Raw genomic sequence first — 140,478 nt, forward strand, 5'->3', positions numbered from 1 at the left:
AATGTTTCAGGCTACCTTAACTTATTCGCAAAGAAATCATCTTCGCAGAAACTTAACACCTCAACCTTTGTCAGCAATTCTCAGTAATAGGATCAAAGGCTGTAGCTTTTGCAGTTCCTCGGTCATGCGTACGAGCGCGGTTTGTCCAGTTGTCGCCATTACATGTGTATTCCAGATAAGCGCTCGAAGAAATGTGGAGAGATTTCTATAACGCTATAACAATCTTAGGTTAGTACGGATATCCTGAAAACTTTTACAGCTTTGGTAAAACGCCCGAAGCTAGTGATGGAGGCACAATCGAGAAAGCGACGATTGCTTAAAGAGCACTGCATCTTGGTAGCAGAAATCAGGGGTCCGAAATCAGGGATCAAGTTCTAGTCTCCAAGGACATAGTTTACCTTAGATGGTGTACGTTATGCTAGAAGATTGAGTTGGGTCTGACAACAAATTTGTTGCAATCTAGCTCTCAGGTTGGCCTCCGTGGTTGGGTGAGCAATCATCATTAGCTTTTTGTGATGAGGTGCTGGCATCTGGGTCAGTAGAAGCATCGAACTGAGTTTCACAGGCACAAGCCAGTGCTAAAGGCCAAAAGTGTCATACCTCCATCCCTATTTCGTAATGCTTTTCCATACCCGTTAGCGCTTCCGCATACACGCTAATCGTGCAGAGGCTGGTGCTGTACGTGTTAATGAAACGTGTACCCATACTAGTCATCCTCATGGACCACTGCCATATCTAAGATTTCGGCCCTTCCACGCCCTTTGGTCTGGCCACCAATGAACTCCGTCAGCGCTTTGAAGGCTCCTGGTTCAACAAACCCTACAACTTCCCACTCGTCGCCCACCACATCCTGTTTTTCGACTTCCTCGACATAGCTGATAATACGGTCCTTTACTGTCCCATGAGCTTTCTCTTCGCCGTCCGCAGCTTCCCCAGCGCTCTTTGGAGCGGATTTGACAGCTTGCTTAAGGATCGATGTAGGGCAAGTTATGCGTAACTTCATCCGCGCTCTTGCGACTGGTATCGGTTGGTGTGCAATCAGCGCTTTCATCGCATCCAATGCTTGTGACTTTGCCGATCTCGTGGTGACCACACCAGTCCATTTAGGCAGCTCTTTCCCTTTGCCTTTCGGCTCTACAGCCTCGTCGCTATTGGCTGCAGGCGCGGCGTCGCTTGAACCCTGTGTCATCTTGATATCGCCTTGCTGATTGGCTCCCTGCGAGCTAAGCTGATCCAGCGCTTTGTCTATCATGCCTGTTGTATAAACTCGTTTCGTGTTTGGGTCCACCAACTTGCTTGCAACAATATCGATGACCTCGTTGTGAACTCTCTCCAGCTGTGCATGCCTTTCTTTTTCTCCGACTTGCAACTCACCCTTGTTCAATATCTCGAGAATGATGTCGTTCAAGGAAGTCTTCGCACCGAATGATTTTGTGAGGTCTTGGGTTGGTGCTGCCTGGCCTTTGCTGACGGACAGGAAAACATTCGGGATTTGGAGGACGTTGTCGAGATCTTTCTCTACACCACTACGCCATTCAAGCACTTTATTCTTGTAGCATGCTATTTCGTAGCGCTTTTTGCCTGGCTCCTACATTAGATTCTATTGATTTTAAAAAATAACAGGACCACAAGTACCTTTCTTCATGCGCACCAAGGAAACGTTCGTAAGTTTGATCTGGCCGGACGGCTACGAACATGTTAGGTGGGCTCGGGCTGAGTATCGTAGTGGCTTCGTGTACGTACCTGGTTGATCCCAACAGGCATTTTAGAGGTTGCTGGGGATTTACAGGGCAAGTTTATGTTTTGTAGAACAATTGTCTCTGGTGCCACTTCAAGTGCGGAGAATATTTGGGGTATCTAGCTTTCCTGGGCAGAAGGCCGTGTCACATGGGCGCTAGCAATAAGCGTGTGGCTGGGGGTTTGACACTAAGGCTGGTGGGTACCTGGTAAGCCGCTACTCGGCGAGCGTCATCCGCTTCGTTGCCTTTGACAACCCTCCCTATCTCCATCCCCAACTCCTCGCGTGCTCATTCTCATCTCTGCCATCACCTCCATCACTGAATTGATATTTCTTGCGTCGTCTCTTTGATATTCATCCTCTCTCAAGCCTTCCGAGGGAGACACCTGCTGTCGTCTCCTAGCTACAATAGCGGCTAGAGCTCTAGAAGCTCCATTGGCGCCATCACCATGAAGGTTGTAGCATCAACACTGCTCTTCGGAGCAGCTTCTGCGGCCATTATGCCGCAGCAGCAAGTCCTGAAGCTTCCCAAGGGAGCTTCTGATATGTGGATGAAACCACTTCACAATCTGGAAGAGTCTTTGAAGTCTCTCTCCGCGGAAGCTCGCCAAGTGTGGGACGAAGTCGCAATGATGTTCCCAGAGTCATTTGACAAGGCGAATTTCTTCTCTACTCCGAAGCCACATACCCGTAAAGCCGATCACGAATGGGATCACATCATCAAAGGTGCTGATGTCCAAGGTGTTTGGGTCGAGAATGCAAAGGGCGAGAAGGAGAGAGAGCTTGACGGGAAGCTCGAGAACTATCGCCTGCGAGCAAAGAAGGTTGACCCGAGCTCACTCGGAGTTGACAAGGTAAAACAATACAGTGGTTATCTTGATGACGAAGAGAATGACAAGCACTTGTTTTACTGTAAGTTTCCTATCAGGGTCCCCCCTCCCTTGATTCTGACAGTACTTCTTAGGGTTCTTTGAATCCCGAAACGATCCCGAGAACGATCCTGTCGTCCTCTGGCTTAATGGCGGTCCCGGCTGCTCCTCCTTGACTGGCCTCTTTATGGAGCTTGGACCATCTTCTGTCAACAAGAAGCTTGAGTTAGAGTACAATCCGTATTCTTGGAACAGTAACGCATCGGTCATTTTCCTTGACCAGCCGGTCAACGTGGGTTTCTCCTACAGTGGCAGCTCCGTTAGCAACACAGTAGCTGCCAGCAAGGATGTTTACGCACTCCTTACCCTATTCTTCAAGCAGTTCCCAGAGTATGCGAAGCAGGACTTCCATATCTCAGGAGAATCATACGCTGGCCACTATATTCCCGTCTTTGCCTCGGAAATCCTGTCCCACAAGAAGACAAACATCAACCTCAAGTCTGTTCTCATCGGCAATGGCCTCACTGATGGCCTGACTCAATATCAATACTATAAACCCATGGCATGTGGTGAGGGAGGCTGGCCCGCCGTGCTTGATTCTGGTGAATGCCAGGCTATGGAGAACGCCTACCCTCGCTGTGCTAGCCTCATCGAGAACTGTTACAACACCGAAAGCGTCTGGTCCTGTGTACCTGCTTCAATCTACTGCAATAACGCCATGATTGGCCCCTATCAACGCACAGGCCAGAACGTGTATGACGTCCGTGGAAAATGCGAGGATTCAAGTAACTTGTGCTACTCTGAACTTGGTTGGATCAGTGATTACCTCAACCAAGACAGCGTGCAGGAGGCCCTGGGAGTTGAAGTTTCGTCATATGACAGCTGCAACTTCGACATTAACCGCAACTTCCTCTTCCAAGGAGACTGGATGCAGCCTTTCCACCGATTAGTTCCGGGCATCCTCGAGAAGATTCCCGTTCTCATCTATGCTGTAAGTTCTCCATATTACCTTAATCTTCCCTTCCTCTCTGACCGCGTTTTAGGGTGATGCCGACTATATTTGCAACTGGCTCGGAAACCAGGCTTGGGCCGAGGCCCTCGAATGGCCTGGCCAGAAGGCTTACAACAAGGTCAAGATGAGCGACCTCCTACTCAGTGATGACCACTCTAAGATCGGAGAGGTCAAGTCGAGCGGCAATTTCACCTTTTTGAGGCTTCACGCCGCTGGCCACATGGTTCCCCATGACCAACCTGTTGCTAGCTTGGATATGCTTAACAGGTGGTTATCCGGCGAGTGGTTCGAGTAGGGAATAGAACTTCGGAGTGTGTTGGAGTAAATTGATCATAGAAGGATTGAAGGTGGCGAACATGAATATATATATATATATATATGCAGGGTTGGATAAGTAAATTGACAGCAGTCTTCCAGTATTCTCGTATCTGTATTATATCTAGACGAGGCTTAGCTTACAATGAAACATAACTGCCTTTAAACTTTAGAAATCCATCCTGACCAGTTTTTGCTGCTGAATCGAATCATACAGCTTATTATTTTGGAATTTTGTATTAAATTCTTTTAGCTTTTATATCCTAAGATGCTTACGTTGAGTATATAAATACTACCCCTATAGAACGTATATAACTATATATCGTAAGGGCCAACAGTTTTATCATGCAATCATCTTCTGGGCATCAAGCATCAAAGCGGATTGCAGAGTCGTTCAGACCATGATTAACAACGTCAACACATTACCAATCCTCCCAGCAGGCAGCAACCCAGCTAAGAGATACATTTGAGGGATCGAACGCGAACCAAGGGATAGCAAATCCCCATATCCTATGCGGCTTTACTAAATATGTATCCGCAAGAGACTGTCTGGTTAGCCCCTATCACACCATGTGGACTATGGGTGGGTGTCCAAAGGGCTTTTCAATGGAATTTACAAAAGGCTTTTATAAGCTTCTTAGGTACCTAAAGCTGTTCTCAAAGGCGTAATAGGGAGAATAAATTCTAAATTTTATATGCTTTAACGGCATATGGGATAGATAATACATAATCAAGGAGCGGCCAAAGCCGTCCTGACGTTTGGTAGAAACGAATGAGTTTAAAATGATTAGGCAATAGGGCTTCTGCGATACAAATTTTGAGGTGGCCTTTAAAAAGACCATCTTATATAACATAGCTGGGTATCTTTTTGTTGGATCTAGTATAATCAAATAACTGACCGAAGCCGTTTTGGCGCCCGAAAAGAAATCTATAAAACAGGCGCAGCTACATGAGGACATATGGAAATCTAGCGTAGAAACGCTACCTCTATTTAGAAGAATCCAGTTCTAAAAGAAAAACAAAAGTAGCAGGGCTTTTTAAAAGGGTATAACTTACCCCACGTAGCCGCACTGGCATTGTCTGTAACAGCAGAAGAAAAAGAAAAGACAGTAACCGGAATGATGATCTGGACGCCACACTATCTACCGGTTCCGCAATAAATCCAGCCACAAAAATTTGCAAAGGCGCATCGTTGTCATGCACAGGGTATCCATTTTCCATCCTCACCAATTCCTCTTGGTGGTCGTATCCATACATCAAGAAATGACCGTGTATCATACAGCAAGAAGAGATAATATATGGGGTCCTAGGACAGCAAAATAGAAATAAGAGATGGATACGTGGGGTATGTGAACCTAGCGACTACACTCAATATATAATGACAGATATGGCAACCGCTCCGAGGTATCAAACAAGTCAAATAAATCAAATAAATCGACAACATACCCCAAAGTGAAACAGCACAACGTTCAAAGGACAGGAGGTAATAAGACGTTAAGTCCAGTACATCTATAGGCAGGGAAAGATAATGACGAGGGTTTTGTGCATAATCAGGATAATAGAATCGTGAAGCCGTGGAGAGGAAACGACGAACAAGCTCGATAAAAGGTGAGACAGCCGTTTTAGAAGAAAGAATGACGACTAGTTCTAGTGGAGGTTTGACTATTTCTGTTTTTGCCAACGAAAGGTTATCATAAAAAGGCGTTTTCGCAGTAAATCTCATCACGACGGATGAATCAAACAAGGTCTCTTGCGGAACCACGAGGAAAACTGCAGTTGAATCAGATGGTCGTTAAGTATGGTTACGTTGGTCGGTAGGCGTGCGCTCCCCATTCATATCAGGTTCGTCATCCATCGATGCACGGCCTTGTGCTGAAGTTGTTTCACCATCGCTTGAAATTGAGCCGTCAGTACCGTTGAGCATTTGGTGAGTTGATGACCTTTCTCCGTCGACAACGCCATGACTGGGGTTTTCGGACCCGTTGGTCAACAAATTATCTTGCGTTGGCGTGCGCTCGCCATCTATCCCTTGCTGCACAGGTTCTTCCTCATCTGTCAACCCCGTCTCCATCGAACCCCGAGATGTATCATGTCCCTCCTGATCAAGGTCCGTCTGTAGGCGTAGGTTCGAGGGGCGAGGCGGCGACGCCATGCGCGTACGAAGATCTCCAGGAAGAGACCGGGCTCTGGTGTTCTGGTCATGCCCCGAGGTAACCGTCATGCTACGTGAACTATCTCCACTCACGGCGGTAATACCGGAAAGGGTCGTACCGTTGCTATAACGGTGAGGTTGTGCGGGTGGCATCTCGAAGCGTGAGCCAATGAAGAGTAAATCGTTGAACCACGGTCCGGATTCTTCACTCGGGTGGGACGGGTATACAGAGGCCGTATCAGCAAGGGGGTTGTCAGGTACAACGGAGCTCGAGGGCAGCAGGCGCTGTCTGCAACTGCAACTGCATGTGTTGTTGTTGCATGTGCAAGTTTGTTGCTCAGTCAGCGTCCTGCGAAGGCGGGCGATCCTCTCTCTATGAGTAAGTCTGGGGAGTTCATCACGAAATTCGAGCACAGTACGTCTATGGGTTTCTGGAGGTTCGGTTACAGTACGATCAGGGATGGCAGCAGGGGGAGTTCCTTCTGGCAGATTGTCTTCAGGTTGTTGGGCCTCGACAGGACTTGTTTGCCGAGGACTCATAGGTCTAGTCTCTTGCATAGGCGTGGGGTCAGCAGGTTTCACGGCGGCTGGCGGATTTTGGGCACTTCGACGTTTGCCTCGTTGTAGACGATCTCTCCACTTATCGAGCTTATTTTTGATATTGCGTATTATAATTTTGGTAAAGAAGTTTCTTTTGTTCTTCCTTGGGCCCTGGGAAGAATTATTACTGGGCTTGGTTTGAATCTGAGTGGCACCATGGGTCTCATGGACTGAAGGCGTTGAGTGGGAACGCGAATCTAGTACAGTAATGTTCCCTTCCTGCGGCACCCGGAGAATGGTAGTTGGTGAGTTGGCCATTTGGATGTCAGTAGGGGCGGGTGGGGCAGGGGATGGACCGGGATGGTGCCTTGATGATGAATGCCTTGACAATGGAGAAGTGGCGCCAGAGGGATCCTCTTGGACAATAGCCAGGGTAGGGCTGCCGACAGCGCTCATATCACGCATGGTCTGGAGCAACAAGCCGCGTACGACCGAGCTATTTTCATCGAAATTATCCGTCGTTTCTTGAGAGGCTAAGGAAGTATGCGTAGAATTTCCTCCGATGCCAAACCACTTATGGGCGCATTTTTCGCAGCGAATACCGTTGAAAACACCTGGATTCCTAGATACTCTTAGTGTCACTCTGTTGTGCCAGTGATGGCATCGCGGGCAGCTTCCATGAATATAAGTGTCCCAGGAACCGGTGGGTACTTGAGAAAATGGTATGCTGCTAGAAGTAGATCCCGTTCCCTGGCGACCCAGGTGTGGAGCAATAAAGTGAGGCCCGGGGGGAATCTGAGAAGTGGGTGCAGGCAAAGGCGCAGGCATAGGCACAGATGTGCTAGCTGTTGTCTCGATGCCAGTGTCGATACTTTGCTCATCCATTACGCAAAGGAAAAGATAGTCGGTACGGAAAGGGTCAAATTTGTATAGTGAGAAGAGGCTACAGGTGTAACCAGCATGCGACGAAAATAATGTAATAGCCGTGGCTCCTTGCTGTGAAGGGTAGTAAAAAAGGTCGAGGTAGAAATTTAGGGAAGGAGCGAAGTCGATCGCATTATGGTCTGAGACGGTAGATAAAGTTGACGGTGAGTAGGCAAAGGTGGTTCGCACGGGACAAGGCTGAGAAATGAAATATGGTTCACGCGCCGGTGCGCTGTAGGCGATGCTGGAGGCCTCTTAAATGAGGCTGGAGAGTCTTCTCTCTTCTCAAAAGAGAAGCCTTCTAGGCATCGAAAGTCGATCTGAATGTGTTGGTCGTGTAGTGTGGGTACCAAGCCCAAAAGACCGTGGCGCAGGTGAGCTTCGCCACCACGCATTGGGGGCCACATAGAGCAGATCAACGCCATAATCGCAAGAAAGCAGATTGTAATGGGCCGGAAGCGCGTGGAGGGAGAGGAGGAAACCGACTGAAAATGAGCGTTGCGGAGGTGGGCGCGAAGGGCAATTGAAGCTTTCCCCGCAAGGACAAGCGCCACATTATTGGCTCTCCCAAAAGACGGTTAGGGTGGAGGGTATTAGGAATAGTAGATAGGATCAATAGGGGATTAATAGGGGATGAATAGAATGGATAGGATTGTCTCCGCTCTAACGATCCGTCCCGTTAAACGCTGCCAGTCAGACAAGAACGGTTCCCGGGTGCCGCCCGGATGGTCATGTCACCCGCATTCTCCAGACCAAAACATGCGGAAAATGAAAGTTTTACGCGCCCCTTGCGCCCCGCCTGCTGGTGGGACAGATGACCTCAAGGCGGCTCAAGCGTCCTGCGTCTTCATGGATGCTCAGCCTTTCACTCCGGTTCCTCAGGCAGCACATCCTCGCCATTTTCGCCCTCTTCAATCATCATCATTAACTAACCCCCTTCCTAGCCCCAAAACTCGTACCGATCTTGATTTTTTATGGTGAAAACTCCGCTTCTGCATGAATGTGGAGCAGAATGATATGTTGGGAGACTGGCGAGTTCGATCCAAGTCATTTGTGGCCCCTTTCCATATTTATCCATTTAACCATACCATTTTGCATTGGTCTCGATGCGCCACAGCCACGAATGGGCGATTGGAAAATCCAGCGCCTGCAGGTGAACGGAAATGGCCAGCTCATACCGCTTACGGCTGATTTGCGGATGAAGGAGCAGCAACCAATTCATCAAGTGTGCTGTGATGCAAAACCAGGCGTCGGCGTCACGGTGGCTCATGGAGTGTCGTGCGAGGCAAAGCCCGAGTTTTCAGTTTAAGGCAAAGGCATCTTTTCAATAGGCAGCAGGCGGGCATCTTTTTTTTCACTTATGCACCTCTAAACCCAGGCACCGAGATTATCAACCTGACGGTGACGGCGAAAGTGAGGCGATGAGATGAAGGGCTCGCGGTTTGCAGAGCATGTGAGGTTCATGAAGAGAATGTTGGGGCAGACGAACTCCCCCGTCATGGTAGAGAAGGTGAGTAGGGTAAGAGGGTCTGGAATGAGAGTATTCGGAGCGCTCTAGGACTCGTGCAGCTTCCACAGCACGGCCTGCTCCCTCCCCCAAGGTGCCTCTTCACTGCCCACAAACCCACAAACCCAACGGCGATGCCTCTGCCATCGGCCGACCTCGGCGGAGTATCGCTGGTGTCCACTCCGGCACCGGACCATCCCACTTGTGAAAGAACAGGGACGGGAATAATTATCAGCTACTCTTCCCATTCTCTGCCTACAGAAAAACATTTCTACAATCATGCCTTCTTTCAAAATTGTCGTATTTGGAGGTAAGAATTCATTATTCAGTCCTCGACCTATGGCCTATCCATTGCTCACTTCAATTCCCATCAGGTGACGGATGCGGACCAGAGGTAGAGTTTAAAATGAACTTCGCCCTCGCCACAAGCTCACAAGCTCACAACATCACAACAGGTCATCGCAGAAGCCGTAAAAGTATTGAATAGTTCTTGCGTGGAGCCTTGATGAGCCCATTAGATTAATACTACTGAACACCATAGGTTCTCAAAGTCATTGAGAAGGAGACGCCGGACGTCCAATTCGATTTCCAAGACCATCTTTTTGGAGGGGCATGTACCCACTGTGGACCATTGAGCGCGTACGTGAAACTAACGCACTTTTTGTAAAGGCCTCCATCGACGCTCATGGAACACCTCTGACGGAAGAAACGCTCGCAGCAGCAAAAGCAGCAGATGCAGTAATTCTCGGGGCAGTGGGTGGGCCGGTAATACATCCTCACTCCTGCTCCCGCTCTCACCTCCAACCTCTCATCCGGCGGTATCCCTAACACGAACCGTAGAAATGGGGTACAGGAAAAGTCCGCCCTGAGCAAGGCATCCTGCGACTGCGCAAAGAACTGGGCACATTCGGCAACCTGAGACCATGCTTCTTCGCATCGGAATCTCTCGTCGACGCCTCCCCCCTCAAAGCCTCCGTCTGCAGAGGCACAAACTTCAACGTCGTGCGCGAGCTGACGGGCGGCATCTACTTCGGCGACCGGAAAGAAGACGACGGCGACGGCACCGCATACGACATCGAGCCGTACTCGCGGCCCGAGATCGAGCGTGTCACCCGGTTAGCAGCACAGCTTGCGTTAGCCGAGGACCCGCCGGCGCCCGTGTGGAGTCTAGACAAGGCGAATGTGCTAGCGACGAGCCGGCTGTGGCGGAACGTGTTCACGCAGGTCATGGAGAAGGAGTATCCACAGCTGAAGTTCGGCCACCACCTCATCGACTCGGCGGCCATGCTGATGGTGAAGAATCCGCGCGCGCTGAATGGCATCATTGTGACCAGTAACCTGTTTGGCGATATTATCAGCGACGAGGCGAGCGTGATCCCGGGTAGTCTGGGATTGCTGCCCAGTGCTAGCTTGAGCGGGATTCCGGATGGCAAGTCGAGAGTTAGCGGGATATACGAGCCTATCCACGGTATGTACTCTCTCAAATTATTCAGGAAGCCTTCAGTGCTGACAGTAATCTCTTTCAGGCTCGGCACCAGACATCGCCGGTCAAGGTATCGTCAACCCAGTCGCCACCGTCCTCTCTATGAGCATGATGTTGAAATACTCCTTCTGCTTGCCCGAACTTGCAAAGAAGATCGACGAGGCCGTCAAGATCACCATTGACAAAGGCATCAGGACCAAGGACATTGGCGGCTCCGCCAAAACGTCGGAGGTCGGGGATGCGATTGCCGCTGAACTCGCACAGCTGCTGAAAAAGTAAATAGCTACGGGCAGAAGATGATTGCATTCATGTATATGAATAATTCTGGACGACTAATGCGAATGACGACCACGAGCAAAATCCAAAAGTAGAGTCAATCTAATAAGGGGCGGCAAGGTTGCCAATCCATCGGATTTCCTCTTGACACTATGTCTCCTCTCTCGTCAATCGTCGACTTTGCCTTTCCGAGGCTTGCTTTTCGTGTGGTTCCCCAGTCTCACAGCGTGCTGTCGTACGCCCACGCCAAACGCCCGTTACGCGTCACAAATCATCCACAACAGCTGTTGCCCTGCATGNAAACAATCACGCCTCCAATATTTTGCTTGATACAGATATCCTCCAACTCCAAATGTAAGGAATAAACTTCGTAGACTGCTGAGATAACTTTAGTGGTCCAACAGCGCGCTAGCGATAAAATTTTTGATATTACGTCTAACGTCCTAGGACCCATGGATCATGTTTAGCGAGGTGAACTGCTAGAGCACTCCGGCTAACGTTGAGGTTTTAGGAGCATTAAGGTTTTACGCAGGCATGGCTTGTCTGCTGAGCCCACCTATGTTTTAGATTTTGGCGTTCGGTACATGTTTCGGGTCGTGTAGACCTAGATGCTTAGTTCGTTGCTAAGCAGAAAAGGAACTGTGAAGTGTTTTGGATCATGTTGAGATTCTAGATGGGCATGATTTGCTTAGAGCTCTGAAGTTATGATCCAATTTATGCATATCCATAACTTATCGTTTGCGTTTGATGTGAGAGAGTATGTTAGAGGACTCCAAGGTATTGACTCGAAAGTAAATTGAGATTGTTACTGTGTACGAGAAGCCTTGGGGGGTTCTTTGATCTTCAATTTTCCGAGATAAGTAAGGAATGGAGTGCGCAGCGTCACAGTCGGTGGCTGCGGAGCTCGACGTAAGAAAAAGAGCGAACTGAAGGAAGTCTATTCTCAGCCTTCCCATTAAATTATAAATATATTACATGCCCTCTACCCATCATCCCAAAATGGCCAACTAATAACCCGAAATCTGTCTAGCTACAGAGAAAGCATAATGGTATCTAGCGCAAACATTAAGTAGTGTTTTAAGTTTGGTTCCAGCAAATGCAGTCCATCTATTATTCCGAGAAATTTTGGTTCGACCTCCGAAAAAAACAAAACATATCGTGTCCTGACGGCCGTAGACGAATCGCCTGAGAAAACGAAGGCCAGTCACTTACATGTGGGACAACGCCATGTGTAATATAACGAAAAGGGAAGTGACGCAAAAGCGGGTATCAGAAAGAGCCAGCCCTACTTGGATCAGTACAAAGATCCGAAAAATCCTAAAACATGGCCGCAAAAGCAAATTGGTATCCTTCCCCGATGAGACGCCGCGTTTAGATGCCGTGTAGAATGCCGTTCATCGTCATGTATTAATAAGTCAAGCCTTGAAACGAGAGCCACCACCACTCGTAAAAAACAAGCAACGTATGGATACAGAGACGGAATTAGACCTCGCCCCGCTCCCGCGGCGGCTCTGATGCTGGCTCTGGAGTTGCAGGAGGTAGAACGAATGAGAGCCTTGTTTCCTTTGCCTCTTCCTCTTCCTCTCCAAAAGTATGTGAATTTCGTCGATCAATTTCTAGGCCGTCATCGCTTTCGGTGTTAGTCACGAGCACATCACGGTCGTCGCGGTGGAAAAGCCAGTGACCATCAGAATCATCATTCCGCGTGATCATATAATCTGTAGTTCCGCCCCTCTTCGTAGTAGTGGCGGATTTGGTGTTCCCGTCCTTGGCAGTATACGTTGATGTAGTTCGTGTGCAGTCACTATCACTCTTGCTAACTAGCTGAAGGCCTCCCTCTTCCTTTTGGTTCACACTCTGTTGCGCCGCGGAATTTGGATTAGAACGGAATGAGCGAGGTATGCGCCTTGCGGATCGAGAGGCGCTTGAAGTTATCGTACGAGTGGTCTCAAAGACAAGCTTGAAAAGAGGCCGCATTGTTGCGAGACAGCCAGCAATTATTCCCGCTCCCAGCTCGATGGTAGCCAAGATAGTGAAATTTATTGAATTCCCTACGCTTAATTAGTTAGTAGAGCAGAACTTAAGAAAAGCAGCTAGCAGTTCCATACAGAAGAAGTCGTCGATAAGTGTCAGCCCGTTGATATATTTAAAGCGGATGATTGAACAGATGCTGCCACTACGCTAATCTTAATTCAGTTCCCTCGCACACAGTGGGGCCCACCAGGACTTACATCGCGCCTAATGCAAGAATGAAGCCAACGGATAGCTTCGAACGGATGTCCATTTTTGAGTTCCAGAGGATACACACTGGCAGCATTGCGAATATCCAATCCGTAATTGTAGTGACGGCGGCATGCATATACAAAAAAAGGAGGTTCAGCCAACGAGGTGCACACTGCCCTTCTAATTGCATAATGAGGTAATGCCCAGGGCTTGACCCGCAGCGGAAGATTATGAAGAAAAAATTGGCCAAGCTCTGCAACGTGCTGAGTGCTACAATTCCGTAAATTATATAACGCTGCCAGGGTGTGACTATAATGCGGTTGAAGAAGATTCCAAGGGAGATTTTTAAGATGCACAAGGTAACAATGTAAGTATCCTGTGTTGCCATAGTCCACTGCAGTAACATGTTAGTGTTCTAGATATCCCGAGAATACATTAGCTCACATTGATAAGTTTGGCGATCTCTGTGAGATCAGTCAAGTGAGTTCCACCTCCGTGTGCTTGAACGTATAGAACAGTGATACAGAAGAACGTGAAGACAACCTATGTCAGTAGGAATTAGTTGAAGGCTCGACCGCATTTGAGAATAGAATAATCTCACGTTCGCAAGAACCATTGTGGCATCGTCCCACCCAAAGCTGCGTATCATATATGTCCGAACCCATACACGCAACGAAACAAAGACCCAAGTGACCACGAGAAAGGCGATTGCGACCGCTTTTTCCCGCTGTCCGCGGTCTGATAAAGACGTGTCGTTGTGCGTCGCCATTCTGAAGTCTCTCCGCTGTTGCTTTCGACGATAGTTAGTGATTTGGGAAGTGAGTGATGGGGACAGATGCCCGCCGGCCACGATGAAGTTTCACTCAGGACGCGGTAGCTAGCCAAGTTCGGACATAAGAGGTTGGGCGCAAGGAAAATGACGAAAGCGGGAAGCTGAAATGAAATTGAAAGTAACAGGGCTGGGCGGCGTATCAGTGAATCTAAAGGAGCGAGGGCTCCAGTGGTAACATGTTGTACCACTCAACGCCGCACCCCACTTTCTGCCGCTTTCTATTAACTTGAAAATTAACTCTTTAAAAGGCCTACTCCACAAGAAGCATTTTAGCCTCTTTCTAGAGTAATCAAGCGTTTGGTGTTGATGTTATAATTACTTCTATACGAAGACTTAGTGGGGTGCGGCGTTGAATGGTAAAACACGTTATAGCGAATGACGATGGACTTCATGCAACAGGCATGGCCCTGGTGACAGTTGGACATTGACACTCCTATATCACGGCCATGGGTCGGGGTAATCGGGTGATGATCCTCTCTCCAGGCATGGGTTCCTCGCTATACAAGGGGGTTACATCAATGCCTCAGACGCCCCCCCTGCTAGTATGGAGAGGAAATAAGCGAGCCCCAAATAATATAGCAGGGCTAGGTTATTTTGTGTACCATACTAGCAGGGAGGGCGTCTGAGCAATTCGTGTTACCCCCTTGTAGTGCGATGGTATGGGCATTGTGGGACACAATGAGCCGAGGAAAGCCCTTGTCATTCAAGCGCCACCACTGAAGATGCCGGCTATTGTGCTTGCAGTGGATTAGCTCCTTCGGCATATAGAGGGGTGCCGACAGAGAGTCATGCATGGATTTCGCAATCCTTGTAAACTTCGTCAGGTCGCTCAATCTAGAAGTTGAAACCGTCGGCCCCCCTGAACTCGGCCACATAACCCAATCGAGCACCACCACTTCTGAAGCTATCCATGCTTGATCAAATCAAATCAAACCTTTCCCTCTATATGCTATTTCTACCTAACTTTGGCTCATTTGCCCTTATTTGGCCTCCTCCTCGTCCGCTTTCTCTATAGCCTTTTTTAACTTTACATTTAGATCTATCCCTTAGCACGTTGATTCGGGTCCGTAGGTTATCGATAAGAGCTAATCAATAAGATCAAGGCTCCGTGACCATATGCGTACTTGTTCTGGTGTTCGCGCACGGGCCACTTCGTCTACGGACCCTAACGTGCTAAGGGATAGCTCCTTGCCTATAAATCTTTAGGCCTTTAGGGTTATTAAGATTGGACTGCAATTATAAGCTATGTATTTAAGCATCCTTATATACAGCTTTATAATAAACATATATTACAACGGTTCCGACCCGATATTGGGTGAGTTGCCAAGTAGGTATGGACTTAGTGGGTTTATCTTATAAATCAGACTGTTAGTACGTGCACTATGCGTGCGTGCGGGTATATGTATGTATGTATATATATATATTCTATTATAGCCATACATTATCTAGGGTATAGGCCGTTATAGAGCGCTAACTAAATACTTCCTGCTATTAATATATATGCTCTAGTTTAGAAGCTAACTATAAGAACTATATATCTATTACCTAACACTATACTTAACTAAGGAAAAAATAAAGGAAAGTAATATATTACTATTAGAAGAAAGTTAGAGTTTAGAGGCAAGCCTAGGTAAGTAGTTTTTAACGCCTTATATTTATAGGGCTATTCTAGCGTTATACGCTTCTTAATTGGCGATATATTAGTAAAGGTATGTATAAAGGAGGCTCGCGGTATATTTAGTTAGATAATTAAAGGAGGAATTCTTAAGAGTCTTTACTTATTAACGTCGGCTTTTATACTCTTTATATCTTATATACTTAAGTATAAACATCCGGTCTCTTTTGCAAATTTAATTATAGCTTTAACTACGCTAATATCTAGCTTTTAGCGCTTAATTAGGCTGTTAATATTCCTACCTCCTTTTTATCTGCGTAAGTAGCCTTCTAATATATATAATAGATCCCTAAATTAATCTCTATACTACTCTCTTAGTTTAAACCTTTGCTATATCTACCTCCTATAAGAGAAAAGGAAGTACTATATTAATTCTATAAGCCTATAGTTATATAACGCCGTCTCTAATGTATTAATTTTATAGAGATATTCTTTTAGAAATAACTTACCGGTCTATAGCTGCGTAAAGATAGTAGCTTCTAAGCTAATTAGCTGCTAGTATAATCCTACAGCCTTTCTAAGGTAGAGTACTATGTTAATCTTTCTTATAAACTTACCTATATTAGATCTTCCTAATAAAAGCGGTTCTATTATTATCTTGGCTTTTTTTAAGGCTTATGTTATAAGGTACTATAGGAGGCCGTCTCTCTATAGTGGCTCCTCGCTCTCTAGTCTTATTACTGCTTTAGTAAGCTTATTAACCTTCTTATTTTTTATAAACCCTAAGTGGCCTAAAATCTAGTATAGCGTAATATTGTTTAGCTAAAGCTTTTTTAAGATCTCTGTAACTACTTCCTAGTAGGCTCTAGCCCTCTAGCTTTATACTAACAGCAACGCTAATTATAAGTTAGAGAATATTCTTATACTAGAAGCAGGTATTAGAAAACCTACTTAGTCGACAGCTATATACATAGGGTCCTATAGCTAGTTAGCTGCTTTACTAATTACTAGAAGCTTTATAAGGTAAGCGTTAGCCTAATTAGAGCTTGCTACCGTTTTTAAGAGCATTGCTTTAAATGGCGTAGTATATATACTAACTCCTGCCCTACTATTGCGCACTAATATATTAACGTATATATTAACCTACCCTAGCTTATAGTCTTTAATAATAGCTTAAGTATACTCTTCGTCCTTATATATTACTACGTTAGGCTTAGCTACCTATAGCGGGTATATATACGGTTTAACCTCTAGTATCCCATTTACTTAGATATTCTTATATATTTCTGCTATCCTCTAAAGTAGCAATTAGTGCTATCTATAGAGCCTTTATCTTTAAATTATTTAATAAGGGTGTAATTTGCCTAGTTTATAGATTAATACCTAGAACGTAATAGCCTGGTTACGTAGCCTTTACTTAAAAGGGAGTAAGCCGGCTTTTACCTTCGCTATTAGTAGAGTAATAGTGCGGAACCCCCTAATAATAGCTTGTACTATAATCCTCTGCGCCTACTAAAGGAGCTATATTAATTCTTATATTATAAGTGGGTACTATATTAGTAATACGTAGTCTACTACTAGTAGGACTAAGCTCTTAGCTAGCTGCTTAACGCTCTTAGACTATAGTCCCTTTAATCTACGCAACGCTAGCGCTACCTTAGTGGCCTTACCTACTTTATCCGCTAGGTATGCCTTAAACCATAGCTCCTTATTAAGAATTACCCTAAGGATTTTAACTTCCTATATTGGGGGGATTCCTTTTCCTTTAAATTAGAGCGGTATAGTAGCATTCTTACCCGCTTCTTTATATCTGATAAGGTAGATAAATAACGTTTTCTTCGCTTTAAATTAAGCTCCACTAGTCCTCTCCCATTTCTTAAGTATTGGTATAATCTCGCCCTAGATAATCTGCGTGTTTTCCTCCGCCGTAGGGCCTATAACCTATGCTAAGTAGTCGTCGTAGGTAGTTATATATTAGCTAGTAGTGCTAGTAATACAGTAGAGTTTAACATGCCCGCTTATCTAGGCCTCTACCCCAGTTTTCCAGTGGCTTTGTTATATCTCTTGGACACCTTATATACCTTCTACGGTTAAGGCCTAGCCAAAACCTCTCCCGCCTAGGTAACTTCTGTTTACTCCTTAAGTATATCTCACCAGCGTGCCGTTCTAGCGAACGGTTCCGTCTATTGATGTACTGATACGCGCATCCGTTCTTTTAAGCTACGTAGTAGTCTCTCTAGCTAGGACGTAATCCTACCTGCCTACTAGGTGCACTAGGGGTCAGAGCCTAGCTAAGGGGTAAGGTCCCTAGAGCTAGCAGTGGCTACTACGCACTACGCCCCGCGGGAGGCTAGTAGTAGTATAGGGGCGCAATACCCTATAATACTGCCAGTTTCCGTTTCGCGTTGCCTATAAGAGTCTCCTTATAATAGGCCGACCGTATCTTGTAGGAGGGGGCTATAGACCAGGTCCCGTGCCAGGTAACCTGCTTCCCCTTCTCCTACTAACCAAGCTTGTGTCCCCCCTTTTTATAAGCTGGCCTATATCTCTAACTGTCAAGTCCTTATCCGACTGGCCTATGTTTCCTTAGAGCCTCCCCCATATATATATGCGTTAGGTTACGTGCACCACGCCTATTAAGACCCTCCTGTGAGTCACCTAGTTAAACGCTATAGGGCCGTCGAAGCTGGCCTGTGTTTCCGCTGCCTAGAGCTTTGCCCGTATTTCCACCTCGTTGAGCCGTCTGGTCGCCGTCGCGTTGCTATTGCGTCGCTGTCGTCTAGGTCGCGCGCACCACGCCTATTAAGACCCTCTTCTAAGTTACCTGGGTGTACTGGATACCAGATAGGCCCTTATAGAGGGGCCTTAATGAGTTCTTTAGGTAGGGCCTTAATAAGTTCTTCGCGGTGGCCTTGGGGCCTTAATAAGTTTCGTACAAGGTACCTACAACGCGTTAACCTTAACAAGTTCTTATAAAAAGAGGTTCCCTATGCCCTTGCCGCTTTCCCTTTGCGATCTTAGAGCTAGTGCAAGCCTAAGGGTGTCCTGTTGTACGCCTAGGGCGCGTCTACGTCGACTGGCTGGATAAGGCCAGTTTCGGGCCTGGCTGCAAGCCAGGTAGTTGTACATCGGGTGGTTTTCGTATCCCAGTTTCCCTTAATAGGCCTCCCTAGGTGGTAGAACAGGAGCCTTAAGCGGAGGCAGTGAGGCTCCTGGTGTTGTTGAGGGCGATGCTTTGTACGATGCTTCGTACGCGTCGCGGGCTCAACACCACAGCGCGACGACAGCGCGCTGCATGCGCTGCGACGGCTCCCTACCATCGCCTCTGCACTTAGCCATCATAAGGAACAATTTCCTAATGATGTTTCCACCCGCGGCGACGTGGACGCGTGCAGTAGGGCTTCGCGGGCGTGCGGGCATACAAGGGGGTAACATCAATGCCTCAGACGCCCCCCCTGCTAGTATGGAGAGGAAAATAAGCGAGCCTCAAGTAATATAGCAGGGCTAGGTTATTTTGTGTACTATACTAGCAGGGTGGGCGTCTGAGCAATTCGTGTTACCCCCTTGTACTCTTCCTTAAGGAGGATATTTATCTCGGACATTCTTTTAATTAAATCCTAGTCTTTCGTTTAGCTAGTTCCCGCTATAAGGCGGCCCCTACGGCCCACCGAACGAAGCCCCGGAGCCCCGATAGCTGCTTTAACCCCTAAACGCGTATTAGCAATACCACCTCTGGACCTGCTAGTAGCTCTACTAAGACGTATAAAGAAACCAAGCGCGAAGGTGTAAGAGGCTTAGCAGTTGCTGAGGACACGAGCCTAAATATTAGCATAGTTTAAATAGTAGACAACTGCACTATAAACCGGACTATAAGCTACATAGCATATACTGCCTCTATTCTCTATAGTAAGAGTTTTTACCTTACCCAAACGTAAAGGAGGAGGTATTAATTATAACGAATTTTATTGATTTATTAAAAGCCTTAAAGAAACTATAGTATAGTAGAGCAACATTATTATAAACCAGAATAGCATTATTAAGAGCATTAGAAATAACCTTATAGATATTAAATTGGAATAGTAAAGCCTTAAAAAGCAAAACGCTAAACTTTAAAAGGCTATCTAGTCCTTATAAGCATAACTAAATACTCCCTTAGCTTTAATATAATTATAGGCATTAGTAGCGGCTAGTGGAGGTATAGTAGGGTTAGAGATAACCTTACTATAAACAATAAGCGCTAGGAACCCTAAGGAACCCAATTAGTAGCTAGTAATAGACGTTAGCTAAGTAGGTTTAGAGGTAATAGAGAGGGTAGCTATTACTAAAGTAGTAAAGTAAACTATTACGTAAAGTATAAAGGATGTTAAGGAGCTTACGGGAGCTATATTTAAGGACTTCCGCGTATAGCGAATAAGTAACAGCGCGAGCATTATTAGATTCTTAGTGGAAAAAGATAAAGAAGCTGCGTTTAGGTAGATAACTGCTTAATAGCTTAAACCGCATATCCCTAGGGCGAGGCTTATTAGACCTAAGTAGTATATAGTTAAGGCGGACTGGGTTAAAGTACCTTTAGCGATAGATATTAATAGCGGAAAAGTAAGTAAGTTAGCTATAGAGCGCTTTGGGGTAGAGAATGGGGTAGAGGTATGTATAATGAGATGGCTGGGACAACTAAGGCCGCGCGGCTAGCACGTGTTAGTGATTATTAAAGTGGCAGCAAAGGAGGATATAGAGAAGCTGCTTATATTAGACAACATATTATTTAGGGGAGGCGCGATTATTATATTACTATTTAAGGAGCGACGTACCCCTATAGTATACTATAAATATAAAAGGTTTGGATATAGGGCTAGAGACTATACGCGACCTAATATATACAAAATATGTAGGCGGGAAGGCTATCTCTGGTATAAGACGGTAAATCTATACTATGTAAACTGCTAGGGTCCTTACTAAGCCTTATACCGTAAATGCCTAGTATATAGGAAAGAGATGGACAGGATTCTTATACAATAGCGCTATAAATAGAGAACTTCGGATCCTTTAGGCGAATATAAAGAAGTATAGGGAGGCGTAGTATGCGCTATATAATAACAAAGCGCTAGCGGACTTCCACTTTATTCTAGGCCAGGAGCCTTACTGCTTTCTCTTAGATGGGGAAGTGGTGCTAGCTGGCTTAAATCCCTAGTAGATAAGGTTTGTCCCAATAGGTAGGTAGCAGTAGTATCCCCTAGTTAGGTTATATATCTAGGCATTTAAAGAGCTGGCAGCTACACAGCTGTAGGTAGATTTAGTAGATATTACGGCAGTAGTAGCGCACGTTGGCTAAAGGAGACTTATAATTGTATTGGTATATATTCCAGATAGATATTTAAGGAGAACTAAGGAAGAGAACCTAGAGGAGCTCTCTAGTAGACTAGAGATGATTAATAGGCTAATCTAGGGTAAACTATTACGCGACCTATATACTAAGGTAGTAATTATAGATAACTTTAATCGGTATAATCCGCTATAGGGAGGAAGTTATATTAGTACTATATTAACGTAGGAAGAAAGCGCGCTAATTATTGACTTTATGGCGGACCGGTTACTTTAGAGCCTGCTTTTAATAAGAATACCTATGTTTAAAAGCGACGTGGGGCGAATATTAATAATTGACCTTATGCTTGTAACCCCGGGCCTAGTAAGTAAACTAGTAAAGTGCGCTATTTAGGAGTATAAGTATGGATTAGACTATAGAGCTATTTATACTAGCTTTTGGGTTAATATAAACACGCAGAAGAGCTAGGAGAGGCTGTTTATTAAGAATATAAACTGGGATAAGATATAAGAAGATGTGGAGCAATAGAAAGAGATAGAATTCCCTATAGAAGATATAGACGAAATAGTTAACTGCCTTAATAGGTGGATTAATAAAGCCCTTAAAGTACACTGCTAATAGGCCAGACCATCACCATATATAAAAAGATGGTAGAATGAAAACCTTATAACGCTAAGGAAGTTATATATATACTAGAGAAATAGGAATAGCGCAATACGGAGGTAAGAAAGGGACGACCCTAAGCTATATAATATCGTAGTAAGAGCGAAGAAGCTCTTCTATAGGACTATTCGGCGACATAGGAAGCTCTATTAGAATAAATTTCTTAGTAACAGTGATAATATATAGAAAGCGTCGAAATACCTTGATCTGCAGGCTATATCCACGTTCGCTAGAATACCGCTAATTAAGAAGGATAGAGGATAGGGAGAGGTTATTATAGAGAATTATAATATTATAAGAGAACTACTCCAGGTATTCTTTCTGGTCCCGCCGCCATATGAATAAGAGGAGGAAGCTATAACTAGCTATAACTAATTGCTATAGAAGCCTATTGCTAAACATAAGGTTAAGGCAGCTATGTTTAGGGCTAGCCCAGATAAGGCTCCTAAAAGGGACGGCCTACTAGCTAGGGTATAGTAAGAGCTGTGGCCTATACTAAGTGGTAAAATTACCACTTTCTTTACCAAATTACTTAAGATAGGAAAGGTACTCTAGGAATAGAAAGTAGTAAAGATTATACCGCTGTAGAAGCTAAAGTAGGGGGACTATACGGTAGTAAATAACTATAGGCCGATCTTCCTCCTCCTAATACTAGGAAAAGCACTTAAATTACTGGTGGTGGAGAGGATAGTATACCTAGTAAAGGAACACAGCCTATTACCTAAGACGCACTTTAGAGCTAGGAAGCAAAGGTTAATAATATATACGCTATCGTATCTCTATAAGGACGTATTTAGAGTATAGAGAGAAAAGAAGATACTGTCTCTAGTATTATTTAATATTAAGGGTGCGTATAATAATATGGCTATAAAGCCGGAAATTAGAAGATTACGGCAGTATTAAATACTTTAGACGATTATATAATAGGTGTAGGACTTTTATATAAACTATTAAGCCTATATCCTAGTTAACGGATATATATTAGAGGTATAGGCGCTCCTGTAGGTAGATCTCCTATAAGGATTAGCACTAGCCCTAATACTCTTTTTGTTCTTTAACGCGGATCTTATATAAAGCGCACCCAGAAATGGCAGCTCTATAGCCTTTATTAATAACTACTTAGCATAGGTTATAGGCCCTATAGTAAAGGAAAACACGTAGATTATCTAGGGCGAGATTATACCAATACTTAAGAAATAGGAGAGGACTAGTGGAGCCCAATTTAAAGCGAAGAAAACGTTATTTATCTACCTTACTAGATATAAAGAAGTAGGTAGGAATGCTACCACGCTGCTCCAATTTAAAGGAAAAGGGATCCCCCCGACTTAAGAAGTTAAAATCCTTAGGGTAATCCTTAATAAGGAGCTATAGTTTAAGGCGCACCTAGTAAATAAGGTAGGTAAAGCTACTAAGGTAGCGCTAGCGTTACGCAGATTAAAGGGACTATAGTCTAAGAGCGTTAAGCAGCTAGCTAAGAGCTTAGTCCTACTAGTAGTAGACTACGCGTTGCTAATATAGTACCCGCTTACAATATAAGAGTTAATATAGCTCTTCTAGTAGGTGTAGAGGATTATAGTATAAGCTATTATTAGGGGGTTCCGCTCTATTGCCCTACTAATAGCGGAAGTAGAAGCTGGCTTACTCCCTCTTAAGTAAAGGCTGCGTAACTAGGCTATCGCGTTTTAGGTATTAATTTATAAACTAGGCAAATTATATCCTTATTAGATAATTTAAAGACAAAGGCTCTATAGACGGCACTAATTGCCGCTCTAAAGGATAGTAGAGATGTGTGAGGATATTTAGGTAAATAGGGTGCTGGAGGTTAAACCATATATATGCCTACTGTAGGTAGCTAAGCCTAATATAGTAATATATAAGGACGAAGATTATACTTAAGCTATTATTAAAAACTATAAGCTAGGGTAGATTAATATATACGTTAATATATTAGTACGCAATAGTAGGGCAGGAGTTAGTATGTATACTACGCTATTTAAAGTAACGCTTTTAAAAACGGTAGCAAGCTCCAATTAGGCTAATGCCTACCTTATAGAGTTTCTAGCAATTAGCAAGGCAGCTAACTAGCTATAGGACCCTATATATATAGCTGTTAACTAAGTAGGTTTTCTAATACCTATATCTAGTATAAGAATATTCTCTGACTTGTAATTAGCGTTGCTGTTAGTATAGAGCTAAAGGGCTAGAGCCTGCCAGGAAATAGTTATAGAGATCTTAAAGAAGCTTTAGCTAAATAATGTTACGCTATACTAGATTCTAGGCTATTTAGGATTTATAGAAAATAAGAAGGCCGATAAGCTTGCTAAAGTAGTAATAAGACTAAAAAATAAGGAGCCACTATAGAGAGACGGCCTTTTATAGTACCTTGTGACGTAAGCGTTAAAAAGAGCTAAGATAATAATAGGACCGCTTTTATTAGGAAGATCTAATACAGGCAAGTTTATAAGGAAGATTAACGCAGCACTTTACCTCGGAAAGGCTGTAGGATTATACCAGTAGCTAATTAGCTTAGAAGCTGCTATCCTTACGTAGCTATGGACCGGTAAGTTATTTCTAAAGGAATATCTCCATAAAATTAATATATTAAAGACGGCGTTATACGACTATGGGCTTATAGAGTTAATATAGCACTTCCTCTTCTCTTATAGGAGGTGGGCGTAGTAGAGGATTAAACTAAGAGAGTAACATAGAGATTAATTTGGGGATCTATTATATATATTAGGAGGCTACTTACGCAGATAAAAAGGAGGCAGAAATATTAACGGCCTAATTAAGCGCTGGAAGCCAAATATTAGCGTAGTTAAAGCTATAATTAAATTTATAAAGGAGACTAGACGTTTATACCTAAGTATATAAGATATAAAGAGTATAGAAGCCGACATTAATAAGTAAAGACTCTTAAGAATTTCTCCTTTAATTATTTAACCGAATATACCGCGAGCCTCCTCTATACATGCCTCTACTAGTGCGTCGCTAATTAAAAAGCGTATAACGCTAGAATAGCCCTACAGACACAAGGTATTAAAAACTATTTACTTAGGCTCGCCTCTAAACTCTAACTTTCTTTAATAGTAACATATTACTTTTCTTTATTTTTTCCTTAGTTAAGTATAGTGTTAGGTAATAGATATATAGTTCTTATAGTTGGCTTCTAAACTAGAGCAAGCATATTAATGGCAGGAAGTATTTAGTTAGCGCTCTATAATGGCCTATACCCTAGATAGTGTATGGCTATAATAGAATATACATACATATATATATACGTACTCTTCCTTATTACTAATGAATTCTTTACTAAGAGTCTAAGAGCTTATATGTAACGTATCTCGCTCCACGTCGTTATACAGCTAAAGAGAGTACTTGCGAACTTGCGCAACTCTTGCGGGATCTAATATATAATAATAATAATAATAATTCATTGCTTAACGTCCGATTCGGATCCCTATTGGGCCCACGCGGACTACTCCTTATATACATATAGGGAGAAAACTCTATTTAAGAAAACCCCGTAATCCGTCTCCCTACCTTTTAGAACTCGCCTGCGAGGCGCCTGCAAGGCGCCTACGAGTCACCTATAGTGCTCCTACTACCTTACTTTTTAACCTCCTTAGGAACTACTGCTGCCGTAACAAGCCTACAGACGCGCTAGTATCGTAAACTTTACTTTACTACTATAGAGTTATTAGGGGGCGCCCGTTGCTCGCCCCCCTACCCTTTATTACTATTTCCCTTATAACCTAGAACTAGTTTAGTATATTTTAGCTAATAAGCTACTAAGTAACCGCCTTAAGGCCTTTTTATATTAAGAGCAGTGTATTATAGTTCTTTATGCTAGCTACTAAAAGTATTACTTCTTAGTTGGTGTATAAGGGGCATAATAGTATTATATATTTTGGTGTCTGTTTTAGCCAGCTATATTTATATCTTAGGTTACCTACTAGAACACCTACTTAGTAAAGCTAGTCTTTTAGTCCTATTATTCCTATTCTTAAGAGTGTCGCTATTATATTTTCTGCCTTTATTAGGCCTTCTTAGAGCCCTAGAGTATTTACCCCCTATAGCGTTAACTATGCTATAGCTTAGGTTCCTCTTGCCTTAGTTAGCCTTTATACCTTTAACTCCTATATACCTCTTTAGTATTAGTTTAACCAGTATTATATTGTGGTAGATAGTTTCCTAGCATTCTTTTATACTCTACTTTAGCTCCTTTCTCTCTCTTGCTATTATCTTTACTAGCCTCTTACGTATTTCCCTTCCTCCTCTATATAGGCCTGGGCCCTAAAGCAGCACTATTCTTCTTTTACTTTCTTTACCTATTTCTCTAATATATCTTCCCTACTTTAGGGTTATTAGTTTATTCTCCTATAGGGCGCCCTAAAGTCCCTCTATAGTTTATTTAGGCGTGTCTTAATATACTTTATAATATTAGAGTTACGTTTATTTTAGGCCCTTTATATTATAGCGGCTTTAATATATAGTTATAAGGGGGGAATATTGGCTTCCTTCTTAAGCAGTGCTATAGCCGTTCGCTTATATCCGCCTATTATACTTTAAAGGTAGGCTATTTAGACCTTTTAGAGTGGTTTAAGGAGCGACTTAAGGGGGCCTTTTTTAGATTCTCTAATGGCTTAAATACTAGACCTATACGTTATAGTTAGCCGGACGGCTGCTATATATAATAGGCGTAACCTTTAAAAGTATAGGCCCTATATAGAGTTAACAATCCTAGATAATGCGATATACTATACTTAGCCCTTATAGGCCGCTTATGCTATATATACGCTCCACCGGAGCTTACTATCTACCTATACTCCTAATACCCTTAGGCCCTAAACTAGATAACCCCTAAAGCCTTAAATGCGGATTATATACTAAAGATCTATAGATTAATTGCGTTTTCTTATAAAATAAATTAGCTGGTATTTCTCTAGTAAGAATTGGACTCTATATTATCTTACCTATTTTATATAGGTATTATAGGCTTTCTCTAGCATTCTACAATTCTTTATAGCTAATAGCCCGTATATAATTAGGTTTATATTATTAACAAAGCCTATCCCCTAGGTCGCCCCTTCCTTAAAAAAGTTAAGTAGGTTGCTTATAAAGAAAAGAAAGAGTATAGGCGAAAGGGGTAATCCTTATAGTATTCCTGTTATAACTGCAATAGGGGGGCTCTAGTATCCGCTAAAGACTAGTAATATTTTTTTCTAACCTGTAAACCCTTAGATAAATTATATAATCTATTTTAGGAAGCCTTTTACCCTAAGGATATATAAGAGACGCTCGTAGGGTATATTATTATAGGTGCCGCTAATATCTAGGCTAAGTATTAATACTATAAAGTCCCTTTACATCGCCTATGTAGATTTAATAGTAGTAGTAAGTAGCGTAAGTGCTAATAGTGTTAAGCGGTTCTTTCTTGCCCCTATTTAGCTCTATAGTAGTAGGGCGTATTCCTTAGCCGTATCTACTATATAGTCTGCTATTACCTTTTCTAAGATCTTACTAAGGGTGTTTTTTAAGGTAATAGGGCAGTAGCTTCCTAGGATTAAGTAATCTACTTTACCTTCTTTTTATAGGATAATCGTTATTATAGATCTTCTAAGTTATAGGTAGTAGCCTATAATAAAGCATACTCTAGCTATATCTATAAGCTAAAGTGCTATAAGTAGTCCATAGGTCTTTAAGGCCTTATTTAGAATCCCATCTAGACCTAGTGCTATATTATTTAAAAGGCGGCTAATAATTCTGGCCATTTCCTCTATTATTATATCGCTGTTAACCCGCAGGCGAGTTACTAGTGCTTTACCTATAATGTTACTAAGGTCTACTAGAGCCGGTTAGAGGAAGAACCTTTCTATAAGGATCTTTGCCTTCTTATCGTTATTATTAGTGGCCTATAACTCCCCTGCTCTTTATAGAGGTAGTAGGTATAAATCTTCTACTAGTCGCCCTACCTTTTTTTTATACCTATTTTACTATAGCCTATAGGCCCTTATTATAGGGGAGGCTTAGGTTAAAAGTATACTTATTTATAAATCGTCTCCAGTTATTCCTTACTTCTTTTTTTAAGGTATTCTTTAACTGGTTTCTTATATCTTTATATCGTCTCTTATCTTTAGGGTTATAGCTACTTAAGTATTTCCTTCTTACTCGTTATTAGTTAGCTATAAAAACCGCGTATTATGCGGACTATATATATTACGTATAGGGGCCCAGTCTTAAGACCGGGCAGTACTCTTTTAGCCTATTTTTAATTACTGCCTAAATCCTTTCTAATCTTTAGTTAATTTCCTTAGGGGTAGCTAATAAGCCTTACTCGTTTGGTATTGGGTAGATTTCTTTTAGGTCTTAGAGTTATTATTTAACTATATTAAGGAAACTGTCTGCCTTAAGCATCCTTATTATATATCTTTTACCTACACTCTTATATACCTCTATTGATAAGGTATACCCCAGGAGCTCTTACTACACCCGGCCTAAAAAGACTAAAACTAACTAAAAGAACCCTAAAAAATACCTAGAGAATCCCCCTAAGATATATACATCGCAGGGGAGGCACACATCAAACAACGGTGGCTCGCACTCGCGCGCGACCGCTAGAACTACGCCTAGCAATAGCCCTCCACAATAAAGATAGGCGAATACCACACCATAAAGCGGAAATACCTCTATTAAGAAGGCATCTAACAAAATATAAAGCCTATTAGACGCGTTTAGTATCCAGAATTATAGGGGAGTAACTGTTAGCTATAACGAACTAATACAGCTAGCAGAATAGCTCCGCTAGTCTAGCGAACCTTAGGCGCCCCTCTAGTAAACCCTTAATTAAATCCTCTAACGGCTAAGCAAAATTAAAAATAAGCATAATCCCCCCTTACCGGCGAACCGCACCTAGGCCGCCGTAGCTGCGCTTTTACAGCATAGGGAACCCACCCCCCTTAAGTTAATAACCGGGTATATAATTATAATACGACCAAATATAGAATAAGTAAAGGGGCTTAGGGGATAATTAGAAATAGAAGTCCTTATAAAGATACGCAAAGAGGTCCATAACGCTGTTATAGTCTAATACCTTAAGAGTAGAGATATTAGAGTTACCCTAAAGGACTAATAGGTAAAGGAACAAGCCGTAAGGGTAGGGGATAGGCTAGGAGAACGTATTAGCATAAAAGTACTCCGCGAGGATTACCTAGTTAAAGTCCTAGCGGTTTCTATAAGCCTTAGGGTAGAAAAGGGACGCTAGGCGGACAATATAGCAATTATATAGGAGATAGTAAGATAAACGGAACGCCTTATACCAGGACTTAAAATCACCCAAATCTAATAGCTTTAATAGGAAAATGTAAATTAAGCATATAATAAAAATAATAAGAGGACATAAGGGTTGCCGGAGACTTGCTAGAGAGACGCCGGACGAACGCATAGCTCCCTTATTATTAGCACACATACACTAGGAATATAAAAACTCCTTATCTAAAAAGGAATAATTATAAATGGCCTTATATACAACACAAGGCTCTATAACCATAGACTACACCTAGAATAATGCTATTGCTATATATAATAGGGACACACCTAATCTATATACGCAGTATAGGTGTGCTGCGGCCACTATACAGGCCCCTATAATATAAGACATTGCTTAAATTAAGACTAAATAAAATGCGTAAACTGCTACCGAAGCATATATAAGGCGTAGAAGAGAGAAGACTACATTAAATATAAAAGACGGAAGGTAAGGGCTTAACAGCTGTGGGAATAACTGCACGCTAGGTTATATAAATGGAAATAATAAGCGATAAGCTAGGGGGACGTAGGCACCTTCCTAGCGTTTCCTACCTTTAATACTAGAGGGCTAGGCTAGCTATCCTAAGCCTTAATAGGCCAGAAGCGACGCCGCGCGATATTACTAGACTAATTAGGGATATAAGGGCTATAGGGGATATAAGGGAGAGGACGCCCCGTAGGAAGACCCCTATAGACAGCGATAGTAGGCTTAAAACCAGGACAATTAAGAATTAGACTTAATACAGTAAATATAATATTCGCAGCCAACCCATAAAGGGTATATAGCCGACCAGTAAGAACAGGGGAAGAACCGGTAATAATAATAGATTTAGATATAGAAGCGCTAATAGGAACATAAAATACGGGAATGGAAAGCTTTATATAAAATAAGTAGTAACTAGGGTATAGATATAAGAGACAGAAGCTCTAAATATCCTAGAGAAAGTAGAAATAGAAGAAGCGAGGAACGAAGGAGAGTTAAAGGACCCTCGCTGGGGGTCCGCTACCTATCTATTATATAGTATAACTGCGGTAATATAAACCACCGCCTTATAAGGCCCCTACTAGATAGTTTAGACCTAGAGAAATACTATATCCTTACTATACAAGAACCGTATTATAATACCTTTATATAATCAATATACTGCCCCTAAGGATTTTAGCTCCTATATAAACTAAAAGCAGCTATATATGTGTACTTTATAATTAGTAAGGCTATTAGCCTGTCCTTATAGTTATAGTAGGCAGTTAACCTAGATATTGCAGTTATAATAATCTAAATATATAGGGGACCGGTATAAATTATTAATGTGTATAACCCTAGGGTTAAAGGGGTCCTATAAATAGAGAATATTATATTGGTAATAAGCTTACTAAAAACTAAAGGTATAGAGTCTATCCTACTAGGAGATATAAACCTCCACCACCCGCGGTAGGGGGGTATCTATATTGCTGCAGATTAACAGTTAGAGTGCCTACTAAGAGCTATAGATATCTGGGGCCTTAAGCTAGCCACCCCCCTAGGAGTAATTATATGGCAATGAGGCACCGCTAGAAGTACAATTAACCTTATATTTATAAACAAAGGCCTATACCAGAGACTTAAAAGGTATAACCCTAAAGAAGAATAGGCACTTACCTTAGACTATATCCCTATCTAGATATAGCTAGACCTAGATACTAAAGTATAACTAAATAGAAAAAGATACGCAATAAGGAAGCTTAAGATAAATAGTTTCCTTAATGTAGTTAAATAATAACTTTAAGACCTAAAAGAAATCCACCCAATACTAAACGAGCGAGGCTTATTGGCCACCCCTAAGAAAATTAACCGAAGACTAGAAAGGATCTAGGCAGCAATTAAAAATAGGCTAAAAGAGCACTGCCCAATCTTAAAACCGGGCCCCTACGCGTGACACGTATAGTCTATATAATACGTAGTTCTGGTTGCCAGCTAACGACGAATAAGAAGGAAATATATAAGTAGCCATAACCCTAAAGATAAGAGACGATATAAAGACATAAGAAACTAGCTAAAGAATACCCTAAAAAAAGAAGTAAGGAATAACTGGAGACGGTTTATAAACGAGTATACTTCTAACCCGAGCCTCCCCCATAATAAGGGCCTTTAGGCTATAGCAAAATAGGCAAAGAAAAAGGCAGGGCGCCTAGTAGAAGACTTATACCTACTACCCCTATAAAGAGCAGGAGAATTACAGGCTATAAATGACAATAATAAGAAGGCAAAGATCCTTATAGAAAGGTTCTTCCCCTAACTAGCTCTAGCAGACCTTAATAATATTACGGGTAAAACACCGGTAACTCGCCTACGGGTCGACAGTGACATAACAATAGAGGAAATGGCTAAAACTATTAGCCGCCTTTTAAATAATATAGCACTAGGACTAGATGGGATTCTAAATAAGGCCCTAAAAACCTGTGGGCCACTTATAGCACCTTGGCTTATAGATGTAGCCAAAGCATACTTTGCTATAGGCTACTACCCGTGACTCGGAAGATCTATAACGACGGTTATCCTATAAAAAGAAGGTAAAGCAGATTACTTAATCCCAGGAAGCTACCGCCCTATTGCCTTAGAAAACACCCTTAGCAAGATCTTAAAAAGGGTAATAGCGGAACGTATAGTAGATATAATAGAGGAATATACCCTACTACTATAAAGCTAAATAGGGGTAAGAAAGAACCGCTTAACACTATTAGCACTTACGCTACTCGCTACTACTATTAAATCTGTATAGGCGATGCGAAAGGACTTCGTAGTATTAATGCTTAGCCTAGATATTAGTGGTGCCTATAATAATATACCCCATAAGCGTCTCCTGTATATCCTTAGGGTAAAGGGCTTTCTAGAATAGATTATATAATTTGTCCAAGGGTTTATAGGCTAGAAAGAAACATTACTGGTCTTTAGCAGATACTAGAGCCCCCCTATCGCAGTTATAACAGGAATACCACAAGGATTACCCCTCTCGCCTATACTCTTCCTTTTCTTTATAAGTAACCTACTTAACTCCTTTAAGGAAGGGGCGACCTAGGGGATAGGCTTCGTTAATAATACAAACCTAATTATATATGGGCTAATAGCCGTAAAGAATTGTAGAATACTAGAGAAAGCCTATAATACTTATATAAAATAGGCAAAACGTTATAGAGTCTAATTCTTACTAGAGAAATACCAGCTAATTTATTTTATAAGAAAACGTAACTAATCTATAGATCTTTAGCATATAATTCGCATTTAAGGCTTTAGGGGTTAACCAGTTTAGGGCTTAAGGGTATTAGGAGTATAGGTAGATAGTAAGCTCCGATAGAGCGCATATACGGCGCAAGCGGCCCATAAAGGCTAAGTATAGTTTATCGCTTTATCTAGGATTGTTAATTCTATATAGGGTCCATACTTCCAGAGGTCACGCCTACTATATATAGCAGTTGTCTGGCCAACTATAATATATAGATTTAGTATTTGGGCCATTAGAGAAACTAAGAAGGGCCCCCCTAAATTACTCCTTAAACCACTTTAAAAGGTCTAAATAGCCTGCCTTTGGAGTATTATAGGCGGGTACAAGCAAACGGCCACAGCACTACTTAAGAAGGAATCTAATATTCCCCCCCTATAGTTATATATTAAAGCCGCTGTAATATAAAGGACGTAAAATAAATGTAACTCTAATGTTATAAAGTATATTAAGACACGCCTAAGTAAACTATGGAGGGATCTTAGGGTGCCCCATAGGAGAATAAACTAATAACCCTAAAGTAGGGAAGAGATATTAGAGAAATAGGTAAAGAAAGTAGAAGAAAAATAGTGCCGCTTTAGGGCCTAGGCCTATATAGAGGAGGAAGGGAGATATATAAGAGGTTAGTAAAGATAATAGTAAGATAGAGAAAGGAGCTAAAGTAGAATATATAAGAACGCTAGGAAACCATCTACCGTAATATAATACTAGTTGGACCAACGCTAGAGAGGTAAATGGGAGTTAAAGGTATAGAGGCTAACTTAGGTAAAACAAACCTAAGCCATAGTATGGTTAATGCCATAGGGGGTAAATACTTAAGGGCTCTGAGAAGGCCTAATAAAGGTAGAAAATATAATAGCAATACTCTTAAGAACAGGAATAATAGGACTAAAAGATTAGCTTTACTGGGTGGGTNTNCTAGTAGGTAGCCNNAGATNNNAATATNGCTGGCTAANACAGACACNAAAACACGTAATACTGCTATGCCCCCTACGCACTAATTAAGAAATAATGCTCTTAGTAGCTAGTATAGAGAACTATAATACACTACTCTTAATATAAAAAGGCCTTAAGGCGGTTACCTAGTGGCTTATTAGTTAAAATATGCTAAATTAGTTCTAGGTTATAAGGGAAATGGTAATAAAAGGCAAGGGGGCGAGCAGTAGGTGCCCCTTAGTAACTCTACAGTAGTAGAGTAATAGTTTATAATACTAGCGCGTCCATAGGCTTATTACGGCAGTAGTAGTTCCCAAAGAGGTTAAATAGTAAGGTAGTAGAGCACTATAGGCAACTCGTAGGCGCTAAGTAGGCGAGTCCTAAAAGGCGGGGAGATAGATTATGGGGTTTTCTCATTTTTCTTAAATAGAGTTTTCTCCCCATATATAAATAAGGAGTAGTCCGCGTGGGCCCAATAGGGATCCGAATCGGACGTTAAGCAATAAATTATTATTATTATATATCTTTTGCCATTTAGTTACGCCTTAATATCCAAATCTAGCTATATTTAGATGGGGATATAGTCTAAGGTAAGTGCCTATTTTTCTTTAGGGTTATACCTTTTAAGTCTCTAGTATAGGCCTTTGTCTATAAATATAAGGTTAATTATACTTCTAGCGGATCCTTATTACTATATAATTGCTCTAGGGGGGGTAGCTAGCTTAAGGCCCTAGGTGTCTATAGCTTTTAGTAGGCACTCTATTTATTATTTAGCAGCGATGTGGATACCCCCCTACCGCGGGTGGTAGAGGTTTATATCTCCTAATAGGATAGACTCTATGCCTTTAGTTTTAAGTAAGCTTATTACTAATATAATATTCTCTATTTATAGAACCCCTTTAACCCTAGGGTTATACACATTAATAATTTATACCGGTCCTCTATATGTCTAAATTATTATAACTATAATATCTAGATTAACTGCCTGCTATAACTATAAGGATAGGCTAATAGCCTTACTAATTATAAAGCATATATATATGGCCGCTTTTGGTTTATATAGGAGCTAGAATTCTTAAGGGCAGTATATTAATTATATATAGGTATTATAGTACGGCTCTTATATAGTAAGGATATAGTATTTCTCTAGGTCTAGACTATCTAGTAAGGGCCTTACAAGATAGTAGTTTGTGTTGCTATAATTATACTATATAATAGATAGGTGGCGGACCCCTAGTAAGGGTCCTTCGCCTCTCTATTATTCCTCGCTTTTTCTATTTCTACTTTCTCTAGAATATTTAAAACTTCTGTCTCTTATATCTATACCCTAGTTACTACTTATTTTATATAGAGCTTTCTATTCCCATATCTTGTGTTCCTACTAGCGCTTCTATATCTAAATCTATTATTATCTCCGGTTCTTCCCCTATTCTTACTAGTTAACTATATACCCTTTAAAAGTTAGCTGCGAATGTTATATTTGCCGCGTTAAGTCTAATTCTTAATTATCCTAGTCTTAAGCTTACTATAGCTGTCTATAAGGGTCTTCCTATAAGGCGTCCTCTCCCTTATGTCCCCTATAACCCTTATATCCCTATACAGTCTAGTAATATCACGCGGCGTCGCTTCTAGCCCGTTAAGGCTTAGGATAGCTAGCCTGGCCCCCTAGTATTAAAGGTAGAAAACGCTAGAAAGGTACCTGCGCCCTCCTAGCTTATCGCCTATTATTTCTATTTATATAACCTAGCGTGTAGTTATTCCCGCAGCTGTTAAGCCCTTACCTTCCGTCTCCTATATTTAATATAGTCTTCTCTCTCCTACGCCTTATATATGCTTTGGTGGCAGTTTATACATTTTATTTAGTCTTAGTTTAAGTAGTATCTTATATTATAGGGGCCTATATAGTGGCCGCAGCATACCTATACTGCGTATATAGATTAGGTGTGCCCCTATTATACGCAGCGATAGCATTATTCTAGGCGAAGTCTATAGTTATAGAGCCTTACGTTATATATAAGGCCATTTATAATAATACCTTTTTAAATAAGAAGTTTTTACATTTTTAGTGTATATATACTAATAATAAGGGAGCTATATGTTTAACTGGCGTTTCCCTAGCAAGTCTCTAGCGACCCTTATATTCTTTTATTATTTTTATTATATACTTAGTTTGCATTTTCCTATTAAAGCTATTAAATTTAGGTAATCTTAAGTCTTAGTATAAGGCGTTCCATTTATTTTACTATCTTATATATAGTTGCTATATTATCCGCCTAGCGTCCCTTTTCTACCTTAAGGCTTAGGGGAACCACTAGGACTTTGACTAGGTAATCTTTACGGAGCACTTTTATACTAATACGTTCTTCTAGCCTATCCCCTACCCTAACGGCTCGTTCCTTTACCTGTTAGTCCCTTAGGGTAACTCTAATATTTCCGCTCCTAAGGTATTGGACTATAACAGCGTTATAAACCTCTTTACGAATCTCTATAAGGACTTTTATTTCTAATTATCCCCTAAGCCCCTCTGCTTTTTTTATATTTAGTTATATTATAATTATATACCTAAATATTATCTTTAAGGGGGTAGGTTCCCTATACTGTAAATATACAGCTACGGTAGCCTAGGTACGGTTCGCCGGTAAGAAGGGGTTTTATTTATTTTTAATTTTACTTAGCTATTAGAGGATTTAATTAAGGGTTTACTAGAGGGGCGCCTAAGGTTTACTAGACTAGCGGAGCCATTTTACTAGCTGTATTAGTTTGTTATGGCTAACGGTTACTCCCCTATAACTATGGATACTAGACACGTCTAATAGGCTTTATATTTTATTAGATACCTTTTTAATAGAGGTCTTTCCGCTTTATAGTGTGGTATTCGCCCGTTCTTATTATAGAGGGCTATTACTAGGTATGGTTCTAGTGGACGTACGCGAGTGCGAACCACCGTTATTTGATATGTGCCTCCCCTGCAATGCATGCATCTTAGGGGGATTCTCTAGGTGTTTTTAGGGTTCTTTTGGTTAGTTTTAGTCTTTTTGGGCCAGGTGCAGCAAGAGCTCCAGAGATTTTTCTTTAAGTTAATAATATAATAATCGGATCTAATATATATTATATTATAGAAGTCGTTTTAGTATAAACTAAATATTTTAAAAATCAAATCTTATATATTCCTATAAGCTACGTCCTAACTATAAGATTTATTATATATATATTACTAATATATTATATTATTTAGGTAATTATATCTTTATAAATATATACTGTGGCCCTATATCTAGAATATTAAAGAGCGAGATATATCGTCGTAGGATATAAAGACTCAGTTAAAAGAATAAGAATCTATTGGTAGCTAGTGAACGAGAATTCCAAGATAAGGTCTGGAAGAAGGTTGAGGAAAGGATACGTTTATATACATGGCGCCAAGGCTCAGCCCGGCCGAGCCCCTAACTAGGGTTTATAACAGTGCCGTAACATAGGACGTAAGTTTGATTTTACAACATATCTTAAATTAAACTAATCGACTATATCCAACTTCTCGTAGAATAGAGCTATAATACCTCTATAATATAGGGGCGATAGAGAAGATAAAGAGCTTTTATCTCGTAGTGTTTTAGAGATAATTAGACGTAGAGAAGTATATAAGGTATAGTAGTGGGGCAATATTATAACAAAACTATATTAAAATTAACTAATAAGTTCCAGATAAAATGCAACCAACTACTTATATCTAATATTTTATATAATATAGCTACGATGTCATTATTTAATGCAATAGATAGGAGAAGCTAAAGAGCTCTTATCTCGTAGTATTTTTTATCACAATTAGACATTATAAAAGGGTCGAGATATGGTAGTAAAAAAGGTATATTTTAGTGTATTTTAACGCTCTATTACTACCAAAGCTACTCCTATAAGCTCTTAGACTCTCGGTGGAGAATTTGTTGGTAATAAGGAGCAGTATACCTGTACGTGCACGTAGTGTACGTATATCCGCCCTATATATAAAATATAACCCTAATATTATGATATATCCTCTTTAATGTAAGCAATCTACTAATAACGCTATAAAAGGGTAGAACGATTAATATTAAATTCTTTAGCTATATAAATAATTAGGAAGATCTTATAGCTTTAATGTAGCAAGAGCGGCGTTAATTGGGTCTATTTTGATTGTATACAATAGAGCAGAATTTTTGGTGTTTTAGGATTTTGGCGTGCATTGAGTGGGACCGTGCACGGAGGGGGCAAACTCCTCGACTCTCGGTTAAATACAACACTCACCAAAACTGAGTCAGCAACCGAGTCAGAGGCTCTAACTTATTAGCCACCCACCCAAGACATTCTAAAATACCCCTTTACTACAGCTTGTAGTTACGGGCTCCTGTACCCCCCTGTGTGTGCGCAACACACACAGCAATTGAGGTAGCCACTAGTCAAGTGCACCATCCAGCGTAGATACTGTGCACTTGTCAAAAGAGCTGTGCACCTGCAAGGCAAAGCCTTTAATTTTTAAGGGTATGTTCGGTTGCAACTCCAGAATCAATCTGATCTGGAGGTCAAATCTGAATCTGACGCGATCGTTCGGTGATTCTGACGACTTTTTAATCTAGAGCTCCTCCATATCGGCAGTCGCGTCAAATTTACACGCTTTACTGTATGAGGTAGCTCCTCCGGAGCTCTTGGCACCCTTGATCTCTACCTCTAGATTCAGAATCAATCTGGAGCTCTACGCGACGACGCCTTTGTCAAATATGGCGACTCTACCTGCGTATACGATCCTCACACAGCACCTGTACGTTATATGATGTCCTTCTTACTCTCGTAATTGGAGTCTTCCTGCGCACGCGCGGCGAGCCGGGCGTGATACGGGTGACGGGGTAGAGGTTATCTCATAAATCAGACCCCCGGGGAGAAATTGCGCTACGACGTGGAAGGACTAGCGCTACGCTTGTGGACCTTACCCTAGTCCTGTGGACTCCTGGACCAATCAGATCGCACCGAGAGGAATTTCTCCCCGAGGGTCTGAGAGCTTATGGGCGCCCTTTGTATGAGAACCCAATGTTTTTTGTTAGGCGATTACTCTTCCACCACAACACGTATCTTAACCCCTTTATAACGTCTAGTTATTATAAAAATACTATAAGGTAGGAGCTCTTTAATTTCTCTATCTATTGCATTAAATAATAACGTCGTAGCTATATTATAGTTGGTTGCGTTGGTTGCATTTTGTTGGTCGCATTTTCTTGTCGGTCGCATTTTCTCGTCGCATTTTCTTGTCGGTCGCATTTTCTTGTCGCAATTTTGCCTTACTGCTATACCTTACATACTTCTCTATGTCTAATTATCTCTAAAATAATACGAGCTAAAAGCTCCTTTTCTTCTCTATCGCCTCTATATTATGGCAATATTATAGCTCTATTCTACAAGAAGTTAGATATAGGTAGTTGGTCAGTTTTAGTCTAGTTTTGTTATAATTTTGCCTCACTGCCAAAACTTATATACTTCTCTAGGTCTAATTATCTCTAAAATACTACGAGGTAAAAGCTCTTTATCTTCTCTATCGTCTCTATATTATAGCAATATCGTAGCTCTATTTTACAAGAAGTTAGACATAGGTAGTTGGTTGGTTTTAGTTAAAATCTACAAAACATTCAAATTCAAAGTCTAACTTATATTCTGCGACGATGTATCTCGCCCCCTAGTATTCTTAGTAGGGGGTTATAATTTATAAATATATAGATATGATTACCTAAAGAATCTATTGCATCAATAAAATATATAATAACTCTTATGGTAAGGACGTCGCTCATAGAAATACGCAAGATTTGATTTTTAAAACATTCAAATCTCACTAAAGCGACGCCCATAAGCTCTCAGACGCTCTGCAGAGGATTTTGTTAGGTGACAGGGGTGCGCAGGGGGCTGGAATTAGTGCGCTGTTCTAATTGGTCCAGAAGTTAGCAGGAGGGTCTATGCGCTATCCCTTGTCACGGAACAAATCTTTTGCGGAGCGTCTGATTCATGAGATAAGGTAGAGGCCTCAATCGGCTTGATTGACGATCGGCAGGAGCAGGAGACTCCATCGTACTACGACACAAAGGGAGGAAGTTGCGACAGAGGCCTGAGGGTAGAGGTGGGCGCAAGGCGGGCTCGAAAATCGATTATTTTGGCGAGCGAAGCTAACAGTAATTTGGGGGTCTGGAGCCTCATCTGGAGCCTTACCGAACAATCGACTCAATTACAGATCAAATGAAGCTATCAAATTAGACGCCACTACTATCTTACTAATTGACGCCAAAGGATGCACGGATCAAAACAATTCTGATCTGGAGGTAATTGAAATTCTCTAGTGCGTACAAAGCAAAATTGCTGTGTTCACAAGGGGGAGGCTCATACAAGCTGTGGATTTGACCAATACAAACCATCAACCATGCCTTCCAATTGTAAGATACTTCTAATGATATAGACCTTGTTCAGCCGACTCAATAACGTTTAACCAAATCATGTCTCAAAAAAGGCTTCCCCGGAGCCTTGGCCGTTGCCCGATTTCGAGCGTCTCCACGTCAGCTGTATATTCCTGAGCACGGCGATTTTAATGCATTGATTTGATTGGTAAATCCTTATCGATAACGTGTGGACGAATTTTGACGGGTTAGGGGATATCACGACTTTTGGAGGTAGTATATAGTGATTAGGCCTCAGGTAACATCGAAAGCATGATCCTGGGGCAGCGGTTCTCGCGAAGGTTCGGAAGGAGGTAATCACAATGAGGGTAGTCGTCACCAGGGTGGTCGGCGGGAAGGGAGGCTAGATGATAAATAATGAGGATAAGAAGCTGAGCAGGCTTCAAATACAAGTTCAGCCATAAGGAAGCTTTGATTTGATCGATAGGAGGCTTAACTAAGGGTATGTTCGGTTGCAAATTGCCCCCAGATCAGAATTGTCTTGATCCGTGCATCCTTTGGCGTCAATTAGTAAGGTACTAGTGGCGTCTAATTTCATGGCTTCGTTTGATCTGTAATTAAGTCAATTGTTCGGTAAGGCTCCAGAAGAGGCTCCAGAAGAGGCTGCAAATCATTAATCATTTTTGAGCCACCTTTGCGCCCACCTCTGCCCTCGGGCCTCTATCGCGACTTCCTCCCTTAGTGTCGTAATAAAATGGAGTCTCCTACTCCTGCCAATCGTCAATCAAGTCGATTGAGGCCCTCTCCCGTCACCCGTATCACGCCCGGCTCACCGCACGTACGCAGGAAGACTCTAATTACGAGAGTAAGAAGGACATCATCATATATAACGTACAGGTGCTGTGTAAGAATCGTGTGCGCGGGTGGAGTCGTCATATTTGACAAAGGTGTCGTCGCGTAGAGCTCTAGATTGATTCTGAATCTGGAAATATAGGTCAAGGCCTCCAGAATATTCTGGTGCCAAGAGCTCCAGAACAACTACCTCATACGGCAAAGCGTGCAAATTTGACGCGACTGCCGATATGGAGGAGCTCCAGATTGAAAAGTCGTCAGAATCACCGAACGATCGCGTCAGATTCAGATTTGATCTCCAGATCAGATTGATTCTGGAGTTGCAACCGCACATACCCTAAGATCACCACGATCGTCGTTTTGTTACCGGCTTATTATACGATTTTAAAACCTCAAAAAATACAAGGCTCGGCGCTAGCTCGTGAGGAAGCTAAGCATGGCTCCCTTGCAGAGTCTCTCGCCCAGATCAGTATCCTCTAAGTCGAACTCCCTGCAGGCCTCCTAAATTAGCTCCAACTAGTGTAAGGAAATTTGCTAAATCCATCTGATTACGAAGGCCGACGGTTTTGAAAATCATCCATCTGCTAAAACGCATGGAACGCCAAAATCTCTACCTTGTGGAATTCGTATGCAATTTCCACCTAACACCTAAAACTCTTAATTAAAGTATATGCGATAGAGAAGAAGCAGATTAGTTATTATTTTAGAATTTTACAATAGTTACATTCAAGGCGCAATTGCTATTTATTTATTATCGCGGGCCTAAAATGCGCAAAATACTCGCTTAAAAAATTAGACCGTTTTTAAAACCGGCGGCCTTCGTATGGCCCCTTTTCGGATCCGTCAATCACCAATCGGAAAGCTGCCATTGTCGTGTGGTTGATGGATCGAGAGAGCTGAGGGTTGCGAAAACAAGTTCCATTCGGAGGATATCGTTTTTGACAAAACTTCAGAAAGGCTTGTACACGCCTTGCTGGTTTTTAAGTGTAGGTAATGGTTCACAGGGGGGTTTTTGCTGCCTGCCGAAGCCGACATGACACGCCGGATTCCGGCAGTCTAAGGCAGTCGCAGGGCTGGCTGCAACTGGCTGTAACTGGCTGTATTGTATGTACTTACGAGGCCAATTATCATTACCTACACTTTTGGCTGCGGTAGTCTCTTCTGGTGGCTCCAGGGTCCAAATTTCCACGATTTGCTACTTTTTGTCACTTTGCCCTGAGCCCTGAGCCCTAATGACGCCAAGCCGTTGATTCTGGCCTCGGACCCCTTCACGGCTCAAGTCACGGCCCGACGGCCCAAGCCACAGCCCATGTCGCGGTCCATCACGTTCGGATCTTGTCAATACGTGAAGCGCCACTCCACTAACCGCCGCCTCCTCTTTAACCCGCACATCAAAAGATCAACGCCAGCATGCCTCCAGCAACTCGTCGTCGCGCTCAGCCTCAGCCTTCTCCACCCCACCATTTCATAGACCCTGCATTAGATAGTGACGAAAGTGATGACGAAGGCGTTGACGATGAAGAGCTTATTGAGGACGTAGAAGGCGAGGATGAGGAAGAAGAAGACGAAGAAGAAGAGCCATTAGGTAGGTGGGCACCGCTCGTACCTCTTGTCGCCGAGACTCCAACACGCCATTTCCCTCATCCTCATACGACAAGATTGCTCCACTCTCGCTTTATTCCGTTTTCTGTGTCTGTGTTATGCCAATTTATGTTTCCTATTACTATGTCATTCTCTCAGTATCCACTTTCGGAGTTACTGCCGGGAATAGCGTGGATCATCGAAGGTTGGGTTTGCTCTGGCTTCTGCCCAAACACCATATGTATATTGCAATATCCTACTCCGGTCATATGTATCCTACTCCATGATTCGAGTATGTCTGGGAAAAGGAAACATCCAGCCTCCCTCTCGCTACCATTCCAACGAGTTGGGACCTAGCTATGTTAATATCACCGCACCAGTATTCTTTGTGACTGTTTCATCACGTTTTCTTGCACAGTCAGGCTATTCCTACTCGCCCTCATCTTCCACACCACCTCGTTCAGTTGTCACCTTTCCTCCATAGGCCAGCCTCTCAAACCTCTAACCCTTACTAACGCCCGTCCCACAGACCCACCCACAACGCCCCCCTCCCCGCCTCTCCCGCCCGGCCTCAAAGAGATCTCCTCCCTCGCCTCCTGGACCGTCAGCTCCAGTAAGCCCGGCTGCAGCATCCCGCAGCTGCGCAACCCATCCACGGCGCTGTTCTGGCAGTCGGATGGGCCGCAGCCGCACCTGCTGAACATCCACTTCTTCAAGCTCGTGCGCATCGTCGGCCTGCGCCTCTACCTCGACTTCGAGGCCGACGAGAGCTACACCCCGACCCGCATCCAGTTCCTCGCCGGCTCCGGCCCCAACGACCTGCAGGAGTGGGCCGAGCTGCGCCTCGAGCAACCGCGCGGCTGGGTCTGGGTCGGTTTCGAGGGCGTCGGCGAGGCGGAGGGGGCGAGCGGCCCGGCTTTCGCGCAGGAGGACGAGGACGAGGAGGACGATGCCGATGATGACGATGACGACTACGACGACAACGACGACAACGACGATGAAGATGACGATAGCGGCGCGTCGGACTCGTCGGACTCGGCGATGGTGCTGGACGGGGCCGGTGGGAAGAGCCTCCGACGACAACGACGGCGGCAGCGGCGGCGGAGGCGCGCGCGGATGCCGGTTTTGCGCGCGTTTCTGGTCCAGATCAAGATTCTCGAGAACCATCAGAACGGGAAGGACACGCATTTGCGCGGCTTGCAGATTTTCGCGCGCGACAAGGGCCGCAGGGAGGAGCGGCCACACGCGAGGATGGCGCCTGAGGTCAGGAAGGACGGGGGGGTTGAGCCGGAGAAGCAGAAGGGTGGGGCGAGGAGGCTCACGGCGCCGGAGTGGGATAGGATTCCTGATATTCGGTGAGCCCGAGAGGGAGGGTGTTTCGCGGGTTGCGGATGGTGCTGGGTGCTATAATCACTCAAGGCGTTCATGGGAGGGTAGGCCCCTTGGGTCGAATTGGCTCTATTATGTATTCTAAGGCATGAGTTTTGAGAGTCCATCCCGTGCGCTGTTGAAAAAGCGTACTCTGAACCAAGCAAGGCACTGTACGGTTAGTTGTTACCATGTGTAGGCTTTGGACGAGCTTTAGAAAAACTTCAGAGGACATTATCTAGTAGTTCATCTGATAAGTAAAGGCTTCCTCAGGACCCTACTGTAACTGTCTTTGGGCTATGCTAAAGCAGCTGAAGCGATCTATCGAGGCGTAACCTAGAGTCAACAAATACACTGCACACCGTACGCCTCGAAGGAGCATAGAACACATACATATGGTTATGGGTGAGTTTTGATTTCTGTTTTCTATCTAAAGCTAGCTACCTGACAATCATGCCCATAAATGATCTTGGAATCATGCGCGCAGGGTAGGTGGCATCGAGCTCGCAGGGGAAAATAATACATATCGACGTCAAAAAAAGCTCAAACAGCCGCCAGCTCCAAAGAACTCCTGAGCTCAAGTGCGGATTATTCATGTATGAGACCCAAGCATCCTCTATGTCCTTTGACGCCAGTGGATTCATAACTTCGGTGTAGAATCTTCTGCAATAATTCTTGAGTCTATGCGTCTGGCCGCTTCAGAATATCTGCGTAAGACTCGTCCAACTCGCTTGGATTCGAGGTGCTCAGACCAACGGGCTGCTCGTTTTCCTTGTCCTCATCGTCTTCCTTTTTGACCGCGTTGTCGTTGGGCTGATCCTCCTTTTCGCTCTTCGTCTGCGTCGGCTTTCCGTTCTCCTTGATTTCCTCTTTGGCTTCGTTGCCTGTGTCCTCCGCTTCCTGTTTCACCTGCTCCCCTTTCTCCTCTGTATAGTGCATATCGTTCTGTGCTTCCACCAACGCCTCCTCCAGCTTCTTCTGCAAGTGCTCTGGGATGTCTTGGTCCTTGTTGGCTAGATCTGCCGCGACTTCTCTAGCCTTTTCGACAGACGCGCTGCCGTTTAGCTTGGTTTCTTCAAGGCTCTTCGCAACTTTCTCATTGAATGACTCTACGGCATCCTTGCTTTCCTTATAAGTGGACCTGCTCTGCCGAATAGTTGAGCTCGACGTCTCTTTTGGCTCCCGCCGAATCCTTTCAAGTTTTTCTTGAACCCGTCGAAGCCTCTCAGCTACCTCTCGCATACGCTTCATATCCGTGCTCTCAGCTTTCTCGGCAAAGTTGGAGACTCCATCCTCTGCAGACTTTCCCAACGATTCAATCTCGCCATGAACTGCGTCCTTTCCGGCTTTTGAGAAAGCGTGGTGGTGCGTTGGGTGCTTCGTAGAAGTAGAAGTGCGATGTGTGTATGAGCGGATGAAGAAGCGCACGAAAAGCGCCGTGAGGGGTAGTAAATAGATAATGTTAAGCCAGATAGCGAAAGACTGCCCAGTGGTATCTATGCAAGGGACCTCTTGGTACTCGTTCCTATATTTGGTTTCCCGCTGGATAGCTTCAACCACGCGCTCTGCCTCAGGACCAAAGACCTGCCCCTGGTTGTTGCGCACATTTTCTGCTAGGCCTTCCTCGCCTGCTGCGCGGTACGCAAGTTTCTTTAGGAATGCGCCGACGTTGGCGGTAGCCGTTGCGATCACAGCTTGGCTAATAGCCGAAGATGCAACGGATGAGGTAGCTGATGCGGTGGAGCTAATTGTCTTGAACAGTGTGTAAGGGGTAGACACAGGGACAGTATATGATATGAAAAGATGAGCAGCCGCAAATGAAACTCCAACCACGAACTGGGCGATTTGCATGGTTGTCAGAGTGCGTTTGATTGTTTGTGGAACACGGAAACGGAGCGCGGATATGGTGTAATAAGTGTACTGACGGTAAATTTAGTATGCAGAATCTTGGTAAGGGTCATAGGGAGTTAACTCACCATTAAAGTGTGGATGCCTGAGTTAACCAAGACGAACATCCATATTGGTGGAGACATGAACCGGATACCAGCCCACATGCACAGCATAGCTCCCGCATGATGATACGTTTGCAAAGTTGAGCTTCTCTTGCCCTTCGCGAGGATAATAAAAGTATCTAGGACTTCATAAAACTTGGAAAGGTAAAAGAACCAACCCCAAAAGGCGAGTCCCTCGTTCCAGAGCCTTCCCACGTCAGTAGGATCAGGCGAACCATTCGCTCCAAGATGGATGAGCCCATTCTTGATCTCCCAAAGATTGGTGCTTGGGTTATATGCTGCTGCATCACCCAAACCTCGTGGTCCATGCATCTTGCAAAGCGCATCCACGGCCCCGACAAAACCATTTTGGGAACTCGCTCCTGACCACGTATGCCTGAGTGCCTGTACCATCGCCGCACAAGTTATTGCCGAGTACACCGCGAGAAAGACATTGTGTGCTATGACGAAGGCGCGGAACAACCTCGTCTTGCTGATGGCCCATGGTTTGTTGCCTGCTTTGCGGTTGCTGGCGTTTACGGAGAAGACGGTGATGGCGTACACGGTAGCAATAGTGATTGGCCATGCCGGTGAAAGGAGGTCATTGTAGAGGTCGGCGGGGATGGCAAACGGACTGGCGAAGCTGTGGTGGTCTGGGAGAGGCGGAAGAGCTGGTGGAGCGGAATCTGGAGGGAACTTGAACAGAGACCAGGACGGCAGGGAAATGTGAAGCGAAGGACCCGACATGTTTACTGACGTAAGTATACGCGGGCGATAGAGGAGTATCCTTGGGGTGACAGCTTCTAAGACGCTAGGGTTTAGGACTTGTTGAGCACGCGAGTGAGAGGTGGACACTGTCGCGCCCAAAGAAGACGTCAGTAGTACATCAATAGTAGTTGTCGGAATGTACAGCAGAATGACGGCAGGGGAGTAGCAGTGGACGTGGCAGTGAAGGAGCGAGAAGAGCTGCTGTCCCTGAGCGACGTGGTGACGAGACTTTTTATTTTGTTGGGCCACGCGAAACTTTTTCCGCTCAATCCCACGACAGGGACATGACGCACCCCATGGACTGCCGAGGTGTGGAGCTCCCCCCCCTAGCACAATCCCTGTGTCGATTGAAATTTTTTTGGGTTACTTCTCTATTGGATATACCATACGGCCGAACTGTTCTAGAAGAGAATTATCTACATAATAACTACTCAATAACCTTTGCCTGGCTCTCTTTCTCTGTCGTTATAAATGATGAACAATAAACGATGAATAACATCCCGATCCCACTGTAACTAACTCGTCCTACTGCACGAAATCATCTCGGAACGCTCAGGAAACTCCGCTATTGCTCTCCCGCGCCCCAGTTCCTATTAACTAACCATCCCAGTCCTTTCTCACCTCCGTTAGTCATCTCTAAATAATGCATTTATTTGAATACCACCAAAGTATTCGCACCAAAGCAAGCAATGTCAAACATTTTTACATCAAAGACATAAGTACGGATTAAGGTTTCGGCTTGCTGCTCAAAGGAATTGGCGGCGGTTCCGACAGACTGTTTACAAGGTCCTTTTTTTTAGGCGGTAGGGGAGGTGGAGGTTTCTTGCCTATAGCACCTTGAACCGGAGAGCTCGCACCGGGCGATGAAGGGGTACTTCCGGAAGCAAAGCTGCTAACCCTGTCCGAAGCGCCATATTTTTGGTCCAGCCCGCTTGCAGTTCGCCAGCCTGAGGCTACTTGGTCACCATGTCTCTCGCGGAAGTTGTTGGCTGTCAATGCGGCATTTCTCATACCAGAAACAGAAACAGATGAAGGGTCCGATCGGAGAGCGCTCGCTGTTTTCAATGCTGCCTGCTTTTGTGCAAACGATGTGCCTGCATTGGGTTCCTGTGATGCTGTAGGCGAGGCTGTTGACAGTTTAGCAAATCTTGCTTGCAGCTCGCCAAGCTGCGGCCCTTGGTTACCTGCCGGAGATACAGGAGCGACGGGTAGTGATGACGTCTGCCGTGATGGGACAGGAGGTGAAGCGTTACGGCCAATATTGAAACCAGGCACAGAGATTCCCGCCTGGCCTAGCCTATCCATAGCTCCCTGGTTAATATAGCTTTGGCTCGGCGCATTTTGAGTGCCCTCACTGTATGGAGGAGGAGCTGCAGAGTATGCATCTGGGTGAGAATTCTGCCGTGGGGGTAGCCGCGGAGGTAGCCTAGGTTTTACTTTCTGCTGGCCTGTTGTTGTTGGTGATTGCGAATCCTGACCCAAATGTCTTACGGGTGGTTTTGGTAAATTAGCATTACTGAGGCCGCTTGTGTCCATTTTGTATGGTCCTGGAGGTGGCTTGTTCGCCTCCGCTTCCGCTGCCTCCGCCTCCGCAGCTTGTTTTGCTCTTTGTTTCGCAGCGATCTCCTGCTGTGAGAGCGGTGCGTCAAGCCCGCTACGATCCGGAGTTGTAGCGTCAGGAACTGCCGCAGCACCGCGGTAGGTTGTATGCTTTGGAGGTGGGCCAAATGACGCGGGGTCCTTCAAGGTAGAAAGAGGGGTTGACTGATGTTCTCTGGCTTCTTGCGCTGGGTCCTTCCCTTTTCCAACCCATCCTGCCTGGAGCAGTGTTAGAACCGTGATCTATAGGGTCAGGTATGTCTATAACTTACTACTGTGTTGATACCCTTGAAGTCACCACGCCAGCTCTCTTTTCCTCCATCCTTGCCACCAGGATGCCATCCACCTTTTGCTATCCCCTTGAATCCGCTCATATTGAATACGTTATTTAGTGGGGCATGGCGAACTGCTTTGTCTCGAGATATGGTGGCTAGACACGATGACGGAAGACTGCCAAGCAATTTCGGGCGTTTCCTTTTGCACGCGAATCAGGGTCCAACAGAAATTGGTCAACTACTCAAAACCACTCAAAATACAATTAGACAAAATCCATAGTAAATTTCGTATAGACTTCTTCCGAATTTCCTCAGACTCGGCTTACTTCGAAATATCAAGATCGTGCGTCAGCCTTGACTTCTCATATTACCACAAAAGGTAACGAAATGGATATCTACCCGCATCCAAATCCGCAGCTTCCTCTTTTTCTTAGCGAATGAACCAGTAAGGCACCTTCACCGGGCCAATACGTACACTAACATCAGAACCTGGAATTCTACAAAGTGTCCTCCTGGCTGAGGAGGCAATTTATCCATAAATCATCTGGCGACGAACTACAATCATCAAGCTGTCACTCCATATCATCAACAACAACATGTTATACTAGACGGTCTGGATGGAATGATATCTCATCAAAGACCACTTGAGACATTTTTTTTATTTGCTACCTATCTTGTGAGAGCTAGTGGCGTTATGTTATGTTTTCTTTTGAAGAATTATCACGTAAGGGATTCTAGTCATCCCTCGGTGCGGAAGAATACTTCCTAAATCAGCCCATTCGTATTTACCTTAAAGCACGAGTCATTTAGCTTTCGCCACTTAGAACAATGTCGGCCAACTCTTCTATTCATTTGCGCAATGGTACCTCCAAGTCCTTTGCGACAGTGTACAAAGAATTGAGGTAGATTATTTCGCCTGCCTTTGCTTAAGAAAGTGTTTTTGACTTCTATCTTGAAAGTATCTAACATCCGTCTAAAGTGCTTGTGGTGTGACTACGATTAAGCAGATTGCACCTCACATTCTCCTCCTCCATAGTGGGAGTGTAAGATTGTCCCGTCTGACCCATTGATGTAGCTTCGGCTGTGTGGTTACTCAGTGCACACCTCGATATCAAGGTTAGATGGATCCGAATTGCATACAGTTTAAACCATCCAGGTAACAGTTCTGCTCACAACAGCCCAAGGATAACTCGGATAAGCCTCCATATGAATAATGGGCTCTATAACTTAATCAAAAGGACGAGATCCCCATGTTCCGCGATATTTAAACGGGACCGTTCTTCTCTGAAACGGATGTACAGTACATTTTCATAACAAACCACAGGTATATCACGAGGTAAACCATAGGTCTACCGTACTAGTCATTTAATGGGCTGGATGCAAGGGCTCCGCTCATGCCTCAGACGGTTGATGGGGTAGGGCTTTGGAGAAAACTGGATGTTTTCTGCTACAGGATCGGATTCCGAAACTATGAAAATTCAATTGATTGGCTGGAAAATCTGCCAAATGCTCTTATTCGGAGGCCCGGTTAGTGATTATGGTACAAGGGGGTACCACGAACGGGGCAGACGCCCTCCCTGCTAGTATGTTTTCAAAATAAGTAAGCCCTTGCAAAATGGCTGGGCTGTATTATTCTGCTAGCATACTAGCAGGGAGGGCGTCTGCCCCGTACGTGTTACCCCCTTGTAGGACTTTTTTTTGACGGACGAGAGAGTAACTTTTGAAAGAGGAGGATATTCATCTCGGACATTCTTTTAATCGAATCCTGGTCTTTTGTTTAGCTAGTTCCCGCTGCAAGGCGGCCCCTGCGGCCCACCGAACGAAGCCCCGGAGCCCTAATGGCTGCATCGACCCCTAAACGCGTATTAGCAACACTACCTCTAGAACCGCCAGCAGCTCCACCAAGACGTGCAAAGAAACCAAGCGCGAAGGTGCAAGAGGCCTAGCAGTCGCTGAGGACACGATCCCAAAGATTAGCATAGTTTAAATAGTAGATAACCGCACTATAAACCAGACTATAAGCTACACAGCATATACTGCCCCCATTCCCTATAGTAAGAGCCTCTACCTTACTTAAACGTAAAGGAGGAGGTATTAATTATAACAAATTTTATCAACTTATTAAAAGCCTTAAAGAAACTATAGTATAGTAGAGCAATATTATCACAAACCAGAATAGTATTATTAAGAGTATTAGAAACGACCTAGTAGATATTAAATTGAAATAGTAAAGCCTTAAAAAGTAAAACGCTAAACTTTAAAAGGCTATCTAGTCCTTATAAGCGCAACTAAACACTCCCTTAGCTCCAACATAATTATAGGCGTTAGTAGCGGCTAGTAGAGGTATAGCAGGGGTAGAGGTAACTTAGCTATAAATAATAAACGCTAGGAACTCTAAAGAACCTAATTGGCAGCTAGTAATAGATATTAGCTAAGCGGGTAAGGAGATAATAGAGAAGGTAGCTACTACTAAAGTAGTAAAGTAAACTATTGTATAAGGTATAAAGGATGTTAATAGGCTTACGGGAGCTATACTTAAGGACTTCCGTATATAGCGAACAAGAGACAGCGTAAGTATTATTAGATTCTTGGTAGAAAAAGATAAAGAAGCTGCGTTTAGGTAGATAATTGCCTAATAGCTTAAACCGTATATCTTTAGGGCGAGGCTTATCGGACCTAAGTGGTATACGGTTAAGGCGGACTAGGTTAAAGTACCTTTAGTAATAAATATTAATAGCGGAAAAGTAAGTAAGTTAGCTATAGAGCACTTTGGGGTAGAGAATGGGGTAGAGGTATATATAATAAGATAGCTTAGATAACTAAGGCCGCGCGGCTAGTATGCGTTGGTAATTGTTAAAGTGGCAATAAAAGAGGATGTAAAGAAGCTGCTTACGTCGGATAACGTATTATTTAGGGGAAGTGTAATTATTATATCGCTATTTAAGGAATAACGTACCCCTATAGCATGCTATAAATGTAGAAGGTTTAGATATAGGGCTAGAGACTATACGCGACCTAATACGTGCGAAATATATAGGCGGAAAGGCCATCTCTAGTGTAAGACGGTTAATCTATACTATGTAAACTATTAGGGTCCTTACTAAGCCTTATACTATAAATACCTAGTATATAGGAAAGAAATGGATAGGATTTTTATATAATAGCGTTATAAATAGAGAACCTTAGATCCTTTAGGCGAATATAAAGAAGTATAGGGAAGCGTAGCATGCGCTATATAATAACGAAGCGCTAATAGACTTCCACTTTATTTTAGGCTAGGAGCCTTACTGCTTTCTCTTAGATAGGGAAGTGGTGCTAGCCGGCTTAAACCCCTGGTGGATAAGGTTTGTCCTAATAGGTAGGCAGTAGCGGTATCCCCTAGTTAGGTTATGTATCTAGGCGTCTAAAGAGCTAGCAGCTATATAGCTGCAGGTAGATTTAGCAGATATTACGGTAGTAGTGGCGCATGTTGGCTAAAGGAGACTTATAATTATATTGGTATATATTCTAGATAGATATTTAAGAAGAACTAAGGAAGAGAACCTAGAGGAGCTCTTTAGTAGGCTGGAGATAATTAATGGTTTAATCTAGGGTAAACTATTACGCGACCTATATACCGAGGTAGTAATTATAAACGACTTTAATCGGCATAATCTACTATAGGGAGGAAGTTATATTAGTACTATATTAACGTAGGAAGAAAGCGCGCTAATTATTAACTTTATAGTAGACCGGTTACTCTAGAGCCTACTTCTAGTAGGAGTACTTATATTTAAGAGCGACGCGGGGTGGATATTAATAATTAACCTTATACTTGCAACCCTGGGCCTAGTAAGTAAACTAGTAAAGTGCGCTATTTAGGAATATAAGTACGGGTTAGACTATAGAGCTATTTATACTAGCTTTTAGGTTAATATAGACACGTAGGAGAGCTAGAAGAGGCTGCTTATTAAAAATATAAACTAGGACAAGATTTAAGAAGACGTGAAGTAATAGAAAGAGATAGGATTCCCTATAGAAGATATAGATGAAATAGTTAACTGCCTTAATAGGTGGGTTAATAAAGCCCTTAAAGCATACTGCTAGCGGGCTAAGCTATTACTATATATAAAAAGATGGTAGAACGAAGACCTTATAACGCTAAGGAAGTTATATATATACTAAAGGAATAGGAATAGTGTAATACGGAGATAAGGAAGGGATAACCCTAAACTATATAATGTCGTAGTAAGAGTGAAGAAGCTCTTTTATAGAACTATTCGGCGATATAGGAAGCTCTACTAGGATAAATTCCTTAGTAATAGTAATAATATATAGAAAGCGTTAAAATACCTTAATCCGTAGGCTATATCCGCATTTACTAGAATACCGCTAATTAAAAAGGCTAGAGGATAGGGAGAGGTTGTTATAGAGAACTATAATATTATAAGAGAACTACTCTAGGCATTCTTTCTAGTCCTACTACCGTGCGAATAAGAGGAGGATGCTATAGCTAGCTATAACTAATTGCTATAGGAGCCTATCGCCAAATATAAGGTTAAAGCAGCTATATTTAGGGCTAGCCTAGATAAGGCTCTTAGAAGGGACGGCCTACCAGCTAGGGTATGGCAAGAGTTATAGCCTATACTAAGTGGTAAGATTACCACTTTTTTTACTAAATTACTTAAAATAGGGAAAGTACTATAGGAATAAAAGGTAGTAAAGATCGTGCCGCTATAGAAGCTGAAGTGGGGGGACTATACGGTAGTAAATAACTATAGGCCGATCTCCCTCCTCTTAATGCTAGGAAAAGTATTTAAATTGCTAGTGGTAGAGAGGATAGTATACCTAGTAGAGGAATACAGCCTACTACCTAAGATATACTTTAGAGCTAGGAAGCAAAGGTTAACAATATATACGCTATTATATCTCTATAAGGACGTATTTAGAGCGTAGAGAGAAAAGAAGACGCTATCTCTAGTATTATTTAATATTAAGGGTGCGTATAATAATATAGCTATAGAGCCAGAAATTAGGAGACTACGGCAGCGTTAGATACTTTAGATAATTATATAATAGGTATAGGACTTCTATATAAACCGTTAAGCCTATATCCTAGTTAACGGATATATATTAGAGGTATAGGCGCTCCTATAGGCGGGTCTTCTATAGGGATTAGCACTGGCCCTAATACTTTTTCTATTCTTTAACGCGGATCTTATATAAAGCGCACCTAGAAATGGCAGCTCTATGGCCTTTATTAATAACTACTTAGTATAAGTTATAGGCCCTATAGCGGAAGAAAACACGCAGATTATTTAGGGTAAGATTATACTAATGCTTAAGAAATAGGAGAGGACTAGTGGAGCTTAATTTAAAGTAAAGAAAACGTTATTTATCTACCTTACTAGATATAAAGAAGTAGGCAGGAATGCTACTACGCTGCTCCAATTTAAAGGAAAAGGAATCCCCCTAACATAGGAAGTTAAAATCCTTAGGGTGATTCTTAATAAGGAGCTATGGTTTAAGGTATACCTAGCAGATAAGGTAGGTAAGGCCACTAAGGTAGCGCTAGCGTTGCGTAGATTAAAGGGACTATAGTTTAAGAGCGTTAAGTAGCTAGCTAAGAGCTTAGTCCTACTAGTAGTAGACTACGCGTTACTAATATGGTACCCGCTTATAATATAAGAATTAATATAGCTTTTCTAGTAGGCGTAAAGGATTACAGTATAAGCTATTATTAGGGGGTTCCGCACTATCGCTCTACTAATAGTGGAGGTAAAAGCTAGCTTGCTCCCTCTTAAGCAAAGGCTATATAATTAGGCTATTACGTTTTAGGTGTTAATCTATAAACTAGGTAAATTATACCCTTATTAGATAATTTAAAGACAGAGGCTTTATAGATGGCACTAATCGCCACTTTAGAGGACAGTAGAGATATATAAGGATGTCTAGGTAAATAGGGTGCTAGAGGTTAAACTGTATATATACCCGCCGTAGGTAGCTAAGCCTAATATAGTAATATATAAGGACGAAGAGCATACTTAAGCTATTATTAAAGACTATAAGCTAGGGTAGGTTAACATATACGTTAATATATTAGTACGTAATAGTAGGGCAGAAGTTGGTGTATATGCTACGCTATCTAAAGTAACGCTCTTAAAAACGGTGGCGAGCTTTAATTAGGCTAATACTTACCTTATAGAGCTTCTAGTAATTAGCGAAGTAGCTAACTGGCTATAGAACCCTATATACACGGCTATTAACTAAGTAGGTTTTCTAATACCTACTTTTAGTATAAGAATATTCTCTAACTTATAATTAGTGTTACTATTAGTATAAAGCTAAAGGGCTAGAGCCTACTAGAAAGTAGTTATAAAGATCTTAAAAAAGCTTTAGCTAAATAATGTTATACTATACTAGATTTTAGGCTACTTAGGGTTTATAGGAAATAAGAAGGCTAATAAGCTTACTAAAGTAGTAATAAGACTAGAGAGCGAGAAGCTACTATAGAGAGATGGCCTCTTATAGTACCTTATAACGCAAGCCTTAAAAAGAGCTAAGATAATAATAGAACTGCTTTTATCGGGAAGATCTAATACGGGTAAGTTTATAAGGAAGATTAACGTAGTACTCTATCTTAGAAAGGCTGTAGGATTATACTAGTAGCTAATTAGCTTAGAAGCTGCTATTCTTATATAGCTACAAACCGGTAAGTTATTTTTAAAAGAATATCTCTATAAAATTAATATATTAGAGATAGCGTTATATGACTATAGGCTTATAGAATTAATATAGCACTTCCTCTTCTTTTATAGGAGGTGGATATAGTAGAGGTTTAAACTAAGAGAGTAGTATAGAGATTAATTTGGGGATCTATTATATATATTAAGAGGCTACTTACGCAGATAAGAAGGAGGTAGGAATATTAACGGCCTAATTAAGCGCTAGAAGCTAGATATTAGCGTAATTAAAGCTATAATTAAATTTATAAAAGAGACCGGACGTTTATACTTAAGTATATAAAATATAGAGAGTATAGAAGCTAACGTTAATAAGTAAAGACTCTTAAGAATCCCTTCTCTAATTATCTAACTAAATATACCGCGAGCCTCCTTTATATATGCCTCTACTAGTACGTCGCCAATTAAGAAGCGTATAATGCTAGAATAGCCCTATAAACACAAGGCGTTAAAAACTACTTACCTAGGCTCGCCTCTAAACTCTAACTTTCTTCTAATAGTAACATATTACTTTCCTTTATTTTTTCCTTGGTTAAGCATAGTATTAGGTAATAGATATATAGTTCTCATAGTTGGCTTCTAAACTAGAGCATGCATATTAATGGCAGGAAGTATTTAGTTAGCGCTCTGTAACGGCCCATACCCTAGATAGTGCATGGCCATAATAGAATATACATATATACATACATACGTAGGACTTTTTTGCACTAAGGCTGCGCCAATTTATCCGACTCCTAGCACATCGGATGGTGTTGCAGAAGCCTAGAGGAGCGATCTGCAGTAGATTGTGGTGTCAGCTTCACCCGCCATGTCATCCCTTCCCTGGGTGTGCGAACGTCATAAATTGCGATAATATTATACAGGGTGCTGATGCTGGCCGGTTTGAGGGGGTAATAGCCAGCTTTATTTGATTGAACCGGATCCTAGAGAGGCGACCAAAGAGCTAAGCTCTGATCGACAGCCCAAGGCACAGCTAAAAATATCAACTCCAAGCGAGTGGGGTGTTTCGCTCTCCTGCGGTCTTTGAGGCTGTGTCAGAAATCCGTCGAAATGTATGGTCCAAATGCACCTTCAACTCGGGACTTCGACCTGTTGCTGGGCAGCGTGCAGGATGCCCCCTTGGTGCTGTTCTCTCCATCAATCTTACCTACCACGACCTCAACCACACCTTCGTCGACCGTGGCCTCTCAAAAATTCGCTGTGCCGCTCATCATCTAACACTCTAGCAAAGAAAGCTCAACTGTTTATCGATACGTGACCGCTTGCCAAACGTCATTCTGGTGAGTTCCGCGATTCGGCCCCACCGTCGCACCACCACCATCCGATTATGAAAAGAGAAGGCTGACAACATGATGAACATAGTTAGACTCGCTGCACACAGCCTCTCAAATCTCTTAACACTGCCCTCCGGACGCGGATTTCAACTTCGAAGTCCGACGCACCCCCGTTGCGCGTCTGACAGCTAATCTCCCGCCAAATCCTTATTTCCCCTAAATATCTGACCATAGCCCTCAACTCCTTCCTCCATGATCTATCGTGTTGCAAACCGTAATACCCACGATGATGATCCATGGAAATCAGAAAAGGAAAACCGGAACTGGCTGCCGTCAGTAATGCATGAAAGTTCAAGCCCTGAGAGTTCAAACAACATGTTTCCGCCGTCGAGTCTCTCACTGCTAGACCATCCAAACACACCATCTACTAGTGGCTCTTCTCCTACTCCATCACCGCCCACGAGCAAGGACAGTGTTAGTACATATACTCAGCCTCTTATACCTACGACAACTGCTCAACAGAGTAATGGAAGCGGCGGGGCCTCGCCGACGTCTACTGGAAGTGCAGGTGTGGTGAGCGGGCCAAACCCACCAACGTCTGCAAAATCTGGCGATGGCCCTCATCCACTCACCACAATTCAGATGATGGCTGCCGTCCTTATGCCAATCATTTCCATAGCAATCCTTGGAGTTATCTTATTCTTCTATCTCCGTAGACGCCGTCGTCAGAAAGTACGAGTTCAAGTGCGAGAAATGAAGACGCAAAGCAGTGGCAATTACCCGCGACCTCACTACGTTGTTCCTCCAGTTATATCCCCTCCGGCAGGATCTCCAGTCGCACCTCAACCAGTCATCCTAGGTCCCATTGTTTCAGGCTCGAATGGAGCTTATTATACTGGCATCGACACGTCTGACGTAGTCTCCATGCATGATACTACTGGAACAAATAATCCCTTTGTTGACCAGTCGGACCCACATGATGAAGCACCTCCACCTTATCGACCTCGAAGCATAGCCGCTACGATCTCTCGCAACACAAGCTTACGGCAAACACCCCCGGCTGCGTTGTCGGAAACAAATCTTATGGCAGCGCATGGGCAAATACCCCGATCACCATTTGCCGATCCGCACGATGATGCGATATCAGAATTCTCAGAGCCAAGACGACGGTTCGGTCGAAGAAACGAGGATGAGCTGTCTGTTGTCTCGGACCTTTCTTACCAGCAGGAACCAGTGATTATTCGTCCCACTGTTTAAGGAAAATTATTGGTTTCTATGCTTTCTTGTATATGATTATGCGAAACGGATGGACTTCGGGTTGGGTTACTTAATATTTGCATAGTAGCTCGGCGTTGGGTGGGGACTTTGGGTTCTTGGGCGCACGGCACGTTTGAAACGGATATATAGCATGAAAAATTCTAGCATTCTCATGTCAACAGCCAAGCTTGGGCCCGATAATATTTGCGCAGAGCCAGTTTAACCGCCGCCGCAAAACCACAGAAAAGCTTCAAGCTTAGAGAATTTTCGGTCCCCATTAAGTAAAATGGCCCACAAGGGAGATACAAAGATGAGCATCCCCTGACTTAAATGCGCCACTGTCGGTTACTTGTGACGCTCGTACCTAGGCAGAGCTATGCCTGATATCGAGTAATGTTAAAATTATTTGTGCATAAGGCTTTGTGAATGACTTGTGAGGTTTGTAATGGCATATAGTATGATTAAGCTGTCTATATTAATATAGGAAGGTCCTCAGTGACTTTCTCTAGTGGCCTCCACACCAGAAGCGCTTCAGCTTGATAAGGGACACCTGTTACTCACTTTTTGCTTCTTCCTTTTAAACGCGCCCGGAGTGAGCCGGCGTGCGTGGGTTGTCGTAAGATTCCTGAAGCTCAGCTCCCTTGGCCAGGACTGTGGAGCGACGGTGGCTTGCCATTGGAATGCAGGCTCTGCGTCAATTGGAACGGGGTATCGGCGTACCTTGCAGCAAAAGGTACATGGACAGCTCTCGTACCGAATTTTTGCAATTTACACAAGCAGACTCCAACTGGATCAGTACTAGGTTACCGCATCGTGCGTATCTCACGACAGTGCAGAAGACAAAGCTTGTTAACTGTCAATTTATGCTAAAGAGGCCATGGAGCCCCTTCGCTGACCATTACACCTGCACTGCTTCACAGGCGTTCGGCGCTCCGAGCCTCAACCGCAGTCCAGGCTAGCTCAGAGGGAAACATGAATAACGAACAACGAATAATGAACGATGAATAATTCGGCGGCCAAGCCGTGCGAGCAAAAACTCCACTCCCGCCGCCGAGGATCGAGTCGGTCTGACTTTTGGAGAACAGGCGGCAGTTCCGCCGAAGGAGAGCCCAGCTGGGTTTCCTCATTGGCTCCGTTATGCGACTTCGCTTGAAGAGCATGGACGAACGGCAGGGCATAAGAGCGCAGATTAACAGCTGCTGAGCTGGCAGGCACGGCGGCATTAACAGGATTGTCATTTGCTGCATCCAGCAGATTAGGCCGCCGTTGACGTTGGAAAGCTCTCACCAGCTCGTCGTGCCGCTCAGGGGTGCATACACGGCGGATGTCCTTAGGTAGTAGTTTAGGAGTTCGTGTGCCCACTGGCCCCAAGCAGCAGGGCAGCATATGGACAAGCGGCTCATTGGCCTGCCACGCCTCCCGGTGGAACTCTAAGATCTGTGGTGCCTACGGTAATTTCTGTAACGTGGAGGGGCAGGTTAGCTAGTTAGATAGTTTAGTTAGCTGGTTAGGTAGTGAATTCCCGCCTTACCTTCAGCCCTTAGCAACGCTCCCGTACCTTTTTCATACCCACAAGTAATCTATGCCCGTTCTTCCGCTGGAGCCAAGGCCGACGCCATCGCCATTGCACCTAGCGTTCCCTGCCAATAATGACTTCGCGACTCCATTACCCCCGCCAGCATGCCTCCTTCAGCCTGCCTTTGGGGGGAACCTGATCTCTCACTATAGACGGCCGCATTCTGGCTCAGGAGAACATTCTTAATCCGCTGAGACGTTGGCTGGGCGCCGGTATGTTCAATCCTCTGCACTGCACTGCACTTGCACTCGCACATACCATACCTTAACCCTCGGAGACACTACCCTCATTCCGTCAAAAATCTCCACCGCATTCTGCCGTAATTCCCTTCGAGTGACACTGCCAATCTGGCCTGACCTCTACACCTCTGTATTTGCAGGTATCCCACCATTTCAACGTCGCTCTGCACCTGCAGCCACGAAGTCTCACAGCGCAGACGTCGCCCAAACACTCAACCCAAAGTGTTCTACAACGTGCCACGATCCGAAGCTTCATTGCCCTCTCGAAGCATCTCACCCACACTACTCTTAAGAGAAGCCTCTCCATCGAGATACCTTCTCCTCCACAGATATCGCTTCAGTTGTTCGGTCAACTGCCCGAGTCGCCTACAAGAGGATACTATAGTAGAGTAGTCAGAGTGCATGGCAATTGAAGGGAGAAGATAGTCTCGGTCTCTGTCTGCTATGAATTTGGACCAGCAAATATATGGGTACGCACCTCCATCGTAAGACTTGAACAACTCCTGTCTGTGTCACCCAACAAATCTTTTTACACTTCCCAACCTGGTTAAGGGATGATCATAGCGCTCCATGTCCCTCATCATTCTTAATCCTGGTTTTCATGATTTGCCTGAGGGTTCCTTGAATGAGAAATGGAATCTATACAGTCCGTCCTACCTACTTTGCACGTTCTACTTTTCTACAACACGTTGGCTGCTGATTCCTTGGCAGACCCTGAGATCGAGACAGCTAACATGCTGTATGTGCTACTAGATTTACGGATTGGCATCTTCCAAGCCCGTCCTCCACCCCGAAATCGGCAACATTCCCTGAAGCTACTGTCCAGACTCCTAAATCTGAGGTTTTTCAAGCTCACTTCCTCGACGCTTTCTCCACGCCGCGGGTCAATGGGCATCGTACTCCTGCACAGACACCACTATTCCTCAATTCGACGCCTTTAGAGAGACCCTCAAGTTCCTACAGCTATAAAGGGCATAACCCTGAAGATCCAGAATTTCATGTCAACCATTTCACCCCGAACGTCCATCTTCCATTGCCGCCGGTAGAGCTGTCTCGGAGGTTGTCATCATCCCCTGACTCCCTAGCGGTTAAAACAATCGCTTCAGGCGCTCTCCGGAGGGTCTTTTCAGCATCAAGAGCTACGAGTGATAATACTATGGATACGTCACAAATGCAGACACCACCCCCCACAAGAGACTCTTCCTCGAGAAGGAAAAGCCAACAAGCCTTGGGAGCAGAATTAAACACACCTTCCACGGTAGTGCCAGGGAGATTGTCGGCGCCTGCCACCGCTGGTCTTGCCCAGGGCAGCGATTTCTACACGCAAACACCTCTTCAATTTCCTGGCTTGCAATTTTCTCCTGATGTGATCCAATTCGCAAATGCCGGTCCGATGTCAGCACCAGCTTTCCCACAATCCCGATTATTCTGGGACCAGAACAACGACGGTAATGGGATGGATGTTGATATGCCAATTACTTCTGATCCATTCGGTTCCACTCACAAACTCGATGTACCTCTAGGATGGCAATCGTTTGGTTCCCCATCTAATCAACTAAACCTGCAGGCGTACCATGATCTCAATGGCCTATCGACTCCCAACCAAGCCGCCCCTTTCCTGACGGATAGCATGAATATGGAAGACAAACCTGCTCGTTCACGGCCAAACTCCTTCATTTCTACAACCTCAGGGGTTGACCCTAGTTTACTGCTCAGTTTCTCTAACCCGACAAACTCAATGGCCACCACGTCTTTCGGCTCTCAACTCCCTGATGTAGGCGTTAGCCACCAAGGAAGGCAACCATACGAACACCAAATTCGAGAGTCCAATCGAGAGAAGGAATTGGCAAGACAAGCCAAGAGCCAGCACTCACGGACTAACACGTCCTCCTCATCCGGGTCTGTCCAAGGACTTTCCCGGCCTAATCTACAACGCAGCAACACAGACAGCGGCTTTAGGAGGGGTAAAGCCTCCTTAGTTGATTCAAGATCATCAGGTTCTAGTGCTGGTCACCATATCCCTCGACGATCTTCACCCCTAAAACGGCAAAGCCAAGGCTCTCTCACTTCTATACCGGAGATTGCAAGAGCTCGCCCTAGGACTCGCCTTGTTATCGATGAGACAGGTCGGGCGAGGACGGAAACAGATCCCGTGGATGATGAAAACGATAATCGCAAAGATCTAAGGTCACAGTATCCTGGTCTTTGGGATGAGGAGGATAGCGACTCTGACTCGGACCAACCAATCCTCAGCCGAAACACATCATTCAATATTCCTCAACCAACCCGTCGCTCATCAAAGCATGCAAGGGCGGACAGTGGTGTGGAGCGGTCGGACTCTTTCAAGATGCCCAGACCTTCTTCAATGTATTTTGAGAACAACTCTTTTACCGCACCTCGTCCCGGCAGCAATTTTGATCAGGGCAACAATCAAAATGCCTCAGGTAATCCCTTCAGGAGGTATAGCATGTCTAGCTTTGGTGCATCGTTTGGCGAAGCAACTCAAAGCACCAATGAAACAGCTCTAAATCCCTCTGATTCCGCTGGAGACGCTCAGGACGCTTTGAAGAAGGTCGTCGAAGGCCGATTGAAAAGAAATGGTAAGTTACCATTCCGAGGGATTGTAAGATTAGTCTAACGTCAATTTACAGAACGCAGCGCGCAGGGGACCCTCAAAGCTCATAATCAACGTTGGGCACAAGCCTCCGCTGATCTTGCCAAACCAGGCGTCAATCCGCAAATGTCATGCGACCCCTTTTCAAACACTTTTAATGCCTCTCCATCAACAATCACCGATCCAGATCTTGCTACTCCTAGCACGGATCGTAGCAGCCTCTCAAGCGAAGGGACTCGCTGTGTCTGCAATTCGACTGATTATGACGGCCAGTTAATGATACAATGTGAATCATGCACCAAGTGGTTGCATGTACGTTGCGTCGGTCTGAATAATCAGAACCTTCCTCCAGTATACGTCTGTATCTTCTGTACTGGTCAGACACCGGCCGTCAGAGGAGGAAGAATTCGGGAGCCTATCCGAGCCATGCCGCAATACGAGTCACCACTTACTCATAAGTCAACCTACCGCCGGTAATCATGATTACGCCATCTAAGAATTTATGGGGCTGTGTTGGCTCACGTAGATCAAGAACTTGCGAAACGCAGATTCTCTATGCATCGACTCTATTCCGTATTCTATACCATCCTCATTGATATCCCTCAACTTCTCCTAAGGCTGCAACCCAGTATTCAGCTTTGTCTGTTCGCATTAGCGCTCTTGTCTCAATTGCATCTGATATACAACGCAAGATACCTGCCATTCTAAGAGGATGCGTGCCGTGTCTTTCTACCAGCATACCCGATATGGATAGCATATCACATTTTGACATCGTTCCGCATCTTTGCATCCAGCGTTCGCCTACCACATCCTTTCTTCTCATGATTGGAAATTTAGCCTTTCTTCCACGACACTTCTTTTGTTTAGTCAACAGCATAAGTCTCCTTTCAGGCATCTACTTTAGCATTGCTTGAAAATCCAGGCTGGCACGGGGTTTTATGTAGCGTTGCCGCTAATGTTTTGTCAGTCGCTCGTTTTTGGAGAATGTTTAATGCTGAAGCCCTGCTTTCTAATATTCTCTCGATGTGATTTGGATATTATTGGAAGACGAGATCGAAGTTTACGAAGGTTAATACTTATTTAAGTAATGATGATTAGGCGTGGAAAGTTTGAGGTTCTCTGTAGATATGGTAGACTTGGGAATGAACATATTGGCAATATCAGCGGTCTCTTGCATTTTTATTTCATGATAGGCTGGTCTATCAATCCTTTCATGTCATCACACTCTTTCGGACCGGCATAAAACCCTCCGTGGTGTATATCAAGAACTCCGCGCACCTTTTCAATATGGTTGACCAAATATCCACATTTTTTCACTACTTTACACTTGAAACATTTCAGTGCCTAGATACCGACATGTCTCAACCTCTCTGGCTGGATGAGCGAGTGTCTGATATTTACAAATCTCTGGCATATCATTGTGAGCGCCAAGCTTCCTATCTTTTCGACAAATCGCGTCGTCGCCCTCCGTGGAGTCTCCACCGAGTACACGAGCAAACATTGCCAGACCGTTAACCAGCAAGACGGTTGTTTTAGCGTACTGCACGGGTTATTTGGTTGTTGCACGCCAGCTCAAAAGACCCTTCAACCAGACCAGACCACGCAGGGCCTTCTAAGCGCTTTTTGTAGCTCGAAGACCACTGTCATAAAATTCCAAACGGTTTACGTGCTCCAGAAAGTGGTTTAGGCTGCTCTTCCTTTTTTGTCGCGAAAATCTTAGAAGCTTGTCCTAGTTATCTATATGGTAATAAACAAACAAGTGGCTCCTTAGTTAGGGTTTAGGAGATAAGAAATAAAAATTATATTAATATTGTAAACCATTGTGTTTAATAGATTACATTACCTGCTTTTATAGCTACTTAATAATATATATCCCATAGTTGTCTAAAAACCGAAGAAAAAGGAGCTCTTGCTGCACCCGGCCCAAAAAGACCAAAACCAACCAAAAGAACCCTGAAAAACACCCAGAGAATCCCCCTGAGATGCATGCATCGCAGGGGAGGCACACGTCAAACGACGGTGGCTCGCACTTGCGCGCGACCGCTAGAACTACGCCTAGCAATGGCCCTCTATAACAAAGATGGGCGAATACCACACTATAAAGCGGAAATACCTTTATTAAAAAGGCATCTAATAAAATATAAAGCCTATTAGACGCGTCTAGTATCTAAAATTATAGGGAAGTAACTGTTAGCTATAATAAACTAATATAGCTAGTAGAATGGCTCTACTAGTCTAGCGAATCTTAGGCGCCCCTCTAGTAAACCCTTAATTAAATCCTCTAACGGCTAAGCAAAATTAAAAATAAGTATAACCCCCCTTTACTGGCGAACCGTACCTAGGCCGCTATAGCTATGCTTTTATAGTATAGGGAACCTACCCCCCTTAAGTTAATAACCGGGTATATAATTATAATATAACTAAATATAAAATAAATAGAGGGGCTTAGGGGATAATTAGAAATAAAAGTCTTTATAAAGATACGTAAAGAGGTCTATAATGCTATTATAGTCCAATACCTTAAGAGCGGAGATATTAGAGTTACCCTAAAGGACTAATAGGTAAAGGAATAAGCCGTAAGGGTAGGGGATAGGCTAGGAGAACGTATTAGTATAAAAGTACTTTATAAGGATTACCTAGTTAAAGTCCTAGCGGTTTCTATAAGCCTTAGGGTAGAAAAGGGACGCTAGGTGGATAATATAGTAATTATATAAGAGATAGTAAGATAAATAGAACGCCTTATACTAGGACTTAAAATTACCCAAATTTAATAGCTTTAATAGGAAAATATAAACTAAGTATATAATAAGAATAATAAGAGGATATAAGGGTTACTAAAGACTTGCTAGGGAGACGCCGGATAAACGTATAGCTCCCTTATTATTAGTATATATACACTAGGAATATAAAAACTCCTTATCTAAAAAGGAATAATTATAAATGGCCTTATATATAATATAAGGCTTTATAACTACAGACTACGCCTAGAATAATGCTATTACTATATATAATAGGGATACACCTAATCTATATACGCAGTATAGGTATACTGCGGCCACTATACAGGCCCCTATAATACGAGATATTGCTTAAATTAAGACTAAATAAAATATATAAACTGCCACTAAAGCATACATAAGGTGTGGGAGAGAGAAGACTATATAAATATAGGAGATAGAAGGTAAGGGCTTAACAACGCGGGGAATAACTACACGCTAGGTTATATAAATAGAAACAATAGGCAATAAGCTAGGGGGACGTAGGCGCCTTCCTAGCGGTTTCCTATCTTTAATACTAGAGGGCTAGGCCAGCCATCCCAAGCCTTAACGGGCTAGAAGCGACCCCGTGCGATATTACTAGACCGATTAGGGATATAAGGGTCACAGGGGATATAAGGGAGAGGACACTCCGTAGGAAGACCCCTATAGATAGTAATAGTAGGCTTAAGACTAGGATAATTAAGAATTAGACTTAATATAGTAAATATAATATTCGTAGCCGACCTATAAAGGGCATATAGCCAACTAGTAAGAATAGGGGAGAACTAGTAATAATAATAGATTTAGATATAAAAGCGCTAATAGGAATATAAGATACGGGAATAGAAAGCTTTATATAAAATAAGTAGTAATTAGGGTGTAGATATAAGAGATAGAAGCTCCAAATATTCTAGAGAAAGTGGAAATAGAGAAGTAAGGAATAAAGGAAAGTCAAAAGACCCTTGCCAGGGGTCCGCTACCTATCTATTATATAGTATAACTGCGGTAATATAAACCACCGCCTCGTAAGGCCTTACTAGACAGTTTAGACCTAGAGAAATACTATATCCTTACTATATAAGAACCGTATTATAATACCTTTATACAATTAATATACTGCCCTTAAGGATTCTAGCTCCTATATAAACCAAAAGTAGCTACACGCGTGTGCTTTATAATTAGTAAGGCTATTAGCCTATCCTTATAGTTATAGTAGGCAGTTAACCTAGATATTATAGTTATAATAATTTAAATATATAGGGGACCGGTATAAATTATTAATGTATATAACCCTAGGGTTAAAGGGGTCCTATAAATAGAGAATATTATATTAGTAATAAGCTTACTAAAAACCNAAGGTATAGAGTTTATCCTACTAGGAGATATAAACCTCTACTACCCGTAGTAGGGGGGTATCTATATTGCTGCAGATTAACAGTTAAAGTGCCTACTAAGAGCTATAAATATCTAGGGCCTTAAGCTAGCTACCCCCCTAGGAGCAATTATATGGCAATAAGGCACCGCTAGAAGTATAATTGACCTTATATTTATAGATAAAGGCCTATACTAGAGACTTAAAAGGTGCAACCCTAAAGAAGAATGGGCACTTACCCTAGACTATATCCCTATCTAGATATAGCTAGACCTAGATACTAAAGTATAACTAAATAGAAAAAGATACGCAATAAGGAAGCTTAAGATAGATAGTTTCCTTAATGTAGTTAAATAATAACTCTAAAACCTAGAAGAAATCCACCCAATACTAAACGAGTGAGGCTTATTGGCCACCCCTAAGGAAATTAACCGAAGACTAAAAAGGATCTAGGCAGCAATTAAAAATAGGCTAGAAGAGCACTGCCCGATCTTAAAACTAGGCCCCTATACGCGATACGCATAGTCTATATAATGCGTAGTTCTAGTTACTAGCTAATAACGAGTAAGAAGGAAATATATAAGTAGCTATAACCTTAAAGATAAGAGACAATATAAAGATATAAGAAACTAGCTAAAGAATACCCTAAAAAAAGAAGTAAGGAATAACTAGAGACGGTTTATAAACGAGTATATTTTTAACCTAAGCCTCCCCCATAATAAGGGCCTTTAGGCTATAGCAAAATAGGTAAAAAAAAAGGTAGAGTGCCTAGCAGAAGACCTATACTTACTACCCCTACGAAGAGCAGGAGAATTATAGGCTATAAATAATAATAATAAGAAGGTAAAGATCCTTATAGAAAGGTTCTTCCCCTAACTAGCTCTAGTAGACCTTAGTAATATTATGGGCGAAATACTGGTAACTCGCCTGCGGGTCGACAGCGATATAACAATAGAGGAAATGGCTAGAACTATTAGCCGCCTTTTAAACAATATAGTACTAGGACTAGATGGGATTCTAAATAAGGCCCTAAAAACCTATAGGCTATTTATAGCACTTTAGCTTACAGATATAGCTAGAGCATGCTTTGCTATAGGCTACTACCCGCGACTTAGAAGATCTATAATAACGGTTATCTTATAAAAAGAAGGTAAAGCAGATTACTTAATCCTAGGAAGCTACCGCCCTATTGCCTTAGAAAACACCCTTAGTAAGATCTTAGAAAGGGTAATAGCGAAATATATAGTAGATACGGTAGAGGAATACGCCCTACTACCATAAAGCTAAATAGGGGTAAAAAAGAACTGCTTAACACTATTAGCACTTACGCTACTCGCTACCACCATTAAATCTATATAGGCGATGTGAAAGGACTTTATAGTATTAATGCTTAGCCTAGATATTAGTGGTGCCTATAACAATATACCCTACGAGCGTCTTCTATATATCCTTAGGGCAAAGGGCTTTTTAAAATAGATTATATAATTTATCTAAGGGTTTATAGGCCAGAAAGAAATATTACTAGTCTTTAGCGGATACTAGAGCCCCCCTATTATAGTAGCAATAGGAATACTATAAGGATTACCCCTCTCGCCTATACTCTTCCTTTTCTTTATAAACAACCTGCTTAACTCCTTTAAGAAAGGGGCGACCTAGGGAATAGGCTTTATTAATAACACAAACCTAATTATATACGGGTCAATAGCCGTAAAGAATTGTAGAATACTAGAGAAAGCCTATAATACTTATATAGAATAGGCAAAACGTTATAGAGTCTAATTCTTACTAGAGAAATATTAGCTAATCTATTTTATAAGAAAACGCAACTAATCTACAGATCTTTAGCATATAATTCGCATTTAAGGCTGTTCGGGTCACGGTGGGGGGGGGTTTTGGTTTCAATCGATTTCTTCTCTCTTTTTCTCTCCTACTTCTACAGGTGGAATTTGATGGATCTCCTGAGCTCGCTTAGCTTACGTGGTTAACCTAATTGGTTACAAGCAACCGTGTCTACTATATTACAGAACCTTATTTAGACAAAGGCTTTAGGGGTTAACTAGTTTAGGGCCTAAGGGTATTAGGAGTATAGGTAGATAGTAAGCTCTAGTAGAGCGTATATATAACGCAAACGGCCCATAAAGGCCAAGCATAGTTTATTGCTTTATTTAGGATTGTTAACTCTATATAGGGTCTATACTTCTAGAGGTTACACCTACTATATATAGCAGTTGTCTGGCTAACTATAATATATAAATCTAGTATTTGGGCCATTAGAGAAACTAAAAAGGGCCCCCCTAAATTACTTCTTAAACTACTTTAAAAGGTCTAGACAGCCTACCTTTAGAGTATTATAGGCGGGNATAAGCAAACGGCCACAGTACTGCTTAAGAAGGAATCTAATATTCCCCCCCTATAGTTATATATTAAAGCCGCTGTAATATAAAGGACGTAAAATAAATATAACTCTAATATTATAAAGTANATTAAGANACGCCTAAGTAAACTATAGAGGGACNNTAGGGTNCNCNNTAGGAGAANAAACNAANAACCCTAAAGTAGGNAAGAGATATTAGAGAAACAGGTAAAGAAAGTAGAAGAAAAATAGTGCCGCTTTAGGGCCTAGGCCTATATAGAGGAGAAAAGGAGACGCGTAAGAGGTTAGTAAAGACAATAGTAAGATAGAGAAAGGAGCTAAAGTAGAATATATAAGAACGCCGGGAAACTATCTACCGTAATGCAATACTGGTTAGACTAACGCTAGAGAGGTAAATAGGAGTTAAAGGTATAGAGGCTAACTTAGGCAAGACGAACCTAAGCTATAGTATAGTTAATACTATAGGGGGTAAATACCTAAGGGCTCTAAGAAGGCCTAATAAAGGTAGAAAATATAATAGTAACACTCTTAAGAATAGGAATAATAGGACTAAAAGATTGGCTTTACTAGGTAGGTGTCTTAGTAGGTAGCCTAAGATGCGAATATAGCTAGCTAAGACAGATACTAAAACACGTAATACTGCTATGCCCCCTACGCACTAATTAAGAAATAATGCTCTTAGTAGCTAGCACAGAGAACTATAATATACTACTCTTAATATAAAAAGGCCTTAAGGCGGTTACCTAGTGGCTTATTAGTTAAAATATGCTAAATTAGTTACGGGTTATAAGGGAAATAGTAATAAAAGGCAAGGGGGTAAGCAGTAGGTGCCCCCTAGTAACTCTATAGTAGTAAAGTAATAGTTTATAATACTAGCGCGTCCGTAGGCTTATTACGGCAGCAGTGGTTCCTAAGGAGGTTAAATAGTAAGGTAGTAGAGCACTATAGGCGACTCGTAGGCGCTAAGTAGGCGAGTCTCAAAAGGCGGGGAGATGGATCACGGGGTTTTCTTATTTTTCTTAAATAGAGTTTTCTCCCTATATGTAAATAAGGAGTAGTCCGCGTGGGCCCAATAGGGATCTAAATCGGACATTAAGCAATGAATTATTATTAATAATATATATCCTAATTTTATTCTATAAAGCCAATCTAGTCTTTACTAAATTTCCCCGTAGTTTTAGGTATTAAAATAGTAAGTGGTCTTTGAGCATCGAATTAGAAATGGCTGCCTCGTAGAGGATCTTATGCAATTTTTAACTAGCATCGTCTATGGCATAGGGGGCGCCCGCGCGATATAATAATATATAAACAATCATCTCTAGCGCAGTTTAGGGGTTTAGCTTAGATACATCACCGCCAAACGAAACGTAGACTAACTTTGGCTTATTTTAAGTGTAGATAATTAAATCATGAGATTAACCGAGGATTTAAAATAAGAATCAGAGCGGGGAAACAAATTTTTCTATTGTCTACCTCCCAGCCACTACTGCATTAATTTTTGTATTATTAAAACTTGTTGCACCTAGTTGAGACGCTACCTGTAAATAGTTTAAAAAATTGGAACTGTATATAATCATTAATTTTTTCAGGCTTCTAAAATCTGTCGATTTTGACAACGACGGGGGATTGGCGCAATGTAAGTTAAACGTAAGTCGCCACAAAAATAATTCTAACCCTACACAGGGTAGCGCGTTGGTTTTCGGTTCTAGCTGTCCACCAAAGGTTGTGGGGTAAGAACACCCTTAACCCGCTTTAGTTTATAACTAATGAAGGTCCAGTTCGAGCCCCATGTCCCTCGAAATAATATTTTTGGTCAATAATAATTACACACCCCCTAAGACAACCCCTAATTGAGATATATACCTCCCTAAAATAGGCTAAGATGTTTTTACTCTAAGTTTAAAGATTATATAAATCTAGCCTTATAGCTAGCTTTATAAATATATATTATATTAGGTCGCCACTAATCGCACACCCCCTAAATGATATTCGTACACCCCCCAATTGATATTCGTACACCCCCTCCTCATTAAGTTTAGCTCCTTCCTCGTCAGGTTAGCACATCACGTGCATTCGCATCTGCATCGCGAAAATCTCGTGCGCGCCCATACCCAAATCAACACCTCGCATTTGCCTTGCATTTGAACGAAATTCTGGCTACACCACCCCTAGGCGTGGGCGTGGACGTAGGCGTGGGCACGGGCGTGCCCGTGGAGGCAGTTCGCAGACGTCAAGTGGAGGTAGCAGCACCCAAATTAGTTCGCGCGGCGCCTCACAAGTCACCGCTCAATCTAATCAATCGACTCAAGAGCAGATGGGTAATGCTATAGGTGGTAAAAGTAGTGGTGGAAGTTAAGATACTGTTAATACTACTGCGGGTGCCTTATTAAGTGTCGGAGGCAATATTTAACAGGCTTTTAGAGGCCTAGGAGCTTTACCCTTTCACAAGGACTTTACTAACGGGTCCTTTGGTGCATTCCAAATTTGATTTGAACTCTACTAGTTGTACTATAGTTGAAATTAAGACTTGATTAAGGTGTTGCAGTCATAAGAGTTGCATTTTGATAATTTGATTTTCGCGATGCAGATGCGAATGCACGTGATGTGCTAACCTGACGAGGAAGGAGCTAAACTCAATGAGGAGGGGGTGTACGAATATCAATTGGGGGGTGTACGAATATCATTTAGGGGGTGTGCGATTAGTGGCGACCTTATATTAATACTTTAACTTATTATAACTTACTAGCTACTACATAACTGTTAGGTAACGTGTTACCGAGCTTATATATTGTTCTACGAGTGTATCCAGCAGATACTCGTTTATCTTTTAAGTTTGTTCAGTTGGCTGTGGCGTAGAGCGTCACCTTGCAATAACTTAATTAATTAATTTAGAAGTAGGTAAGTAATATTATAGATACTAAAAATAGTAACAAAAGTAGTATTAAGAAGTTACAATACTATTATAGACGTAATGTTCCAACCTAAACAGGAATAATCTAAGCCTGTTTTGGCAGAGTGTGTATCGTATCATTTAGGGGGATTATCATCGACCTTTTTTTGGGCGGTGTCCAGATCGGGAATTGGCGGCTTGGCCGTCCCGCAGAAACCCCTTGATACCGTAATCCTCGGATGATGGAATGGAACGATTCCGCACCTCTTACAAAGATGCCCGTGTACGCTCTCGAATATAAAGCAGTTACACCAAGTCCTTATGAAAGTAATATATATCTCGTAGCATGGATTTATGTAGCAGAGCCTGCTTTCATGTATCATGATCTAAAACGACCCACTTTCCTTCTAACTCAGATACTGTCTCGCACGTCTTCTTTTGCGTTTGCTAACACTGTTTCCTCGTTGAACAATATCTCCACACCACTTCTCCAGAACAATTTCCAACAGTTACCATTTACTTCTTTTGCATCTTCTAACATGACCCGCGCTCCAGTAATCTGTATTTCCCATGGTGGTGGACCACTGCCTGTGCTCGGCGATCCGATGCATAAGGACATCATCAAGTCCCTCCAAACCAGAGTACCCGAACTTCTGGAACTGGGCACTCCAGAGGCACCTCGGGCAATTGTGCTAGTAACAGCACACTGGTCGGAGCGCAACCCCACCATCTCCAGCGGCTCTAAGCACTCGCTGTTCTACGACTACTACGGCTTCCCGCCCGAGAGCTACAAGCTGAAGTACGATGCGCCAGGCTCGCCCGAGGTCGCAAAGGAAGTCGCGGCAGCGCTGAAGGAAGTGGGGTTGAAGCCCGAGCTGGACGAGACCAGAGGTGCGGAGCCCGCTCGAGCGAATCCCCCCAGCTTTCCGGAGTAGCAGCGCTGACATTGGGAAAACAGGCTGGGACCACGGCGTGTTCATCCCCATGCTGCTCATCAACCCCGCAGCCGACATCCCCGTCGTGCAGCTCTCGGTCCTCGAGTCCGAGTCTCCGGCCGACCACTTCGGGATGGGCCGGGCTCTTGCCTCGCTCCGCGACTCCAACGTCGCTATCGTCGGGTCCGGCTTCGCGTCTTTCCACAACCTGCGGCTCATGTTCAGCGGTATCATGGGCGACCCGGCCTTCAAGCAGCGCAGCGATGCGTGGAGTAAGGCGGTAGGTGAGGCGGTGCTGGAGAAGACGGTCGAGGAACGGGAGGAGAAGGTCAAGGAGTGGAGGAAGTGGCCCGGAGCATATGAGATGCACCCGCGGGGTGGGGCGGAGCATTTCCTGCCGCTGGTTGTGTGTGCGGGTGCGGGAGGAGAGGGACAGGGAGGGAGTTATAAGGATTCGTTTAACGGGCTGGACATGTATTCGTACTTTTGGGCATGAAGGGATGTGAAAAGAAGATTTTCTTATTGTGCATGAGAGGCCCGCCGACTTAGCTGACAGCATTAGAACTTAGAGCTTAGAAATGGACGTGAATCCAAACTCCAAAGTGCTCTGTAAAGTAAGGAAGAGCCGTCCAAACTCCTAATGTCTAATTGTTCCAACAACCCATTTTACCCACCCGGGGGACGCCATCCTAGACCAACATACCGGAATCTTAAGAGTGATAAACTTACCTCTAATCTTCATAGGCAGTTATCGTCCAGCACTGGGTCCTCTAGGCGAACTCATCTTCCTCGCTGACCAGGTCAGCTCCATCAAAGACCTCATAACCCTGTAGAAAATGTCAGCGTGTTTTCAAGAAATGTAGACAGTCTATATCCATACCTGGGAAGCTTCGCTTCCATAAGTTGTGCCGTATTCCCTATCCACCACCTCCTGCTTGATCTCTTGCTTGACCTTCTTTCCTCTGCGCTTTTTCGGCGACTGCTCTAACTCCTCTCCTCCCTCGTCTACATCAACCTTGCGTTTGCGTGCTGCACTCTTGTAGCTAGCGGGGGTTGGGGTGGTTTCGTCGTTACCGTTGCCGTTCCAATTGTCTGCAACAATCTTCGCCTTGCTAGGGGTCCGCTTCCTAGGCGTGGATGCAAGAGCACCGGCCGTGCCTAAGGCAAAGATCTTCTTTTTCAACGGGCCCATGACGTTAGCGACGGATCCTTTGCTCATGCCGAGGATGACCGCCATCTTCGCGTAGTCAATCTATGGGGGTTTATGTCAGCTGGTGTTGACTTCGACGCGTGGCAGGAGTTTAAGAGCGATGGTGGAGATTGACGGTTGCTGGGTAGAATGGTTACGTACATTTGGGAGACTCTCCAGCGATAGGAATGCTGCTGCCATGTATTTCGCCTCACGTTCGTTGAAGCTAGCCATCTTGTCAAGGAGTAGACGCTGAATTGCGAACTAGGGGTGTAGTATTCCCAAGGTGTATTTGCGACACGAAAGGTAGATGGAGATTGATGAGAGGTGCAGGAGGACTTGTAAAAGACAAGTTTTGGATGTGAAGATATGTTAAGCCGAGTCCATGTTTAGATGAGTGGAAGATTGACTGGCGTGAATGGTTTAATGGTGAAATGAATCTATTTTTTTTAAATTCACTTAGAAAGTCATCCGTCACCATCGTGAGGATGCAATAGGACATATTTAATTTAAAGTAAAAGAAGGAAATATGAGGATACATAAAGCTGGAGCTTTATAAAGAACAGCAGGCATGTTTAAAAGAGATGGAGTGGTTCTGTTTAGCACATTCGGTCGGATGTTGCAAGGGGTGCTTTCCAGCAGTTAATTCAGGCATGGGAGCTGTCTTAACAGAGCGCCTCTATGCACTAACATTACTCCACAGTCTCAGAATGATTAATTAAAGTAGTTTTTTGCACTCTGGCACCATCATAATTCTCCAATAACTATCTTCACAACAGCACTATGATCCTCGTGATCTGGATAGTATACGGATCACTGAGCAGGTCAGATTTTCGACATGCACAAAAGCAAAGACGTATCGGTTCTCCCAACCTCCCCCCGGCCGCGCTTTTTAGAAAAATACCCAAAGTCTTTTCAAGCTCCAGCCTGTGCTTGAACGCTCTCATATGCATTGTGACTGCTCAAGCGCTTCGTAGCCACACTATGGCGAATCCGTACACTTATGCAGATCAGCGGCAGTGGTCTGAGATCCGGCACAGAAGGCGTGGCGATAGGCGGGACGGAGAATTCTGTTTTAAGTAGAAGTGAATACCACCGTAAAAGAAGGCGGTATATCCAGTGTGAAATAACATGTTACAATTCCCCTAGGACTACACTTGGGCGGGACTTCTTTCCAAAAGTATGGAATTCGTGTATGACCGTATCTTCGGCAGGACTCTCATGGTGATGATCCTCAACGTTCCCAATCTATCACCACACGGCGGCAATGTATGGGAACTGCTGTCCATAACTTCGCGGCCGAATCGGAAGAGATGGATTGAATTGAAACAGATGAGCCAAGTTACGGGTTACGGTTTGTGGAAGCGCCATAATACGCACGGCAAGAATCAAGACCTGGTAGCAGGATTCCTTCTTGCGAAGCTACCGCACACTTGGACTGGATAATCAAAGCCATTTGCCCGGGTGTCTCAAAAGCTAACGCTCTCAGAATTGGATCGAAGAGCTGCTGAGCCGAGCTGAGCCGAGAAGTGTGATGTGACGATCTCTCTGTCGTCCACGACATCAGCTGCATCATGTTAAACTTGCTGCTCCCCGCATCAAGCAAGAAAGTGTCTGCTTCAAGCGTCCTGGGCTGCATCTCGCACCTGGGCAGTTCTGACAGCACGGCCGCGGTCCCGGTAGTAAGGGCATTGGGGCACAGGTGGTCGACTAGGGCTGGACGGTTAGTGTTGGGGAAAGCGTTCCGGTCACACTCGAAGCCAGTCTGGCGGGTCGTGGCTTGTGTGCTATTTGAGGGTCAACGTTGGGTTGACTAAAGCTGATGATCGGGGGAAGTGGTCAGCATAAGTGGCAGAAAGGTCGGTGGATTCAGTCACGCAGTGAGGCGGTGGACTGACTCTCGGGGGAAGGGGAGGTCGCAGGAGGGAGAGGCGTCCTGGGCATTTACGGCGTCCAAGGGAGGGTTTGGGAGGAATTTGGTGCCCTCACATGATGATGAACAGGAGAGTTTTCCAAATTGGAGTGGTAGAAGGGCCGACACCTTGCTCTTGGGCGTGGACGCCAGTAACGCGCGTTGATCCTAGAACGGAGAGTTTTCCCCCTTTGGTTTTGACCCTGCCCAGCAAATCGATATCACGTTGCTTGGCCGCGGCGGACGGCCCCCATAGAGGCCCCCGTAGAGGACGCAGTCTGGAATGGGCTTTTGGGAGCGTTTGGCGGGTCTCGGAGGATGGCGACGCGGACTATGGGCAGGACAGATCAGCACATGGCCCTAGTGTTAGCGGCCCGTGGAAGAGCTCCCGCGCGAAGAAGCAATCTTGTATCTCAACGGCCTCGACCTCCCCACGCTACCGCTCTCTTACGCGCCTGTACAGCAGTACTTGAGTCCTTTGCTCCTCCCAAGCCATTCTCACACCGCCACTGCTCTCTCCCTCTCTTGTTCAACCCCCACCCGCCTCCCGAGCTCCCACTATGTCTTCCGCCCGCCATCCGTCCTGGAGGCGCTCCTACAGAGAACGCGCCGCCCTCCCTACCGTCTCTCCGCTCGCTGCCTACCTCCTCCGCCTCATCTCCATCAAGAAGACGAACCTCTGTTTCTCCGCGGATGTAACAACCACAGCAGAACTCCTCGCGCTCGCCGAGGAAGTGGGGGACTCGATATGCATACTCAAGACGCACGCTGACATTGTGACCGACTTCAACGACCGAACAATGAAAGGACTGCAGGATATAGCACGGAAGAAGCGCTTCTTGGTCTTTGAGGACCGCAAGTTTGCCGACATTGGGAGTGGGTGAAACCTCTGCCTTTCACCGCTTCAAAACTCCCCTCTCACACACACACAAACACCGTCTGACTGGGACTTGCGTGTTTCCATAGGCACCGTTCAGAAGCAATATGCTGGCGGCCCACAACGCATTGTCCGCTGGGCAGAGATCACCAATGCCCACATCCTGCCAGGCCCGGGTATCGTCACAGCCCTGAAGGAAGCCGCCGCGGGCGCAATAGCAGCCTACAACACCGCCGTGCACACCGAAATCAGCGCATCGCCGACGCCCTCGGTCGACTCGGACGAAGCCGACAGCCCGGTGCTATCGGACACGTCCGCGGACATGGACCGGCTGAGCGTAGCGCGGGTAGCGGACCGCAAGCAGAGCGTGGTGTCCATCTCGACGACCATCTCGACGCGGACGGAGAACATCTCGCCGCACCCGACGCCGGACATCGAGCACGAGGACGGCGCCGACACGGCCGCGCTGCTGGACCGCCTCGGCGACGCGCCCTTCCAGCGCTCGCTGCTGCTGCTGGCCGAGATGAGCTCCGAGGGCCACCTGCTGACCGGCGCCTACACCGCCCAGTGCGTCGCCATCGCCCGCCAGCACCGCGACTTCGTCATCGGCTTCATCGCTCAGCGCTCCCTCAATGCTGACGACGCTGACAACTTCATCACCATGACCCCCGGCGTGCAGCTGCCGCCGCCGGGCAAGGAGGCCAAGAAGATGGGCGATGCCCTGGGCCAGCAGTATAACACGCCGCGGAAGATCGTGCTGGAGCAGGGCTGCGACGTCATAATTGTAGGGCGGGGGATTCTATACGCGGCGGACAGGAAGGCCGAGGCGGAGAGGTACCGAAGAGAGGCGTGGCAGGCATACGAGGAGAGAGTTGGGTTATTGAGATCCTAGACCGCTTGCTCCTACCGGTTCGAAAAGAGGAGGGGGTGGGAATGACTGCATTTGAGTGGCGTTTTCGTGTGGTACGATTGGGTTATCGTGTTCACGGTTATCATGAAAAGATCACGAAATATGAGAAAGCGGCCCATTGGAAGAAAAGTTCGGATATGCTGGAGGGGAATCTTGTTGCATAGCTTAGGTATCACCTGGTCTCTCTATTTATAATCGCTCACAATGTTCGTCGGAATTGGAAGTACACTTTTATACGTGATGCAACAACTGGGGTGTTGTTCTCGCTGCATGGAAAGAATAATCTACCAGAAACGTATGCATATTTTATGCTCGTTTCTTCAATTGACGTTGCATAAGAAAACCTCGCTCGCTCAGGCAAGCAAGCGAACGTGGTCCCGGCCTCCTATTAGAAGCACGTGAAAGTGTAAAAAACCCTGGTATCAGATCCGCAATCAATGGCCCTTCCTCCCAGTCCCGCGCCGCACCCGCGCATGTCAGCAAATCTAACGAATGCCAGCTGTCTCTGTCTCTATTTTCTGCCTGGTAGCTTCCAGCTCTGCGGCGCTCAGCGGAGCAGCACCGTACCAGGCAATAGCCGCGAGACCCAGGAAAGCACTGATCACGCTGAACACGAGTGCGACTATGCCCCGGGCGGTGAAGCCGGCCGGAAGCGGTGAGGGACTCGTGGGGGCGCCGCTCAGATCGAGCACGTTGACGGTGTTGCCAGCTGCATTGCCCTGTGTCGGTATGTTCGAGTCCCTACAAGCTTGCCAGTGGTTCTCAGGTATCGAGATGATTTTCTGGAGGTCGAGCGGTGCTTCGACCATCGTGGCCATGAGACCGCTGGCGACGTGCCTACGCCGGCGGTTAGCAGGCCTTTAAGAGGCGCGAAGGACCGGATAAACCTACCATTCGATGTGACAATGGAAGAGCCAGATACCTGGGTTGTCTGCTCGGAACATGATCACAAGATTGCCATTCGGCCGCACCATGACAGTATCTCTTCGCATCGGTACTGAGGGCATAGCGACATCAGTGACGTAATCGCCTTCCTCATCCTCCGACCGCACAACCGTCTGGAAGGTATGTCCGTGGAGATGGAAAGGGTGCTTCCCCGGATCCTGGTTGTTGAGTATTATCTGCACCACGTCCCCTTTCTGGAGGACAAATGAGTTCGTATTCTCGCCATATACCACGGGATTAGTGGCGTTGCCGCCAGTAGAGAGAGCAGTATACAGTGTTGGGACCTTGGGAGCTACATAGGTCACATCATTAAAGAACGCGCTAAATAATTTCCTGTTAGTCTGACATGAGATTAATGTAGATGGGTGTTTAACGTACTAATTCGCACCGTCTCCAAGGTTGTCCATTGTGAGATTTAAAGTAATTGAATGATCGACGCTACTGTACAACGCCTCACCGTCCTCGGGTATCAGGAAGAAATCATCGTAGGGATCATAGTTCTCTATCATAGAAGCTGGACGGAGTTCCTTGGACTCATTATAAACAAGCCAACCAGTGGCGTTGGGATTGAGATCCTGAGGAACTGTGTCGAAAAGATCCTGTTTAGTTGTGAGTTGTTATTCAATCAGGTATGTTAAGCCACGCACCTCATCCATATGGGTTACAAACGGAAAATTGGAATTAGTATCGTTTCTCATAGTAATGAGCACGCTGTATCTCTGTGCTGCGGTGATGTACAGCATGTCCGCGTCGGCAGGACTGGTATAGACACCATCCACTTCAACAATACGCATGGTATGGCCTTCGAACCAAACATATTGTCCGGCAAATGCGCCCACATTGATCATTCGAATGACATGGTATGGCCTTCGAACCAAACATATTGTCCGGCAAATGCGCCCACATTGATCATTCGAATGACATGGTATGGCCTTCGAACCAAACATATTGTCCGGCAAATGCGCCCACATTGATCATTCGAATGAGGTACGTTTTACCGGCCTGAACTGGGACTTTGATGTTCTGGGTATCATTGATGAGAGACGACTTCGGTACTGGCTCAGCGCCTGTTGGATTTGCGACACTTATGAATTTGGCCAACAACGTATGCATTGAGTCATGGTACCAGTCAGAGAATGTAAGAACGACCTCATCGTCGTAGTGACCTTTGAACGGCGAATCAGGATCATAGACGATCAGAGGGCCACGAAAGCCGTCTGGGTATTGGGATCTCGTGTGAGAGTGATACCAGTAAGTACCCGGTTGATCAATCTATCTGATGGTTAACAGATGGTCGATGATTGCTAGTAGGGCATCTACCGTGAAATTGTAAGTGAAGGAGCTGCCAGGTGCAATCTCACACTGCGTGACTCCGGTAGGGCCATCCATTTCATTGGTGCCGTTCATGAAGATGCCATGGAAATGCACACTAGTAGACTCGTTTCCTAGCGAATTCTGGACGTTGACAATGACACGATCACCCTTCATAGCAATAATGGTAGGGAGAGGCCATTGCCCGTTAATCCCAATCACTGGACGCACATGTGCGCCATCAGGGTTCGCATAAACCCAGGACACATTGAAGTTGTAGGTGACTGTTGCAGCGCGGCTTTGCAGTGCGTAAAAGCAGAACAGAGCTATTGGAGTAAGGAATTTGGAGAGTGAAAGGGCCATGATCCTCAGATTGAGAGGTTAGACCCTCATTTACAAGGAGATATGGAGTGGGGAAGAGTGAAACTTGCCCTCAGATATGAGAGCAGGTAATCGTGACAGGCGTGCTCGGCGAAGGGTTGGGAGACCAGACTGATCAAAATGATTAGATTGATAAGGAAGAGGGGATGAGCTGAATACGGGAGATCTGATAACCGGGACTTAAAATTGCGCTATGCAGCGCAAGGCCGAATCTCGGCGAGTTTATCTGATCACAAGCCCTTTTGCCAAGCAGGTTTGTTATGCCGCAAGCCTGGTAGAGAGTGGGGCGTTCCCAGGGGGGCAGACCTACGAGAACACGCCGGCGAGCGCTAGGACTTGGCAAAGAAAGCAACTGGAGCACGAATAATTAATTGATAGTGGTTGGCTGTAAGGCGAAGGGTCCAATGCACTGGATTGAGTGTTTCTTTCCAAGGAAGCTGTTCCGGTGGAGGAGGAGGGGGTAATGGCGGTTGTTGTTTGGAGGAGTGGCCGGATAGGGCAGTTTGCCTTGGATACATGGGACCAGAGTGCGTGATTTTCGGCTGACAGAAGAAACGATAGCAGCCCATCAGATAAGCGGACTGTGGTATTCTCCGGCGCAAAGCCTGGTTGAATGTGGGTGGGCTAATGAAGGTGGCGGGGCCTGGCAGGAAACGGGACGAACGTGCGGAACGTGCAATCTTATTAGCAGCCGAGAATAATACCAAAATAACAGCGCAGCATCCCACAAAAGGGCGGGCAGGTATCAATGGGAACGTGGAGAGAGCGTCAGGTAGAGTGCCAAGCAGGGCGACGTGCGTCAAAGGCAGGAAAAAGAGAGATATTGACGCTGCGAAAGAGTCGGGTGTTTGGAGTTTTGCGGAGATGAAAAGAAAAGGAAAACAGGGCCGGGACGGCGATCCCCTGCATCTCCGGTGGTGTGTCAGTCCTTGAGCTAGTGCGGCTGGTCCCGACATCGGCCGAATGTCTTTCGGGAATTGCGGCCTGTCAGATACACCATGCCGCCCTCTGACTGGCCCGTCGTCAGTTCCCGCGTGAAAGAAGTCCTCTTAAAGTTATCTGATCGCCCGGCTGACATTTATCAGATCCTGCTCCCAACTTTCACTCTGCCGCTCACCATATATCCCTTTCAGTCGCCTAGCACCTCGTCTGGTCTGCCCTGACTTTTCGTAAATATGGTCGCTGTCTTCGCTGTTCCAGGTGAGTACGCTCCAATTGACTCGCCAGCCCATCCCCTTCCACCCCCTTCATCTAACATGGCCAGTTTTTTTCATCTGCTTTCGCGAATGCTTGGAGACGAGCATAATCGTCTCGGTTCTGCTAGCATTCCTGAAGCGAACACTGGGGCCAGACCAAGATCCCGTTGTGTACAAGAAACTCGTAAAGCAGGTATCTTTTCACCAATGCTCTCGCTCTCCAACCGTATGTGCTAACTCCACCAATGTAAGATCTGGTGGGGTGTCGCTCTCGGCCTTTTTATATGCATCGCCATTGGCGCCGGCATGATTGGTGCTTTCTATGGCGCCGGCAAGAATGCCTTTGCCGGTACTGAAAACATCTGGGAAGGTGTCTTTAGCATCATTGCAACTCTCATCATCTCATTAATGGGTGCCGCCCTCTTGCGGGTTTCCAAGCTGCAAGATAAGTGGCGCGTCAAACTTGCTAGAGCCATCGAACTGAAGGATGCGACTGGAGGGCTTTCGCGTGGGCGCTTCAAGAGATGGGCCGAGAAATACGTCATGTTCCTTCTGCCTTTCATCACGGTTCTCAGAGAAGGCCTTGAGGCTGTGATCTTCATCGGAGGCGTTGGTCTCGGCATGCCCGCGACGGCCTTTCCGCTTGCCGTGGTTTGTGGCCTTGCTGCGGGATGTCTTGTGGGGTATCTGATCTATAGGTAACGCACGCAACCTCGCTAATCCGTCGCTGTTATCTGATTGTTTGCAGAGGTGGAAATTACGCCTCTCTCCAGATCTTTCTCATCATCTCGACATGTTTCCTTTATCTGGTCGCCGCTGGCTTGTTCTCGAGGGGTGTATGGCTCCTCGAAAGCGACACGGTAGGCTTACCTAATTCTATCACAATTCTTAACCAAGGCAACTCTAACTTCCTCAGTGGAACCATATCGTTGGCGGTGATGCTTCTGAAGTTGGCTCCGGGCCTGGCTCATACGATATCCGCAAAAGCGTTTGGCACGTCAATGTAGGACTACATCGTGACTTCCCTCGACGAAATCGAATGTTGACAATTGTTAGTGCTGCAACCCTATGATCAGCGGTGGTGGTGGATGGGGTGTCTTCAACTCACTATTCGGCTGGACAAACTCTGCTACTTACGGTTCTGTCCTTTCCTACAACCTTTACTGGCTATCTGTCATTATCGCCTTTGTGGCTATGGCCTACAAAGAAAAGAAGGGTCATTGGCCTTTCCGCAAAAGTAACAAGACCGCCGAGGAGCCAAACAACCAGGCAAGTGATCAGCCCGGAGGTGTTGTCCTGAACGACAGCCTTGCCGTAAAACAGAAGGAGGCGGAGGGTGTCCAGATGAACATTCGTGAGACTCCCGAGTGAGCAATTAAAATAAAAATTTCGTCCTGTCACTTGAGTGTAACTCCACCCTAATTGGCTTGGAGGCTAGGAAGAGCAAGCTTGAAGTTTCTGATAACTGAGAATATCGAGATCCTGGCGTTTTTGGTAGCGGTCTGTTTATACCTGCTTCTAGTTAGGCGTCCGAGGTTGCTCTAGCTGTCCGGGTAGTGATGGTTTTGGTGAGAGTTTGGTAGGAGGTGCAATATCTTGCTGCACTTTGTCAATGGAAAAGTATAAAGGGTTTTAATGAATGGCGATCTAGGGAAGTCCAAGTATGAAGGAGTGATAGTCCAATGAAGAGGGAAAATCACCTCGATTTGCAGTTACAATATCATATGTAATAACTTAAGGGAAATTCAAAGCGTTTCAAGAATCGAATGATAGTTCCGCTGTCCGGGGTTCTGGTTGAAAAAGGAGACAAGATAGTACCGAGGACATTGATACGAGACTGAAAAATAGCTGCTCGTATTAGTCAACGGGCTGAGTGGGTGCTTTACCTCAGAAGCTCAGACTAAGAAATCGATTGCGGATATAGGAATATCCGAGCCGTCCGCTAAGCTGATTTAGGATGTCAATCGTTTTCTTGGTCTGAGAGACTTTGGTGAGATTTGTAGAAAACCTAAATATCGTTTATATGAGAAGACCTCATTAACTTTAACGAAATTAATCTACCCTCCCATAATACCTATTGACATAAAAATTACACCAAATTATAGAGAAAAGCCTACTCTATAAGTTATGAGATCTTTAGCTCCTTATACACGCGCAATATTAAAAGGAATTCGTTGCTGTAGAGGCCCTAATTCTACTACTAAGCCGCTTAGTAAACACTAACGCTAAACGCTTACGCCTACGCCGCTAGCCCTCTGCGTAGAGCTGTAAAGCTTTACGAGAGCTCTGCGGAATGAAGCTTAAGGGGAGACCTGTATAGAGCTCTGCACGGAGCTTTGCTCGGAGCTCCGCTTAAAGCTCTATATAAAGCTCTGCTCAAAGCTCTACTTAAAGCTCTACACGAAGCTCTGCTTAAAGCTCTACTTAAAGCTCTACTCAAAGCCTTATTGTTGATTCCCATTACTAAATACTAACTAAGTAGCGTTGTCGACAGTAGTAATTACAAATTATAGTCGTTACCTCTATTGTTAGTATTGTTATTAGCGTTTTACTACCTACCTTATATATATATAGTCTCTTTTCTTTACCTATATAGAGCTCTAAAGCTCTACTAATATGCAGCACTAATATACTAGGAAGGTTCTATAATTGCCTGTATAAACGCCCGTATAAACGCCTATATAATTAATTAATCAATTGCCTATATAATCGTCTTTATAAACGTCTGCAATTAATCGCCCGTATAAATGTCTGCGCGTTTACACAGCTACGCGCCTATACGTAGCTCTGCACGAAGCTCTATATAAAGCTCTATATAAAGCTCTATATAAGGCTTTACTAGGCTCTGCATAAAGCTCTACTAAGGCTCTATATAGGGCTCTACTAAGGCTCTATATAAAGCTTTATATAAAGCTCTATATTAAGCTCTGCATAAAGCTCTACTAAGGCTCTATACAAGGCTCTGCCCCCTAGTAGTAGTAGAGGCATTCTAGGCTAAGGAAGGATATTTTTAAGGAAGGACCTAAGTATAGCACCTACTAGGTGTTATAATAGCTTTAAGTAATAGATATCTACGTATTTATATAATTTTATCTATATTAGCAGACTATTTAATAAGATATAATATATGCTTAGGCTTTTAATAACGCGTTTTTTAACTTTAATAAAATTAATATTAGGACTAAGCAATAGCTATATTATAAAATTTATACCATTTAGAAGCCCTAAGTCTTAAAAATAATATATAAACTTTTAGTAATATTAACGCGTTGTGTAAATAAATGAATTAGATATCCGCAATCTCTATTTAGCGGATTTTGCTTAGGTTTTTAATAAAACTCGCCAAACGCCCTCAGACGTGATTTTGTAATTTGGAAGACGGCGTAGGTTATTCCGACGCTAGCTAAAAAATTATGTCTGAGCTTGCTGAGGTAAGGTCATGCTTGAGCTTGGCATCACTTCTGTGCTAAGAACGCCTTGGCTTCGCGCTCTGTCCGCCTTTGAAAGAGCCCCCACAAAACATCCTCCCAAAAAGTCTCCTTGTACGGCATGGCCTGGCCTTACCCATGAAAGAAGGTGCTGGTAGCGTTTTCCAAAACACCTGAGGCGCTCCTGACGCCCCCAAAATGCGCGAGACGGATCTAACGGTCATAGCACCAGCCGGGGACCTTCTTGTCGAAGTCCGTTGCGATGACGGAAATGATGGTTTCTCGTATCGAGTGGACGCCGAATTACTTCGGCAGTCTTCACCATACTTCAGGGCTCTTTTGGGTAGCGGGTTCAGCGAAGGTGCGAGAGTGATTGCAGAGCATGGAAAACTTAATAAGAAGTACGGTGACGATTTCATCACAGAGGCAACTGCAGACGAGCTACCTCGAGTCTGTATTTCCAATATTGGAAAGATCTCCAAAGTCAATACAATCAAGAATATCACGGCAGACTTCTTGCGCGCAGTCCATGGATTGGACCTGGCGGTTCCAAGTCCTCCAATCCAGAATATAGCCAACCTTGCAATCGTCGCTGATCGATTCGATGCCCTGCCTTCCTTCTCCAAATTTGTCCGCCGGAAGAAGTACCTCCAGACGCTCGATGCGAAAACAAAGCCCAAGCCCTCATCAAATATGTCAGAGGAGAGGGTGCGTCAGAGGCTTCTGATCGGCATACTACTCGACCATCCACCTTGGGTTACCAAATACTCCAAGCAACTTATAATGAACGATTCAGTGCAATGGAAACCTCAGGCCAAGGATGAAGAAAGTTCAGCATTATGGTGGGATATCCCTCGTGGTGTAGAAGGTTTGGATCTTGGGCAACGTGGTTGTAATTGAAACATTAACATTTTTTAGATGAGATGATTTACCGTCGTGAATGTGTCCTTGAGACGATTAGTTCGTTACAGTCTCACTTTCTTAAGTTATATACTTCAGGCGAACGGCAGTGCAAACTAGGCTACGACACCTCGGTGCAATGTGATTCGTTCCAGCTTGGCGAGATGGTTCGATTCTTCATCCGACTGGGTACTCTCCGACTACAAGGCACTATATACGATGTGGAACAGCCGCCTCACTACTCCGGTGATATTGACCGGTTGCTGGAGAGCCTGCGGCAGTGTCCCTCATATCAACTTGATAAGAATCATTCGCACTGCGGACTTCGAGCGAGACTCATCCCTTTGCTAGACCTTATACAGAATCAACTTGGTCTAGATTCTAGGAATGTAGATGTTGGTCTTTGTGCTGAGTGTTGGAGTAATCACAGAGCGCAATATGCGTGGTCTGAAGCCAAGCGGCCGCTATTGTGGACTCGCACAAGGCTATTATCTAGAACAATACCCTCCATTGCGCCTAGGGAAAAGACGGGGAGGAGGCCATCGCAAAGTAGCTGTCTTGCTGGACATGTCGTAGTGCGAGACATGTTCACAGCTGTTGAGAGGGATTGGACGGCAAAAGACGCGTATTGACGGAGCTCGAAGTCCTCCATGAGCAAATTTGAGGGGTAAAAGACGCCTATCGATGAAATATTGAATGACTTCAAGGATGAGCGCATGTCAAAGCCAAGGCAGGATAGAAGGCTTGCAACGGCCTGATGGTCATGCTGTAATGGATCGAGATGGTCTCTCCCATAGAACTACTTAGAGTATTAGAACAGCGGAGGCTGAAGAAGAATTATGCCTTGCATGCCTTAATTGACGGTTACAGCCTGTTTAGGGCTTGTTGATCAGCAGTTCGCATAACGTATGGGAGGGTTGGTGGCGGTAGAGGGGCGGCAATGGCGAAAGTTCAGTCAAATTCGGAGAATGGCTCAGCCTTCCTGGGTCGCACTTACCGCGCGCGCGGCTGAGCCGCTTGGGTGGCTGTCTCGAGAAAGCTTCAGTGGCTGAGCTCTTCAGAGGAAGCACTGCCTCACAACACCCCAACTCAAGACACATGTCCCAGGCCGAAACATGGTTATCCTCATCTTATAGGGGAAGGCTCATACACGGGCTTTCTCAAGGCGCTTTTACAGACCATGAGGCCAGGTTCGCCTGGCCACCTGAGATTCAGTATAAAGGCTCATGAACCATGGAAGAATCTTCACTCATTGCCACATTTAAGACCTAAGTGAAAGACTAAAGTCTCCTGACTACATTCAACCCCGTGACGACATAAACCACAAAGCAGTTTGCCTTAAGTCAGCAAAATGTTGATAACAGTTCTTTCTCCGTTCCACTCAGGGCCAACCTGCAACGACGATCCCTCTACATCACTTCTTCGGCGAGACTCGGGCAAAATGCTCGGCAACATCAAGAAGAAGTTTGCGCGCAAGAACTCCAACCCCACCTCCTCGACAAGCACAACGACACATTCGATCATCATGAACCGCAAGTCAACCCCCGGGCGTGGTGTTCCACCATTGTCAAACAACCCCTTCGGCTCGTCATCGCCCGCCACCCGTCGACCAGGTAAATCATATATCAGAATACTCTCCTTCATCCTGCTCCAGACTCACATTTCTTTGCAGATCGTCCTGGCATGAACGCGTTCACTACGCCTTCAAATGAGCCACCTCCAGCATACACGCCCGCACCGGAGGCGGCACCGACGCAATCTCTCGCCACCGCTGCGCAACTCCCCACTGACGACCGCTATGCATTTCTGAGTTCCTTCGACACTATCTTCCTGATCGATGACAGCGGTAGCATGGCAGGCCGCTCGTGGCGAGAAACCGGGAAAGCGCTGGAAACCATCACACCGATTTGCACAGCCCACGATGCCGACGGTATTGATATCTACTTTCTGAATAACCCCGATAGTACCCGTTATCGTAATGTTACTACTCCCGCCACCGTTACTGAGATTTTTACTTCCGTACGCCCGATGGGTGGCACACCCACCGGGCAGCGGTTGAGCCAAATTCTCAGACCGTATCTCCAGGAATATCAGGCAGCTCCAGAAAGCGCAAAGCCCAAGCCGATAAACATCATCGTCATCACTGACGGAGAACCAAGTGATGACGTGGAGAGCCCAATTATCGCCGCTGCCAAGAAGCTCGACAAATACGATGCCCCAGCGTGGCAAGTAGGCATCCAGTTTTTCCAAGTCGGCAAGGAGCCTGGCGCCAAGGAGCATTTGAAGCAGCTTGATGACGAGCTTGCGGATATTTCTGGAGAAGAAGACCTCCGCGATATTGTCGACACCGTGCCTTTCACTGGAGCCGAGGGCACCGAGCTCACCGCTGACGGTATTTTGAAGGTAAGCTATCTATAAAACACTTTGAAATATTACATATCGCTAATTCGGGCTCAGGTCGTTCTTGGTGCAGTAAATCGACGATTAGATCGCAAGCGGTCAAAGGAATTGCACCGCTAAGAATCTACTACACTAAAGAATTGCCATTCTTTCAATCTTTAGTCTTGAGTTCCGCCAACACTCTTCTCCAACACCAACCGGATTTAAACCCGGTGCATACAGCTACGTGGCTCCTTAGGCTCAACCAATCAGTGAATTCAGATTATGGTCTCTGTTAGACCTTGTGGGCCTTTACATGAAACTTGCCGGATAAACTTCTCTTCTTTACTTTGTGTTTTTATTAGGGTTTCTAAGCTGTAACTATCATATCTAGGGTTACACGGGGCGGTTCCCTTGCTTCATTTTCTGCAAGGATTGAAATGTGCAGCTTTTAGAGAGTCCTAGCTGCATGAGCTTTAAATTAGACTATAGAGGTCACTGAACCTAGTGATACTAATATTATACCGTTATTGCAAATAATTCGAAGCTGTTGGTCCGTGAGTTGTAGACCTTCCATTGACGCTCGCCAAAGTCTCAACCCAACCAACTTGAAGGCGGAAGAAAGTGATCGAGAATATCCTATTATTATCAGTTTGAACACAATAGGGTAAAGCATTTGAAGTTATTCACGTGCCCTCTGCGCACCCGAGTTTCATAGAGCCACTCCGCAAAAGACTCCGCCGACATTTCATACCCTTGATGCTCGCTCTTACAACGGCCGCCTCCACCACATGCACAAAATTCCTTACACTAGTTAGAGCTAATTTAGGAGGCTTGCAGGGAGTTTGAATACGGCCTAGAGGATGCTGATTTGGGCGAGAGACTCCGCAAGGGAGCCATGGTTAGCTTCCTGCATGAGCTGGCGCCGGGCTTTATTTTTTGAGATTTCAAAATCGTATAATACGCCTACCTTACTTCGAGCTTCTTATGGTAACAAAACGACGATCGTGACGTCGTGAGGAAAATGAGGGCAGTAAGAAGGAACTACTAAGACGTCAAGTCTCCACAACTACATCATGGCTCGATCGATCGCGACGATCACTATGTACTTTACCTGATATAGGTGTGTAAGCGAGGAAACGCCTTATTTTACGAAGTATTTTAAGCTTTCCGTTATACATGTGTAGGGGTCCCCTGTAGAGAGGCTTTTTATGGCTGATTTTATGCGGATCTACAAGCCAGGGTATATGCGACGGCGTTAAGCCACTTGGTGTTGATCAAGGCTCAATCGACGCAACTTCTAGATTGAGCGACTTTACGAAGTTTCAAGGATTGCGAAATCCATGTACCAACGCAAGAGCTACCGAAACAGGAGACCAATGCCAATACAACAGCATCGTCTGTTAGTAAGTCGGCAAGAGTGGTGCTGTGTAACAGATTTGGCAATTCGGCTGTTTCGAAACATTTGGCGCCTACAAGATCCCTGTAGTTGATCACCGATTGGACGAGAAGTGAAGAAACGGCCGGAAAACGGCCACCCTCTCAACGCGTGGAAGTCGAATTGTGAATGCCTTAAATACTATGCTACGCCGCTATAGCCACGAGAGTCATCTCTGATGCTTAAAGGTAAAGGGACGAGCAGGCCTCTCAACCTCCTTATCTCAATCTCTTTGCACTTCATTCACTCATTTGAACGCCAGTTATTCCCATCATCGTTGATCGACTTTTGATCCGCCGCATAGAAAATTATCCGACGGTCCTCCATTCCTTCATTTCTTTACCAAACACCCTTCTCTTGGCTGGCCCAGATTAAGCACCGTCTCAAGGCTTCGTTGAGAAGACTTCACTTGATCGCAATCTTTCGTTACACACATATATCTTTAAGACATACAGCCGTTCCTTCGTCAAATATTCCACTCACTTATTCGAGGCTCTATTGTACAAAGACAGCGCTTTCTTCTCTCAAACGTCGGGGATACTTCACCCATTCCTCGTCTTACTACTGGGAGCTCTTCTACTCCCTTCCTGAACCCTACATTCTCACCAGATACACACCATGATTCTCTCCCTGCTCTTGTTTACGGCTACTGCGGTGCGGGCTCACATGCACCTCAACTACCCGCCTACCTTTAATGCATCGAATAATCCACACACCACCGGTACCGGAGATCCATACCTTGATTTCCCATACGGATGCTGTGGTCGCACCACCCCGATGCCTTGTCGTGGGTATCTAGACCTCTTAGAACTCCCGGAAGGTGCTCCAGTTGCGACCTGGGCCGCCGGCAGCGTGCAGAATTTCAACCTGACTGGCATCGGCAACCACTACGGCGGAAGCTGTCAGGTGGGCTTCAGCGTTGACAAGGGGGCCACGTTTCAAGTGGCCACGAGCTACGAAGGCAATTGTCCACACCGAAACAATGGAGACGGCCCGAACGGCCAAAATTTCAACTTCACCGTCCCGGCAGACATTCCCACCGGTAACGTCGTCTTTGCTTGGACGTGGATCAACCGTGAACAGGAGTTCAACATGAACTGCGCAGCCGTTACTATCACGGAGGGCGGCGCTCCAGAACAGCAACCAGCTGCGTCCGCCATCGCCGCAAACTCCACCGTAGCTGCAGCATCTTCCACAGCATCAGCGGCCCAACCCACTTCGTCCTCGACGTACGCACTGCATGGCTGTTCTTGCAATTGCACTGCTGACAACTGCGCCTGCAAGTGCCCAGGGCCCAACGCCGCCCGCAGTCTTGTCCAGCGTAAGGCTCATCTGCAGCACCTTCAGTATCTTAAGCGGATCGACAACGACTCGGTCAGCGCATCGCAGCTCAGGCGGGCGGCAGCGTCGGTGGCCTACGCGTCCCGTCCCCAGATGCTCTTTGCAGATATCGACAACGGCTGCGAGTCTGTAAAAACGACGGCCGAGGTTAAATATCCGAATCCAGGTCCGGACGTTGTGCAAGGCGATGGGGAATATCCTCTTGTACTTCCTACCCCAGCTAATAAATGCGGTTATTAGGGCGGAGGCTCCTACTGGTGTGCATGGAAGAGGTTTCTTTACGCTCTTTTCCTATCGTACCCTAGCTTTAAGGAAGTCATGTTGTCTATTCTCCCTTTCTTTCTTTCTTTCTTTCTCTTAGTGTCCATGAATTCTTGCATCTTTCGCATATGCATGGTTAGGACATTGTGTCGAGACAACGGCGTTAAATTGCTTGAGATCAGTAACACGACCCTGCTTTCTTATTCCACCAATGCAAAAATGAGGAATGTAGAAGTAGTGCGGTATTGAAGGTTTATCATGCCACATATCAAGGTATCAAAGTATATATTAAAAAAGAATACTGCCAATTTTTCTGCTTAAAAAAAGCCGGAGTGGTATGCAGAAATAGAATATTTTACTACTATCGAATCAACAATTCACGCGGTCTCTGGCTTAACTTTAGTATAATTTCCTGTGTGGGCTTAGCTATGTGCAGAGCTCTTATAGAGCTGTAGAGCCGCATGTTTAAGTAGTGACGTCTTCGATATCGTAGCAATAATGCTTTCCACGCGAGAAAAGACATGAAGATCGAATCGAGATGAATTAGGCCTCAAAGGATTCCTATCGATTGATATGCATCATCTTGCTAATACGTAAGGGCGCCAAACGCCATGCGGGTTATTACCACAGGACGCGCTCTCTTCAGGGGTCAGATCCGGTGTTGTGAGGGTGGCGGCCATAGGGCTGAAATGACGCAAGCGGGGAAATCGCTTCCAACCAGTGAGAGACATCGGAGGACGGACGCTGCAGATTCCAACAACTAGCCTGGCGACTTGAAACCACATTTGAAATTAGTTGTTGATGAAGTCTCTGGGACATTTTACTTAGGATGAGAAGGCTTAGGAAGCCTTATTTAGCCCTTGATATCATTAGACGTATCTCTACATCTATCCAGAAGGGCCGCCTAAAAGTCCAGGGTCTAGATAGAAAATCTAAGATCTTCTCAAAAAACCCTACTCCCTACTCCTTGTAGATATTTGAGTCAAATTTAGTCGGAAACCTATCTCTACCTTCCGCATCTTTGTTGACCCAAATGCTCACGCTGATACCAGGGCACGGGAACAGGCCATATCCTTCATCATCAATTGTGACCTTGGCCTCTTCCCACAATAATAGATCTGTCCAGACTTCGCCCTTGTGCATATCTCCAACTGCCATCCGTATTTCTCCAGGGTCAGCGTTGCTCATCACGCAGGCCAGGCCGTTCGGCTTATCCCAGGTTCCACGACGGACCCAACCAATGCAATTGGGATCGTCCCAGTAGTCTTCTTGGCTGCCATATGCATAAAGCTTCCTTGCCAGGATCATATCGGCGAGCTTATTGCCACAGGAAGGAAGCTCTGGATGCTTCCCCTTCATCCCATAGAGGTCTCCATAGAAGGGACAGGGGTACCCATCTTGACGCAGGAGAGTGAGACAGTATGCCAGAGGCTTGAAGAAACCTGCGACTGGAGTCGCGACAGTTTGGCCAGGTCTAAGAAATAGTTAGTACGAGTTCATGGAAGTTGCAGCAGGGAACATACTGCGTATCGTGGTTCATGACGACGGTCTGAATGATTACTCGTTAGCTGCGAAATCCATGTGTAGATTCCTTACTTACCACCGCGTTCACAGGCTCTTCCTGAACGAGGGAATTGTCGAAAACTTTCCTCAAGTCTGCCTTCTCAGAAGTCGAAATTCTCGAGAAATTGTATAGCAAGGGCGCATCGTATAGCGAGAACTTGTGGTCCATTTTCGAGAGCCATTCTGCCATCACCTTGGTATCGCCGACCCAAAATTCACCCACGATGAAGATATCTTGCCCACACTGCTCTTGGAGGTTCTCAATCCACTCGTTCGTGAATCTCTCCGAGAAGTGTTGCACAGCGTCCAATCTAAAGCCTTTCAATCCAAGCTCCTTTGTGATCCATACCCCCCAATTCTTGACATCTTCCTGGACTTCCGGATGTGAATAATCCAGATCAGCAAACATCATATAGTCTGCATTTCCTTGCTCATTGTCCACAGAGCTGGACCAGCCTTTGTTGTCTCCAAGAATTTTATAGATAGCCTGCTTGTTGTTCTCGGCATTGAAGTCGGTGCTGCAAATTGAACGGGGTTAGAATAGTAAGAGTTTTGCTGTAAACGATAGGACTAACCCGCTGAAGTGGTACCAGTGGTATTTCTGAGAGCTGTATTTATCGTCTCGTCCTGGGAAGTCGAAGCCAAGCCATCCCTCGATCTCGTACGGCTCAGAAGTCTCTTTGGTGCGGTCTAAAATATTCCGGGTCAGTTTGTAGATCCATATTAAAAACCACCCATAAAGGCAACGTGGAGTGAACATCTACTAGCGTACCATTTGGGTCAACCTCGACAACTTTGCACTTCTCTGTATTATCGGCAGCGGCTTTATGGTTGAGCACGGCATCCCAGTATAATCCTACGCCCGATTCTTTCGCCAACTTGGCCAGTTCCATCAATTCCTCTTTTGTGCCCCACTTTGTTGCTCTAGAGCCTTTCTGATTAAATTCTCCAAGGTCGTAGAGGTCGTAGACATCGTAGCCATTGCCGTTGGAGCTACTAGCTTTGCAGCCAGGAGGAAGCCAGATGTTGTCAATGCCAATGGCCTTGAGCTTCGGGAGAGCCTCGAGCAGACGCTTCCAATGCTTCCCGTCGGCAGGCACATTCCATTCAAACCCTTGGAAGAGAGTCGTATTCTCTCCAGTAGGCTTGCGGCCTTCTCCATATTAGCATGCCACTCGCCACAACATGACCATCGGACATTCTTACCTTGGTCTCCCATCTTGGAGATATTTGTGTTATATTAGGCAAGTGAAAAGGATTGAGTAAGTAAAAAGTAGAAGAGAAGATTGCGATGAAGAAATAAAATTGGGGACACTAGGGAAGTCATATTATGTAGCTTGTGAATTCCTGTTCAAACACGTCGTCATTGAGACCTCACTGGCCTGGCCCTGATAATGCCCTTGTCTCCTCTAGGGTTGTGTGCCATATCCATGACCCCTGGAAGACGGTAGGGTGGAAAATGATAAGCCGCATATGAGCCAAGTGCGCCGCTGACGCTTTCGTGCTTTGCAGGGCAGGTAGAAGCGAGAACATATTTCCAAGTTTTGCAAAAACTCTCCTCAATCCTAAACACACCACCTTAAAGCCATACAAAAATACAGCCCTAAGTTAGGCTTCCTTGCAGTACAGCGCCGATCAAATGCCGATCCATGCATGGCAGTTTTCAGCCACATTATTTGCAGAAGCGAACGAATAATCGAGCTCTGTGATGTGTGGCGTGCAAGGTTCTCGCTAAGATTTATTGCATTATCATAGATACAGATCTAGAGGTCTTGTTTAATATTCATAAGCAGAGATAGCTCTGCTATGCCTCCTTCAGCTCCATAATACACCAGACACATGTGTGACGATTATGATAGACCACAACTAGTGTGGGATTAAACAGCAGAATATGTGCCTCAAAATGGGTCGTACGGTTATCGATAAGGGCTAGCCAATCAAGTTAGCAGAATCAAGACCCGTGCTCAGAAATATAAAGCTGATGATATTACTTAATTGTCATATAAAAGTAATATGTAAACCTATTCTTCAGAGTTAGATCGCTTAATATAAGGTAGCCAGCTCGTCCTTCCTATAGAATAGTATTTAGCACACACCGCAGCCAAATAGAGTGCTTGGTAAGCCATAGTGGTTCCATGTTAATATAGAGAGGTTCAAAATAGGGCAGTGGCCAGGGCTTCGGGGGTAGTATTTTAGCTATCTTATTTAGTGGAACGTTATTTTGAGACTTCTGAACAATATCTACATCAATCCTAGCATAATTGCCAGGCATAGGGGTGGTTAGATTTACAATTGAATTCTACACTGGTAACTCTCGCTGTTTTGACTTAGGTTTATCTCATAAATCAGACCCCCAGGGAGAAATACTGCCACGGCATGACGCCAAGGATCTAGTGCCACGCTTGTGGACGCCTCAAGTCCTGAACCAATCATATTACACCGAGAGGCATTTCTCCCCGAGAGTCTGAGAGCTTATGGGCCAGCTTTGGTGGTAACGGAGCGTCAAAATACCCTTTTTCACTGCCGTATCTCAACCCCTTTATAACGTCCAGTTATTACAGAAATATTATAAGGTAAGAACTTTTTAGCTTCTCTGTCTATTATATTTAAAAATAATATTATAGCTATATTATACAAAATATTAAATATAGGCAGTCGGTCACATTTTGGTTAGTATTTTATCGCAAATTTGTCGCAATTTTATTTATTGCTATACCTTATATACTTCTCTACGTATAATTATTACCAAATTACTATAAGCTATAAGCTCTTTATCTTCTCTATTGCCTCTATATTACGGCGATATTATAGCTCTATTTTACAAGAAGTTGGATATAGGCAATTAGTCAGTATATTATCGCAATTTTGTCGCAATCTTGCCTCACTACTATACCTTACGTACTTCTCTACGTCTAATTATTACCAAAATACTACGAGCTAAAATGTCAGGTGACGAAGTCACCTCGCCTATACATGTTGTTCCGCACAGCCGTGCCTGGCATCTTGCCAGTCACTCGCTTACCTTTTGTGGGTTTGTGCTGTGGCTGGGTGGTGCGGAGCCTGTCACCTCACATAAAAGCTCTTTATTTTCTCTATCGCCTCTATATTACGGTAATATTATAGCTTTATTTAATAAGAAGTTGGATATAGGTAGTCGGTCGGTTTTGGTTTAAAATCTAACTTACGTTTTATTAGGTGAAACCTGAGTAGATAGTTATATAGCCGCAAGGTACGGGCGGTCCTGGGGCAACCCAGGGGTGACTCGCCCGTGAGGCACGTGCTCTGTACGTGCCTAGGGAAAACCCTTCCTACCTCGCACACAGACTCCTCCTTTTCCCTTAAGGATTCGTCTCTGTCTATACAATATACCTATTGTTCTATCATTGGACTCCCTATCCACATCCTTACCTCACACGTTTTACAACGATGTATCTCGCCCCCCAGTATTCTTAGTAGGGGGTTATAATCTATAAATATATAGATATGATTAACTAAAGGATCTAATTAATAAAATATATAATAACTTTTGTAGTTAGGACGTAGCACGTAGAAATATACAAAATTTGATTTTTAAAACATTCGGTTTGTACTAAAACGAGGCCTATAAGCTCTCAGATGCTTTGCAGAAGATTTGCTGTGACAGGGGTGCGCAGGGGTCTGGTTGGTCCAGAAGTTAGCAAGACTTGGCAGGAGTTAGTGTGCAGCCCGTGCGGTGCCCCGAGTCACCTGATGGGTTTCACAAGCAATTGGAGCGATACGAGGCAGAGTAGTAAGAATGGATTTGTACCTTGCCTAGCTACGGTACATGCGCACGGCATCGTCGTGACCGATGGGAAGCCCGCCTAGAGCCTTCGCGCCTGAACCCCCAGCAGCCCAACGATCCAATGTGTCGAACGGACAAGTTACTAATGAGAACTCTATCTTATTGCAAGAGGCTCTAGAGCCTCACTATATACACAGGTAGGTGGAAAAGGCTAACGACGACGGTTTGGTAACTGTTACTCAGTTGTCACCCCGTCGATATTGCCTCTCAGTCGGTAATAGGTAATGAATAGGTAATGGAAACCGGTAGTAAGACATACAATGACAAGAAACAGGGTGGTGAGTCATAAGGTGGTGTACCTGACAGTAACCTCAACGGCGATACAATGCCCGGCCTGCCACCCGCGTATCCATGGCTTGGTTGACAGCCAAGTACATGAATGAGCGCTGGTGAAGACTAGGTCCAACCGCAACGAAGCCGAAAAGGTACGAGATCGCGAAAACGGAAAGATGGCGTGGAAAGGACACGTTGAAACTGACGCGGAAGCAGGAGCTGCGGACGATGAACTTGAACCGTGGGAGAGCAACGAAGAAAGGGAAACGCTTGACGAAACAAGAATTGCGAACCGTGGAACGAACCTGGCCCATTCCTTTGGGTCAGCCTGCGCGAAAGTTGCACTTGACTGAGTTGGGTGGGGGAGGAAGTGCTGTGCAATACAAAAACCCCGGCCCCCCTCTCCCTGCAACCCCTCCAGTTGTTCTTTTCTTGTTAGTCATCAACGAGGTAAGGGGGTTACCTAAGTCCGAACCCACCAAACCTCTCAGCCGTGTACAACCTCAGCGTCGGAGTCTGGGATCACTGGGAGGCCATCCCTACCTTTCAAAGTACCCTCATTACATCCTTCCAGAACCCCGATACCCCGTGTATGCATCGACGATAGAGTCGACGTAGTGTGGTGGGTGCTGTGGGACGCTGGGCAAGACTGCGGGCCTTTGAAGGCGTGAGGCGTGGATTCCGCGGTTTCCTTTGACCTGGTCGAACTGTTGGACTGGTGATGATATCGAGCTTGCGGCTGTGACGCCAGACTCTCCTTGTCTGGAAGAAAGTCTGTGACAGGAGGGTGTAGCCGCAGTCGAAAGTCGTTCTGAAGTCCAAGCTGCAGTCAGGATGTAGATGACTGTGGAAAGAGCACGCGGGACGAACTGGCAAAGGCAGGACGGACAAGGAAGAGACAGACGGTGGCCGTAATGAGAAGACAAGAGAGGAAAATTCCTTTGGAGACTGACGAGCTCTCTTGCACAAAGGGAGATCCATGAGGAAGAGATGGATGAAGAAGAGTTGGATGAAGGAGAGGTTGGATGAGAGAGAGGTTGGATGAAGGAGAGGTTGGATGAAGAAGAAGTGGGATGAAGAAGAGATGGGTGGGGATGAGGGAAGACGGGCTATCTGGCCACTGAAAATCCAAACAAACATACGGCACACGTGGGTGTCAACAGAAATGCTACGAGGCGGCAAGTAAGGCAAATGGAAAGAACTTCCGGTTCGGCTTTCCCGCGCGCTTTTACACTTTTAATGGTTTTGGTAATGTATTTGAACGTTGCACACGTCTAATAGCTTAGGTGCTCGATGCTTTGATGGCTGATTTATTGAGTGAAGGTTACCTAATATCATAGACATACTAGACTTGCAGGCAAGTCTTGGTTGGCACGGCGCGAGGAAAGGGTCAGTGTGAGGAAAGCGGAAGGACCTTCGGGAGACTTCAGTGCCTGCTCCCCTACGCGCCTTCGCGCATCTAGGATGTTCACATTCAATATCGGATTAGAGGCAAGAGGACCCTAATAAGCTTAGGTTAAGAGTAAGAGAAGCATGATGGAAGCAGGAGACTTTGGAATTATTTGAGAGGGGATCGCATAAATAGTAATATTAACAGAACTAATATATAAATAATAACGAGGAGAAAATTAAAATATTAGTAGAGAGGTTCTTTTTAGGCGCGGGCTAAGCGGACCTATAAGATATTAGTAGCTAACCCTACCCCTTATTAATTAAAATAAGCTATATAATATTAGTAAAAGAAATAGAGAACACTATATAAAAACTCCCTACTAGTAAAGCGCTAGGGCTAAATAAGATTTTAAATAAGGTAATTAAAGCTGTAATAGAAGCGATAGCCAGTATATTTAAAAGTTAGCGTCACTGCTAGCGTCGCTGCTAAGAGGCTAATAATATAAGCAGTTAGCGAGCTTATAGAGTTATAATAGTTAGTTAGCTATAAGACTGCAGCTAGCTAGTAGCTCGCTGCCTTAGTAGTAAGATTTAGTGGTAAGTTAAAGCTTTTAGTAGAAGTTAAGGATATTTAAATCTTTAACTAAGATTATACGCTAAGTAATAAGAAACCTATAGGAATCTCTTACTTAGCTATAGTAAATAAAGCAATTTCCCTAATATCTCTATACGCGCTATAAACCCGTTTTCCTATACTAAAATATACTACTTTACTACCTATATAAAATATAACATATATTACATTTTACGCGTTAGCTAGGTAGTAAAGTTTCTTCCTTTACTTCTTCCTCTGCTTCTTTCTTATTAAATTTATAATCTACAAGTTACTTAACTTTTTTAACACCGCGTAGGGTTTATAGATTAACTACTTCCTCCCCTTTTCTAATTAATAATAATACCAAATTGGGTAATTAAGATAATTTTATATTATAAAAGCTTCCTTTAGCTAATTAGAACTACGGCTATATCTTTTTTATTAATTAGGATAATCTCTACCTAATAATATATAGTAAGCTTATTAGTAAATATAGATACCAAGTTACTAATAAGCGGTTACTATTAAGTAAAGCTTCTATATTACTAATATAAAAGTATAAAGTAGAACCTTTTTAGAACGGTCCTTTAGGTAAAAAGAGTCTTTAGCTATATAAGCTCTGCTATTTAGCTTAAAGACTAGATACTTTACTTATAATTAATAATAATAATTATATTAACGGCTATTTAAAATTAAAGTATAACCTTATTATTAACCCTAAAAGTTATAATAGTAGAATATAACGACTAGCTGTAGAAGCTTTTACTTCCGCTAGTAGTTATAAATGCCAGCCGTTCTAGGCAGCTGGCTATATTTAAGCCTATATTAATTAGACAATTCTATAAAATATTACCTTTTATTAAGCTATAAGTCCTTCTATATACGCTCTGTTAATATTTAACCGTTCTTAGATTTAAGACTGTCTTATAAAGGCGCCTATATTATTAAGCAATTAGATTAAAACTATATTTAAATAGTAACGCGTTAATATTAAAGACCTTCTCCTTACTACACTTAGTAAAATTAATCTTATCTATAATATCTAGACATCTATAAACGGAATATTACTATTTAGTATAGTGGCTTATTTTATTAATAAAGGTAAAAAGCTTTAATTAGTACTTTTAGGCCTTCTATAACTATAAGGATTACACTCTACTAAAAATATAGTAATAGCCCTAGTATTAATAATTTAAAAGTATTAATTTAATTATAAGCTTAGCTCCTTAATAATTAATAACACTAGTAATAATAATAAGCTTTATAACTGTTGGTTATATAAGGTAATATTATATAGCTATGGTTTGTAGATAGTATAATAATTGTTGTTCTGTATATATAGGAGGGCGAGGAGCTTAAGGCTCCTCACTACGCTACTACCGCGGCAACACGTGACGGCAACTTGCTATATATAATGGCAATTTGCCTTATATAGTAACTACTTACCTTTATCCCCAATACTAGTAACTCTTCTTTTATGGTTGCTATCTATATATATATATACCGCTTAACTAGCATAATAAATATTAATTCTTCTTACTTACTATTACTATTGTAATATAAGTCTCGCTATCCTAAAATTTGCCTCTTAGCACGTAGTGCTTTCTTACTTAGAAGTTATAGGTAGATATCTTATTTAGAGGGCCGCTAAGGCACTAGTAGTAAGCGAGCTAATAGCAATTTTCTATCCTGGGGATGGAAAATCCTAATTAGCTAGGTTAAGTTAGAGTCTATAGAATGTTATACTCCCCCTCTAAAAAAAGTCTTAGTAAGAGAATCTAACTAATTAAATAACTTTAACCGCTAGTTAAAGTTTTTAGATATCTTAAGACCTTATATAACTAAGAAATTTCTAAGGACTCCCTTTTAACCTAACCTTTAACTTATATATATAGAGTATTTATATTAACAAACGTCTCTAGTGCCTTATTTAGGTTTACCTTTGTCATTATATCTACTAGGTTATTTTAGCTATTAATCTATTAAAATTTAAAGAGTTTTTAACGCTTATAGGATTACTAAAGTACTATAATATTAATTATAAGGCGCTTCTTCTTTATAGTACTAAGCTTAACTAAACACTTATAGAGGGAATATAAGTCGGTATATATAATTATAGGGATAATAGGAAGTTCGAGTTAATCTATAATTATCTTTAGGGTAGTTCTAATTGTAATTACTATATTAACTCCGCTAACTATTCTATATATCTCTAACGCTAGAACGCTTTAAGTAACGCGCTTACTCTTAGTTAAGCTCTAGTAGATAAAATTGCTATAGATTATAAAGTTATTCTCTCTAGTAGATTTATTTATAATAATAATTTTATATCCTAACTAAGAGCTAAAATCTTTATTATTTATAAACAATCTATTAATAAATATAAAGAGCTTAGTAGTAGGAAGATTAATAGGTATATAGAGTAGTCCCTAATCGAGATGGTTTATTTACTAGAAAAAACGTTTATTTAGGGTAAGAACGTCATCCTTAATTAGTTTTTAGTATTAGGCGGCAATAAAGAGATTAAATAAAGCCTTAGGTTAATAGATAAAAGTAATATAAGCTTTATAAGCGTGTTACTCTATATATCCTTACTTTAGAGAATTAGCGTTAATAATATTAATCTTCTTACCTTAACCATCAGGATTTTTTTTTGGGCTGGTTGTTGCGGTTTGCGGCAAATTGCCGCAAACTGTACGGTTGCGGCAGGTAGATATGGTCGTTAGCGAATTGTGCAAACCGTGCGTTTTGTAACAAGTTTGCAGCATCTAATAGCAAACCGCGCGTTTTATAATAAGTTTGCAGTATCTAATAGCAAATTATGGCAAAACGCTTAACTACCAAACTAATGCTAGCTTTTTGCTACCCTATAAATAAATAGCGTGTAAACTGTACAAACTGTACAAACTATACGAACTATACAAACTGTACAAACTATACGAACTATACAAACTGTACGAACTGTACGAACTGTATAAACTATACTAACTGTATAAATTATACAAACTGTATAAACTGTACAAACTATATAAATTATAATATACTGCTATAGATTGCCATAGATTACTATAGATTGCCATAGATTACTATAATATGCCTTTAAAAATATATTTATATTATAACTACTATATAAAATAGCTACTCCTCTAAACTTATTATAGACTATAAAGCATTTGCCTTGCCTAGCCCCTCCTTTACCCTCGTTTTAAAGATATCTAAATCCTTATTATTAAATAGTACAGACTTAACCCCTTTTCTAATAGTATACTAAAGACTTGTATTAGGTTTAGCCCTAAGCGTCTTTTTAAATAGCTTAACTACAGCTATCAACTATTTGTAATTCCAGCGATATAGTATATTAATGGTACGTTTCCAATTCCGCGATTTTATACCTTTAAAGATAAGCTTATAGGTACTATTTCCGAAATTATTGCCGGCGCCACTATCCTTATCTATATCTTCTCTACTATTTACGCTAGTATTATTGCCTATATCCACTCTATTATATTTATTGCCCCCCTTTCTTACACTATTCTAATTATCTATATTTTCACCTAAAGCTATATCCGTTCTATTATCCGCATTACCATCTTTATCTATATTAACTCTACTATATCCGTCACAATACTTATTTATATTAGTCCCGCTATCTATACCGCTATTAGGGTCGCTAATATTATTAGGCCTACCGCCTTAGTAATTGGTACTATAGTTGGTCTAATTAGGCGATATATTATAGGGTATATTAGGCTAAGTAACAGTGCCAGAAGGGCGGGAGGTGTTTAGGTTTAAGAAAAGGGACGCGTTAAGTACTTAGATATAAGTATTAGTTTAGAACTATTATTATAAGTAGTTATATACCGGTAGAAGTATATTAAAGCGCTACTTATTAAATCCTACGTTATAGTCGGAATCCAGGTTAGAAAGATTATTAAGACTATATTTAAATGGATTTAGAATTACTCGTATAGTAGGGTCGTTGCTATATATAGTTACTTAATATCTTTTTAAGACGCCTTATTATAGAAGCCCTAAAATCTGGTTCTAGCGCTCTGTTAACTAATCCGCCTATATAGCCTTTATCTGTTCCTATATAGCTAATATTAGAGTTAGTTACGGCGTAGCCTAGGTAGTTAGAATAAGGGTAGAGAAAGAATAAATTACTATTAAGATTGGCACCTACTTTAAGCTTTTATTAGGTAAAACTACCACTTTTCTATTTATTAATAACGTGGCGGATTATTATATAAATTAGTATAACAGCCCCAGGGCTAATTGGGCGCAGAAAGTACTATATATCTATACCGAACCTAAATTACTACCTTCCTTTAAAAAATGACTTAGAGAGATTAACTATAATAACTGGTGCTATAAAGCGGGATTGCTCGCCCTGTAAATAGTTAGGAGAGTGCTAAGGTAGTGTAGCTATACGTACTGTCTTAGAGTATTAAAAGCCATTTATATAAAGTAGCTCTTCTAACTTAGTAATTATTTCCTGCTTAGAGAGCTTTCTAAATAAGTACTTAGCCTTTACGTAATCTTATATACGTCTTAATAGGTAAGACTAGAACTAGCTAATGCTATTATATATCTATTTTATGTTAGTATATATAGAAGTAATAAGAGGTAGCTTACCATGCGATATATTAATAGCAATAGTTTTTGCATAGCCTCGCTAGAACTGTCGCCTTTAAAAACCCTATTATACTCTACTACTTTATCCTATGCTAAGTCTATTATCTTTTCTAAAGTCTTTACGTTTCCTTCTAGCTATAGTATAAGAGAAAGACCTTTAGGAGCCTTATCTAATATTATAAACATTAAAAAGAAGCGTATAGCAGCTTTTAATATTAGTTCATCCGTAAGTTTTAATTTAGGTTTACTGCTACGTTTTATTCCTTACTATCTTCTAACTATATATATACCGTATTAAGACTTCTGCGGTTTATTACTACGTATAGGCGCCGTATAAAACGACTTGGCTGTAGAGTTATCTTCGGCACTAGAGATAAACTCTTTAGTAGAGGGACGGTAGTATTAAAGCCGCTTATTAGGGCGATTTAGGACTTATAACCGCTATTAAAGCGTAAGCGGGTGTAAAGGAATAGAGTCTATATAATAGATACTATGGTTAAATTCTATATATATAGATCTAGAGATTCTTTATTTAAACTCTACTGGAGTTATTAATAATACGCTCTTCCCTAAGGCATTAAGCCTCTATCTTTTTTAAAATCGCTATTTATATCTAACTAACGTTTTAGGATGCTATCCCTAGATACTCTATCGCTATATATAGCCGTCTACTAAAGTTAGCTGCATGCTACCGTGTATATACTATTTATAGTACTTTAGCCTAACTGCCGTTCGCGTATACGTTTCTAGATTCTTCTTACACTAGTAGTGCTATTTCTTTTACCTTTACCTTAGTGGTAGGTATATATTAGTATTTCAAGTAGTTATATAGAGGGTAGTTTATACCTTATTCTTTTTAAAAGCTATAGTTATATTCTTTTAGGATAGTAAAGGTTAGTAAACCTTTAGTATAACTAATATAGAAGAAGTTAAAGAAGTTAATAAAGATATAAAGATAAAGTATAATACTTTTAAATTATATATTTACTAGTATAGATGCAGTTAATAAAATAGAGGAGTAAAGGGGGAGATTTTAATGTTCTGCTAGGGAGCTTAAACCTATTACCAGCCCACTTAGGGTAAATTATGGTAGATTGCCGCATATCTTGCCGTTAGCTGCGTAATATTAAGAATTTCTACTAATAAGTAAGCACTAGAGCTAATCTTTATGGGCAAAAGCGTTATAACCGCCTGTAAAAATGTAAGAATTTAACTAATTTATATAGATATGGCTAACCTTTTCTAGCGGTTTAGTAGGTTAACACTACTTAAGCAGCAAGTACTTAACGGTTATTCTTATTCTCCTCCCTTATTAAGACGTACTCTAGAGCTCCCCTTTATACCTAGTTAGCCTATAGATACACCTAAGACGTAGAGTTAGTTTAATCGCGCTATTTCCGCCTTTTTTTTTAACCTAGAATCTCCCTTAAAGCGTATTAGCTTAGGCGATAAGCTAATAAAGTCATTTTATATTTAAAACTTAAGGAGAGCCTTTATAGAGGAGTAATATAAGGCTATTCTATATATTAAGAAGCGGCGGTTATAAAGATTAGCTATTAATTTAGCCCTAAGTGTTAATAGAGTTAATATACTTAATTACAAATAGTTAGAAGAAGCTTAGACTATAAAGGTAGAGATTATTATAAAAATAAAGCCTATTAAAGAAAAACGTACAGTAAATTAAAAGAGAAAGGCAGAAGAGGGGGGGTTATTATACTACTTTGCTAATATAAAATCCGCAAAAATATATATAGCTAGCCAGCCTCTTACTCTAACGAGCCCCTCTACTACTTAATTTACCTATATATTGGATACGCCGCCTTTACCTTTAAGCCAACTAATGGCTTTCTTAACTTCTTTCTATCTTGCCTTATCTTATAGTTAGTTTGCCTAAATTTCTAGGGATTAAATATACCGGATTCCCTATTATATTAGCCGTTTTCGTTTTTATTTTAAAGCCTCCTATAATTTAATTAGAAGCTTAGTTTTAAATTTTTATTTTTTTATAAACTTATTTACGCGTATACTGTTAATTTAAAGAAAATCGTTATTATAGAATTAATTGTATATGTCCTAATCTATATATAAGTTTATTTAAAACGTTCTTCTTTTATCTAGCGAAGTTGGTATTAGTTATATGGGTCTCTTAATATAGGTGTTAGGAATAAAGGCAAATGGTTACCATATAAGGTATATTGCCGTTACGTATAGTAAGTTGCCGTTATGTGCGGCAAGTTGCCATCACGTGCCGCCGCGGCACTAGCGTGGTGAGGAACCTTAAGTTCCTTACCCCTTTCTTTAAGAAGAAAATAGAATAATTATTATACTATCTACGAACCGTAGCTACGTAATATCCCCTTATATAACCAATACTAATTAGTGGTTAACTTTATAGTTATACTATAGAACAGCTAGGTATTACTAAGAAAAGATAAGCCACTATACCAGTGCTGCTCGTGCTAGAGGAAGCTATTTTTTAAGGTTAGAACTGGTCCTAAACCTTAAATAGAACTCTTATATAAATCTAAGGATCTAAAGGCTAGAACTGGTCCTGAGCCTTTCTAAGATTACAAATTCTTGCGTCTATTACGTAGAATAATACGCTTTATAAGTCTTCGCGATTTAAGGCTAGAACTAGTCCTAAGCCCTATAATCGCAAATACACGTCTAAACGCGTACTAAACGACAAACGCATATTAAATAATAAATACACATCACGAACGCGTACTAAATGACAATCCCTACACTAATAACACTTCCCTCCCTCTAAAAATATGGCTACGCCTACTTTAAATAACTAGAAAGACTCCTTACTATTAGGGGTAGCTAAGCACGCGAAACTTATTAATAAAGATTAGGATAAATTCGCCTTTAATATAACAACTTATACCGCAAAATAAGTTAACGGCTTTCTTCTACACTATATTATATTTTACTAAAATAGATGCTACGCCAATTTATAACTATAGGAGTATTTTAGGGAGGATTTTGTGGGATGGACTGCCGATACCTAGGCACTTAGCAACGTTAATATTATTTAGAATTTTTAAGACTTCCTTTATAGGAATGGGGTATATATTACTAAGAATAGTAACCTAATTGCTAGCAATATTTAGGCCGTTATTACTAGTATAGAAGAACTAATATAGACGGAAGCTAAGATTATACGTTAACTATGGAAACCTAAAAACAACCTATATTCTTTAGAAGGCAACTTTAATTCGTATTAAAACCCCTAGAACGCTAACCCCCTACCTAAAGCTACTCTCCTACCTAGAGGTGCTCTCCTACTTAGAGTTACTCTATCTTTACCTCCTCTACTCCAGCTAACCGGTAAGCCTTTACTATAAGAAGTTATAAATCTAATAAAGGTATATTCGGACAAAGAGAAAAAGTTTAAAGGAGAACTATATAATATGCTCGGAGCAAAACTATAGGTCTTTTATAACTGTTGTAATAAAGTTAAAATTTAACGCCACTAGTACTATTACGCTTTCTATATTATATTAAAGGGACGGGTAGTAATATTCTATTATAACCAGATTACGGGTAAAAACTATAACTTTAATGTAATGCTTTAGCTTATTAGAGCCTACTTTAAAACTAATAAGAATTACTAACTTTATATATCCAAATGGCGGGAGACTATATTTTAGAGAGTTATTACTTCTAACCTAATAAAGACTTATTTAGAGTACCTTTAACTACTCTTTAATAAACTCTAGAAAATCCAACGTGGCTTTACTAAAACTTACTAAAATAAGAATAGTCTAAGGGACTAAGTTATTTTAGCCTGCCATGGCGTTCCTAAGTGTAACTTAGCGCTATATAAACCTATAGATACGTTTAAAGGAGTATATGCTAAGCTACGCTTTGCTATAGGTACTATAATATAAATATAAGAATCTTAATAGTTCTATACCAAAAACCCTACCTAACTAAGTATTCCCGACTAACATAATTATAACTAGACTAATTAAATATATAGTGGCCGTAGTAGGGAATATAGAAAAGGGTACGATTAATGTTAACTATAAGGTAATTATAGAGGTCCTCGTAGAGGTTTATTTTAAAGTAATCGCTAAAAGAAATGCTACGTTTATAAAAAGCTAAATTGCTAGTTAACTAGACACTCCCTTAATAAATAAAAGGAGGTATATAATAAGTTCTGTCAGAGTATAAGAAACGTTAGAAATTGTAAGGTTACTATAGCCTACTTTTAAAGCTTTCTAGTTCAATATAAAGGTATAAAAGATCTTAAGGGTAAGGTTAATGAGACTAAACAGCTCCTTATGGATATAGAAATTAAGGACTACTTACCTAACTAATACTTTACTAAGTATAGTGAGGTAAATAGTATATAAACCATTGCTGTTCTTAATAACTAATTTACGCTCTATTTTATTACAAAGTTAGATATCTTTAATAAGCCAAAGGAGAGCTCCGCGTTTTCCTTCGATAATAGATACTTAGCGAATGTCTTCTATAGTATTATACCGGATACTAGAGCCATAGGAGTATCTATAGTAGGAGAACCTTAAGTTTAAGCCCTTTAGCAGCTTAATAGCTCTATTTAGATTAACTATTTAATGGCAGGCTAACACACAATTCGTTTTAGCAAGGGTACTACGATCTCTCTTGGTATAATTAGGGTTTAAACCCCCCTAGGGTATATTACTTTTCACGTTATTCCCATAAATACCCCATTTCTATTTTGCATTAGAGATATAGATAAACTAGGTATTAAGCTTAATAACCTTAAGAATATACTCGTGTAGGGAGATAATTAGGTGCCTATTGTATATAAGTAGGGTTACTCTTAGCTACTCCTTTAATAACTAGAAAAGAGTGTTGCTTAAAGCTATTTAACTAAGTTAGAGTTACGCCAACTATACCGTCGTTTTAGTTACCTATTAGTTTACTAATTGCTTAGGGTTCTTTAGCGAGTAGGCTATAAAGTTAAGGTTAAGGCAATTAAGTATCTTATAAAATACTGCCACCACTACTAAATAAACTAGAGGTCCCCTAGCCGATTTAAGTTCACCCTTAAAGATAACTACGACTTTAACTTCTATATTATTGTCGACGTTATATATCTTAGCGGCAAGCTAGTACTCTAAGTTATTAACTTCTTAACCTTCTTCTAAGCCGTATAATTCTTAAAGGATATATTAGCTAGGAACGTATGGGATACCCTATAATTATACTAGATTAATATCTACCTAGGACCCCCTAATTAAATTGTCTATAACGTAGAAAAGAACTTCTTATCTATAGAGTTTTAATAATAGATAAAGGTAATAGCAATTAAGGTTAAGGAAGTCCCCGTTAAGGCATATAATAGTATTAAAAAAGTGGAACGATATTACGCGCCATTACGCCACGTATATAAGATTATCTCTTTAAAACTAAAGGATGCTAGCGAAGAACTTACCTTATAAATAGCTATTAAAGCTATTAATAATTCCGCTGGCCTAGATGGACTTATACCTACGTTACTAGTCTTTAGCGCCTACCCTTAAATAACTAATAATTCTTTACCGTCTCCCTCCGTTATATAACGAGCTAAGGCTATTTATAAGGCAATAAAGGAGGTGCGATATCTCTATGCTATACGCTAGGTCAATAATATACTAGAAATAAGAAATGGCCTAAACACCTTAACTACGCTTGATCTGCCACTCTAGTCTAAAGTACGCGTATAGCGTAAAAGGGGAGGATAGTTAGGCCTATATTAACTTATTATAATTAATAGTTAAACTTATACTATTTAGATGCCTTATAGACCCACCTAATTTCGTTTAACTGTTATTAAGCCTTATTATAAAGATAATAATTCCGAGCCTTTATAGGATGCCCTAGAAAATGCCCTAAAAGAGAACCACGATTAATATGCTCTAGAAGGCGACTATAATCCCAATACAATTGTAGTAGATACGCTATAACTATGACGCGGTAGAGGTCGCCTAAAGGGATTATAAAATCACCAACACCTTATTAATTTTAAAGAATAATTTGTTGCCGCTATTAAGAATAAAGTTAAGTTATTAATGGCCTTTATGACAGCCAAAGAGAAGGCTGACTTTAAGCTCGTAAAATAGCTCTAAAAGGAAGGTCGTATTATAACCCCAGGAGCTCCTTTCTAAGCATCCGACAAGTAGGAGATCGACGGTCTTATTATAAGAGGAGTCTTTAAATTTAAGAAGTATAACCCTACTAAGTTTAATAAAGTTTGCATCTTTAAGTTAAGGATAGTTAATAAGATTAAGGGTAAGGCTACTGACGCCCCATTTAAGAAATTAAGGCTTATTATTTAAGGTTATAATAATAATAGTAAAGAGATAATTTTTATATAATCTCCTATAATTTAATAAGCTAGTCAGCGAGTTATTATTATATTAGCTCCCTCCTTAATAAAGAATGGAATGGCGGTTTATTTATAAGATATTACTTAAGCCTATACCTAATTAGAGACGCACCTTTAGCGCTTAATATTAGCATACCTTTTAGAGCAAATTCGCTACTAGTATTCTAAAGATACGATTATAGTTATGCTTAAGCTATTATATGGAATTGCAGAGGTAGGGACTTACTAGTGGGCTACCTACAGTAAGCACCATAAAGAGAAGCTTTTAATAACTACCTCTATATTTAATCCCTGCTTCCTTATTATAACTACAGAAACCCCATTTAGAATTGTTGGTATATAAACTAATAATATAATTATCTTAGGAGACGACCAATTCTTAGCTCTTAAAGAGGATAAGCTAGTAAAGGCAAATCTTATAGTAAAGCTAAAGGAAAAGCTTAACTTAATAACACCATTACTTTTTAATAGATGTATCCTCTCCCTAAACAAGGATTCTATTGCTTTACGCCAGAAGGGTTAAGGTAAAAAGATTAACGTTATTAACGTTAATTCTCTAAAGTAAGGATATGTGGAGCAACGTGCTTGCGGAGCTTATATTACTTCTATCTATTAACCTAAGGCTTTATTTAATCTCTCTATTACGGCTTAACACTAAGAACTAACTAAGGACGATATCCTTACCCTAAATAAGCGTCTTTTTTAGCAGATAAACCATCTTAATTAGGGACTACTCTATATACCTATTAACCTTTCTACCACTAAGCTCTTTATATTTGTTAATAGATCGTTTATAAATAATAAAGATTTTAGCTTTTAGCTAGGATATAAGATTATTATTATAAACGAATCTACTAGAGAGAATAACTTTATAATTTATAGTAATCTTATTTATTAGAGCTTAACTAAGAGCAAGTGCATTACCTAAAGTATTTTAGCGTTAGAGATATATAGAATAGTTAGCGGAGTTAATATAGCAATTACAATTAGAACTACCCTAAAGATAATTATAGATCGGCTCGAACTTTCCGTTATTTCTATAATTATATACACCGACTTATATTCCCTTTATAAGTGTTTAGTTAAGCTTAGTACCATAAAGGAGAAGCGCCTTATAATTAATATTATAGCACTTTAACAGTCCTATAAGCGTTAAGAACTCTTTAAGATTTAATAGATTAATAGCTAAGATAACCTAGTAGATGTAATAACGAAGGCGAACCCAAATAAGGCACTAGAGACATTTATTAATATAAATACTCTACGTATACGAGTTAAAGGTTAGGTTAAAAGGGAGTCCCTAGAAATTTCTTAGTTACGTAAGGTCTTAAGATATCTAGGAACTTTAACCGGCGGTTAAAGTTGTCTAATTAGTTAGATTCTCTTACTAAGACTTTTTAGAAGGGGGGGGTATAATATTCTATAGACCCTAACTTAAACAAGCTAATTAGGATTTTCCATCCCCAGGATAGAAAATCGCTATTAGCTCGCCTACCGCTAGCGCCTTAGCGGCCCTACTAACAAAATACCTACCTATAACTTATAAGTAAGAAAGCACTACGTGCTAAGAGGCAAATTTTGGGACAGCGAGACTTATATTATAATAGTAATAGTAAGTAAGGGGGATTAATTTTTGTTCCGCTAGTTAAGCGGTATATATATATAGATAGCAACTATAAAAAAAGAGTTGCCAGTGTTAGGAATAAAGGCAAATGGTCACCATATAAGGTATATTGCCGTCACGTATAGCAAGTTGCCGTCACGTGCGGCAAGTTGCCATTACGTACCGCCGCGGCACTAGCGCGGTGAGGAACCTTAAGTTCCTCACCCCTTTCTTTAAGAAGAAAACAGAACAATTATTATACTATCTACGAACCGTAGCTATGTAATATCCCCTTATGTAACCAATAATAGGAAATGTTATATATTCGGTGGCCGTCTAGGTTTCGTCTATTTTGCGCTATATTTATAGGAAATCGTTCCACTTTAATTATCCTATTAAAAGGATCTACCTTACCTCTATTGCATAGACGGAATAGCTTAAGAAGTACTCTATAGTACACTTAGTATCTACTATTCTTACCTATATAATTTAAGTCCTATACTAATACCAGTAATTCTAAACAGGCAGCCCGTGTTCCCTTTATTCCATCTATTACGTTCTTATATTCTTATATAAGAACTTAGTTCCTTTATAGGGTAGTAGTCCGTATCTAAACTGGATTATAGCGTGCCCGTACTTTATATAGTTAATTAAGATTACGGGAGTCTTTACCGCGTTAAATGTAGTATATTATAAAGTAATAAATATTAATAGGTAAATCTTGTGCCTAGGCTACATCCCTTTTAAGGCGCTTAATATCTAAATCCGTTGCTTATATACTATTAACTCGCTTATAATATTCCCGTATAAATAAAGCTAGTTTTATAATAAATTAATTAATACCTAGCCTAGTCTAAATTTCGCAGGCTCTACGCTATAAATTTAGGTTTATTCCGTATATCGAAAACATTTAGTTAGTTAACTAGTAGTAATTCCATCTATACGGCTTATCTATTAGGTTAACTATGCCTAATAATAATATAATGTATAAATCTTTCATAGTATTAGCTGCTAGTATTAGCCTTATGTTTTCCTATAGCTCCATCTCTTATATTACTATAGTATTTATTAATTCTGTATTAAGATAAATTATTTACTCTTTATACCCTTTACGCTTATTTAATCTTTAATAGAAATTCTTCTAAGGAATGTGTACCCTTTTGCCATGCTCTATTATAGTTCCTATTAGGGCGCCAAATATATAAATTATCTCCAGATAGTGGGAAATTGCATAAAGTTTAGGTATGTTAAAATTGGGTGGGTTTTTGTTATTAGGTTAGTACGGTAAGAACGCCTCTTTAGTCTTATCTATTTAATATAATGCAGCTTTAAGATATTTAATTGTATCTTTATCGTGTAATTTATATTCGGCTAATAATATAAAGTCAACTATAGCATAAATAAACAGTATTGCCCCCTCGTGCCTATATAGTAATAGTGCCACAACTGGTATAATTTAACGAAGAAGGGACTTGTATATCTTTCTAGTCTATTAGCTTAACTCTGCAAAGTTATCCTATCTAATTATACCCTAAAAGGGTTTAACCTTAGCGAATTATATGGTTAGAAGACGTTCTACCCTATCCTTAGTAGATAATAGGGTTTTTACACTACTCTAATTAGTTATTAGAACCTTCCCTTTCCCTTTCTTAATATTAAGTAGTAGTGCCCAAAGCTAGCTTATTAAATACTCCGTAACGCCTTTATATAGCTAGTATAGTAAATTAGGGGCCATTATAGCGTATATATCCGCTATATAATAGGACTAGGCAAAATTTTAAATTGGCCTAATATACTTAGGGTCGCTGCGATTTAGCTATAAGTTTTACTATTATTTAAGTTGCGTAATGGTTGATTTATATATCTATTACGGCTATTTACCGGATATAGTGCTTAGTAGGTTACTTTATTTATAAGGCGGTATATAATATATTATATAGTATTACCCTAATTTTACTCCTATTAATATAACCTACTCCTTATAGTCTATTATAAACCCAGTAAGTATAGGGTAGTATTACCGGATAAACCTATCCGCGCATTATATTGGCATACCGCGCCTAGTAGCGCATTTAAGGGCTAGTTTTTATATTAACTTAAGTACCTATATACTGCTAAGGTAAATACTTACGTTTAAATATAATACTTATTACTTAATAGTATATATCAAGCTTGTTTATCCGGTTACTTAGTAAGTCTATAGGTATATAATCTAGAAGAAGTATTACTAGCCTACTAGCCGTATATTAAGTCTTTAATAGGATATTAAGTATCGTAATATAAACCGGATGCGCCTTTTTGTCTCCGGATAGTGTAGTTAGCCTAGTTTAATTGCTACTAGGTATTACTATAATAGCCGTCGCACTATTAGGTAATTAATCTTAGATCTTCTACTAACGGTCGGCTATATATGCCTTATTATATACTCTATTACCTTTTATATTAAACTAATAAATAGGAGAATAAACTATATTATCTTTAAATGGGAAATAACCGATTAGGAAGGCTACTACGCTAAGTATATTATAGTGGTATATCTTTAGGTTTTTGCCGTATATATTAAGTTCTATAATTCGCCAGCTTTTATTGCTTATACCTTTAGAAATAGAATATAGTTTTGTCTTAACTTCTTTTATATTTCGGTATAATATATATCCGTCCCTTATATTTTTAATATAGGGGTTTTATAGCCACGCGTCTATTTCTTTTACTAACGTGCTATTGCGTACCTACTAGGCAACTTACGCCTATTTTGTAGAGCTTATAAAAGGGTAGAATATATTATTACCTTTATTTATTTTATCTACTGGCTGGCTAGGCCTTAGCGGGTGGTCGCGATCCGTAGTAGACTGCTAATTAGAGTTCCCCTTTAGGTAGCTAAGTAGGGTTCCTATATAGCGGCCAGTCACTTTATAATAAGTTTAGGTATAATAAATATTTAAGGTAGAGAGGCTTATTGCCGCGTAACTGTGCATTTTAGTACTAGTTAGTTATTCTATTGGTGCTATATTACTTAGCTCCTCTGCTAATATTAAGCCGGTATTTTCTATAATAGTTAGTAAAGTATTATTAATAGCGGTATTAGTTGCTATAAGGTTGTATACCTATTATTCTATAGTAAATTTGTTATCTTTATATATATCCGCTTAAGCCTAAATTATAGGATAGACATTATCCTATTGGTTAAGATAGTCTATACCCACAGCTTTATAGTATAGTTTATATCGCGTTAATCCACCTACGGTAGAAATCGTGCGCTTATATTTAGGGTACTAGCGATTTATTAAGCTTATTATAATAGCGATAAATACGGCTCCTTATGTTGTTATTAAGATTTAACAGGTGGGTTTATACCTAAAAAGGGCAGTATATTACATAACTAATCTAATAGCCGTAATCTGCGGTAATCTGCTAGCTATTTTAATAACTATAATAGCTTGCTCCTTTTAAATTATAAGTTAAATATACTAAGTAGCATATTATCCTAAGCGCTAATAATATATAAAGCAGTATTATATCCTATAGTACCTATTATAATTAATTTATAACCGCTAAACATTTATAAACCTTTAATCCCGCGTCCCTTACTAATACTATACGTACCTAGTATAGCAACAATACAATTAAATAGTGTATATACTATAGAGGAGGTATAGTATAAGTCTACCGGTAAAACTCCTAGGAAGGATAAGTAGATTATATCCGGGTTTAGTATTAGCAGCGCTCGTTTATATAAGATTAAAGGGGTAGTTAAGGATATTATAAATAAGAGCAATATAATATCTATACACTTTTAAGACTGAATAAATTATGCTATTTAAAGTAAGATTATAGCTAAAATCGTTAATTAAATCCTAGAGTCTAGTAATGCTCCGGTTAAGTAGACTAAGGAAGTAGCCTAATATCTCCTTACTTGTACGCAGTTAAATATATATAAGAAAGCTAGCTAGGCTAGTACTAAATTAAAACTTTGGTATAGAGCTATAAATTCTATTATAGGGTACTCTTATACAGAGCCTTAGGATGTATATTAATCTCTTTTACCTAAATATGTTAATAAATATAACGTTTAGGGTCTTGTAATTTGTATATACCGAAATTTAAAGAATATACTATGGTCTATAATTTATATAGACTTAGGTGCTAGTCTACTTTAAACTAACTTAGTAAAAGGGTAAATAAGTCTTTTAGATTTTCCTAAATTTCTTAATATTACCTAGGACGCTAGAGTTAACCTAAAGACGGAGGAGTTATAGGCAGATATATTAATAATTATACTAGTTCGGAATATAGGACTTTTAAAGTATATAATATAATAAACGCTTAAAGCCTCTAAGGATATAATTATTTTTATAGTTGCGAATATACACGGTATATAGTATTAGTCCTTATAGCTTTAAATCTAATACTATTTAGAGTCTTAATTATTTACTAGGAGCCCTACTTAAAAGGGTATATTAAAGCGGTTTTAATTAAACCAAAATATTAATCTTAGATAGGCAAAAACGTCCTAGGCGTATTAACCCTTATTCTTAGATTACATATTCTAATATACTTCTAGCTTCGCCCATTATACTAGTTTTATAAAGAATATTTTCTATAACTAGAGGAAGCGTATTTAGCGGTAATCTGCTATAGCAAATTGCCCTTTAACTCGCGCGCATTACATTCTGTTAGTGAAAGCATTTGCCTTAAGCTTATCCACTTTACTTTACTCTTTACCTCTACTACTTTAACTAACTCTTGCACGGCGCCTCTACGCGACATTAATTAGTTAATTAATTAGTTTAACCGCTAATTACTGCTTTAAGCTATAACTTACTCCCTAAAACTATGGCAATCTACCTAGCAGATTAACTTTTATAATTAGTTTATCTTACCTACCTACTTTAGACTCGCACCTTTACTAATTACTAATTAAATTCTTCTACTTTTATATAGTAACGCTCCACTCCTTCTTTATTCCGTTTTAGTATCTTTACGCATTATAATAAAGGACTTAGATATTACGAAGGAATAAGATATTAATGCTCGTCGCCTTAAGGAAATTAAGAGATATAATTTTAGATAATATATAAGAGGCCAGGCTTAAAAAACCTATATTTTGTACTGCTAAAGATAAAGTGCTATATAATTAGTTTATTTAGAAGATTCTTAGCAACTTAACTAAGAAGGAACGTGCTTTAAACAGCTAGTCTAAATAGGCTATTATTCCTTTTATATTATCCTAGAGGACTAATACTACTAAACGGCAAAATAATATAAAGTTGGAAGTTAAACCTAATTTAAACCTATAATAACGCTAGTATATATATTTACTTCCAAGCCAATCTCTAAATTATACGGTTTTACATTATTAAATAAGCTATTCTTACTTAAAAATATAACCTTTTAGTTTTAAAGAATAAACCTAATTACCTAAAGCACTGTAGAGCTTTATATAGTCTATAAAATTTAAAAAGCAATATAGAAACTCCAATAGTTAAAGAAATTAGTTTCTTGCTATTTTAAGAGGTCTTAGTATTAGTAGGTTTTATTTTAGATAAGAATAAAATTACTTAGCTTAACGTGGTTACTAATAAGGAGGTTTATATCACCTAGCAAGGGCTATATTACGGAACCCTACCGTAGGGGCCTCTATAGGAGAGCCCCGTGCTCTTATATATACCTTACGTATAGCTTATATTAGCTACACATAGGTATATCACCTCCTTACGCCTTTAACCCTTACAATCAATCGCGTAACGTCTTATAGACTCCTTAAATACATACGCTTTATAGCCACTGCCCCCGTCCTATAACATTACGTTACGCCTTTTTTACCACTAACGCTTAGCCTATAACTAATTCTACGTCTTTATAATACTACAGGCGCTACTAAAAACAGTATATCTACAAATTACCTCACTTTATACTTCTAAGGAACCCATAATAGTAAGACGATATCCCTTACTAGCTACTATATTAAACCCAAAGAATAATCCAATACCTATACCTAACCTATAACGCCAATCAATCCCAGGAGAATTCAATTTATTAGCCCTAGCCTTAACCCCTAAGGAGACGGACACTAATAATATCTTATCTTTTATTAACTATATAACTATAGATAAGCAAATAGAAGAGCTACTACCTATTAAAATCAAAATATAAGACGCTAAAACGTTTACAAAAATGGTAGCATAAGACCCTAATAAATACTACCACCTTCTACAGAACTATTACCTAAAGCTTATATAAGCCGAGATACGTACTACCTAAGATCGCGATATTATCTAAGACCTATAAGCTTATAAGGCGCTTACTAATAACATATATTAAGAAACTAAAGACAACCTCCGTATATCTAAACGCAACGTCTAATAGTTAAAGAAGGCTAAGATTATACTAATTACTACAGTTACTAAAAGAGAAGGCACAATTAAATACCTATAATCTTAGCTTAACGAGTACATTTATAATAACGCTAGATACCTCTCTACTATATATAACGCTACCCAAGTCTCTACGCCCCCGGCAACTTCACCTACTTAATACTTAATAAAGGGCCAGCACCAAGCAGCTTTACCTAATAGAAACCCCTACTAAAGTAATAATAACAAAAGCTATAATAATCGGACCTAAACTGCCACCATAAAGTCTAATATACGCTACCCTAATCCCCTAGTCTTTTAGGGAGACCGCAAGAAATACAGCCACTAGAAGATATAAATCCGCGAGAAACTAACTTAAAGCACCTACCTTTTTCCTATAGAAGACACTAAGATCGGCTATATCATTAGGCGAATAAAGGGTATACTATTTAATAGACTCTTCGCCTAATAGGAGACTAGTAGCCCCTANAAGTAGNAGTNCNANTAANAAGTCCTTAANAATCTTAANNTAATATACCGNNACTATAANCTACTNGCNACNAACTNAGCTAAACTACGTGCCCTAAAGATAAGCCCTACTAAATTATTTAATAAATTCTATATTAAATTCTAGGAATACACCGGAGCCCTCGCCTAAGATAATACTAAAGACTAAAAAAACCTCTTTAAAAAAGTTACTTATTACCTTAATTACGCAGCCGCTAGCCATAACTATAACAATATTTATAATATAGTAGCAGCTCTACGGAAGATCAAACAATAACTAAATTAGATTACTACTACTAACCCTTACCTAAAGACCTCCCTATAGAAGCCCCCTAGGCCTACTAAACCCATATATACTAAGCCACTAACGCCTACTACCTTAAGTACTACCGGAACTAATATTAATTTCTCTATACTAACCTTCCTATAAAAACTCCTAGATGGAGAGCGCAAGCTACTCTAAAAACTAAGACGCTGCTATAAATACCGTTAAGAAGGCTGTTATCGCGATAACCTAAACTACCTAATAGCTAGGTTTAGTAGCCGCCGCCTAATACCTAACCTAATACCCCAAACACTAAATATATCGCTATATACCACTACTATATAAGATAAAGACGTAGTAATAGCGGTAGAGTTAGATACGGAAACGGAAAACGCTAAGTCCTAGCCTTAAGTTATAGGTTAGGACGCCCTAATAATAGAGGGATTTATATATCGGCTTACTTAATAAATAACTCTATAAAGATAAATAAATAAAAATAGATAATTTTACCTATAATAGGAACTACTACTAAAAAACAATATAAAAGCCGTTCTATAATTAATTGCAGAGCTACTAATAAATTTATAGATACCTAATTTATATATACTTATAACCTACCTACCTTACCCCTTACCAAAGCCCGCGCCCTATAACTCACTAATAGTAATTATACCGTATAGAAGATTACCTATATAGCACAACTCCACCTAGATATAAATAGGTACTAGAAAAAACTCTAGGCCTATATAATACTACTTACTAACTACCCTATTATCCTTAGAATAAACTAGCTTAAATAATATAACCCCACTATTAACTAGAAGAAGAGAGAAGTAACCTTTAACTCTAAATACTACAGAGAGACTTGCCTAGGGCATAGCCTAGCCGCCTCTATTTACTCCCTAGGATATTAACCTAAGGAACCCCTTATTACCCCACCTATAACTAACTACTACTATATAAGTGCCCTAGCCTTCTACCGTATAGTATATAAGAAAGGCTAGACTATTACTATAGCTTTCTAATTATAACTATATAAGCTTAATAAAGAACAGGACTATATCCTCTATAGTAATAGAATAGATATAGTTAACCTTCTAGAAGATAACGCCCCTACGGAACTCTATAGACTTTTACCTTTAGACTTTAAGAAGTTTATAAAGCTTAAAAAAAGACTTACTAACAAAGAACTCCGCAAGCTCCTCCCTAAGAGGTACTATAACTTTACCAATATATACTTACAAAAGAGCGTAAATATACTCCCCCTACATTAACCTAATAACTATACCATTAATATTAAATAAGGAAAAATACCACCTTATAAGAGACCCTACCTAATATTAAAAGACAAGCTTCTAGTTATAAAAAAGTATATTAATAAGCACCTTAATAAAGAATTTATTTATCCCAGTATATTACCAGCAGTTACCCCTATCCATCTTACTAAGAAGCTAAAAGGAGGTATCTAATTCTACGTTAACTATAAAGGACTTAATACTATTATAATTAAAAACTAATACCTAGTACCGCTTATACGTAAGACCCTTAAGCGGCTTAGTTAAGCTAAAATCTATACTAAGCTTAACATTATCACCGCTTTTAACCATCTCTAAATACAGAAAGGTAATAAATAGAAAACTATATTTATATTACGCTTTAGCCAATTTAAATATACTGTTATACCCTTTAGCGTATATAACGGCCTAAGTACCTTTTAAAGCTATATTAATAACGCCTTATAGGACTACCTTAATAACTTCTACTCTATATGCCTAGACAATATACTTATTTATAGCAATAACCCCTTTAAGCATACTAAATACGTTTAAAAGGTCCTATAGCGCCTTAGGGACGCAGAACTTTATATTAATTTAAAGAAATATAAATTCTTAGTCACAGAAGTAAAATACCTTAGACTAATTATTACTACTAAGGGTATCTGTATAAACCCTAAGAAGGTACACATAATTACTAAATAGTAAGCCCCTAACTATATTAAGGACGTACAAGCCTTCCTTAGTTTTATTAACTTCTATTAGAAATTTATATACAACTTCTTAAGCATAGTAGCACCACTTACAGTAATAATATAAATAAAGGGCCTTTCTATAAAAGGAAGAAAAACGCACCTATGCTTTACCTAAACACCTAAATATAAGAAGGCGTTCCAAGACCTTAAAAATACCTTTACTATGGTATAATAAATTTTAAGCCGTAACGTTTATATTATTACTTTTTTTTAATTTTATATTTTTACTTTAATTGTATCAATATATTTTAAAATCTATTATTTAAATAAAGCACCTATCCTAGCTTACTTTACACCAGGACGATAACTCTACCTCAAAACCAACTCCTTAAACTACGTTAACGCAGGCGTCCTTTTTTAGATAGGTAATAACAGTCTCCTTTACCTAGTTATATTCTACTTATCTAAACTTATACTATAAGAGTATAACTATAAGATCTATAATAAAGAACTCCTTATAATTATATAAGCATTTAAAGAATTCTAACTAGAACTCTCCTTAGTAGAGCCTAACTAGCTAACTAAAGTCCTTACGGACCATTACAATCTTAAGTACTTTATAACCACAAAGCAGCTAAACTAACACTAAGCACGTTAGAACGAGTTCCTCTCTAGTTTTAACTTCAAAATTATATATAGACTAGAAGTATAAAGTACTAAACCTAATAGCCTAATACGCCGCTATAAGACCTTCCTTAGTCTAAAGATAACCCCTATAATTAGTTCCAATAATAGATAATCCTAAAAGTACAAAATTTGGCCCTAGGTATACTACCTATAATAAAGCCAACTATATCCCAGCTTTATACTATAAAACTAGAATTACCTCCCAAAATTAATAAGCTTATCACTATAGTATATAACGCCTCTATTAACCCATTACTATATTAACTTATTACTACAAAGACCGCTAGCGCCTATATACTGCCTACTAACCTCTAAAGCTTAGGCCAGATTAATATAGCAGCCTTAGAAGTAAAAGAGAATAGGCTCTATTATAAAGGTTACCTATTTATCCCTAACTTAGAAAATCTATAACGGCAACTAATCCAAATAGCCTATAACCTCTGATTAAGCGGCCACCTAGGTAAAAAAGAAACCTATAAGCTTCTTAGCTAATACTACTTCTAGCTAAAAATAATAAACTTAGTTAAATACTTTATAGGTGCCTATTATAGTTATAAGCGCGCTAAGGCCTTTAATACAAAGTACTAAGGACTATTATACCCTCTACTAGTACCTATATAACAATAGGCAGATATCACTATAGATTTCGTTATTAACCTACCACCCTATAAATAACACAGCCGTACCTATAAAAACATCCTTATAATAATATGCCGACTTATAAAAGAGCGCTACTACGTCCTAACTAAAGGCGTAGCTATTAGTAACATTACTAACACCTTCCTCTATAAAGTTTATTAACTATATAGGCTACCTAACTTAATTACATCTAACTAAGGCATATAATTTAACTCTAATATATAAAGACAAATCTGCTAACGCCTTAGCATCTCCATTAAAATATCTATATTCTTCTACTATAAAACTACTAAGTAATTAGAAAACGCTAATACTAGCATAAAAGCGTACCTATAATAGGTAGTCGCCTATAGTTAAAATAACTAGGTAGATTACCTCCTACTAGGTAAATTCGCAGTAAATAACTATATCTTAACTACTATAGGACTTACCCCGTTCTTCGCAAACAAGGGTTATTACCCCTAATCTAGCATAAAGCCACCAGAACCTATTAATAAGAAACTACTATATAAAAAACGCCTTAAGATGCTACTTACTAACTAGTATACAGACTATATAAAAAATCTACTTAACTACTATAAGGGAGAAATGGCCTAGGCTTAAGCAAAATAGGCCTACTTCGCCAACTGTTATAAAACGCCACCACCGGAGATGCGTATTAGCGACTAGGTATAACTAGATATACGTAATATCTCTATATAGAGGCCTATAAAGTCACTTAATTATAAGAACCTCAGCCCCTATTTAATTAAATAAGTTATTAATAGGGGAGCCGTATATAAGCTAGAACTCCTACCTACCCTAGCTACCCACGGGATATAGCCTGTATTTCACCTATAGCTACTACACCTCTATTAGCCCAACCCCTTACTAGGGTAAATATAGCCTAAACCCCTACTAGTACTAATCCGAAATAAGAATAAAGACAAGAACTACAAAGAGTAGACCGTTAAACAAATTATTAACTCTAAATACTTTGGTAAAGGTAGAGGACAACGGCTCTACTACAGAGCTATATATATAGGATTTAATATAGAATAGCCAGAATAGCAACTATAAAAAGACTTCGAAAATGCAAAGGATCTAATTAGCGACTTTTACTATACAAACCTATAGAAACCGGGCCTAAGCAGAAACTTTATACCTAATCCTCTATAGGAGCCCTTATAGAGTTAAACCGTTATACATTACCACGTAAGGGCAAATTGCCGTTAAATTGCCGTTAGATTGCGGTAAAGTGCGATTACATAACTGGAATATTATTAAGATATCCAGGAACTTTAACCAGCAGTTAAAGTTATTTAATTAGTCGGATTCTTAGATGCTAAGCCCTATTATATAACGTTGTTTTAAGCCTTTAATAATACCCCCCTTTTCTTCTTTTTTATACCTTAAGTGTCTCTTCTATATATATATAGTAACTACAGCGTCGCCAGAGCTCCGCCTCTATAAGAGGGGGGATAGTATCACGAAACCCTACCGCAGGGGCCTCTATAGGAGAGCCCCGTGCTCTCGCGTATACCTTGCGTATAGCTTATATTAGCTACGCGTAGGTATATTACCTCCTTACGCCCTCAACCCTTACAATTAATTGCGTAACGTCTTATAGACTCCTTAAATATATACGCTTTATAGCCACTACCCCCGTCTTATAACAGGCCATTATAAGCCTTATTTTAGTAGTATATGCTATATAATAGGAGTAAAGTAAAATTTCTACTTAAGAGTATAGATTATAAGTCCCTTTAATAATATCTAGCTATCTATATGCTAATAATTACAGCTAAGCATTTAATTATAAAAGTACCGTACTAATTACTAAATAAGTAGGGCATAAACCCTTTTAGAATTGCCGATACTCTAACCTATAGTATTCGCGCACTAAGGCCGCACTTAAGAAATAGCAGAAGATCACGCCTAAGCCGATCCGTAAGCACTTAGATATTAAGTTTATTAATAAAGATAGCGAGAATAAGAGCGATGCTTTATCTATCTTATTAATACGCAGCGGCATTCTAAGTCTATTAAGTCCGAAGAAACATAATTATAAAAGGGAGTAACCTACTAAAGGCATCCACGGGCAAACTGCGGTAAACTACGGTAAGCTGCTAGGAATAGCCGTAATTATCTAGTTATCTAGCCTATAGATAATCCCGATAATATAGAGCATAGTAAGGATAATTATAATACTCCCTAGAGTAAAACTGCTTTATATCCCTAATCAGCTTAGACTCTATATAATAATTTAATACTATACCCGTAAAAGCTTTCCTTAGTAAAATTATAAAAACTAATACAATCTAAGATACCTTAGGTAAAAATGCGCTTAAGAATAATATAACCTAAGCTAAGGAGACATAGGCTATAATGCCTATTGCGTAAAGGTATAAGTATATAGTTATATAGAGTACATCTTAAATTAGACTAATATTAGCTCTTTTTAGATTTTAAGAGGCCGCTATAGCTAAAGTAAAAGGTAAGGTTTAATAAATGGAGTAGTAAATATATAAACGTTTAGCTAAGCTATACAAAGTTTCTAAAAAGGCCGTCTTAGCGAAGAACCTGGTCCCCGTTTCTAGTAAATAGGGTTTAAATCTAAAGTTTAAATTATTTCTATACTAGCTATATAGCGTATCTAAGATGTTCTACTAAGAGCGCACGCAACTAAACGGTAGGGTTTTTGCTAATAGTATAGGAACTGGAAAAATTGTAACCGCGTACTTAACTATTATCCTTAGTTACTACTATGCTATAAACTTAAACAAAGCGGCTGCTAATTAAGCGGCTAGGAATGCAAATTAGTATCTATAAAAAGATAACTAGGCTAAAGATGCCGAGTGTCCTAGCTAGGACAAGATGCCTTTTCTATACTTATATATAAATTAAAACGCTATATCTATAATATAAAGACAGCATAGTGCAAATCTAGTCATTGTAATTCTAAGTGTGATTACTAGCTAGAGAGACAATTATATCTTATTATTTAAGGACTTTACGCTTATAATAAAAGAGTAAACGCTACTATAGTTTGCAATATACTATAAGATAGAAGGTATATCTAAAGAAATAGCGCGACTAAACCCTTAGGAATGGCTTTAAATGGGGACTTTAAGGAACTAGTTAGATTACAATGCGATAAATAATAGTCGGACTCTTATAGGTAAAAAGAAAACGCCCTATTTATAGTTCTTTAACGGTCCTCTATAGAAGTATATAGACCGTTATAACTACGCTCTTTAGTAGAATCTTATAGGATAAGTTTTATAATAAAAAAAATTAAGAAACTTATATTAACCAATTCCTTCATTCTTAAAAAAAAAATGTAGTACCGCTATACCTAAGATTCTTTGCCTAGGCCATTTCTAGTATAGTAATAGAGAATAGTGTTATGGATATATACTGGTTTATTATAAGCGCCCTTAAAGATATAGATTAGGTAACTACTTAAGCTAACCTAGTATTCTTAGAAAATATACGTCCGCGGAAGTTAATAAAATAGCTAAACTATAGACCCAATTTTTAAAGCAGGGAAGGAGCAACCCTAAAAGTGCCTTGTAGTCTGCGATATATAAAGAATTAGTTAAAGTTAGTGGCCTAATTCTTATAAATTTTCTTATTCGCCGTAACCGGGATACTATTAACTTTAGTAACCGAAAACTGAAAGCTGTCCTAGGCTAGCTCTAAATTTAATATATAAAGTGTAATTATAAAACTAAAGAACTTAAATTCCTATATAGTATAGAAGGTGCAATAGTATTAGAAATAGAAGAGGCATTCTAGTAGAAAATGGTCGAATAGAGAGAAGATAGTTCTCTTACTAGGAAAAAACTAGTATAAATGGCCAGTAGCTCCTTAAGCAGCTACTTTACGTGCTGTAATATAGTAATAACGCCCAGGTTACTTTTATAGAAGGATAGATTTAATAAGGATCTTCCGGATAACAAAAAAAATAAACGTCTAGTCTAATACTATACCAACGCAGTTAAAAATCCTATTAAAAGTATCTTAGATTAGAATAAGGAGGAAATTCTTTATAACAACGCGAAGTTTAAGACGCTTTTAGCTATCTATAAAGAAATTACAGCAGCACTATATATTAAAGGCTATCGTAGTAAATTTTTTATTAGTACTAATTTTTTATTTATTAGGGCGGTATATATACTAGTAAGTGGCAAAACACTCTATTTTTTACCTCTTAATAGCAGTACGCTTAACTGGAACTCTAAGCTAACACTTATTTTAGGCCTTAGTTGCTAAATATAGTAAGGATACCATTATATACCTCCCTAGAGGAACACTATTAAAGTAAAAAGACTATATAATCTATAACTTATAAAAGTAGCTAAACGGATTATAAATTCTCTTATTATTTCTAAAGGCTATTATAGAGGGTATTACTATTAACGGCTTCCTATATTAAAAGTGGAATTCTAAATAAGCTTAAATTTAAGAAGAATATAGATATAAATAAGCCCGGAAATTTAAAGAAGTAGCTAATATAAATGTTATAAATTATAGTAGCAATATGTTTTTAATCCTTTTAAGGCAGAATTAGGCAATATACTAGGTAGTTTGCCGTAAATTCTTCTTTAGTGGAAGAAGTATAATAGACTATTATTTTTAGAATTAGGTAATATAGTAGGTAGTATTCCGCAGTTTTACGGTTAGTAAAAGGTAAATGCTAAATTGTTTTTTTATAGAATTAAGCAATGTACTTAGTAATATACAGCAGTCTTACAGCTAATAGAAGGCATATACTAAGTTATTTTTTGTGGAACTAGGCAATATATTAGCAATATACCACAATTCTTTTATTAATAAGAGAAGGTACTATCTTGCTATTTAAGGAACCGGGCAATACGCGGGTAATATATCGCAGTGCTCCATTAATAAAAGAAGCCGCTAGCTTACGATATGGGAACTAGGCAATATACAAGCCAATATTTGGAATACTCTGCTTATAAGAGGAACTTACTAGCTTATGATATAGGAACTAGGTAACGCACGATTAAGTATATCGCAGTACTCTATTAATAAGTAACGCCTACTAGTTTGCTATTTAAGGACCTAAATAATACGCTAGGCTATATGTTGTAGTACTCTATTAATATAGCAAGTCTACTAGCTTACGGCGTAGGAGCTAGGCAATATATAAGCTAATATATTAGAATACTCTGCTAATAGGCGACACCTGCTAGCTTATAATTTAAAGAATTAGGCAATATACCTAGCAATATACGGTAACTTCGTGCTTAGTAATAGAAGTCTACTGGCTTACCGCTTAAGGAACGAGGCGGTGTGCTAGGCAATATATAGCAATTTCGCGCTTAGTAATAGAAGTTTACTAGCTTACCGCTTAAGGAACTAGGCGGTGTGCTAGGTAATATACAGCAATTTTGCGCTTAGTAATAAAAGTTTACTAGCTTACCGCTTAAGGAACTGGGCAATATGCTAGGCAATATACAATAATTTCTTACTTAGTAATGGAAGTCTGCTGGCTTGCCGCTTAAGAAACTAGGCGTATGCTAGGTAATATGCGGCAATTTCGCGCTTAGTAATTAAAGTCTGCTAGTTTGCTCTTTAAGGCAGTAATCTTATTAGATTAGAGCTCCTGGCTAGAGTTATAATTAATATAAACTTTAGATCTAACTATTTAATTAGTAAAGCGGAGTAAATATAAAGTTAATATAGCTCTTAGAGCTTTAAATCTATACCTAATTTAAAATATAGTTAAAGAAGAATAGATTACTAGTAACTCTATATTTAATATAAGGCTAATTAATAACTCCTAGAGCTCTGCTACTGACTTGGTATCTATTAAGGGGCGTATTAGCTATAGAATCTAGAACACCCGCTTATTCTACTGCTGTTCTCTTTATACTAGTATACGGCTCGTTCTAGATATATGCCCTAATCGCGATACTATAGTCGCGTTTGTATGCCTTATATAATATTATTATCTTAACATTTTTAATTGCGATAAGCTTGTTTCTAGGGGGTTTATATAGAAGGTAGGTAAAGATATAGGAAACGCCAATTGTAGAGAGGACGTTAATTAAGGAGGAGGCTCTATTACTATATTAAAGTAGGGAGTCGCGATAGAGGCTTAGTAGTAGAAAGGGGCTCTTTTAAATTATTTACTAACGTTAATTATATATTAATATGCGAAGTTAAATCTAGAGCCTTATTTTAGAGCCTTATTAAATAATTAACTTAATTACAGATTTAAATAAGCTATAGTAATAGCCGCCACTAATTATAAAACGGGTAATACTAAAAGGTATATAGATTAAACAGTTATAATATAGAGGCGATTTACAACTAAATAGTAAGGAGCTTCGAGCTCCATATCCCTTTGTTTAGTAAAAGAGACTTTTTATATTAGGCGCTTTAGGCGCTCCTACTTAGGTTAGTATACTACAGGCACCCTAGCTAGCGTGATTTTATTAGTAAGCCTTACTAAAACGCGTTAACTTGCGATGCCGATAAAATGCTATAGAAGGCTACCACCTATATATATATTTGAGGAAGTTAGGCAAAATGTCGTAATATATAATATTATAACTATAGGTTTCTGCCCTTCCTTTATTAACTAGCTGCCGATTATATAGGATAATCCTCTATTAAAGTCTTCCCCTAAATTACTACTACCTATCCGCTTTATACGCATTCTTAATATTAATAAGAATAAGCTTCCCTCTTAGATCTTACTACTAAATACTATCTATCTATCTATTACCTACTCTCTACATTAGAACTAATTTCCCCTTAACTTAACTATATACTAGCCCTTAACCTATTTTTAAAGTAAATATTATAATAGTATATATGCTAATAAGGAGTTATAGATATCTTACGCTAATCGGCTATTATAGATAAATAAAAACCCTAGGTATGCAACTACCCTAGCTAAGCGCACTAAGCGTCCCTATATTAAAAAGGCGTTACTAAAGAATAGAGATGGGACCACTAAGCTAGCTCTAAAGCCGCAAAAGAAGAAAAGCGGCGGATAGTTACTAAAAGGAGATTAAAGGGTTTCTAATTAAGTAGGAGAAGAATAGTAAAGTAGCTGAAGCTATAAAGACAGCTTAGCTACCTGTTAAAAAGCCTCCGCCAACCCATTCTATCCTACTAGCCGCTGGAAATGCCGCTATACGTAGTTTAGGGAGAACTAAGTTAAATAAAAACAGCGCCGTGGAGATGGCTGTTATAGAAACTAGAAAACTATAAAGAGGGACCTCTTTAATATTATAAGTTAGACAATTAGTTGTATAAAGGAGGAATAAAATGCTTTATAAACTGCGTTACCCGCTAATCACCAGAATAGAGAGTTTAAAGATAGAAATTAAGGAACTTTAAAAAGCTAAGAAGGCTTAAAATATATCTATTATTAATCTAATCTAGGACGCCTAAGTAATAAAGTAGGATTATCTCTAAGGTTATAAAACTATATTCGTAACTAACTAAAGCGCATAATATAAATTAAAGAAAGGTAATGTTTTAAGAGCTTTTGGTAAAGGACTAGCTTAAGGTTATAAGGGAGGACGTACTATATACGCCAAATGAGGTGTATTAAGTGCTATAAGTAGTTAAACGGTTTAACCAGCGGCTGTTTAATATAGAGGATCGATTGAGGGTGGTATAGGAGGGCTTAAAGGAGGCTATAGTAAAGGCTTAATTAGCTTTACCTAGTCTCCTATTAAAAAATAATCAAAAATAATATGTAAATTCTATACTTAGCTAAGTTATTACCTTTTTATATTAGTAGTTAAGGTAGGATTTATAAGTTTTAGTAAACTAATAAGTTAGTTTAGTTTTTAAATCCTAAAAATTATAACTATATAAAACTTATACTACCTAAGGCAATCTACCGCAAAATACCGCTAGACTTGGCATTCTGCGTATTTACTAGAACTTCTTAATTCACCTTACTATTAATAAGCATTAGATAACGGCAATTTACCTATTAGTGTTACTGCGGGAGCACTTAACTTTAATATCTACTTCGCTTAACTCTTTACCTCTACTACCTTAACCAACTCTCACACGGCACCTCTACGCGATATTAATTAGTTAATTAATTAGTTAAACCGCTAATTACTACTTTAAGCCGTAACTTATACCCTAGAACTACGGCAATCTACCTAGTTAATTAATTTTTATAATTGGTTTGTCTTACCTACCTACTTTAGACTTATACCTTTACTAAACACTAACTAGATTCTTCCGCTCTTATATAGCAACGCTCTACTTCTTCTTTATCCTATCTTAGTATCTTTATACATTACTATAAAGGACTTAGATATTATAAATGGATGGGAAATTAATACTCGTCGCCTTAAGGAAATTAAGAAGATAATCTTAAATAATATGGTAAAGTCCGGGCTTAATAAAGTCGCGTTTTATACTACTAAAGATAAAGTACTACGCGACGACTTTATCTAGAAGGTCCTTAGCAACTTACCTAAGAGGGAAAGTGTTTTAGAGAGCTAGTCTAAAGATACTATTATTACTTTAATAATATCTTAGAGAACTAATACTATAAAATAATAAAATAAGTTAGAACCTAGAAGTTAGACTTAACCTAAATTTAAACCTATAATAACGCTAGCGCCTATATTTACTCCTAAGCAAATCTTAGAATCACTAGGCCCTACATTATTAGGTAAGCCGCTTTTACTTAAAAATATAACCTTCTAATTTTAAAGAATAAACTTAACCACCTAAAATACTATAGAGCTTTGTATAATCTATAATATTATAAAAGCTAACACAGAAACTCTAACAATTAAAGAAATTAGTTTTTCGCTATTTTAAGAGGTTGCAGTATTAGTAGGGTTTAACTTAGATAAGAATTAAATTATATAGGTCAATATTGAATCCTATAAGGAGGCTTGTATTACCTAGCAAGGGGTATTATAAGCCGCATTTTAGCGATATATGCTATACCATAGAAGTAAAGTAGAATTTATACTCAAGAGTACTAATTATAAGTTCTTTTAATAATATCTAGCTATCTATATACTAACAATTACAGCCAAGTATTTAATTATAGAAATACTGTATTAAATACCGCGTAAGTAGAGTATAAACCCTCCTAGCATCACCAATACCCTAATTCGTCAGTCTTTGCGTAGTAAGCCTATATATAAGAAACGGCGGAAGACTACGTCTAAGCAGACCCGCAAGCACTTAGAGTACTTAGATAATAAGTTTATTAATAAAAACATTAAAAGTAAGAGCGATGCTTTATTAACCTTATTAGCGTATAGCAGCATTCTAAGTTTATTAGGTTAGAAGAAACGTAGTTATAAAAGGGAGTAACCTACTAGAGTATCTAAAGGTAAATTACGGTAAGCTGCTAAGGACGGCTGCGGTAGTCTAGCTATCTAGCCTATAGGGGGTCCCAATAGTATAGAGGAGAATAAAAACAATTATAATGCTCTTTAAAGCGCAACCGCTTTAGATCCTAAACTAGCTTAACTATAGGTTGTAACCGCAGACAATCTAGCTAGTAACACTATATAGGTTTCTATAGAAGACGATAACCTAGAAGAAGAGGCCCTTAAAGATACAATAAATAAAGCCGATAGGAAGGTAGAGGCTGCCAATTGTATTAAGTAAAGGTATAGGTATATAAGCATATAGAGTATATCTTAAATTAGACTAACGTTAGCTTTTTTTAAAATTTAAGAAGCCGCTACGGCAAAAGCAGGCGGTAAGGTTAAGAGAATAGAGTAGTGGATATATAAATGCTTAGCTAAGCTATAGGGGGTTTCTAAAGGGGCCCTCCTAGGGAATAATATGGTCCCTATTCCCCGTAGATAAGGTCTAAATCTAGAGTTTAAAGTGTTCCTATACTAGCTATATAGTATATCTAAGATATTCTACTAGGAACGTATAGAGCTAAATAGTAGGGTTTTTATAGATGGTATAGGGACCGGCAAAATAGTAACCGTATACTTAACTATTATCCTTAACTACTACTATACTATAAACCTGGATAAAGTAGCTACTAATTAAGTAGCTGGAAATGCTACTTAATATCTACCGGAGGGCTACTAAGCTAATAGTGTTGAGTGTCCCAGCTAGGATAGAGTGCCTTTACTATACTTATACGTAAATTATAATACTATATCTACGATGCGCAAACAGTATAATGCTAGCCTAGTTATTATAGTTCTATATATTATTACTACCTAAAGAGATAATTATATCTTATTATTTAAAGATTTACTACTTATAACGCAAGCGCAGGCACCGCTAAGAGTTGCAATGTGCTATTTAATGGTGGATATTTCTCTAGGTATAGAGCAGCCGACTTTAAATAAGTGGCTAGAAATAAAAATATTGGGAAACTGGACCGCCTATAATGCTTTAAATACTTATTAGGCTCTTATAGATAAAGTAAAGACCCCTTACCTATAGTTCTCCAACAGTATCCTACTACTTAGAAAGGGTAATCCTTTAGTTAGTACCCTGGCTACCTTAGTAATAAGATTTATTATAATTATAACATCCAAATGCCTAAAACAGCGTGTTATTAATAACTTTATAATTACTAGAAGAGTCCACCGCTTCTTATCTAACGGTAAGTAAAAGGATAAAGGTTAGCAGTTAGTTAAGACCACGTTTTTTAGTAGGGTTTTATAGAATAAGTTTTATAACGAGAAGAATAAAGAGACTATAGTTAACTAATTTCTTTATTTCTATAAAAGTACTATACTAAAACGCCTCAGATTCTTTATCTAGGCTATATTAGGGACTCTAATAGAGAATAGTATTATAGATATATATTAGTTTATTATAAGTGGCCTTTTAGATCTAAATTAGGCAAGCGCCTAAGACAATAGCATTCTTAAAAAATGCACGTCCGTTAAAGTTAAAAAAAAATGGCAAAGCTATAGAGTTATTTTTTAAAATAAGGAAAGAGCAACCCTAAAGGGGTCTTATAGTCTACGGTATATAAAGAATTAGTTTAGGTCGGCGGAGAAATACTTATAAACTTTAAAATTCGCCGTACCTTTTTTATTTTTATTTTTATTTTTTTTTATCCGTTGTATTATACTACGTACAATACTGCGCATGCAGCCTCTAGGCTATGGCGCTATAGTTCTATATACATGAATCCTTTCTAGGCAGCTTAACATGTACTAGTAGCTATGTCCTAGTAGTTTATAAACCCCTAAGGGTATATAGCTCCTTAATAAAACACTAAGGTGCTGCAACTACTAGGGAATAAGAAAACGGTAGGAAAAACCATAGAAAATCCTAACACCTGTCCCTGTCCTTTTGCAATTTATTTCTGTCCTTTTGCTCTCTAATATCTTTTTAAGAGCCTAGTAGGAGTTGCCTCCTTCTAGAATCCTATCTGTTTTATTCTTCCATAGAATCTTCTTTACGTACTAGTTTAGCTGCTTTAAGAGTCTCGCAGTCTTTACTATTAGCAAAGTGTTTTTCTTTACAATTAATGCAAAGAGGGGTGGTATGCTGGCAAGGCTTGCCTGTTATTATACAGGTAGAACAGGAATGGTCTTTAGATAAATGTGCAGCTGCACAGTATCTGCAGGCCCTAGTAGAGCACCTGTCTCCTATATGGCCAATTTTTGGCAGCTCGTACACTGCGTAGTAGGAGAGACTTCGAGGTATTTTACTACCTTAGTAGCTGTACCTGCAATTGATATCTCTTTTTGCTTAAGGATTTCTTGTCTTTTTTCTTCGTTCTCTATAGTAAAAACTATAGAGCCAAATCTGGTCTGTGGATTGTGTCTTTTTTCACTAGATGAGATCCATCTAGGTAGTCCTTGTATCCTTATAGGATTAAAGGTCTCAATTTCTTCCTTTAGGAGCTTAGAGCCTCCTTCTCCTAGAAAAGGTAGGGTAGGAACCCCGTGGGCTATAATTTGAACCCATGGTTCTAGTTTTGTTCTCTTTAAAGGTAAAGCAGTTATGCCAGATATCCTTATATTTAACTAAGAAATCTGCATTATACTCTTCTGTAGTTGTAAGGAGAATATTTTGTTTCCCTTTGTTCTAGCTATCGATGCTAAACTGGCTTTTTACTTGCAATTTTGATGCAAATAGTTGATTGACTTTGTTTCGTATAGAGAAGGTATCTAGGGGTTGTCCTTTTCGTCTATAACTAGGACTAGCTTCCTTTCTTGTAGCTGCTTTTTCTACTTCTAGTAGAAGTGGTAGGAGATGTAGTGATAAGGAGGGTAGGAAGGAGGATAAAGAAGGGAGGTCCTTCTTTAGTCTTTCTGCATAAGTTTCTTTAATAGGGGCTACCTCCTTACGGAGAGCTCTTATTTCTTCTACTAGTCCTTTTAGGACATTGTTTGCGTTCTCTTTTCTTCTTCTTCTTCTTCTTCTTGTGTGAAGGGGTTTTCTCCTAATAGGATACTTCGTGTATAGTACACTAGCTGTTTAACTTGTTCTTTTATTTCTTCTTTTTCTTCTTCTTGTTCTAGCCCTATACAGGCCTGGGTTAGGCTTTCTAGAGCGAAGCTTAGATNTTNTTCTGGAGAAAAGGAAAAGGGACCTNTATTAGCCATACTATCCGTANTAGTTGGTTTTGTTATCTTTTTTGCAGGTTTTTNGTTTTCTTTTTCAGGAGAAGACTGAGGATGTCCTCTTTTTTCTCCTGTCCTAAATAGGCTAGGAGAAGGAGAAGGGGGAGAAAAAGTAGATGTAGAATCTTCATCACTTATTTCTATAGGAGGTTTTTTTTTGGACCTCTTAGGCCTTGGCATTTTGTATCTTATAGGGGGATTTCCTAGTTTTTACTATCTTTATACCCTTTCTCCTTACTAATCCTACTAGAAGATTTCTGGGGAGATTAGGCTAAAAGGTAGTAGAAAATCTAGCCTCTATATTTCGTGGTTTTGGTATTTAGTTTTGGTGTTCCTATCCGTGCCTCGCTTATAAGCTAGGACCACCCTAAGAAGAATTTTCTGTTAGGGGAAAGGGGGTAAAACGACAAATAAATCCACCTCTAGCTCGCTAGGCAGTAGGAATTAAGTCTTAAAAGTTCGAAAATCGATTGTTTTTGATGGTAAGATGGGTATGCGTAAGTTTTGGAGTGTGGCGCTACCTTTTGGTAAGGTTGCATGTTCTCTGTTTCGCCGTACCTTAAATACTATTGGCTTTAACGGAAGAAAATTAAAAGTTATTTTAGGCGAGCTCTAAATTTACTACCTAAACTATAAGTATAGAACTATAGAAATTGAATTGCTATAGGGTATAGAAAGTATAATAGCGTTAGAAATAGAAGAGGCATTCTAGCAGAAAATGGTTAAATAAAAAGAAGATAGTTATCCTAAGGGGAACCAACTAGTACAAATAGCCGGTACCTCCTTAAGCACCTACTTTACGTGCTGTATTACAGCGACAACGCCTAGGTTACTTTTATGGAAGAATAGATATAATAAGGATCTGCTAGACAATGACAAAATTAACGTATAAGTAAAATTTCACGTAAAATTAATTAAATCTCCTATTAGAAGCATCTTAGATAAAAATAAAAAGGAAATTCTTTACAGTAATGCAAAGTTTAAGGCGCTTTTAGCTATTTGTAAAGAAGTTATATAATTAAAAAACGTTGGGGGGTATTATAGTAAGGTTATTATTAGCACTGATTTCCTAACTATTAGGGCGGTATATATAGCAGTAAGTAACAAAACACTCTATCTTTTTACCTCTTAATAGCAGCTTGCTTAACCAGAACTCTAAGTTAATACTTATTTTAGGCCTTGGTTACTAAATATAGCGAGAACGTTGTTATATATCTCCCTAGAGGAATATTACCAAAGTAAAAGAACTATATTATTTATAACTCGTAGAAGCAGCCAAGCGGACTATAAATTCTTTTATTATCTCTAAAGGCTATTACGGAGGGTATTACCCTTAATAAGGTATACTTTATTATGCTTATAGAGCTTAATCCGTCCTTTAATAAATAGGAATAGTTTATATACCGCATTTACCAAATTAGCTAAGAAAACCCTTTTATAATAGTATATATTTTATACAATACGGCTTCCTATATTAAGGTTAGAATTCTAAATAAGTATAAGTTTAAAAAGACTGCCGTGGATAAGATACTAGACGTAGATATAAATAAGCTAGGGAGTTTAAAGGAGCAGCTAGTAAAAGTGTTCTAGTGAGGTATTTTTAATATTTTAGCGTAGAATTAAGCAATATGCTAGGCAATTTGCCGCAAAGTCTTATTTAGTGGAAGAAGTATACTAGGCTGTTGTTTTGAGAATTGGGTAATATAGTGGGCAATATGCCGTAGTTTTATGGCTAATAGAAGGCATATACTGGGGGTTTTTTTTAATAGAGTAAGTAATGTTTCTTAGCGATGTACCGCATTCTTATAGTTAATGGAAGGTATATTAGGTTGTTTTTTGTAAAATAGGGTAATATATTAGTAATATGCCGCAATTCTTATATTAATAAGAGAAGTTTACTATTTTGCTATTTAAGGAACTGGGCAATAAGCGACTAGATATATTATAGTGCTCTAGTAATAATAATAATTCATTACTTAACGTCCGATTCGGATCCCTATTGGGCCCACGCGGACTACTCCTTATGTACATATAGGGAGAAAACTCTATTTAAGAAAACCCCGTAATCTATCTCCCCGCCTTTTAGGACTCGCCTATAAGGCGCCTACGAGGCGCCTATAAGTCACCTGTGGTGCTCCTACTACCTTACTTTTTAACCTCCTTAGGAACCACTGCTGCCGTAACAAGCCTACGGACGCGCTAGTATTGTAAACTTTACTCTACTATTATAGAGTTATTAGGGGGCGCCCGTTACTCGCCCCCCTACCCTCTATTACCATTTCCCTTATAACCCGGAACTGGTTTAATATATTTTAGCTAATAAGCCACTAGGTAACTACCTTAAGGCCTTTTTATATTAAGAGCAGTATATTATAGTTCTCTATGCCAGCTACTAAAAGTATTACTTCTTAGTTAGTGTATAAGGGGCATAACAGTATTACGTATTTTAGTGTCTGTCTTAGCCAGCTATATTTATATCTTAGGTTACCTACTAGGACACCCACCCGGTAGAGCCAATCTTTTAGTCCTATTATTCCTGTTCTTAAGAGTGTCGCTATTATATTTTCTACCTTTATTAGGCCTTCTCGGAGCCCTAGAGTGTTTACCCCCTATAGCGTTAACTATATTACGGCTTAGGTTCCTCTTGCCTTAGTTAGCCTTTATACTTTTAACTCCTATGCGCCTCTCCAGCGTTGGTCTAACCAGTATTACATTGCGGTAGATAGTTTCCTAGCGTTCTTTTATACTCTGCTTTAGCTCCTTTCTCTCTCTTACTATTGTCTTTACTAGCCTCTTATACGTCTCCCTTCCTCCTCTATATAGGCCTAGGCCTTAAAGCAGCACTATTCTTCTTCTACTTTCTTTACCTGTTTCTCTAATATATCTTCCCTACTTTAAGGTTATTAGTTTGTTCTCCTACAGGGCGCCCTAAAGTCCCTCTATAGTTTGTTTAGGCGTGTCTTAATATACTTTATAATATTAGAGTTACGTTTATTTTAGGCCCTTTATATTGCAGTAGCTTTAATATATAGTTATAGGAGGGGAATATTAGCTTCCTTCTTAAGCAGTGCTGTGGTCGTTCGCTTATATCTACCTATTATACTCTAAAGGTAGGCTATTTAGACCTTTTAGAGTAGTTTAAGGAGCGACTTAGGGGGCCTTTCTTAGATTCTCTAATGGCCCAAATACTAGACCCATACGTCATAGTTGGCCGGACGACTGCTATATATAGTAGGCGTAACCTCTAGAAGCATGGGCCCTATATAGAGTTAATAATCCTAAATAATGCGATATACTATACTTAGCCCTTGCGAGCCGCTTACGCCGCATATACGCTCCACCGGAGCTTGCTGTCTATCTATACTCCTAATACCCTTAGGCCCTAAACTAAATAACCCCTAAAGCCTTAGATACGGATTATATGCTAGAGATCTATAGATTGGTTGCGTTTTCTTATAAAATAGATTAGCTGGTATTTCTCTGGTAAGAATTAGACTCTATATCGTCTTACCTATTCTATATAGGTATTATAGGCTTTCTCTAGCATTCTGCAATTCTCTACGGCTGATGGCCTGTATATAATTAGGTTTATGTCGTTAACGAAGCCTATCCCCTAGGTCGCCCCTTCCTTAAAGGAGTTAAGTAGGTTGCTTATAAAGAAAAGGAAGAGTATAGGCGAGAGGGGTAATCTTTATAGTATTCCTGTTGCAACTATGATAGGGGGGCTCTGGTATCCGCTAAAGACTAATAATATTTCTTTCTAACCTATAAACCCTTAAACAAATTATGCTCTAGTAATAAGTAATAACTGCTAGCTTGCTATTTAAGGACCTAAGTAATACGCTAGGCAATATATTATGGTGCTTTATTAATATAATAAGTTTACTAGCTTATAACGCAGGAACTAGGTAATATACAAGCTAATATATTGGAATACTCTACTAATAGGCGACGCCTGCTAGCTTGTAATTTAAAGAATTAGGCAATATGCCTAGCAATATACGGCAACTTGGTGCTTAGTAGTGGAAGTCTACTAGCTTGCCGCTTAAAGAACCGGGCAATATGCTAGGTAATATGCAGCAGTTTTGCGCTTAGTAATAGAAGTCTGCTAGCTTATAGCTTGAGGAACTGGGCGATATGCTAGGCGATATGCGGCAGTTTTGTGCCTAATAACTAGAGTATACTAACTTACCGCTTAAGGAACTAGGCAATATACCAGGCAATATACGGTAATTTTATACTTAATAATAGAAGTCTACTAACTTGCCGCTTAAAGAACTAGGAGTATGCCTATTAATATATAGCAATTTCGTATTTAATAAGAGAGGTCTACTAGCCTACCCCTACGGTTACACTTCCTATGCATTAGGAAAAATTTTTTAGCTATATTGTTGCGGCCAAAAATTAGGGTTACGTGTTTGTAGCAAATTGCTATAAATTGCCCGCAAATTGCCAAAATTGCGACTTACGCAGGTTTTGTAGACCCCGATTTTCGCTTATAATAACGGGGCAAAAAAAAAATCCTAATAACCCTTTTAGCGCAAAGTAATAGAATCCTTATTTAGGGAGAGGGTATATCCGTTAAAGGGTAATAGTATTATTAAATTAAGCTTTTCCTTTAGCTTTGCTATAAGATTTACCTTTACTAACTTATCTTCTTTAAGAGCTAAGAATTGGTCGTCTCTTAAAATAATTATATTATTAGTTTATATACCAACAATTCTAAATAGAGTTCCTATAGTTATAATTAAGAAGTATAGATTAAATATAAAAGTAGTTATTAAAAGCTTCTCTTTATAGTGCTTATTATAGGTAGCCTACTAATAGGTTTTTGCCTCTGCGATTCTATATAATGGCTTAAGCACAACTATAATTATATCTTTGGGATATTAGTGACGAATTTACTCTAGAAGGTATGCTAATATTAAGCGCTAAAGGTACGTCTCTAATTAGGTATAGGCCTAAGTAATATCTCGTAAATAGACCGCTATTTTATTCTTTATTAAGGAGGGAGCTAGTGTAATAATAACTCGCTAACTGGCTCATTAAATCGTAGGAGATTATATAAGAATTAGCTCCTTACTATTATTATTATAACCTTAAATAATAAGCCTTAATTTCTTAAATAGGGCGTTAGTAGCTTTGCCTTTAATCTTATTAACTATTTTTAATTTAAAGATATAAACTTCGTTAAACTTAGTAGGGTTATACTTCTTAAATTTAAAGACTCCTCTTATAATAAGACCGTTGATCTCCTACTTATTAAATACTTAAAAAGGAGCTCCTAAGGTTGTTTTCTCTTTAGCTGTTATAAAGGCTATTAATAACTTAACTCTATTCTTAATGGCGGTAACAAATTGTTCTTTAAAATTAATAAGATGTTAGCAATTTTATAATCCCTTTAGGCGACCTCTACCGCGTCATAGTTATAGTATATCTACTATAATTATATTAGGATTATAGTCGCCTTCTAAAGTACGTTAATTATAGTTTTCCTCTAGGGTATCTTTTAGGGCATCCTATAAAGGCTTAGAATTATTATCTTTATAGTAAGGCTTAATAACAGTTAAACGGAATTAAGTGGGTCTGTAAGGCATTTAAATAGTATAAGTTTAACCATTAATTATAATAAGTTAGTGTAGGCCTAACTATTCTCCCTTTTTACGCTATACGCGTACTTTAGACTAAAGTAGTAAATTAAGCGTAGTTAATATATTTAGGTCATTTCTTATTCCTAATACGTTATTAACCTAGCGTATAGCGTAGAGACGTCGCACCTCCTTTATTGCCTTATAAATAGCCTTAGCTTATTATATAATAAAGGAAGATAGTAGAGAATTATTAGTTATTTAAGGGTAGGCGCTAAAGACTAGTAATATAGGTATAAGTCTATCCGGGTTAGCAGAATTGTTAATAGCTTTAATAGCTATTTATAAGGTAAGTTCTTTACTAGCGTCCTTTAATTTTAAAGAGATAATCTTATATACGCGGCGTAATAGTATATAATATCGCTTTACTTTTCTAATACTATTATATACCTTAATAGGGACTTTCTTAACCTTAATTGCTATTACCTTTATCTATTATTAGAACTCTATAGATAAGAAGTTCTTTTCTATATTATAGATAATTTAATTAGGGGGTCCTAAATAGATATTAATCTAGTATAACTAAAGGGTATTCTATATATTTCTAGCTAATATATCTTTTAAGAAACGCGCGGCTTAAAAGGAGGTTAAAAAGTTAATAACTTAGAGTATTAGCTTACTGCTAAAATATATAATATTAATAATAATATAGAAGTTAAAGTTATAGTTATTTTTAAGGGTAAACTTAAATCGGCTAGGGGACTTCTGGTTTATTTAGTAGTAATAGTAGTACTTTATAAGATATTTAATCGCCTTAACCTTAACTTTATAACCTACTTACTAAAAAACCCTAATTAATTAATAAACTAATAGGTAACCAAAACGGCGGTATAGTTGGCGTAACTCTAACTTGGTTAAATAGCTCTAAGCAATGCTTTTTTCTAGTTATTAAAGGAGTAACTAAGGGTAACCTTATTTATATACAACAGGCACCTGATTATCTCCCTATATAAGTATATTCTTAAGGTTATTAATAATAATAATAATTTATTGCTTAACGTCCGATTCGGATCCCTATTAGGCCCACGCGGACTACTCCTTATATACATATAAAGAGAAAACTCTATTTAAGAAAACCCCGTAATCTATCTCCCTGCCTTTTAGGACTCGCCTATAAGGCGCCTGCGAGGCGCCTATAAGTCACCTATAGTGCTCCTACTACCTTACTTTTTAACCTCTTTAGGAACCACTACTGCCGTAATAAGCCTATGGACGCGCTAGTATTATAAACTTTACTTTACTACTGTAGAGTCATTAGGGGGCGCCCGTTGCTTACCCCCCTACCCTCTATTACTATTT

At 40.8% G+C, this 140,478-nt stretch overlaps 22 protein-coding genes across 22 annotated transcripts; 13 read left to right on the plus strand and 9 right to left on the minus strand.

Moving 5' to 3' along the window:
• Positions 1–456: 456 nt before the first annotated feature.
• Positions 457–1,836, minus strand: K441DRAFT_186416 (Shwachman-Bodian-diamond syndrome protein). The gene is made up of 4 exons (XM_067640403.1): positions 1,744–1,836; positions 1,636–1,687; positions 601–1,581; positions 457–523 (listed from the first exon to the last, which is right to left on the minus strand). The coding sequence occupies exons 1-3, from the start codon at positions 1,762–1,764 to the stop codon at positions 707–709; spliced, it is 948 nt and encodes a 315-aa protein (XP_067501665.1). The 5' UTR covers positions 1,765–1,836; the 3' UTR covers positions 457–523; positions 601–706.
• Positions 1,837–1,995: 159 nt separating this feature from the next.
• On the plus strand, positions 1,996–4,015 carry K441DRAFT_614943 (uncharacterized protein). Its single transcript, XM_067645704.1, has 3 exons — positions 1,996–2,650; positions 2,703–3,598; positions 3,651–4,015. The coding sequence occupies exons 1-3, from the start codon at positions 2,188–2,190 to the stop codon at positions 3,912–3,914; spliced, it is 1,623 nt and encodes a 540-aa protein (XP_067501666.1). The 5' UTR covers positions 1,996–2,187; the 3' UTR covers positions 3,915–4,015.
• A 1,295-nt stretch (positions 4,016–5,310) lies between these two features.
• Positions 5,311–7,847, minus strand: K441DRAFT_186449 (uncharacterized protein). Its single transcript, XM_067640404.1, has one exon. It carries the CDS (start codon positions 7,509–7,511, stop codon positions 5,727–5,729), a length of 1,785 nt encoding a protein of 594 aa, XP_067501667.1. The 5' UTR covers positions 7,512–7,847; the 3' UTR covers positions 5,311–5,726.
• A 1,489-nt stretch (positions 7,848–9,336) lies between these two features.
• Positions 9,337–10,819, plus strand: K441DRAFT_571214 (3-isopropylmalate dehydrogenase; the record flags this gene model as incomplete). The annotated part of the gene is made up of 7 exons (XM_067643968.1): positions 9,337–9,367; positions 9,432–9,451; positions 9,513–9,533; positions 9,599–9,700; positions 9,727–9,822; positions 9,898–10,525; positions 10,584–10,819. The coding sequence occupies 7 exons, from the start codon at positions 9,337–9,339 to the stop codon at positions 10,817–10,819; spliced, it is 1,134 nt and encodes a 377-aa protein (XP_067501668.1).
• A 1,479-nt stretch (positions 10,820–12,298) lies between these two features.
• Positions 12,299–13,808, minus strand: K441DRAFT_571216 (uncharacterized protein; the record flags this gene model as incomplete). The annotated part of the gene is made up of 5 exons (XM_067643969.1): positions 12,299–12,867; positions 12,925–12,992; positions 13,048–13,433; positions 13,484–13,582; positions 13,653–13,808. 5 exons carry the CDS (start codon positions 13,806–13,808, stop codon positions 12,299–12,301), a joined length of 1,278 nt encoding a protein of 425 aa, XP_067501669.1.
• Positions 13,809–17,983: 4,175 nt separating this feature from the next.
• On the plus strand, positions 17,984–18,316 carry K441DRAFT_663393 (uncharacterized protein; the record flags this gene model as incomplete). Its single annotated transcript, XM_067649186.1, has 2 exons — positions 17,984–18,089; positions 18,163–18,316. A coding segment is annotated over one exon (154 nt), but the record flags the coding sequence as incomplete, so codon positions are not given.
• A 27-nt stretch (positions 18,317–18,343) lies between these two features.
• Positions 18,344–18,898, plus strand: K441DRAFT_663394 (uncharacterized protein; the record flags this gene model as incomplete). Its single annotated transcript, XM_067649187.1, is given in 5 exon segments — positions 18,344–18,374; positions 18,406–18,440; positions 18,486–18,651; positions 18,663–18,718; positions 18,736–18,898. Coding segments are annotated over 2 exon segments (165 nt in total), but the record flags the coding sequence as incomplete, so codon positions are not given.
• A 22,672-nt stretch (positions 18,899–41,570) lies between these two features.
• Positions 41,571–43,449, plus strand: K441DRAFT_663397 (galactose-binding like protein). Its single transcript, XM_067649188.1, has 2 exons — positions 41,571–41,811; positions 42,337–43,449. The coding sequence occupies exons 1-2, from the start codon at positions 41,637–41,639 to the stop codon at positions 43,164–43,166; spliced, it is 1,005 nt and encodes a 334-aa protein (XP_067501672.1). The 5' UTR covers positions 41,571–41,636; the 3' UTR covers positions 43,167–43,449.
• Positions 43,450–43,669: 220 nt separating this feature from the next.
• K441DRAFT_697969 (uncharacterized protein) lies at positions 43,670–46,142 on the minus strand. The gene is made up of 2 exons (XM_067653024.1): positions 45,152–46,142; positions 43,670–45,095 (listed from the first exon to the last, which is right to left on the minus strand). Exons 1-2 carry the CDS (start codon positions 45,911–45,913, stop codon positions 43,857–43,859), a joined length of 2,001 nt encoding a protein of 666 aa, XP_067501673.1. The 5' UTR covers positions 45,914–46,142; the 3' UTR covers positions 43,670–43,856.
• A 120-nt stretch (positions 46,143–46,262) lies between these two features.
• Positions 46,263–47,965, minus strand: K441DRAFT_614959 (uncharacterized protein). Its single transcript, XM_067645705.1, has 2 exons — positions 47,806–47,965; positions 46,263–47,752 (listed from the first exon to the last, which is right to left on the minus strand). The coding sequence occupies exons 1-2, from the start codon at positions 47,905–47,907 to the stop codon at positions 46,661–46,663; spliced, it is 1,194 nt and encodes a 397-aa protein (XP_067501674.1). The 5' UTR covers positions 47,908–47,965; the 3' UTR covers positions 46,263–46,660.
• An 8,592-nt stretch (positions 47,966–56,557) lies between these two features.
• Positions 56,558–57,061, plus strand: K441DRAFT_571065 (uncharacterized protein; the record flags this gene model as incomplete). Its single annotated transcript, XM_067643957.1, has 1 exon — positions 56,558–57,061. The coding sequence occupies one exon, from the start codon at positions 56,558–56,560 to the stop codon at positions 57,059–57,061; it is 504 nt and encodes a 167-aa protein (XP_067501675.1).
• A 2,046-nt stretch (positions 57,062–59,107) lies between these two features.
• On the plus strand, positions 59,108–62,023 carry K441DRAFT_186776 (uncharacterized protein). The gene is made up of 3 exons (XM_067640406.1): positions 59,108–59,346; positions 59,630–61,476; positions 61,528–62,023. The coding sequence occupies exons 1-3, from the start codon at positions 59,321–59,323 to the stop codon at positions 61,965–61,967; spliced, it is 2,313 nt and encodes a 770-aa protein (XP_067501676.1). The 5' UTR covers positions 59,108–59,320; the 3' UTR covers positions 61,968–62,023.
• A 9,174-nt stretch (positions 62,024–71,197) lies between these two features.
• K441DRAFT_663405 (Extradiol ring-cleavage dioxygenase, class III enzyme, subunit B) lies at positions 71,198–72,641 on the plus strand. The gene is made up of 2 exons (XM_067649189.1): positions 71,198–71,776; positions 71,844–72,641. The coding sequence occupies exons 1-2, from the start codon at positions 71,260–71,262 to the stop codon at positions 72,314–72,316; spliced, it is 990 nt and encodes a 329-aa protein (XP_067501677.1). The 5' UTR covers positions 71,198–71,259; the 3' UTR covers positions 72,317–72,641.
• K441DRAFT_679101 (uncharacterized protein) lies at positions 72,591–73,243 on the minus strand (the record flags this gene model as incomplete). The annotated part of the gene is made up of 3 exons (XM_067651226.1): positions 72,591–72,647; positions 72,701–73,072; positions 73,172–73,243. 3 exons carry the CDS (start codon positions 73,241–73,243, stop codon positions 72,591–72,593), a joined length of 501 nt encoding a protein of 166 aa, XP_067501678.1.
• Positions 73,244–75,481: 2,238 nt separating this feature from the next.
• K441DRAFT_571422 (Orotidine 5'-phosphate decarboxylase) lies at positions 75,482–76,690 on the plus strand (the record flags this gene model as incomplete). Its single annotated transcript, XM_067643983.1, has 2 exons — positions 75,482–75,797; positions 75,888–76,690. 2 exons carry the CDS (start codon positions 75,482–75,484, stop codon positions 76,688–76,690), a joined length of 1,119 nt encoding a protein of 372 aa, XP_067501679.1.
• Positions 76,691–77,193: 503 nt separating this feature from the next.
• Positions 77,194–79,327, minus strand: K441DRAFT_688486 (Ferroxidase; the record flags this gene model as incomplete). Its single annotated transcript, XM_067652195.1, has 6 exons — positions 77,194–77,545; positions 77,600–77,974; positions 78,032–78,252; positions 78,301–78,455; positions 78,586–78,925; positions 78,974–79,327. 6 exons carry the CDS (start codon positions 79,325–79,327, stop codon positions 77,194–77,196), a joined length of 1,797 nt encoding a protein of 598 aa, XP_067501680.1.
• A 174-nt stretch (positions 79,328–79,501) lies between these two features.
• K441DRAFT_186850 (uncharacterized protein) lies at positions 79,502–80,545 on the minus strand. The gene has a single exon (XM_067640407.1). The coding sequence runs from the start codon at positions 80,299–80,301 to the stop codon at positions 79,675–79,677; it is 627 nt and encodes a 208-aa protein (XP_067501681.1). The 5' UTR covers positions 80,302–80,545; the 3' UTR covers positions 79,502–79,674.
• On the plus strand, positions 80,397–82,326 carry K441DRAFT_663409 (high-affinity iron transporter FtrA). The gene is made up of 6 exons (XM_067649190.1): positions 80,397–80,545; positions 80,610–80,734; positions 80,794–81,239; positions 81,290–81,401; positions 81,458–81,544; positions 81,598–82,326. Exons 1-6 carry the CDS (start codon positions 80,521–80,523, stop codon positions 81,910–81,912), a joined length of 1,110 nt encoding a protein of 369 aa, XP_067501682.1. The 5' UTR covers positions 80,397–80,520; the 3' UTR covers positions 81,913–82,326.
• Positions 82,327–84,167: 1,841 nt separating this feature from the next.
• On the plus strand, positions 84,168–85,501 carry K441DRAFT_679105 (uncharacterized protein; the record flags this gene model as incomplete). The annotated part of the gene is made up of 2 exons (XM_067651227.1): positions 84,168–84,837; positions 84,888–85,501. The coding sequence occupies 2 exons, from the start codon at positions 84,168–84,170 to the stop codon at positions 85,499–85,501; spliced, it is 1,284 nt and encodes a 427-aa protein (XP_067501683.1).
• Positions 85,502–86,310: 809 nt separating this feature from the next.
• On the plus strand, positions 86,311–87,389 carry K441DRAFT_571413 (uncharacterized protein; the record flags this gene model as incomplete). The annotated part of the gene is made up of 3 exons (XM_067643982.1): positions 86,311–86,482; positions 86,542–87,272; positions 87,327–87,389. The coding sequence occupies 3 exons, from the start codon at positions 86,311–86,313 to the stop codon at positions 87,387–87,389; spliced, it is 966 nt and encodes a 321-aa protein (XP_067501684.1).
• A 1,416-nt stretch (positions 87,390–88,805) lies between these two features.
• Positions 88,806–90,721, plus strand: K441DRAFT_663415 (lytic polysaccharide monooxygenase). The gene has a single exon (XM_067649191.1). It carries the CDS (start codon positions 89,305–89,307, stop codon positions 90,265–90,267), a length of 963 nt encoding a protein of 320 aa, XP_067501685.1. The 5' UTR covers positions 88,806–89,304; the 3' UTR covers positions 90,268–90,721.
• A 165-nt stretch (positions 90,722–90,886) lies between these two features.
• On the minus strand, positions 90,887–93,258 carry K441DRAFT_663416 (glycoside hydrolase family 13 protein). Its single transcript, XM_067649192.1, has 6 exons — positions 93,058–93,258; positions 92,624–93,004; positions 92,427–92,541; positions 91,889–92,369; positions 91,812–91,837; positions 90,887–91,762 (listed from the first exon to the last, which is right to left on the minus strand). The coding sequence occupies exons 1-6, from the start codon at positions 93,068–93,070 to the stop codon at positions 91,249–91,251; spliced, it is 1,530 nt and encodes a 509-aa protein (XP_067501686.1). The 5' UTR covers positions 93,071–93,258; the 3' UTR covers positions 90,887–91,248.
• Positions 93,259–140,478: the final 47,220 nt, after the last annotated feature.

The sequence above is a fragment of the Cenococcum geophilum genome, assembly GCF_001692895.1.
Source record: "Cenococcum geophilum 1.58 unplaced genomic scaffold K441scaffold_33, whole genome shotgun sequence".
In the NCBI taxonomy this organism is placed as follows: domain Eukaryota; kingdom Fungi; phylum Ascomycota; class Dothideomycetes; order Gloniales; family Gloniaceae; genus Cenococcum; species Cenococcum geophilum.

Excerpts from the sequence above, each read along its gene's own strand:
- K441DRAFT_186850 (XM_067640407.1), bottom strand. The coding sequence starts at position 80,301 with ATGTCGGGACCAGCCGCACTAGCTCAAGGACTGACACACCACCGGAGA.
- K441DRAFT_663405 (XM_067649189.1), top strand. The coding sequence starts at position 71,260 with ATGTATCATGATCTAAAACGACCCACTTTCCTTCTAACTCAGATACTG. Across the intron at positions 71,777-71,843 it reads CGAGCTGGACGAGACCAGAG|GCTGGGACCACGGCGTGTTC; the intron begins GTGCGGAGCCCG and ends TTGGGAAAACAG.
- K441DRAFT_697969 (XM_067653024.1), bottom strand. The coding sequence starts at position 45,913 with ATGTCGGGTCCTTCGCTTCACATTTCCCTGCCGTCCTGGTCTCTGTTC. Across the intron at positions 45,096-45,151 it reads CAGGCATCCACACTTTAATG|TACACTTATTACACCATATC; the intron begins GTGAGTTAACTC and ends ATTTACCGTCAG.
- K441DRAFT_186776 (XM_067640406.1), top strand. The coding sequence starts at position 59,321 with ATGAATTTGGACCAGCAAATATATGG. Across the intron at positions 59,347-59,629 it reads TTGGACCAGCAAATATATGG|ATTTACGGATTGGCATCTTC; the intron begins GTACGCACCTCC and ends ATGTGCTACTAG. Across the intron at positions 61,477-61,527 it reads AGGCCGATTGAAAAGAAATG|AACGCAGCGCGCAGGGGACC; the intron begins GTAAGTTACCAT and ends GTCAATTTACAG.
- K441DRAFT_663416 (XM_067649192.1), bottom strand. Across the intron at positions 92,542-92,623 it reads TGTCGAGGTTGACCCAAATG|ACCGCACCAAAGAGACTTCT; the intron begins GTACGCTAGTAG and ends GGAATATTTTAG. Across the intron at positions 92,370-92,426 it reads CACTGGTACCACTTCAGCGG|CACCGACTTCAATGCCGAGA; the intron begins GTTAGTCCTATC and ends TTCAATTTGCAG.
- K441DRAFT_614943 (XM_067645704.1), top strand. The coding sequence starts at position 2,188 with ATGAAGGTTGTAGCATCAACACTGCTCTTCGGAGCAGCTTCTGCGGCC. Across the intron at positions 2,651-2,702 it reads TGACAAGCACTTGTTTTACT|GGTTCTTTGAATCCCGAAAC; the intron begins GTAAGTTTCCTA and ends AGTACTTCTTAG. Across the intron at positions 3,599-3,650 it reads TTCCCGTTCTCATCTATGCT|GGTGATGCCGACTATATTTG; the intron begins GTAAGTTCTCCA and ends ACCGCGTTTTAG.
- K441DRAFT_186416 (XM_067640403.1), bottom strand. The coding sequence starts at position 1,764 with ATGCCTGTTGGGATCAACCAG. Across the intron at positions 1,688-1,743 it reads TGCCTGTTGGGATCAACCAG|CCGTCCGGCCAGATCAAACT; the intron begins GTACGTACACGA and ends ACATGTTCGTAG. Across the intron at positions 1,582-1,635 it reads CTTGGTGCGCATGAAGAAAG|GCAAAAAGCGCTACGAAATA; the intron begins GTACTTGTGGTC and ends TGTAGGAGCCAG.
- K441DRAFT_614959 (XM_067645705.1), bottom strand. The coding sequence starts at position 47,907 with ATGAGCGGATTCAAGGGGATAGCAAAAGGTGGATGGCATCCTGGTGGC. Across the intron at positions 47,753-47,805 it reads TCAAGGGTATCAACACAGTA|GCAGGATGGGTTGGAAAAGG; the intron begins GTAAGTTATAGA and ends ACACTGCTCCAG.
- K441DRAFT_663415 (XM_067649191.1), top strand. The coding sequence starts at position 89,305 with ATGATTCTCTCCCTGCTCTTGTTTACGGCTACTGCGGTGCGGGCTCAC.
- K441DRAFT_663397 (XM_067649188.1), top strand. The coding sequence starts at position 41,637 with ATGCCTCCAGCAACTCGTCGTCGCGCTCAGCCTCAGCCTTCTCCACCC. Across the intron at positions 41,812-42,336 it reads CGAAGAAGAAGAGCCATTAG|ACCCACCCACAACGCCCCCC; the intron begins GTAGGTGGGCAC and ends CCCGTCCCACAG.
- K441DRAFT_186449 (XM_067640404.1), bottom strand. The coding sequence starts at position 7,511 with ATGGATGAGCAAAGTATCGACACTGGCATCGAGACAACAGCTAGCACA.
- K441DRAFT_663409 (XM_067649190.1), top strand. The coding sequence starts at position 80,521 with ATGGTCGCTGTCTTCGCTGTTCCAG. Across the intron at positions 80,735-80,793 it reads ACAAGAAACTCGTAAAGCAG|ATCTGGTGGGGTGTCGCTCT; the intron begins GTATCTTTTCAC and ends CACCAATGTAAG. Across the intron at positions 81,240-81,289 it reads GTGGGGTATCTGATCTATAG|AGGTGGAAATTACGCCTCTC; the intron begins GTAACGCACGCA and ends GATTGTTTGCAG.